Source organism: Lingula anatina, chromosome 3 (assembly GCF_051362555.1).
Source record: "Lingula anatina isolate TDL-2025a chromosome 3, LinAna3.0, whole genome shotgun sequence".
Classification (NCBI taxonomy): Eukaryota; Metazoa; Brachiopoda; class Lingulata; order Lingulida; family Lingulidae; genus Lingula; species Lingula anatina.
In genome coordinates this window covers 5759222-5877200 of record NC_141769.1, presented here as the reverse complement: position 1 = coordinate 5877200, position 117979 = coordinate 5759222, and the positions used below count along the sequence as shown (strand labels likewise).

The following is a 117979-nucleotide window of genomic DNA, read 5'->3' as shown; positions in this document are numbered from 1 at the left end:
AACAGAATCATCCAAATTGAGGAAACTACTTAATATTTAATTTATTAGTGACTCTGTCATCCGCGCTGGTCGTATACTGAGGTTTTCCATTCGGAACACGGAGTATCTCCCAAGGGCTCTGATATATCCGTTTGATACTGTATATCAAGCAATGTCTTGAATTTTAGATAAATAAAGTTTCATTTAATTTTCTGAAAAAGCTGTCATTATCTATCTACTATTATCAATTAATCTTGATAAACAAATCAATCTCCCCCGATATTAATGAACTTGATCAGTGGCAGTCTTAACAGAAAATACAACGAGCGAATTGATTCAAGTACATTCAATGAAAGTAGATTTTTATAACGAGTGCTACAGAGTAAAAACACCCAAATTGTTACAATTGTGCAGTATATATCAACTAATGCATTTTTCTTCTCTCTGCAATGATCACAGGCGTTTGGTTTTATTTCAAGGTATTTATTTTCAGTTTTCGACTAATTCTTAGGGGATCGAAATCTGGCGAAAAAAGGATGTATTAAACCGCTCTAAATATTACGATGTTATTTATTTATTTATTTATTTATTTATTTATTTATTTATTTATTTATGTGCAAAGTCTTCTAGTACGATCCTCCTATACTTTGTATGAATGGAACACAACACTGGCAAACTTATGGTAGAAACAGCTTAGTTGCTCGTCCCCATGTCTTGTGGCGCTACTGGAGTTTCCAGGAAGTAGATCCATTTGTTTACTAAGGAGGCTTTGTGCAAAACTAGTGATCATTACGCAGTCAGTGTAAAGAAAAATACAATTGTCATTTCATGATTTCTTTTTTATTATTATTATTTTTCATTTTGTTTTTATCAATAACAGTCGAGGTAGATTATACAGTATAATCTATACACTGTATATGCCAACCTACGAAAACAAAAACATTTCAACCAAAAACAGCATGATCATTTTGAAGTACTACATGTTCCAATCCGGTCATAGACGCAGGGGGCCGGGGATGGCAAAACAAGCGCCGTTTTGTTCGAAAAACCATACGAAAACCAAATCATAATTTGAACTAGGTTCTTTATCGTTTTTCAGGCTGGGTAACCTGGCTGGTTAAGGGGTAAAACCAGTCACTACGGGCCAGTGTTTCTTGATCTACAGTAAATAAAGTGAAAACGTAAATTAAATAATACGCGTGATCCATGCTAATTATCCTTCAGTTGTAGCTGCTACAATATCTACTGTATGAGTGAATGTTTTCAAGATAAACTAAGGTAAATGACGTTCAAAATAACTGACGTCACTGACATCCTATAATATCGGACTCCATGGGGAAAAATAATTTATGAATGAAAATATGAAGGTTCCAATATATACGTTTCGCATTTAACCAAAAGATGGCAGCACAGTCGAACCAGTAATATCGGATATTTCCCTGCACAAAGAAGTGTTTTGCTTATTCATCCATTTTGTCATTATGAGTAAATAAAATAAAAAGTGGAATGCCCTGTATTATCTTCTACGCAAAGTTCGCCATCCCATGTAAAATGTAGATATGGAACAGGACTTGTTCAATAGTATATCTGGTCGCTGGTCACACAATTTGCCTTCTGTAATATTCCTTGGTAGCGGGATCATAATAAATCCCAGTTTGTGAGTTATAATACTGCCGGGCGGAGTGAGGGGAGAAATACAACCTACTCTTAGGGTCAAAGAACTGCGGCGGAGGTCCCGAATAAGAAGGGAAAAATATCTGAAGGGACGTTTGACCATTTTGAGCGTTGGAAATAATCCCGGTAATTTGCCCGGTGAAAGTAATGCCACTTACGCCACCAAACTGAGCATTATTTGTTCCAAACTGACCTTGGAATAGCTGGCTAGGATTCGCGGTATATTGTCCTTGGATGTTGTTGGGCCCCTGACCGTATGGTGAACCCTGACCATATATGGGCCCTTGGCTATAAGCAGGGTTTACATAGTTTTGCCCTTGTGGTCCATTCTGATTTGGAACTCCGTATATAGGTGCAGTTTGCGGTCTTTGTCCCCCGTATACAGGTGTCCCTTGGGTGGGTTGGCCACCATAAAGTGGCGCCCCCTGAGGGCCCTGATTAGCATAGCCCTGAGCGCCTGCTTGGAAGGGATCAGTGCCGCCATAGCCCCCGCTGTATTGCGCAGGTTGTGTTGGAGTATTCTGGTAGCCTGGAGGTGGATATTGACCACCTGATGGTTGAGGCTGGTACTGTCCTTGTGGTGGTTGTTGTTGTGGAGGCAGATATTGCCCCTGTGTTGGTGGAAGTTGTTGCGGTTGAAGCTGACCTTGAGGTTGTTGTTGAGGAGGCAGATTTTGCCCCTGTGTTGGAGGGAGTGGTAGTGGTTGAGGCTGACCTTGCGGTGGCTGTTGCCCGTATTGGCCAGCTGTTGGTGGTTGAAGGTACTGCCCCTGTGGCGGTTGTTGCTGAGGCGGGTATGGACCCTGAGGAGGACCCTGAGGAGGGAAAGCTGGTGGTAGTTGGACAGGGTTTGATTGCTGATATTCACCTTGTTGCTGAGGCGGTGCAAACTGCCCCGGTGGTATTGGCTGTTGTTGTGGTGGTATGTACCCCGGGGTATTTGGCCCTTGTCCTTGAGGTGGGTACTGTCCTTGTTGTGGCACATTCCCTGGGGACCCAAGGGGAGGCGCTTGGGGGTTAAAATACTGTGGGACGGCGTTAGGTCCTATCAGCTGTCCATTTTGTCCCGCACTTGATCCATCTTGCTCTGTGCCCGACCCACCTTGACCTACATTTAAATTGTCCTGTCCATTTGGCCCACCTTGTCCAGTGTTTGATCCCGGTTGAGCAGGATTGAATTGTCCCTGTGGCGTATATTGTCCGGGTGGACTATATTGTCCTACAGGTGAGTAGCCCGATGGGTTTTGATTGTTTGATGCGATGGGTACGTACCCCGGGGGAATGGGATTGTACTGTCCAGTCGGTGCATACCCTGGTAGACCTGGAATGAATTGGTTTGGAGGTACATATCCAGGCAGATTGGGGTCAGTCCCTTCACCAGGGGTACCCGGGTCTTCATCCGGCGGTGGAGTTGGTACATGGTTTGCTATTCCCAGCAATATGTCTCCGGGGTCTTTGTTATATGTATTTTGATTGGCACCGGTTGCCAGTCTAGTCTGTGAAGAGTTGCTCGACCGGGCTTGTTTAATAATTGGCTGTCCATCCACACTACCAATGGCAAATGTCGTAGGTATTCCAAAAGCACTGCTGAACAGAATGTAAAACAATATTGGAAATATCTTCAAAGGGTACTTTGGTATAGCACAGGACGCCATGGTGGAAGCGATATAAAATTCTCCTTCATGTAAGGCGCAGCAGCTGATGTTGTGGATTCACTGGTATGCCAAAAGACAATTCAGGAAACTACTGATGAACGTGGCTCACTTGTGCAAAAAACACTGTTATTAGGCTGTTGACGCTAGCTCTGAGGGGCTCATTAAGTCAAGGCAAACCGTAATTAGGAGAAGCAACAGCTATATTCTGACGACAGTCACGGCGGGGACTTGGTTTTGTAACTTTTGAATATTCAGTCATGCACTCAGTGTCCATGTGCACTGGCCTTAACACTTATGCAAATCGTGTAATTTGTCATTTTAAATCAGACAAAAACTTAATAGATTGTAAAATTGCAGTGTCCAGCATGTCTTTTATCTTAAACTTTTTTAAAACTTGTATTTCGTACTGTATATGGGAATTATTAAAAATTATCTGTGTAAAGGACACAAATACCAGTTTAAGATTGTGTATGTGTAACCTGTGTTGTTAAAGTTCCCGGTTCATGGGGTCACTTTGCACAGGTAGAGAAACCTAGACTATTTCAGCGTGGTATGAAATGTACTCCTGTCAGCTGACTAGTTGCTAGAGGTCAACAAGGACATGCATCATAATCCAATCAAAACAGAAAAACTAGAATCTTAATCAAAATGGAATTTGATTTTTGTATTTTATATATATGTATGTATTTAGAATCTTTAAAGAAAATAACACAGGCAGATGAAACCTTACAAGTTACATTTATGTTAACTAATGTTATGTTAATTAAGAACTAATGTCTGTTTTATACAAGGAGAGCGTAGCCAGCAAGCTGTAAGAGGGAGGGGAGTGGCCGTTGATCTATGATGCCAAGGGTCGTAGCCAGTGATTTGTGATGAGGAGGGATATGGCAATCAGTCTGTCATTGGAAGGGGCGTGGCCGGTAATCTATGATGATGAAGGGCGCCGTAGTCAGTAACTCGTGATAGAGAGGGTCGTTGGCAATAATCTACCGGGGGGAATGTGAGTCAGCAAACTGTGAGGGGGTGGGCATAGCGAGGAATCTGTTTTGGAGTAGGTGCACTTGGCAATGTTGGACAGTACCGTCGGAACACAGTGTGTGTGTGTGTCCCCTTTTCCCCTGCACCAAAATTAATGAGAAATGGGGCTTAATTTACTGTGCATTTTTTTGCGTACAAATCACATACAGGTCTTTCTGCTCCACTATAAGGAATAGTTTAAAATTAAATAACACATCTCACTTAAATAAAAACTACAATCCAATTGGCATTCAATACAAATCTCTTTTAGTACACGTGTTTAGAATGTACAACTCAACAACATTAAATATTCAGGATTAAAAATAAAGTGATATCTTTGGGAAATAAGGTTCAAGACCACGACCACATCATGACACTGTAACTACATTCTTGGTATAGTATTCCCTTGTCTCGGGATCAAAGTGTAGTCCGGTGTCAGGGTTATAAAACTGTCTCTTCGGGCTCGGGATATAGCTCTGCTGACTCCGAGGATCATAGTATTGAGGAGGACCTTGGTTTTTTTGCGTGTTATTAGGGGTCGGTTCATTCGAGGCAACTTGAGTCTGACTTCCCTGATTTGTGGGCAATGGCCTAGGTTGACTGTACAGCCCACTAAAGGACCCTGGATAAGTACCCGGCTGTTGATTTTGAGACGGACCCTGCATGGTGTTAGATGGAGGATACTCCCCGTTGTTGCCATTTTGGTATGGAGTTTGGATGTTGGCTCCCGGGAGGTATGGGGGCTGGGGTTGTCCTGGTCCGCCATTAGGAGGCACGTATTGACCATTGTTTCCATTCTGGGAAGGATTTTGATTCATATTAGCAGGGGATTGATCGAAATTCCCATTTTGATAGGGCGCCGGACCGTTGCTGCCTTGTTGGTATGGTGGCTGCCCAGGACCAGCATTGGATTGCCCATACTGTCCGTTATTGCCGTTTTGGTAAGGCGCTTGGCCATTTAAGCCATTAGAAGAGGCCAATTGTCCGTTATTGCCATTTTGGTATAGTGCCTGGCCATTATTCGGATTTTGGTACGGTGCAGGTCCTTGTACACCATTAGGAGGACCTATGTTAGGAGGTGTATATGGCCCATTATTCCCATTTTGGTACGGAGGCTGGCCATTTGTAGGGCCAAATTGTCCGTTATTTCCATTTTGGTATGGCGGCTGGCCGTTACTTGTTTGTTGGTATGTAGGTGGGCCTTGTATACCATTAGACGGACCAAATTGCCCATTATCACCGTTCTGATACCGAATCTGTCCATTTATACCGTTGGGAGGACCAAACTGACCGTTATTTCCATTTTGATATGGGCTCTGTCCATAATTTCCATTTTGATATGGGCCCTGTCCATTGTTTCCATTTTGGTATGGGCCCTGTGCATTATTTCCATTTTGGTATTGCGCGGGGCCTTGTATACCATTAGAAGGAACATATTGTCCATTATTTCCATTTTGATATGGAGCCTGTCCATTCATGCCGTTAGGAGGGCCATATTGTCCATTATTTCCATTCTGATATGGAGCCTGTCCATTCATGCCGTTGGGAGGGCTATATTGTCCATTATTTCCATTCTGATATGGAGCCTGTCCATTCATGCCGTTGGGAGGGCTATATTGTCCATTATTTCCATTCTGATATGGAGCCTGTCCATTCATGCCGTTGGTAGGGCTATATTGTCCATTATTTCCATTCTGATATAAGGCCTGTCCATTCATGCCGTTGGGAGGGCTATATTGTCCATTGTTTCCATTTTGATATGGAGCCTGTCCATTCATGCCGTTGGGAGGGCTATATTGTCCATTGTTTCCATTTTGATATGGAGCCTGTCCATTCATGCCGTTGGTAGGGCCGTATTGTCCATTATTGCCATTTTGATATGGATCCTGTCCATTCATGCCGTTGGTAGGGCTATATTGTCCATTATTTCCATTTTGATATGGAGCCTGTCCATTCATGCCGTTGGGAGGGCCGTATTGTCCATTATTTCCATTCTGATATGGAGCTTGTCCATTCATGCCGTTGGGAGGGCTATATTGTCCATTGTTTCCATTTTGATATGGAGCTTGTCCATTTATACCGTTGGGAGGACTATATTGTCCATTGTTTCCATTTTGATATGGAGCCTTTCCATTCATGCCGTTGGGAGGGCCGAATTGTCCATTGTTTCCATTTTGATTTGGAACCTGTCCATTCACACCGTTGGGAGGGATATATTGTCCACTGTTACCATTTTGGTATGGTGTCGGACCTTGTATGCCATTAGAGGGAATAAACTGTCCGTTATTTCCATTATGGTACGGACCCTGCCCGTTCAGTCCATTTGTAGGGCCATATTGTCCATTATTTCCATTTTGGTATGGGGGTTGTCCGTTCAGTCCGTTTGTAGGGCCAAATTGGCCATTTTGAAACGTAGCGGGACCTTGTATGCCATTAGGAGGTCCAAATTGTCCATTATTTCCATTTTGGTAGGGGGCTTGCCCATTTGGTCTGTTATATTGTTGGTATTGCGGAGATCCTTGCATGCCGTTGGGGGCTATATACTGACCGTTGTTTGGATTTTGATACGTTACCTGTGGGCCGGGAAGCTGTTGGTATTGAGGCGGTCCCTGTACCCCATTTGCTGGCACATACAGTCCGGTATTAGGGTTTTGGTACGGTCCCTGGGGTCCAGGTAGCTGCTGGTATTGCGCCTGTCCCTGTACTGCATTCTGAGGGATGTATTGACCGTTACTGGGGCCTTGGTATGGTCCCTGGGGTGCCAGGAGCTGCTGGTTTGGTAGTTGGATGTTGGGAGTAGCGTACTGCCCCTGTATATTCTGTGGCGATGGGTTATATGAAGGGACGTAGGCAGGACCCTGGGGTGCGTACACAGGTCCCTGTGCAGTAGGGTTCTGTTGCGCAGAATAACCTTGCGGAGTTTGTCCCGGTTGAACTAATGTAACATACCCTGGTGTCTGCGGTGCCGCGTAAACTGGCGTGTTTTGCGTTGGTTGCCCATAGTTGGGATATCCAGGCGGATTTTGTGCAGGTGTGCCATATACTGGAGTTTGTGGCGCAGCGTACACTGCTGGTGTTTGTCCCGTTTGTGTATAGGCAGGAAAACCCGAAGTTTGTGGGGCCGCGTACACAGGCTGAGCTTGGCCCGGTTGGACGTAGGCTGGGTAGCCTGGAGTTTGAGGGGCGGCGACCAATGGAACTGTTTGTCCCGGTTGGACATTTGCTGAATGGCCAGGAATTTGAGGTGCTGCATATATAGTCGGAGACTGTCCTGGTTGGATAACTGCTGGGTACCCAGGGGTTTGTGGCACAACTGCTACTGGCGGGCCCTGTCCCGTCTGAACATAAGCCGGGTACCCCGGGACCTGCGGGGCCGCGTACACTGTTTGAGTTTGTCCTGGTTGGACAACAGCGGGATAACCATTGGTTTGCGGTACTGTTACCACTGGCGAAGTTTGAACTTGTGGAGGATACCCTGGATACCCAGGATAACTGGGACTCTGTCCTACTGGTACGTACGCTGTGGGGCCCCCTGATCCAGCAGGGGTGTAATACCCAGGGTTGTTGGGATCAGCGTATACAAGCATATAACCCTCTGGTATCCCGGAAGATCCTGGCACCTGCGGAGACGTTGGCAATGTGGGAGGCCCACTCGGTAGGCCGGGTGGTGCGTAATCCGCATAGCCGTCGAACGTGCTGCCATCGGTAGTAGGAACGTATTCTGAGACCGCCTCGTGGTCTCCTAGGCTCAGACTCACCAAGGAATATAACAACAATAGTCTCACAAACCATCGCATTTTAACCGTATACAGTTCGTGGATCCAAAACTCTAGCCCAGTACTAATACCACTCTTGTACACTGTTGCCATTCAATCACGGCCAATGGACGTATGACAGAATGCATGGACTGTTGTAGTAAACAATGAATGTGTCATGAAAATTCCATTATTATATCAATGTAGCACTAAGTGCTTGTTTAAAATTCAACGATGAAGGGGGGCAAAAGATCGAGTATCGGCACCGGGCGTAACGGGTGAGATATGTATCGTGGATTAGGTGGTGCGTTATTATATTCCACCGTTGCGTTTTTCAAGCTGGCAGCTAGCGATGATATCATCTCGACAACCCGAATTAAACAGCGGTCGTTCTGCCGGCCGTGACGGTACCTTGAACGAAGGGAAATGCTTGTAACACAATTTAGGTTGGTTATCGGCTGAATCCTTTAGGGTCACGAGTACAGAAGGAAATAGTGGACAACGGTTTAGGATAATTTCATTTTTCTTCCCCCTAAATTTGTTCAAATTAAAAAAGTACATTTGTTTCTTCTGTATCACATTTGTTGCGAAACAAATTTTTGTATATTTTTGTGCTTGAAGCCCGTATTTTCCAGGATTTTGTGCCAACTTTTCCGATTATATTAATCTCGGCATTTTGATGCAGTTGATGCCTCCCGTGACTCATAAAATAGTTTTATACCATTCGTGTCCATCTGAACCGATATTAATCTAAATGATATTTGATATCATAAACCAGCATTTGAGTGAAGACACGTAGATAAACTGACTTATACATAATGGTAAAAAAGCGCTTTTTTCATTTATTTATAAAAAAAATTAATACTGACGATGTTGTGAAATTGATTTTAATTGAAAATATTTTAGTAAAAAGGGACGTGAAGTCCCTAATACAGGTACATGTAATGTGTCAAATTCATTTAACCTATCAAGCACGTCGGCTGGTTCTGGCCATGTAACAATTTTAAAAGTAGACGGATACATTCACAACAGACGGATACATTTTTATATGTACATTCAATCCGTCCAACAAAGTTATTCTACTCTTTTTCTGATCTGATCAAAATTACTCGCACACCTTGTATTTTGAGTCAACTTCAACAAGCCTCAGGAAGGAAAGAAAAAAAAGCATGACGCCACAATTTAGTAAATTTCATCACGTTATAGTTCCGTGAAAGTACTGGAGTTTCTAAGAAAAGTAAAGTTTGTTATATAACAGTTTGACGTGACTTGTGTCTTTCATTTTACAATAAAAATTCCAGCCGAATTCCAGTTTAACATTAAAGACCTTGCTCTTACATTTCACACCTTCTGATAAGATACACCTGTGTCCAAATTTGCATGTCCAAATTCTAATTAAAATACGCTAATGGATGTTCCTCTTCCTCCTTATCGCTTTTCGTAATATTGTCTCTCTTAATGACATAACCCCTCAGTATCAGATTCTGCGTTCTTCACAAATTTTATTGTTGACATCAAACACTTGCTTGCGATGACCCAGGGCATCATTAAGGGCATTTATTTTTACATTTCACATCTTGCACTTATCCAGTCCGACCTCAATTTTAAAATTGACAAAAAGTTAAGTTGTAAGTATTCTTAAGAAAATTTAATGTTTTAGAAGATAAATTATGTTCATATATTATCTTAGTCAAGCTGCCTTATTATTGCATAATGCAGATATTGAAAATAAAGAGGAAAAAGCCTTTGCGCTGAAAATGATGTAAAATCAACAGGAAATGCAGACGCAACTGGCACTGGTAAACTGTGACCAAGACAGCTGGACATAAGAGCTGTGGAACCTTAATTATAGCTCGCCTACAAATGTTTATCGTAAAGTTTAAAAAAATCACATCTAAATTTTTAAAAAAGGTCCTGAACCTGGCACTTTCTCATGGAGGTAGGGGAACGCCTGGCGGGAGAGCAGCTTTGGTTTCAAACTCTGTGTCGTCTGGCAGTAGAATCCTGTCAATAAGGTGTAGCACTCCATTCCTGGTGGATATGTCGGCGCGTATGATGTTAGCTCCTCCTATCATTACTGAAATATACAATAATTGTTGCTATGGTTACCAGTGGATCATTCTATCATTAAAGAAATGTTCAGCAATTGTTTCTTTGGATACATATTATTGCATAATAACTGGTACTGTGATGACCAGTGGTTTCTCCTATCGTTACTGAAATATTCAAAAATTGTTGCCGTGGTAATCAGCAACAATACAATAAAGTAGGCTTACGCCATTAACAAAAATTAAGGGAAAAAAATAACACCAAGTATCAAATTCCTACAGTATTTTCATGTCATGATATGGTACTGTAGGTTGAAAAGACCATCCGCCATGCATGGAGCGTCGTTAATGACCATCGTTAACGTGTCTTTTATGATCACTGCCCAGCGACGTTAATCGACATTTTTCTCGCTTGTAAACTTTTGGCAAATGAGCACTTATGTCCATGCCTTAGTTAATATTTCTAATCTTTCCTTGTATCTCTGACAGCGCAAATATGATACTCTGATGTTGGTGTATATAATCAGACTGAGATTAATCTGTTGATGTGTTGTTGTTGAGTTTTGGCCGCATGAGGCATTGACGCTGGCGTGGTTTTCGCATTTCATATCCGTTTTGTTATATCTCAGGACAAATAATTCCCTTCTGGCATACAGAACCGATTTTGGTTACCCACTTTGTTTGGAATGATACTGTTGGGGCCAAATCTGAACTCTATTCTCACAAAGTGCCATGGATAAATTCGCTTGCGGGCCTACTTGCACAAGGTGTAGGCCCACGCAGACTCTACACCAGGGTCACGAGTTAATTTTTCACCAAATATTCTTCGATATGTCTCTGGATCATTGACATATCGACTGTTACCTGCGAGAATTTTTCGATGGAATTAATTTCTTCACTTTACTGGCCTATACTATAAAGTACACGGCGCCGTGTGTACATTACAACGGTTGAGTTCACACACTTGATTACTTACAACTTTTATCCGTTTTGGTGATAAAATGAATTCCCCCTGTCACTGTCTTAACAGGATCTCCGTTAGTCAACCCTGCTCTATAGACGACTCCGGGTACAATATGCTGTTGTAGAATCTGATGAATAAATAGATAAATAATGATGTCTTGCATAGAGTATACATTTTATTGATAACAAAACGCGGTTTATTTTGATAAAAAATTCGCTCTTTTTGTCTTTTACTTCATTGTCTTATGAATTATTTCAACGGAATCTGATTATTTCCAAAAGATGTTCTTACGTGTGTCATTGTAGGAATGTTCTTAAGGAGTCGGTCTTGGATCCTCTTGGGAATTTTCTCAAATGCAGCATCCGTCGGCGCGAACACTGTGATTGGACTACGCCCTTAGGAAATTAAAGAAACTATACAGCTTGATAAAGTACCTATTCTTACGTGCCATAAAAAATGTCTCTCAAAAAATGAAAAAAAAAAAAAAAAACATTATGAGAAAGGTGGTTGCATAAATGAACAAAAAGAAGAGATTGGGGATTCAAAGAAGAAAAAAATGACGGAGAGGAAGACAAAAATATTAAAATTGCTTCGTGATCAATAAAATTTCAAGCATAATTAGGGACTGTTTTGGTTGTTAATTGGAATTTTACGGTGCCCATTTTCTCCCTTCTTTTATAAAATACATTGGCTTCAACACGAACACCAAGCAATTCAATTACTTCATTATTTACTATTTTCATTACGTTTCTGTGGAAATAAGCAAAATTGCCGTACCATCTAGGGCTCTTGTCAAGTTCAAAGATGTGAACTCCTCCGCGAGTCTCGTGAGATCAGGGTGATCCCTAGCGGCTTGGAGAACTGTATCCCTGGGAACAGGTAAGATTACGTCATCAATCACGTGCACAATGCCATTTGATGCTAATTGGTTCTTGCTGGACAGTGTTGCGCCAGATGCTGTAAAAACCTGTTCAAATATTCGAATGAAAATTGCATGTTAAGAACGAAATATTTTATTATTTGAACAGACGCAGTAAATCTCAAATAATCGAAGCAAACTCTGAGGTAAATTTGGTTGGGATGGGGGTGCAACTTCTCGTCCCTTTTTTCTGCGGCTCCCTTTGACGCCCTTTCGGCATTTCTTCACCTATATATAAAATGTTATAAACGATGTACCATATACTTACATACATGTATCACATATTTTTCATAGGATTTTCATTCAAATAGTTCAATCAAATTACTTACCAGAATAAAATTAGGCAGAATTAGGTATCTAATGTTGATAATGTCATATAAGATTTTATTTACCTTACCAACTACCGGCTGTCTCACAGAAAAAGCGACATTACTAAGGAATAAGAGAAATTAAGCATCTACTGCATTAATTCGCCTGTGATCGATCACGGCAAATACAATGCATATACTGGGTTGCGTGACACTTGAAAATAACGTTACCAGATGTTTAAGCCAAATGAAAAAAGTGACTAAATCTACCGCTCTTTCATACAAACCTTTCCACCTTGATAAACATTGATCCTTAAGTCAACCCCCGTAAGGGAACGAAGCTGTAAGTTATTCTTGAACAGTTGCGAGAACACGAACGCAGGAGTCATATGGAACCTTATGAGATCTCGCGCAGCGTTCTTGTTCGTTACGAGTTCGGTGAGCTCTTCCTTTGATAACCGAGCAAAAGCTTCGTTGCTGGGAGCGAATATTGTAAGGGGTCCTGGAAACAAGCAAAATCATTTAAGACCATATTATCGTGCTCGTAAATATTACTCAATTCAGGCGCGCGCAAGGCAATGCGTTGAAATACGCTGTAAGCCATTTTCCCAAGCGTTAGAAAGCGGATCAATCAGATTACTCCCTTTCAGTCTAAACGCAAATTGAATTAGTTGATTCAATCCAGAATTGGATTTTATAGTGTGATCAACATCTTTAAAAGTGGAAAAATAAAGAAAAACAGGAAGATTTATTAATCTTAATAACTCAAAACTTATAATTTTACAAATAAAGATACTGAAACATTCATCCTTGATACTTGAAAGTAATTCATCTATGAATTCAAAGATGAAACTTGGTTAACTCCGGTTAAATGTGATAAAAGCACTGGAAACTTCCCACTGCAAATGAACAATGCTGCGATTGCAGTAGAAAAGTAGAAAGCACTTGTTCACTTAAAAAGTTTCACCTTATAATTTATGTTTGGCATTTGTTACAATTCACTCACCGTCCGTCTTCGCAAGTGTGTCTGAGACGCCGGAGCTGGCTACCAACTCGAGAAAAGCTCTGGCGTTCACCTGTTCCAGGAGATCCAACAAGTTCGGCTGTGGATTAAAACGCAGGAAAAGGGGCCAGTAGTAGCGAAAGAAAATACCCGATTCTCTCAGGGAAGGTCGCCATCCAGCTTCCTGACTTCTTCCCCAAAGGTTCTGTGACCAGATATAAGACAGCCGACTTTGACCAAGACCCGGATTCAAGTAGCCTGCGAGAATAATTATGCAGAATCTAACGAAACGTTTCCTGGCGTCCATATTCCTTCAAGTGAAGCCTATGATATTATGCTCGTTCACAACTGAAAAAATGCCAGCTGAATATCTGGATATGGGTGTAGTTAAATACCCTAGATATCATAGCCCTATATGTTACAAGTTCTGCAGCAGCTATATTTGCCTTGTCGCCTCTTGGGATTGTTTGGGTAATACGAAACTCATTACCACTGAACCTCAGGGTCAAGTTTTACCGTTCTTGGAATAACAGTAAAGTATTTATGCTGTGATGTAATCACAAACATCCAGTGTGTAAGATCTATTCCGATAGGAACAGGTCAATGGGCCAGCTGTATAAAATTTTTCTTCCTTGAGGAAACTTCAGAGGTTTTTTTCAATTAATCTAGATAGCCTGAACACTGTATGTTCGGGTCTAATATCTCTTTTCTGTATGGAGAACACATGTCAAGCCTTCTTATAAGAACCGTACTTACAATAAAACTGACCTGAACTAGAGGATGCCCTACTTGATTGGATTAGTTTTCGTGAAATCGTTTCGGGCTTGAACTGCGCAGCAGAATCTCAGTCCGGTCCTCTCACCTTCTCTCTTTCTCTCTGGGCAAGGAATAAAGTAGCAAACAGCCCTTACTGAACTTCCAACATTTAGATCCCTTATGAGTTAAATTTGTATTGTTAGTGCGTTTTATTCTTATCTATTTTAAATTATCTATTCTGTTAATTGCATTTTCCTCCAATTTACCAATGAAAAAGCACAATATAGTTTAACACGCTGATATGATATGCTTTTAAAACAACGTACTGTAGTTTAATGATTAATTTACTTGCGTTAGCATTTTGCATTTGTTTAATGTACGCATGGAAATCAGACCTTTTTACAGGCGCACAGTATTTATGCCTGACGCAGGTGACGACTTATCATGGAGATTTTGAATAGTAGGAACCTTACGCAGCGCTACTACAGGCTTTACACAGGAGGCTTGGGCGGATGGGTGTGCCCGGTTCCTCGTGTTCAAAATCTGCGTGACAAGTCTCAAGACCTGGATGACAAGTTATCACTATCGTCCGGTATATATACGGCACACGGCGCTCATTTCACCGCAGCCACGCCAAGACCACAGACCAAGTCACCGGGGGACCACGGGAACAGATTGGGACAACATGACTGGCATCGTCGAAAACTCCACGCCAAAGACCGACAGCGAGTGCTACCCTATTGAAGGCGACGTTGGGTGTGCAGACCTGGCGAATCAAGGGCCTCTGAAACTGAAAATCAAGCCAAACAAGAATAACAGGAAGGGGTGCTGTAGACGTGTCTTTGAGGGTGGTTTTCTCAAGTCGTGCTACACGTATACTGTTACTCTGCTGCTGCTACCGCTTATCATGACAGTGACGTACATGACGTACAGTTGTTATAACGAAAACGTGGAATACGGCGCTCAAGGTAGGCATTGTACTCTTTACCTGGGGCCGTATTCTCGAAAGGTTGTAACTTACAAATTCTTGTAACTTTTCACGTAAGTCCGATCGTTCTTGTAAGTTGGTATTCTCGAAGGTTTGTAAGTTACAAACTCTTGTAAATATGCACGTAAATTTACAACTGCCTCCGACCTGTTGTAAGTCGCTACAAAAAGTTGTACGCATGCGCATTTGGTGAAAAGTCGGGGAGAGAGTGTTGTCTGCTGAAATTTTATGCTCGTGTTTATTGTTGGATATTTTTGACAGCAAGTAAAATTATTAAACCATGGATCTATTATTATAGGCGAGAAAGGTTAACCTTTCGGATTTTTCAGGTTAGTTGCCTAAAATCAATGATTTAGTTGAGAATAATACGTTTCTGTCGATCGCGTAATGGCAACATTGGAAGTTTGGCAGGGTGTCCGAATTTTTAAATTAAAACGAAAACTAACATTTTTTAAAGCACGTGAAATAACTACAAGTGTTGTGAGAAAGCCAAGTTAATAAGCTTTTTGGCGATATAAAGCACTTAAGTTGTTACTCAAAATTAATAAATTGATCCGCGGCTGAATTTCAGATTTTGAATCTTCCGACTTTTTTAGGATGAAGATACATATTTAGTCAGTGTTTAAATCAAAATTATACCAAAACACCAAGTTTAATAGATGTGGTTTTGTTCGGAAGAAAATTGGCTTTCAACTGATGTATAATGTTTGCTGTAATTATATTGTTTACAAATATCCTGTGGTAATTTGTCGTGAAGGTGTATCTGAAAATCGCCATTTTTATTGTCGATTCTTTGACTTGGTTACTTATGCCTCTATTCCATACATGTGGCAGAGAAAATATATGTCTTCTATATCACTAAAAAGTCCGTTTCAAATGCTTTAAAATGATATGCTGTACAACATGTATCAAAAAGTATCGAGAGCCTGCCAAATGATTTGAAACATATAGAAAAAAATGTTGCAAATGTTGACCCCCTTTCGGCGACGTGGTGACCTCGATCAGCTGATGACTGCATTTAAAAATATGCATAAGTTTCATTAACATTATTTTGTAGGTTTTTTTTAAATAATAAGTAATTGGGAGCATTCAGTGATGATTATAATGTCTTATCATCTACTTTCGAATGATTTTAGATATTTAAACAATATTTTAACTAATTTAAAAGGCTTGGTTTATCCATTTAAATAAAGGATATCCAGTTCAAATAATGAGGTAATCATCACTGATGGAAAAAAACAAATGACTTAAACTGTTTTAAATACCAAAAAAGACTTACTAGTAATGTGTGAGTTAGTAAAAGATTGTAAATATTGGCATTTTTGATAGTATTCCACTTATGGCTTTCCTTACATAACATTGTACTTATTACAAAGTTACAGAGTAAGTTCTAATTTAGAGTAAACTGACACTTGCTTAGGTTGCACTTTGATCATAACAATTATAGCTGTGTTCTTGCTACTGTTTCATTTTGAAATTGATTCATACTGCAAAATATAATCCCTGCATAGTCCCATCTACTTGCTGCAGTGTTAAGATAAGGGAAAATAAAACCAGTATATACCATAATTTTAATTAAAATAAAAAAAAATAACCTTGCCAAAGAAATAAGTATATTTCATTATTTAAGTTCCTCATAGAATACAAATGTTTAGTCTTGTTACAATAATAATTAATATAAAATGATTTTTTATTTCATCATAAATAATAACAGTAATAATAACTGAAAGTTTAAATGCATATCATTTTTTTCTGTATTTTCTCCTTTATGATGCACTCACACATACATTCACCCACAAACAAGATTATGTCTCTTTCCATCATATATTGCTCATAAGGAATTATTTTGGGTTTTGTTTTGGATAAAGAAGTATTTTGTATTTCTTATCACAATTGTTATGGCTGAAACTAAAATTGCATGCACTGTACAGTGAATTTCCTTCTATTTTCAGGAAACTGGTTTGTTTAATTTGAGTAAACAAATAGAAACATCTTATAATTCGCAATGAAATATATTTTAACCGTGGCTTGTACTTTTTAGTCACAAAACAGATTTTCTTTTCTTTTTTTTTTTTCTTAAGTCAGTTTTAGGGATAATCATTGCCTTTCACTTTTTATTTAAATTTTTTGTGAGTTATCATGGATGTTTGTGTAACTTTCTATGATTAAAGTGTGCAATGTCAAGGTTCATACATGAACACTAATAACAAATTCAAGGATTTAATAAGAATTTTGAGACTAATTCAATTGCTTTTCAATGACTCTTTTAATGCAAATGAGGGCAATGTAAAGTCACTCATAAGTTTCTATAACAAAGAAAAGAGGAAGTAATATATCATTTAAATTAAATTTTATACACAGTGGTGATGAAACATTAAAAAATAGAAATTAAATAATGTCCAAAAAGGAATGTCTCCCCTTCCTGTGAATTACTGCCTTTATGCATCCAGGTTAAAAACTAAATTCAAGCACTTTTCAAGGTTCAAAATGATTGAATACACCTAAAATGAAATAATTTTGGGTGTACCCAGCAACAGTTTCATATTTCATGAATGTATACTGTGTCACCCACACACATTTTATACACACACACTACATGAATCTTTGTCAAGTTTTTGTAAGTCTCAGCTGCAGTGAAATAAAACAAGAACATGGGCACTTGAAAAGAATTTACATCTCATATGACAACTGTTGGTGAAAAAATCCAGAAGGAAAAAATGTTTTTAGTATTCAGTGAGTGTAAATTAGTAGATATGATATGAAACAAAAAATACCTGAAATTATTGAAAATGTGACTGAGTAATCATTAACCTAATGTATTATTATTATTATTATTATTATTATTATTATTATTATTATTATGTTTTTTTATTTATTAACAAAATCCTTTATTATCATTTTTTTACTGCTTATACTAGCCAACCTGTAGGTACATGTTCATTTGTACCAGTACAATGTGCATTTCATACTGACATTAAAAAATACTCACTCTTTATGGTAACAACAAAGGTGTACTGAAAAAATATTTTCACTTTTATACTAACACCCATTAATTAATCACAATTATCAATTTTATTTAAAAATAAAATGTTCATATTAAATTGAATGTCATTTTTGAAATATTGGGCCAACTTATTTGTGTGAATTAATTTTTGTTATTATTTGTGGCTTAACATGAAAATATCATTTATTAATTTTTCATCTTAAAAAAATCAGAGCAAACGTGAGTAGAAATCAAATATACTCACTCATATTTAATAACAACGTCTATATATTAAAATAAAAATTACATTTTTATATCTAACTGAATGGCATAGATATAGAGAGGAATTGTGTGAACTTATTTGTATGGCTTTGGTATCCTAAGACAGCATGAAATCCAAGCAAGTATCAAATTTGAACAATGTGGTGAGTGTTTATTATAAGCTACTTACTGTAGGAAAAATTCACACACGTTTTCATTGTAAATTTAATGAAATAAAGCGCTTTTTGCTAACGGTAAACTTGGGGAATCCCAGCTGGGGAATCCCACAAGAGGAGCCAAGTCCGATTTCTGAGCTCGCATGTCGGAGGAAGCACATTCAAAACGAGTGGATTTTCCGACGAAAACTTGTAAGAAAATATAAAAAAACGTCTTTCTGAATAATTCTCAATACATTTCAAGATAGTTTTATGTATAGATAAGCGTTTTATCGCCGCAAAACACGGCAGTAAAATACGTCGATGCGGGTTATTCATGGACCAAACGTCACTTCCGGAAAGTTACGTGAAAAGTTACAAGAGTTTGTAAGTCCGAGACTTACAAGAGTTTTGAGAATACCGTGTAAGTCAAAGATACAAATTCACGTAAATAGTTAAAAATTGTTGTAAGTTACAAAGTTTTGAGAATACGGCCCCAGAAATCTAAGAAAGCAGTTGAGTTATTGCACACAAAATGACAATAGGATAGGCGCAAACCTGGTTGAAGACTGTTCGAAGAATTGTAAAATGGTGATATAATGTATTTTAATTTTAAAAACTATATGTTGGTATTTATTTATTTCAGTCGATATCGTCAGCTGCGCCGACTTAGGAGCAGGGATGTTTTGTCCAGCCAACTGTCAATCTCCCGTCTATTCAGTATGTCCCCAAGGTTACCAGGAAAATGGACTGCCCCCCGCCATTCTCCGATGTCCCCGAGGAACTGTTTGCTCCGCCCCTAAAGAGGGCGTAGTTGGGTGCGTGGATAAAGGCGCCTGCTATAATACGGGTATGTAACTTAAGCTTGTTATTCGTATCGAAGCTTTTATATGATTTTAAATGTAAAACCGTTTTATTATATTGCTGCTTCGGAATAGAATGTGATGAAAACTGAAACTAAAAAGGGACAAACGTTTCTATGTTCGTTTATGTAGCAAATTACAAAGATGTCTACTTGAACATTATTTTTCTAAATTTCTCAGTTCCATTCTGTTGCTGTCTTAATTGCCGTACATTAACTGACATTTATGTGAATAACTGTTTCATTAACTTCACATTACCATAGATGGCGGTGCACCTGCAGCTGCCCCGTTCCTTAACCGTGTGGATGTTGACCAGGAACGGAAAGGAAAACCCAACAGCCCATAAAAAGTAGGAGCGATGGCCAAAGACAGTCGACCTTAGCTATGGGACGGGACAAGAATGAGCAGTTAATATTGCTTGATTAATTAAATCGTCGAATCGACAAGAAACACTTTGTAGTATATCTGCATATTAATAGGCATCATATTGGTGAGTGTACGGCTGGATTTCTATAGACGCCAGACGCTTCTTTCAACTCGCAGTAAGCTCTCAACTCAACTTCAATTTTTACTTAGGCCGGTATATTTCAAAATTGTATATAAAACTATTTCGTCTTCGACCTCTACTGGACTTACCGTACTTGGGTTTTGGCATGAGAATAACTAAATGATTGATAATTAAAGTAAATAAGTGAGTTGCACACTCCAGAATAGGAAAACTAGCCTCGTGATGAACATACATATATCTACAATTTTCTCACATTTAAGAACTTGACAGTATTTTGTTGTTGTTGTTTTCCCACGTGTATGTATACACCTTGTTATGTGATAAATTTGTTATATAAGCAAAATGGTTATTTTGTCTTGTTTATTTTTTGTCTTTAAATATTTAATGGATTTAAAGGGAATCAACGGTCAGTGTAAGTAAAAGCGGGTCTCACCGTGATGAGCAAGAATAAATCGCTTTCAAAAAGGAGGGGGGCATTATATAAAGTAAATTTGGCCTTTGGGGCGACCAGTAAATAAAAATACTTTAAAAAAACGAGTCTCCATTACCACAGTTTCCTTCGACAATTAAAAAGGACGTCGAACAGTTGTCTATACGCTTCTAACCAATAATAGTTCGCGGAAGGAATACCACTTGTAGAATAGAAATGACGAGAAAGTTGTTCTCAAAAACCTATCATGACTTTTAAATTATTTTTCCAAATGTGAATCTTTGTTGAAAACTTCTGATTACAGAGATCGTAATGGTTACACGTTTGTTATATTTACATTACATAATAAACAATGTAAAAAATAAACAATAAAGAACCATTCACACGCCTTTGTTTTTTATTTGGAAATTAGCTGTTTTTTCATCCAAGAGCTGGCTAAACCTTGTAGTACGTGCTATAGCTAAATTCCAACTTCCAATTTTATATCAAATATGTCGATGCCATTTACTGCAACCTCAAGTTTTATTTCAAGGCATTCGGTTTGAAAGACCACCAACCTCCCTGTGAACCGTTACAAAACCCTTCAAGTACATTAAAACGGCCGCAACAGCAACTTTTTAATACTTTTGTATTCTTTTGTGTACGTCAATATTTTGATAGCAACCTGTACCAAATACTGAGAGGTAATGGCGAGTCGGGGGAGGGGGGTGCCCGTGAACCCATAAAATAGCCTCGTCTCATTCTTCTCAAATAATTAACAATAACAAGGAGACAAAACAGCTACTTTTCCATCCGTTATAGTAAAATTGTCCTCGTGTCCCGTTTTATGCTAGCTATTCTTGTACCCTATTCAAAAAGGTGATCTAGAATATTTGGAAATCACAGGCAAAATAGAAGAAGAAGAACAGAGCAAACAGAAGGCAATGTTTATATCCACAAAGAGCCTCAGTCAATGGTTGGGAAGTAACACCAAAAAATTGATCAGAAATACCAAACCAAGGGGAACTATCAGGGGCGGATCCAGGATTATTTGAAGGGGGCCCGCGGATGCAAAGCCGACCTCCGCCCCTCGACTGGTATTTTTGAGGGCGAACGGTGCCATTTAGTACGGTTTAGGACTATAAATCAGCTAGTCAAAATACTAATTCCAAAAGGGGAATATAAGTGTAATTTTTTCAGAAATCGAAGGGAGGGTCAGGGCCTCCCCTGATCCCCCTCTAAATCCGCCACTGACTATGTGGGTCCCATGGCAGGCAACGGTCCCAAAAGAGGGGAGGGGGGAGAGATGGAGAGAGAAAGGGGGTGAAGTGGGAGATGAACTCAGAAGACAAAGCGATCGAGGTATTCCGGAACGCCCAGTGAGATGTACAAATGTACTCATGCTGAGCAGTCGCACTACTTCAGAGTGAGACATATAAATGTTGGTGACCCTTCAGTCCTCGCACAACGCCCGAGGTTCCGGCGAGGAGTTGTTCAACGCACGAAATCGTGTCAAGGCGAAAATGGCGTACTATCTTATAGATTCAAAAAGTGGTGTAGTACGCACTGGCGAGTTGGCAGAAATCCTTTCGAAGGCTCAGGAGCAAAATCTCATCAAATCTGCAGCGCGTTTGTGCACCTGCCAGCCCGGCACCTGTACTTGCACGGCGCCCTCAGCCTCTCGCAGTCAAAAATGCCTCAAAGTCCGAGTAGACACGGAGAAGAACGCCAGTGCTGGACTCGGTGAGAAGAGAGGAAGATGGCCGAGGAACAATGTTGGTGCTTGCTGTGCGATGCTGATTCTGTGTTTGGTTGTCATTGCGTTGGCCATGGTGATGTACGCGGCACGGTCAGCTCTATTCCCGAACGCGAGATCACTCAACTACCTCATTGGGAACGGAATCAAAGGCAAGTAATTCTTAATTATCACATCAGTAAAATGCGTCTTCCCCTGCGTCCATACATTGTATTTATACGGCATGTAATCGGTTGGCCTGTTTTTTTTCATCATTTTTCTTCAAACCTCCTCTGAAGTGGGTAGGCCTAATATTCCTCACTCTGTGAAACGGACTAAAGCCAGTTCCATAAAAACGACTTAGTTTTGGATCCCAGCAGCTTGAGCTGTGCTTTGCAAAATACATAGGAAGGTCCCTTACCTGTTTCTTTTTGCTTTCGATTTTTGAACCTAAACTTGGAGTAAATTGGTAAAAAGTTTTAAGTGGTAACAATAGCACATTTATTAATGTAAACTTCTTTTATTGTGGTCCAATCGTTCATAAAACGCCCAAATACTGACGTCACATATAAGCTGTCGTCAGGTAGTAGGCTATCCGAGTTCAGCCGACTAAGCTGGACCCAGGCACGAGAAATACAGACTCTGTGACCTTGACTTGAACTTATGGTTTCAGTTGCCGACAGCTGCTCCGACGTGGGAGTCGGGATGTCCTGTGCCACACCCTGTGAGTCTGCTGCTTATTCTGTGTGCCCCCTGGGTTATCAGGAACAAGGCCTCACTCCTGCGGTCCTTACTTGTCCTTGGGGGTCGGTATGCTCCCCTGCGAGAGAGGGCGTAGTAGGCTGTGTCCCCAGGGACACGTGTGCTGTGTCAGGCGAGGCGCGTTTACACGGTGCAACTTATGGTCCTGGTTGGTACATGTACTGTAGTGAAATTAATGTTTACAGAGTTTTTTTAGCTCTCTAATTGTGTAAGTAAGTTGTTCTGACTGTCTGAGAAATCGTAAAATTGAAGTGTATACATGTGTGACGTATATCTAAACCGACGTTTTGTAGATAAGTTACTGCATATAGACGATTTCCGTAAAATTTTTTGCGTTGTTTACCCCTAGTTAAAGCCCTTGCACCGGGTACTGTACGCAGCCCCGTCATAACCATTGGACGGTTGAACGAATTAGCTCCGCCCCCAAAAGAAGCCAACAGGGGCCAGCACCCGGAACCAGGTACTTATTATTTACATAGATATTTCAGATAAACTTTTAAAACAAGAAATTGATCTCATTAATAAAATTACTTTTGACTTTGACGATGTGTGGGTTGTATTTTCAAAGTGAGGGTTCCTTTTCTGAATGAGTGTACCAGTACATTTGTACCAAACTTAAGAAATGGCATAAAACTAGACTTGGACTTGGTAACAGCATAGATGTTTTAGCAAACAATGATTAACGACTGTTGTTTTAAGTTTAAAACACAGCTATATGAACCTGCTCAACTTATAAGCTACAATAAAGACCACATCAGGGCCACCGTGGCTTCGTTTCATTAACATTTCAGTTATATATCTTCATATGTATTCATTTTTGTTTTATTACAATAGGTCATGATATTCCACCCAATGCGTCACCCAATGATTTACCAGCAGAGAAACCGCAAAGAACAAAGGAAACGGGACAATTTGTTCCAGGTATTAAATATAATAAATCTGCAAAACATTTGTAGATGGTAACGCCATAAATTCTCCGTGATCTAGTTAAGTTAGTTTGTATTCTTACCGGCTTTTATTTACGCTAACTACTGTATTTGCAAAGTCATTAAAAGCCTTAAGTGGCACTTGCTATAACTTTTTTTTATTAATCTGTCCATATAATTATGAAAAAAAAGTAATATAAGTATTTGCGACATTTGAGTGTTATGCATACGTCATAATTTATTTTCAAGTCGGCAGAAGGGCGTTGATTTTCAAAACTGGAATGCTTTCATTTTGTGCTAATTTCTTCAAACTTTTACAGAAAAAGCAAAAGAAAGGAAACCTGTCAGCGTCGGTCTGGGAATATTTGCCAGGGTTAGGGATATTCCAGTGATAGGTTGGCAACACAACCTGCAGCCGAAGACGCCCAGAAAGCCTACAAAACCTGCCGACCCTGGGCATGAAATGCCGACTGCTCCCGGACAGCCAAACAAGCCAGGGTTGCCCGAACAGCCAGAAAAGCCGGTTGCTCCCGAACAGCCAGAAAAGCCGGTTGCTCCCGGACAGCCAGAAAAGCCGGTTGCTCCCGGACAGCCAGAAAAGCCGGTTGCTCCTGGACAGCCAGAAAAGCCGGTTGCTCCTGGACAGCCAGAAAAACCGATTGCTCCCGAACAGCCAGGAAAACCGATTGCTCCCGAGCAGCCAGAAAAGCCGGTTGTTCCCGGACAGCCAGACAAGCCGGGGTTGCCCGAACATAGAACCGCAACCAATCCGGAGCAACCCAAGCAACCAATTGCGTCCAATCAACCACAGCAACCTCAAAATCCGTCCGAGGGTCAGTCAGGTGAAATTGATAAGAGAAAAATTCCTGTCAAACCTGCTAATAAATCGCCGGATAGCTTTGTTATCATAAAGGGCATCTTGGGTTGATCTAAGACTTACTATCTTTTGATTTGTGCTAAAAATATCATGCTGAAGATTTATAATTCTTATTTACATGTACGTTTCTTTTTTATGAATTCATTCAATATCAAAAGACGACAATAGGAATGCTAATGCATGGGTCTTCGTGCTAGATTTATGACTGTCAAATACTGATAGTTTATTAATTTCACGAGGACACTAAAATTATCCACACTTTCCTTCGATAGTTTGCTCTTTCCTTTTTTGTAATCATTTGATATATATATTGAAAGATTAAATAATTTTCTCCAGTTTTTCAGTCATCTTGTTCGACTTGTAGTTTCAAATAATTTTCAGTCCAAGAGGCTACTTTTTCTGGCCTTTTGTATAGGTTAACCTTTGTAGAGTGCTATTTCACAGTGTGCCTCATCTACCAGGCCATGGGTTTACTTTTCTGGATTTGAATAACACGTGTTTTAACACGTTTAAAAACCATGCAAGCACAAGCACTGCTCGTTTTCAAGTCAAAATTCCGTTCCCAGTGTTGAAAATTGAATTATTATGAAAGACACGTTATATGCACCCAACTCCAAAACAGAATCCCAACTTTATCACTAATAATATTCATCAACTTTATCACTAATAATATTCATCAACTTTATCACTAAAAATATTCATCAAAGGCGTATATACAAGTAAAGACCGTTTATTTACTATGAATTCTAAACATAATCACATCCAGGGTATGTCATGGTCATGAATTATTTACAAACTTGTATTTTTCTTTACAGGCCGTGGCAACCATAGTACACATGAAAAGATACCCTCTCTCCCTGCCCTCTCAGAATGGCCCTTAACATCATGCGTAAACCAAAATATTGATTTTTTAGTAAAATGGAGTTCCCCTGAAATCAGTTTAACTAACACTTAAGAATTCAAGTTACTTAAAATTACTTAAAAGTCACATTTAAGGCTAAGAAATTGTTAAAGGGACTTAAATAAACTGCAGTGGCTAACATAATATAAAGATCCTCCTGCAGTATAAAAGAAATGATTGCAAATCGTAGAGCTGCTTCTTCAAAACAAAATTGAAAAAGCATACTGTATATCTGGTTCTGAGTCTATATTGTTGACAGCTACGCCACACCATCTTTTAATATTCCAATACATATAACTTAAATATCTTTTGGCTTATAGTATACTAGTACCTAATACTATCACACATTCAAAAGTTTAATCTTCATAAAAAGACCTTAAAATGGCCAACTTACTTAATTATTAAAATATCACAAAAAGTGTTAACTATACATGTAGCAAGCACAAGCATCTCAATTTACATTATATACAGTAACCACAATGACTGCGAAGTGTTTTCAACATCTATTTCTCTCATTTTTGTTAAAACTGTCCACAACACTTTCATACATATTTTTACCCTAGGCAAACAATCTGCCAAATCTATTTATCATACAAACAGATAAATATCAATACCGCTCTTATTTAAAATAAAAAACTTTTTTTTCAATACAAAAATCTTAACCTTGAAAAATGGGTATTAAAATAATCTTACTAGATGGTCTAAAATAAGGACAAGGCATGAATGATTCACCACTTTAAGCTACTATAATTAAATTTTATACAGGTCTTAATTATATGTACTGCCTACTACATTCTTAAAAGATGAAGGATTATATGCTATAAAAGCTTTGTGACAATAATTGAGTTCTGGCTGCTGATGAACCAACAGTTTGATATTATTTTAATGACAACCTCAACCAATTGGCTCTTGAATAATGTTTTAAACAATGTATTCTGTGTATGCTTAGCTACATGTTACTGAAAATTCAAAGCATCACTAGACAGAAGGACCAATACCCAGAAGCACCCCACCCCCCAACTCCCCATCTCCATTTTCTGTTATACTCCAACCCAATGTCAACAACTGACAGGAAAATCATTTATGGTCCCACATTTTTCTCCCATTTTGATTTACCAACAGACCACTTCGACATACACAACTTTATATTAGGCATACCTGCATTTACTGAGAGAATTGCCAACTTTTTTTGCATCTAGGTTATACTATCCTTCATCATTAAGTGAGCAAGTGGCACAGTTGCTACACATATAAACATTTAGGCTGACAAAAATCAAGTGATTTTTGTCCAGGAAATAATGTCCCTGTTAAAATACAGAGGCAGTATATAAAAAGACGGCTAAATTAAATATATCTCCAAATTAAGCTCATATTTAAGAGGCAGTGTTAAAATTCTGACTAATGAGTTATCAAAATTATACAAAATGAGAACACTTCATTAAACATGACCATACTCTGAAAACTCACAACATATTTTAAGTATGCAAACATGGTGAGAAAATGATTACAATAAATAAATAAAAAGAAAAAACATGCATGGCCCAATGATGACTCTTAAAAAAAATGACATGGATTAGAAAATAAAGCTACTGGATATATATACATATATAAATAAATGGTATCTTGTCAATTATCTCTGTAACTCCATAAAAAAAAAGAAAAAAAAAAGAACATTTTCTGCAAATGCGGTTTCATAATCACAGGTGAAAGTTGAGCATTCTTTCACCATTTCTCTGAACTAAAATCTGTAAGTCTTAAAAGTTAGCAAGTTCATTATCAACAATGCCTAAGTCATCCAGACAGTCACACATACTTTTAACATGGATTCGAATAGAAATCACACAGAAAACAATTTTTAAGTTGTGCTTTATTCCATGTAGAGAAGAGACACTATTGCATTCCATTAATGAAGTGGTTTAAGTCAAATAAAGCACTCGATACACAGAGCTTTTTTGCAAAATAAGAGTTATCTGGCATGACTTTACCCTACCAACTATCTCATGTATTTCCTGTAAAGTTCTGTGACTCGTGCTTTACCAGTATCTATTAAGTGTTTATTTGGTTCAGTTCAACCTTGTGTGAGCCTTATTTTCTGTACTATTTTCTGTCTACACAGAGGACAGTCTGGTAAGCTCTCTGAGCAGGTCTTGCAGCAGCAGACATGACCACAGTTCATGAAAATCATCTCCGACTGGAAAATAGATGAGTGACATTTCATGTAAATAATAAAAAATATTATTAGTTATTTACATCAAATTTTAATCATAAATAAAGTCCAATGGTTTAACTTTTTCAGTTTTAATAATTTTCAATCATCAGAAAATAATTATCATAACTTTCTCCTAATATTATTGAATGATTTAAAAAAAGTTAATCTACTTATTTGAAACATGAGATCTCAGCAATGTTTGCCAAAATGAAAGCATACCCAATATATTAAATATTCTTTTCATTACTGAAGGACAATTTCTGAAAATAAACATCACATTTTTAACCCTGGTGATCATGCATACAGTGCAGTATTTAATATATAGCTTTAAAATAAACACAGAACCTACTCTACTGTCCATACAGACAACACAGTCACTTGTAACCCTGGCGATAAGTTCTGTCACAGGGGGCGCTGAGGGGGTAACTCCTGCACTAGGGGGCGCTATAGCTGCATCAGCCTGGTGACAAGATAAAACGTAATAAAAACACAATGGTGTTAAAAATTACAACAAGCTATTCATCAGTGAAATTTCAAGATTATGTACTTATTTCACAAAAAATAAATACCTGACAGTTATAATTCACATGAAAAATTTCCAGTTTGATAGTTTATATTTGGTATTCACTATTTGAAGTAAAATAAAATTCCAATGGCTAGTGAATTATATTTTCAGCATCTTACATCTTCAATAAATGGTAAAATACAAAAAATGTCAGTTTTTCATACTCCATCAACACAGACGGACGAACACAGGTTATAACAATACATTCTGACAAAAATGTGTAAGTGTGTGAAAAAAACGGACAAATCCTGTTTTTTGGAATATGTCTGAAGTTCTACAAATGAAATTCTCATAATTCTGCATACCTCTTGTGACTCTGACGGCTCTGCATCTTTAGTCTTTTCAATGTCTTTTGTCTTCTTTGCTGCCCGTTGTTGTTCATCTTGATATTCCTGAATTGCCTTTATTATAGCTTTTCTTATGCCTAGCTCAGTTACACCCATCTATAAAACATTTGTAAGTCATTATAAGCTGTTTTTTTCCCCAAATATCTTGAAGAAAAAAAAATGATTTCCAAAATTACTATTAGCCACTGAATTGGTGGAAATTAAGTGGTTGTTTTAGATTATTCTTTGATTATGGATAAATTTTATCTTTGGACTGGTTATTTTTCAATTGGACAAGAGACCAACCAGTCTGGGAGGACAGCAAGCTGAAAGATTTCAGGTTCAGACTAGACACGTGCATAAAACAGAGCTGAGACTGCCATTTATTGAACAAGGCAGCAAAGCTGTCAAATGTACAGACAAAAAACAGAAAATAAAGATGCAAAAGAGGTCATTTTGTCAATTTTGATGCAATAATAAATAATGCTTATAATAACACAGTCAGTTAACACTGATTTTTAATCATGCACAACAGGTAACATGGTCAATAACAGGAGCAGATCCAGAGATATTTTCTGACAGTATTCCAAAAGCATCTTTGTTGATCCATCCTACACTTTTGATGGTCTTCCAACAGAAAAAAATTGATACCAGTCAATGTAAACTTTAAAATCTGACCGTCATCTGAAAGACCCAGAAGACGGCCTCAATCCACCCCTGCAATAAGATTACAGTTTCTGGACTATGAGAGTTCAAATTCACATAATGAAAATCCCAATATTTGAAAAATGTTGACAGTGCATAGAATAATATTACATAATGTTTAAAGACATAAAAACCTATGCAACTGCTTATGTGGAAATACAGAAAATCTGAAGAGCTTCAGGTGGATGGGAGTTGCAAATGCCAGTGTTTAGAAAAAAAATTAAAAAGAAAACACACACACAAAAAAAAATTCCAAAAAAGCTGCTATTCAAACTTTTAATCTTGCTTTATTAACATGATATGAATAACCCCAATGTGTTTGAGGATAATAAGGCACTGTTATTCATCTATAGCATTAATGTTGGCATTACACAAATTTTTTTCTTTTGTAAACTTATTTGCATTATTAAACAACATTTACCTGCATAATTATCACCAATTCCTAATTATGTGACACAGTTAAGAGAGCTTAACCTATAGAAAATGGGTCATTTTGTCAATTTTGATGCAGTAATAAATAATGCTTATAATAGCACTGTCAATCAACACTGAATTTTAATCATGCATAACAGGTAACATGCTCAATAACAGGAGCAGATCCAGAGGTATTTTCTGACAGTATTCCAAATTATATTTGTTGATCCATCCTACACTTTTGATGGTCTTCCAACAGAAAAAAATTGATACCAGTCAATGTAAACTTTAAAATCTGACCGTCATCTGAAAGACCCAGAAGACGGCCTCAATCCACCCCTGCAATTAGATAACAGTTTCTGGACTATGAGAGTTCAAATTCACATTATGAAAATCCCAATATTTGAAAAATGTTGACAGTGCATAAAATAATATTACATATTGTTTAAAGACATAAAAACCTATGCAACTGCTTATGTGGAAATACAGAAAATCTGAAGAGCTTCAGTTGAAAATGCCAGTGTTTAGAAAAAAATTAAAAAGAAAACACACAAAAAAAAAAAAAAAAAAAAAAAAATCCAATAAAGCTGCTATTCAAACTTTTAATCTTGCTGTATTAACATGATATAAATAATCCCAATGTGTTTGAGGATAATAAGGCACTGTTATTCATCTATAGCATTAATGTTGGCATTACACAAATTTTTTTTTTTTGTTAACTTATTTGCAATATTAAACAACATTTACCTGCATAATTATCACCAATTCCTAATTATGTGACACAGTTAAGAGAGCTTAACCTATAAGACTTGAATGGGAAATCTCAACGTGTGTTTTATGTAATCTTATTTAATGGGCACTTGAAAATCAATTAGGCAAGTAATTTTATAGCTCTGAATTTAGCTAGTGATTATCCCAAGGGACAATTACCACCATCCATAAACAGTAGCCCCATATAGCACTCCATAGAGCTGCATTGCCTCCAAAACAGAAAACAATCACACTGATTTCCAACACAAGCTACACTTCAGTCCTATGAAACTTTTCAGTAAGTTAGAATATCATAAGTAAAATGGTTTTTCCTTAATGGTCATCCCAGCAGCGATGTCCAAAAAAGGGGTTTTTTCATCTTTTATGCAATTTAACATAATGCTTAACAGCACAATGGTCATCAATTTTTAATAATAAAGTAAATGTATCACAGCTATTCAAAAGATGTGACTAGCAATGGTATTCAAGCCAATGGAAGTTCAAAGACTAAGTCACACCTTGAAAATGTCCATATGTGAAAATTTTAATTGTAACAAAAAAACTATAATGCTTAACAGCATAATGACCATCAATTTTTAATAATAAAATAAAAGTATCATGGATATTCAGAAAAATTGATATGGAAAGGTCTTCAGGGCCATGGAAGTTCAGAGTCACTACTTCAAAATGCCAAAATGTACACAAGAGATAACTGTACTGAAATGAATTTCTTTCCACTTTCAACACTTTTTTTTACATATATATATATCAAAATAATCAATTTACTGTCGTTTTTAAATGATCAACTAAGAAAGTTGTTGACATAGGAAAAATATCAATAGAACAATTTTAAATGTCCAATTTGTTCCATTCTGAGATTCTGAACATGGTGAATGATTGAATCTGACAACCTGTAAAGATATGAGTTTATTTCCATTTTTGACACTTTATTACACAATGCACAATAACAGGTTTACCATCATTTTTATATAATCAACTAACAATATTGTTAAGATGCAGAAAATGTCAAAAGAACATCTTTACATTACTAATTAGTTCACAAATGAGATTCTTAACATGCCTATGAATTAAATCCGAGGAAAAAAGACTTATATACAAAAAAAGGCACAATTTCACCAAAACTGAACCGATCAAGCTTATTTTCGAACCTCATCTGTATTTTAGTAAATCTGATCACCCCTGTGAATTTCAAGACGATTGGCCAATTGATTTTCCTTGAAATGTGTTATCAGTGTTGCACATATGCTGAAATAGTGAAAAAACAGCAGAACTTCCATAAAAATGGCCTGATCAGGCTGATTTTCAAACTTGACCTGCGTATTATGAATATTCATCATTACAGTAAATTTCAAGACAAAGGGTAAAACGGTTTTTCACTTATCGTGTTATCGGTGTTGCATTTATGCTGAAAAAAATGAAAAAAATAGCACAACTTCTACAAATATGGCCCAATCACTCTGATTTTCGAACTTGACCTGCGTATTATGAATATTCATCAGTTCTGTAAGTTTCAAGCCAAAAGGTAAAATGCTTTTCCACTTATCGTGTTATCGGTGCTGCATATATGCTGAAAAAAGTGAAAAAAAACGCATAAATTCCCTATAAGTGACCCGATCATGCTGATTTTTGAATTTGACCTGCGTATTATGAATATTCATCAGTTCTGTAAGTTTGAAACCAAAAGGTAAAATGGTTTTCCACTTATCGTGTTATCGGTGCTGCATATATGCTGAAAAAAGTGAAAAAACAGCATAACTACCCTAAAAATGACCCGATCATGCTGATTTTCAAACTTGACCTGCGTAATATGAATATTCATTAGTTCTGCAAGTTTCAAGCCAAAGGTAAAATGATTTTTCACTTATCATGTTATCAGTGTTGCATATAGGGTGAAAAAAGTGAAAAACAGCATAACTTCCCTAAAAATGACCCGATCATGCTGATTTTCGAACTTGACCTGCGTATTATGAATATTCATAAGTTTTGTAAGTTTCAAGGGAAAAGGTAAAATGGTTTTCCACTTATCGTGTTATCGGTGCTGCATATATGCTGAAACAAGACAGACCTGTTCTGCAATGGGTTTACTTCCATTTTTAAAACACTTTTTTAACATAAAACAAAATAAACAGTTTTCTACCATTTGTATATGATCAACTAAGAAAATTGATGAGATGGGAAAAATATCAATAGAAGAGTGTTAAATGTCCAATTTCCTCCATTCTGAGATAATGAATATAGTAGATGATTGAATCTGACAAACTGCAATGATATTTGTTTATTTCCATTTTTGACACTTTATAACATAATACACAATAACAAGTTTACCATCATTTTTACATAATCAACTAACAATGTTATTAAGATGCAGGAAATGTCAAACAAACACTTTTACGTATCTTATTAGTTCAATAATGAGACTGTTAATATGCCTAACAATTGAATCTGAGGAAATGTGAAAAAACAGCATAACTTCTAAAAGAATGGCCCGATTATGCTGATTTTGGAACTCAACCTGCGTTTTAGTTAGTTTGACTACTCCTGTGAGTATAATGACAATTGGCCTATCTGTTTTTCTTATATTGTGTTATTAGCGTTGCATATATGTTGAAAGAAGTGAAAAAACAGCATAAATTCCCTATAAGTGACCCGATCATGCTGATTTTCGAACTTGACCTGAGTATTACGAATATTCATCAGTTTTGTAAGTTTCAAGCCAAAAGGTAAAATGGTTTTCCACTTATCGTGTTATCGGTGCTGCATATATGCTGAAAAAAGAGAAAAAACAGCATAAATTCCCTATAAGTGACCCGATCATGCTGATTTTCGAACTTGACCTGTGTATTATGAATGTTCATCAGTTCTGTAAGTTTCAAGCCAAAAGGTAAAATGATTTTCCACTTATCATGTTATCGGTGCTGCATATATGCTGAAAAAAGTGAAAAAACAGCATAAATTCCCTATAAGTGACCCGATCATGCTGATTTTCGAACTTGACCTGCGTATTACGAATATTCATCAGTTCTGTAAGTTTCAAGCCAAAAGAAAAAACAGTTTTCCACTTATCGTGTTATCGGTAAAAGTGCACGGCGACGACGGCGACGGCGACGACAGACGCAGATGATGGCTATATGTACAGACACATCTGTGTCTGTACATAAAAAGTCTGAAAATGTGGCCCAATGCATTGATCTCAAAAATCATATTTTTGGCTTCCAAAAAGTCGAGAATATATGCTGATAGTCAGAAATGTCTCATTATTGATAAATACCTTGCACATGTCTTCCTCGGTCAATATCTCCATGGTTTCAATACTTATACGATGACGTGCAAACAGGGGGATGTAGTCGCTGGCATTGGCCTCCCTCAATATGTTCTCCACTGCGTATTCTAGCTGGATCTCCTCAAGAAAATAAACAAGAAAGACACCAGGTGAGGTTTAGTCTGTTGAAAACCTTCACAAACTAGCCTGAAATGCTATTGAAATACACTGTAGTCTTAACCAGTTTTTTTTGCTTCCCCCAATATCTCCTTTTATCCATCCTTCCTAGTAAATTCTTCCTCTTTCTTTTAATCTTTTTTGCGTCCTTTCTTCCTTCTATCCCCTTTTTCATCTCTCCTTTATCCCTCCCACTTCCTTTTTCATTCTTTTCCATCTTTTTGTCTTTTGATTTTTTTACCACCCCACATATGTATCTCAATCAATAACCTTCCAGATTCCACATGTTGTCATACAGGTGTCTACTAACCTGGTTGATGAGAGCATCAGGCTTCCTGTCCATGAGTCTCTGGTACTGAACCAGCCAGTAGTCCATCTGGTTATCCAGCTTGGCCTGCTCCATTTCAAGCTGGAATTTTCATTTAGAAATTTTCTTATTTATTTTTCAAATTGGTACAAGTCAGATATCATTTTTGGTCGTAAATTGGTGGTCTTATAACCCATGAGTCTGAGGGCTGCTTATGGTAGAAACACAACCAGAAAAATTTTTAATAAATGTACATGGATTTAAATGAATTAAAGTGAAGCAGTCTCCCTGTGTGTGTGTGTGTGCACACGCACACCCACATGTATGCACGCACATTTGGATATTGTATATTGTCTTAAGTCCGTCCATTTTTATAACAAAATTTTCAAAGTACAGCAAAATATTGATATACAGATAAACAAACATATTTACCAATCTGTTCTTAATTTGTTCTTCCCTGTGTTCCTTTTCTTCAATTAACTGAACTAGCATCTTGCTCAGTTCCTGTCTCTTCTCTGTCAGCATGTTCTATGACGAAAGATAAATTACTAACATAATAGAGATCACCAAGAAATGTTTAATAAGAAGTTTTTTGTCAGCATCTTCATGATCAGATGGAAAATTAATCCAGAGACATCCAAATGATTGTTGGCACTAATATGAATTGCACTTATGTTAAATTTTAAGTGTAAAAGTAAAAATATTTGGCACAAATGGATCTATTTCTTAATCTATAAGTATATGCTTATGAATGTTCAATCTACTGATTTGGACAAAGTATGCATGGCAAATAAATGGCAGCTTTTGAATCCATTTCAGGACTAACAAGTGCAATGAGAGTTTTAACAACTTTTATTTCTTTACCTATTTATTTATTCATTACTTTTTGGTATCCAAAAATATTCAGATATACACATGTAAAAAACAGCTTCTTACAACAACAATCCCAATTTATTACCTTTTCAGAATCTATTCTGACATCTCTTCTCTCCATTTCTACCAGTGTCATCTGCATGAGCTCTCTCTCAATCAGTTCTATCTGACTGGATATTCTCTGGTGCTTTGAATCCTTCTGGAGCAGGAGGGATTCAAAGGCTTCCTTCTGCCATTTCTCCTAGAAAATTTCATACAGTGTCAAGTCAAATAAACAATTCATTAAATATCTTCCAAATAATTTATTAATATCTTCTTAAGGCCAATTTCTAATATGCATTTCACAAACTTAAGAAACCCCTGCAAGTTTAAATTTTGCTGCTTCTTTTCATATTTTTTCTATATGTTATACAGTTTGAGGTTGGAATCTGCTATTTCTTATCATAACTTTTAATTGATGAAAATTCAAATACAGCTTGCACAAAAAAAAATTATTATAGCCAGCTGAACCTTTGGATTTCACTTAGATTTCAAAAGGTTCAATTATTTTTTTTTCAGTTTTATTTTCAACATTCATCATCTCAACAACAATTTATACATATAATTACCTCTCTGATAAGCTGTTCCAAGAATTCCTTTTTGCTCATGTCTTTGTTTACAAGAAGATTTTCGATATTACTGTCAGCATCCACGACACTAAAATGGAAAGAAGTTCCACATCAGAATTATTTGGATTTTCAATTCAATTACTTCAATTCTAGAAAATGAGTGGATAAAGTGCAAGTGGATAAACAGTCAAATAAACTTACTACATCTGGCAAAAAAATGAAAATGTCACAAACAGAGTACTGAGGATTATGAAAATCTCTTACAAGAGAAATGACAGAAAAGTTGAGAATAACTGTTACAGTAAAAGTACATCAATAAGAATTTAACACGTAAACATTACAATATATTTTTAAAGAAATAAGTTGGATCAATTGCAAATGAATTATTAAACGAAACACATGATGAAAGATTGGATGTATAAAACACAGCTTTAATCAAAATCATTCAATCCAATTCTATCCCATAATAACCTCTGCTGAGCTCTCTGTGCTACCTCCTGGCGCTGAGCCAAGTACATCTGCCGCATATTTTCAAAGTTTTCATTTTCTTGCAGCATCCTTTCCATATTGACTGAAAAACCACATGAAATATGCCTGTAAAATAACTCTGACTCAATGTGCCAAAAAAAAAAAAAAAAAAAAAAAAAAATGGTCATTTACAAACTTAGTAATGCAGACAGCACCACTTAAGTGTTTGGACTCCGAATGATATTTCAATAAAAATTTTACTTTCTTATTTAACATATTCTTACCTCTTGCGTGCAAAACTTTTTACTCCAAAACTCCAAAGCAAAAGCTGTTGACTTTAAGTAGAGAAACCATGGTTTATTTTTTCAATATGAAACATTGTATTTAAAATGTGATGATGTTGATGGTGAGTTTATTAAAACAGAAAAGAAAAGGAGTATTCACCAAGGACTTCTTGTTTTCTCAAGTTCTCTTCTTCCTCCTGGTGGACCACCAGCCACTGCTCCAACTCCATCCTAGATGATAACAACACACAGTAAGAAACAATATCGAATCCAAAAGGGAAAAATATTCAGAATCTGCTAAAATGAGAACCACTTTGGTCCACCACTGTGCAGTCGAGGGCACATCTGGTGATAAATCTGAATCTTGATAGATGTTTGAAATGTTTTTGTTTTACAACCAAGAGGAATCCCAGTCATTTCCAGTAAATTATACTAATTCACAAATCTTGTGAAGTAATGTTTTTTCATACAACCATGCTGCATACATGAACCCAGAGTCTTAATACTCAACATACCTTTCCTTCTCCATCTGTTCTAATATCTCCTCTGTTCTGCGGGCTTTTTCATTCATTTCCAATATATTATTGATCAGCTCACTGGCCCCTTGCTCCACTGTAAAGTACATTAAGATCCCCACCTTTATGGTTCATTATTAGAATGTCAGGTTTACATAATGCAGGTCATACATTTGTCTTGATCATGTAATTTGAAGGAGTCTTTGATTAAACCTTAACCATGCCTGCACAATGCAACACTAGTGTTGAGTTAAATAAAAAGATAGATTTACATCCACAAGAGGAAGCGACTCCAAAGTCCCAATAATACAATAAAACCATAAAGCAGGGCAAAAACGCCTAGATTTCACCCATAATCATCTTGAGAACATCTGAAGCTGGTATAAAAACAATTATATTCTGCTGAACTACAATTAAGAGTCGCAACTTATTTAGCTCAATGGCCTACATAAAGTCATTAGGTTATCATCAGCTTCAGTGTGAATATGGTCAAAGAGAGACCAGTTTACAGTATTTAGCAGAATTTTAGCAGAATAGTAGCATGTGAAGGTTAATGCTGTCAAAATCACCAATTATATCCATCTACTTCCTACCTTGATATAATGTAGCCACCAGTTTCTGTCTTTCTTCTTCTTTCTGTTGAGTCAACTTTGTAAATTCCCCCTGCCTCTTGTTCTCATCCTAAAATAACCCACACTGAATTGTCTTATCCTTTATTACCATTTTTTATTAGTACAAAGTCAAACAAGTACAATTTGATTTAGTTTTCAAATATATTCATTTTTTTCACTAGTCAACTTAGCCCCCAGCACACTCTGCACCATCACTACCCTTTAACTCATTTATCTTCAGACATCTGAAAAAAGAATTTTTCCTGCAAACTTAAGCTTGTTGCTTTGCCAAACTCCAATCTTTTGAGTAACTTGAAGAAATTTTCCAAAAAGTCAGAGATATGAAGAGCATACAGCAGTCCTTTTACATAATTAGATACTCTTCAGAGGTAAGATAGAGACTGCTATATCTTCATTTGACAATGTCACATCACAGACACACCGCAGAAGATGCATTCTCACCTCTGCCAATAGTCTAATGAGGTCATCTCTCTTTGATGCTGCCAAGACTGCTAATTGGGCTTGTTGTTCCTGTTCCTCACGCAGCGCCCTCTCTAGGGCTGTGGCCTGTTCTCTTTTCTTATCCTGTGATGTAAAGAAGCCATTTAATTTACCTATAATGTTCTCTTATTCTTTGTAAAATCCTACCAACTATGAGCTCAGTTTTGCTCACATGAACAAATTATGAAATGTTTGCCAACACTCGCTAAAGACATTGATAATATGTGTGATTTTGCTAAAGACAGTGAGCAAAATGTGATGATTTTTCTACAGTGAGCAAAATGGGATGATTAATCTATCTTTATGATGAATACAGCAAGCAATATCCGATGATCTATCTATTTAACTAGAGACAGTGAGATGATAACGATGTAAAGGTATGGATAAATTTTCTCTTGCTTACTTAAATATCTACATATTATTATATTATGTACCACTGACAAAGAGGTAACATCAGATTGATGAACATGTAGTGATTATAGCATGGAAAAGCACGCAAAAATTAAAAAGTGTCTAATAACATACTACATATCAATTTTTCTTTACAAAAAAAAAAAAAAAAAAAAAAAAAAAACTAATCTACGTGTAAGGTAGCAAACACCAAAACCAAGAAACCACTCATGCAACTTCTCCATTTCAATCAAATATGATTAAATAAGGTGTTAAATTTAGAATAAGTTTGAATATCCATGTTGGCTGAAATTTCATGAGTGAATCCTAGAGAAAAGAAGCAATTAAAAACAATTATCATCATCTACCTTTAGGCTTTGGTAATGTTGCAAGGTATCCTTCAAAGGGAAAAAGAAAAATAATATATATCAGGAAAAATAAATAAAATGTATCTAGCTTAATTAATGACAATGATTTAATAGTATTTACTGTGAAGTTAGTCCTGGTGAAGAAGGGTTTCCCCCCAAATAAAATTATAATCTACACAAAAATAATTGCTATTGTTGAGACTAAGGTTTTCATTGAAGTATTTCATAATAATGATAATAATAATACAATAATAGTAATATATAAAAGTATTAATAATCAATAGGTAGAGGTTTTCATGCACTTAACAAAAAATAGTATAAAATACAACATTCTAAAAATCAAACATTTACTTCCATAATTCTATTCAATTTGAAAATTAATTTGAAACATTTCTCTGAAGTTGGTTTTTTTCATCAAGAGTTATCAAATTTAACATGCCATCCATAATACTAAGATTTTTAATTTACAAAATACTAAGTCCCATTCTTCAAATGCTGTTCATGCAATCCTGAGCATCATAAGTAAGATAAACAAAACTGACCAAAAAAAAAAAAAAAATGATATCTTATTCATTAAATTTTAACACTGGAACCCTTCATACAATATGATATATATATTCTTTGACATTATTTCTAAACATCTTAAAAATAACAGAACTATATTTTGGATGAATAAAACAATCAAATGTCTACAGGATTCTTTAAAGCCGTGCATACATATGAGGAGAGAAAGAGAGAGAGAGTGTTGGGAGGGGGGGGGGGGGGGGGTTTAAACAGCACCAGCAAAAGAACAAGTAATAGTGAACTTAGGCAAGTGCATTGACAAGGACAGGTCAAGCAGTTGACAAGGACAGGTCAAGCAGTCGACAGTGCCTGATCAAGCATTTTTTGTGCATGTGAAAAAAATTGACAGAATAACTGTATAAAGGATACTGTGCAGTAACAGGGTGAACTTCATTTATTGCATGAACAGGGCTTGTTCAGAACAGCTGATAGTGCTTGAGGTAAACTGTAGACTGTGTCGCATGACAAAAATTTTGCATTTTTCTTATGTCTATTGTTATCCAGACCAATGAAGTGTCCAAGCAAATCAAGTGAAAATGGGTCACATGATCACTATACACAGGAATACATCGTGTGCACCTTACAATGAAGAAAGTTCACCCATAGAAAATAATAACTCCAGACAATGTTTCCACAAAACAGCATTTGACCAAAAGTTGGTCTTAACTTTAAGACTAAAAAATTCTAGCTGATATATCAGCATTAGTCCACTTGCACTCATAATAACATAATGTGATTGTTTAAAAAAACTGCTTAAGTTTAAGATCAGTGGTAACCTAATTTGAATGGGAAACTATGCATTTATTGTGAATTAATATAAAAGTATTTATCAATCTTTAATTAAAGAACAACCCTCAGTGTGAACTTTTTTTGCCAATAGCCCCCACAAAAAAATTCTCAATTTCTTCTCTTCTGCTCTCCATACAAGTAAAGAGGTTGAGGGAATGCCACCTGCTTCCACTCAAAAAGCATAAAAGGGAGGACTCATTCTCTAACAGCTTCAACTTCCATTGGCCTCATTCTCAAACAAACACTTTGAAAGAGACTGTTTGAGAATGAGGCCAAGTAAAAAAGATACAGGATGATAATTATATATGAAGTATCATGGGACGCGTCCATTACCTTTAAGTTTTCTTCCTCCATAGCTCTGAGGGACTGTTTTCTCCACTTTGTCTCCATGTCCAGTGGAGAGTCCAGCTGGTCAAGCAATACCTTGGAGGGTGGTATATATTCTATACCACATTCTATGATGAAAAAATAAAAGATTTAAAAACTTAATATTTTACAGTAAATTTTTAGAAAGAAAATCACATAAAAAGTTTCTTGGTTATTCTTAGTATATGTTTATCTTAAGCAAATAACAAGGGAGGAACAGTACTACATACAAGCATTAAGCGAAAGTTAACCACACATATTCTATAATATATATCCAAACAATACATAATCAAAATCTGACCACCATTACTGCTATTATATATATTCCTGTATGATCATCAAATCAAATCAAATACAAATGGCCTGGTTGACCAATATAGCATATTAATAACAGAAAGGTAAAGGACCTCCATTCATCCCATTCTTCTATCTTTCAAATATTTATTTGATTTATATCATTACATACCACTGCATAAATACTTCATAATGGTCTCTGCGCCTTGGTTGCATATGTCTGAAATAGTCACAAAGAAGATCTCTTTTTTAATACACAAGGTATTTATCAATGATTTCTTTAGATTAGTTTTTAAAAATATTCACACACAATACACTTCTTGAAGTTCTTGTCCTTCCTTACCCTAAACTTTCTATGCTTTAACTATTTGTAAACCATGTAGTATACTTTCTGCAAACATTTTGACAAGGACAGTCAAATGAATAACAGAAATAAAGTTGATTAATGATATATCCATTTTCTGACTTATATCAAACTGAAGCACCTGTGACAATGAATGGGCAAACAGTTGTCATCAATAGGAATGGCTGAAATCTTACATGAACTTTCAGCCATATAATTCAGAGAAAAATGGCACAAATCAATCTTTTTTCTATTGTTTACCTGAACAGATAAGAACTTGCAGACATCAGACTAATAAAATCTACTACTAAAAGCAAAATAGTAACAGGAAAAACAAACAATGCCTGTTTAGTTAAACTGTCCAACCAAAGATTTTTCAGAAGACATTTTTCATACGAACCTGCTGGAGGCATTTTCATGTCAGAGGCTGTTACTATCAGAGTATCAAGTGTACGAATATTGCAGAGCTTCTTGGGTAATGCAGTGATATGGTTGCCAGAGACATCTAGTGTACGTAACCGTGACAACTGACAAAGGGTTTCTGGGAGGACTTTTAATTTGTTGTCTGCAATGAAAAAATATCATCATTATTTTTTAATAAATACCCTTAATCTTTCAATATAACTTAAAATGCTTTTTTAGTGTTTTTAACATTCTGCTTCCTCACACTATTACAATGAAGAGCTCGTGATTGAAGTAATTTTAGGTATTACACATCACTGTTACATTCTTGAAAAACCTAAATTTCCAATCAATGTTTTATGTGAAGCTTTTGCTGATTAAGAGTCTCAGAGATTACTGAAAATCAACGTTCACTATCAGCATAGTATTGTCTATGCCTCTCATTCACTGACAGATGTTTCCATTAATTAATCTCTAAAACCCAGGGGGTTGTCTGGTTAAATTGTTTTTTCACAATTATGTAACAGAAATATTAAAGTGCTGGCAACCTGCCAAATGACTTTCTCACCTCTCACATTGAGTGTCTGCAATACTTTAAGCTTCCCAATGCTGGAGGGGAGTTCTTTCAGTTTATTACTGGCAAGATTTAAAACCTGGATTAAGATGAAGGCATAAATAAAACGAAAGAAAATAACATTTTGTGGCAGAAATAACTAATATAATTATTATAGAACAGTTAAAGCAAAGAACCTACTGTCCATCTTTGTTGAGTTTCATTCTAGTTTAATGTGATGTAGGTCTTATCAAAATTGCACGTGCACTATTATATGCTTGGGTCAGTATTTTTCAACAATATTTGACTAGTCTATCATAAGTATTGTAGGCAAATCCTGAGAAAATAACCAATACCGTAAGCCTTTAACAGAAATGTTTAACAATTCTCGGACGTTTTTTTAAGAAAAATGTGTGGAAAACATAGAGATAAACACCACCAGTATTTCTGATAATTTCCGACTATTAAAAAAGCACCAGCAGCAGCAGACTTGACCTCAACCATACAATACCTGTAAGTTTTGTAACTCCCCTATCTCTTCTGGTAAGCTGGAGAATTCATTATCATGGAGATCAAGAACCTGGTAATAAATACAATATTAAATATCACAATTTGAAGAATTTGATATTCAGAAACACTGATGGTTGGTGCTTAGAATCGTGGTGAGAAAAAGTGCAAGAATCATGATTTTTTTTTGCGATATGGATGAAACTATTTATGCCAGGAATGCTGACTTGGAAAACAAAAACAATATGGATACTAAAAAAATACATACTTAATTCACACTTTTATGCAATAAACTGCAATTTGTCTGAATGTATAAGAAAACAAGAAAAACATCCGTGGACAAATTCTGTCAGCTTTCATTCAGCACCTCACTGCACTAAAGAGTCTGCCATTACTTCTGCTACCCCCTTACACTAATTTTCTTTCTTACCCGTAGAGAACTAAGTTCACTAAGGCTGCCGCCACCTTTCAATGAAGAAAAATGGTTTCCAAACAAAATTAAGGCCTGTAAAACAGAAAAAATAAATAAATAAAAGGTACAAAATCAAAATTATACACATTCTTTAAATTTATAAAAATTTAATTATCTGTTTGCATTATAAAATTACATATTTGTGCAGCTGATGTGGTGGAACTTCATGCAGTTGAATTAAAAATGTGTTACTTCAGGTTTAAACTACATACCAAAAGAAAGTTAAAGTAATACAGATAGCATATCAAAGTTCTCTGAATAAAAAACTGTTCATGTCTGTGATAAGAATATCATCAAACCTCTTTCCTCAGTACTTTGCATAGGGAGAAAATCCCAGAAGGAATCTGAAACAAAGAATAATAAATTAATACATCATAAAATAAAATACGAACTTTGCAAGAAGGACTACCAAGTATCACACACATTTAGCAGCAAACTTTCAAACAAATCAACAGCACACTCAGGGCAGGGTTACCCTGAGCTTCAGAGATAACTTGACACTAACCTCTTCACTATAGCCTATCTTCATCGTGTCAAGTTACCTCTGATGAAAATAGTTTGACCTAGTTTATATAAGCCAATCGAATCCAAGTTTCAAAATTTTTCACCAAAGTTTGGTGAAAACGCTGATTGGTTGACCGTCAATCGGTAATCCTCGGCTGATTCCGCAAGCTCCATACTAACAACAAAGTTATTGTCGAGTGCGGAGACATCCGAGTAATCCGAGTGCATAACCGTACACAAAGAAAGCATGGCATCTCCTACGAGTGACTACGTAAAATAATGTGTTAAGTTATCTCTTGATTCTTTGCAAAATATGAGTATATCGGAATTGAAACCAGAGCAGTTTGAGGCCCTGCATCATTATCTACTGAGGGATGATGTATTTTGCGTGCTGCCCACAGGTTACGGCAAGTCCCTGATATTCAGCCTTATCTTTGATTGGTCCGGATTTGAACAAAGCGCGCTTTGACTCGCTCGCGTTCATTGGCTAGATCGTTCAATGAGTCATTGAGTGCGGGCTTTAAATTTGATTGGCGGGCGGCAGGGGCAATCGAATGTGGTCAGAGGTAACTTGACACGATGAAGATAGGCTATAGTGAAGAGGTTAGTGTCAAGTTATCTCTGAAGCTCAGGGTGGGCAGGGTGGGAGTTATGGTGAACCCAAGCTTCACAGGTACTTGTCCCCCCCCCCACCCATCTCTCTCTCTCTCTCTCTCTCTCTCTCTCTCTCTCTCTCTCTCAAAGACAAACAAACAAACAGACATCCATCCTTAAGACCCTATTTATTACAGAAAATTTGTCCTCATACACCATTTAATACACAATTTTTATCCTTTTCCCCCTCCCCCATACACAAATACTAAAACCCTGGTTCTGTCAGTGTATATTAATTGAAGTCGTTGGGTGACAGCTCACCTCATACACTCTGCATTCTGACACATCAAATGTTGCATCTGGACTCTCTTTTGCCTGAAACGAAACAACAGCTCATATACCTTGAAGTTCTGAAAAATATTAGAAATTTGATCATCTTTTTAACTAAATAATTCACTGTCCATTTACCTACAATACTTTATATCTCATCATTTACATTAAGCATGCATGTGAACCATATAGACTGCTCATACTGAGTTACAGAACAATTTAGTAATGAACAGCCATGTTATTTTGTTTTTTTTTTCCTTTTCATTCAATGCAAATTTGAATATATATTTCAAACTCTAATGAATACCCTGTTTTTTTAAGACAGCCATCTATCAAATACTAACATAAAATTTGCATTAGAAATAGAAGTCAAATGGTTCACATACTATATTATAAATACTCCTCTTAGGACTCGGACTCATTTAGTTACCATATATTAGTAATACATAACATAAGGGTGTTGTGCATGACTTGCAGCTGCTTTACCCGACTGGTCAACAAAATAATGTCAGTTGTTGAGAAATAACATGCAACCCAATGGGAAGTTGTGAAGTAGAATTCCACCTGTATAATGTACCATAAATAATATTGAGAAGGAAAAGTGTACAAAGGGGATTTAGGACATGAGAATGTAGCAATGCAAGGGAGCATTGGTAATGGGATTAATGAATATGTGTAATGTCAGTAATACCACTATAGGGGAGTAACAATTCAGGGAAGTAATGATACGGATGAGTTTTTGGTGCAGAGGGAGTGAAAATAAAGGGATGAAAAGAAATAACCCTTTAAAGTCTCGTAGACCCCCAGATCCCCTTAATAAGATACTAGGCTGTGGAAATGCACTCACCAGGTAGAGCTTATGCTCCAACTTCCTTTGGTCATCTGCGCTGACTTTCTTAAAGAAGGGCATGGCAGAGATAATGTTTCCTATTTAGCAAGTTAAGCAAATTGTCTTCAGATAAAATATTCCTCCATCTTAATATGAAATGGAATCTGAAAAAGAAAGCAAATTTGTTATGGAAAATGAGCCACTTCTAGGAAATATTTTTTTTAAATTGGTGAGTCTGAAAACTGATGCCTTTAATTGCTGAGGGGGTGTGGCTAGGTTTATGTATTATATTAGAAATAGAGGATTCTGTACTAATAGATTTCCAGGTGATGCAGTTAAAAATATGGGACTCTCATAAGTACAACATGTAGGATATGGGCCACTAAACAACTGGGGCCTAACACAATTTTCACTTTCATCCACAAGTCAAACTAACCTGATATCAGACATTTCTTAAAATCAACAAGTGAGCAATACAAAATGTATGACACGATGAAATTTAATGTAATAAATAAATGAATGCGTTATAAAACAAAGTATTATAATAAAAATTGGTTTAAATCTAAATCTCTGTATTTTTTCCTCTGATACAATAGTAGAATTTAGCTTTAGACTTAAGCAACGTGCACCAGGAAGTTCAGACAGGTGCAAAACAAGTACAAAAAGAGTCATACGATTGTACACATTAAAATAAACAGGCACAGGTTTTCTCTCTACTGTGCAAGAATATCGACTGTAGAAAATTATCTCCTCCACAGCAACTTCATATAAGAACAATATTTCCGTACAATATCTGTGCTTATCAACATTTATCAAGTATTTAAAGTCACATTCAAAAACAGCAAGCAGTAGCACTTACCTCTCATCTTAGAATATATAAAAATAACTGATTCTTTCGCAATATCAATCATCAAAACACCTTGTGCGAAATTAGGTCAATAATCATGTGACAACTGACGTCACATATCTGCAAACCGATTCTATTCATCCACATAAGCAATACTACAATCATTTGTCTATTTTCACCAACAGCTGTTAAAATATTATTTTGCTTGATAAGACAAACTCTGTTTATACCATTTTGATATAGTAATAAATTTTATAAAATAAGACTGTTAGTATCGACGTGTTGTTTGTTCCATTTCAAACCCCCTATTTCCCCAAGATATCCCAAATCCCACAGTCGAGTGTACTGGAAAGAAGCTTATTACGATTTATGATCTAGCACTTGTTATCTGAAACTCAAGACCATATTCGATTAAGGATAACACAAGTAAATTTATATAAATTCAGCATGGATGCAATGTTTCATTTTTATAATTTTTAATACCAAGTGCGACGGAAATTTCCAAGTTCTAAAAATAGCATCCATAACAGTTATATTTTAAATCCATACCTGTTAATCAAATCGAAACCAAACAAGACGGGAGAATCCAAAAAAAAAAAGTTGGTATAAAAAGTGATCATTGTGTTCGGTTGCAAAACACTGACCCATATGCTCATGAGACGTCTGAGCGCTAGTTGATCGAGACGCTATCTCCGCACTAGAGCCAACGTACCACCTAGTAACGTTATATTTTGACGCTGATTAGCTGATCAAAACAGGTAGGTTTACTGACGTGTTAAATGTTAGTTTATTACATCACAGAGATTTTCTTTAGTGCTCCAAGAAAATATTTTTGAAAGAAGTATGTGTATCTGCAATGCCCTCTGACAGATAGTTTAGTAATAGTACAATGTAGGCTTACAATGCTTATGTATTCAGGTGAGGGCTCATTCCCAATGAAAATATCGTCCTACGTAGATCGCCCCATCTCCGTGGGGACTCTCACTGAATGCAAGTTCAGATTCAGTTTTAATGGTTAATAAAGATAAATAATGCTTTTGTTTAATGAAAATCTGTATTTACGGGCTCATAACTCCAAAACAAAAACATTTAACCAAAATGTCGGCACGGTATTGTAGCCCGTAGGCCTACACTGGTCAATTCTGCCGATTTTAGAGATAAAATCTTATTTGGTTTTAAATGTTTCCATTTTGACAGCCACGCCCCTTGCACATTTCAAAGGGAAATGTCAACAAAATGATATTAGATGGATAACATAAACCACATATAGGATTAAACAAAAATAGTAGAAAGACCGGGATGGGATTAGAAAATTGATAAGTGCAATACTCCTGTATGTGATACCAGCATGCTGATGAAAATAAACTGCTTCCTGTATTTCATGCAGTTTATTTGATTTCAGTCGATATCTGTTACACAAAATCATGGCTTCGGTTGAATCGATGGAAGAGCCACAAACGTTTTCCTCTGAAGGTAAGAACATTTGTTTATTGAAAGCTCTCCTTGTCACCAAATGAAACTTTAACCGAAAGATTGGTTTAAATATTTGGACCGAGAACTCGATCTACTTTAGTTCAAGATAAATGTAAAAGGCCTACATGTAGTTCACCTAAATAAAGTAGGCCTAATAGTGTAATGTAATCTATGTATTTCTTGTTATATACAGCAAGTGCAGTATTATCATGAGTCGGGGTAGACAAAAGAATGGTCTAATATTTAAAAGCTAAGACTTCATAACGGACATTTTTATTTTTAGTCTCCAAGTTGGAGAGACGGTTACCTTTTCATATGATCCAAGGAATTATTCTAAAATAGCAAATGTTGAACTTCATAAAGAAAATAACTGATGGCGTACAAGATATACTAAGCGGCTCTTCGGAAGATTAATCATTTTATTTTCACATCTTTAACTTAAATAATTTCATATTTCACTTTTGAGAGCTCTGACAAAAATAAATCTTTGCTGTATATTTTACTGGTATGTGTCAACAGAATAAATTATTATTGTTAGGAATCTATTCTATAATTGTTGTTTAGCAACACATCTCAGTTACCAAATTGGTTAATGGTTGCTTTTTATTCTGAACCTGTGATGTGTTTTTTATTTCAAAGAAAATTCTAGAGCGGATATCATCGTTAAAGAGGAGCCAGAGGACCGCGTACTAAGAGAAATACGCAAATATAAAATCCCTAAACTTAATGGTGTCCAAAGAGAACGCTTGTTCACGGTGCTAGCGAACCTTGTTGGCAATAGTACTGAAAGTCCTTCAACGCAGCAGGAAACGCTTGGACGGATACTGGATATTCTGAACAACCTGCCGTCACGCAAGTCCTGGTTTCATGATCTCGTTCAGGCTTTACGACAGGCGGGTGACAAAGTTTTTAAGCAATTAGCCGTGGCTTTGAAAAATGGTAAGTTAAGATAAACGAAACACCACCTTGAGGTTAATTAGTCCTGATTACTGTTTCTACTGCCTTGAAAATCCATGTTAATCACATTCTTGTTGAGAACGAAAGGACAAAATAAGGAATTGAGTTGTGAAGTTTAAATTTCTGCAATTATCGTCTGTTTCATGGTGCGATGTGCATATGAATGCCTCTATTTATGGAAATGATACAGCTTTTGATTTTTTGAAGAGTTTCAGGAAAGTCGGCGAGATATGGACGAGGGGGAATGGGAGAGCTCTGGGAGCGAGGATATTGGTACGTTTTAGCTTTATTTCAGTAAGGTTGAATGCTATTATCTCATCAGTTATTGGATCTATGATTTTGCATAAATGAAACTTACTGAAAAATCATAATTTTTGACTTCCAATTGGGTTTATTCACAAATGACTGATGTTTAACATGGCACATGAAAGAATTTTATGTTATTCAGATGGAGACGAAAACATTGGGTTGGAAATCCCCCCTTGCTCAGAATCGTTTTATAGAGAACACAGTACAGATTTTGAAGAGGTAAAATCTATAAAATTGATTTAAGATAGGGTCATTTCAGTTTTCTCTATTTTAAGGATCTGTGTTACAAATGGAAATAAAAATCACAGTGGATGCTGAGTAGACATCTCTCTCTCTCGCTCCTTCTGTCTCTCTCTCTCTGAATGCGTTGCGGTTATTATACGACGTACCTGCTTCTAAGCAATCATAGGGCCTACTGATAATATATATCTCAACCCTATTTTCTTTGCAGAATTACAAGAACACATCGTCACCAAGGGGCAGAGTATTAGTCATAAACAACAAACATTTTGGCGGGAGGAGCGATCGATTTGGGACAGAACGAGACGTCGCCATGTTGGAGAAATTGTTTACGGGACTACACTATAAGTTCGTAGTCAAACACGATTTAAAAGCACAGGTACCCAGTATGATGAGTCAGGTAGAAAATAAAAATATTCCGAACTTTGAATTTTTTTCAAAAATTAGCCTCTAAAATATACATGATAATATGTATGCAATGGCGGATTTAGAAGGGGGGTCAGAGAGGTCGACCCTTACCCACCTCAGTTGTGGACGGTAATTAGGTACACCGCCCGAACACCACACCAAGGGGACGATGGTCGGCTTTGCACCAGAGGCCTGTCGTTCCGGACCCCCCCCCCCTTCAAATAATCTTGGATCAGCCCCTGGTGACGTATGTATCATGTGAATGATTTTTACAAATCGTTTGAAGACAACTTCCCTCTTTTGTCCCATTTCTATTTTATGGTAACATAATATGCAGATAGGTGTTGGCTCACCAGTAGTTGGAATCAGCTAACAGTTATTAATGATAAAAACACAGGTAACGTATGTAACGATGGATATTAAAATCGGTATGACAAATTAACAAAGAGGAATGTGCAACGTTGAAACAAACGTTCCCGCATGCATGACGCTGCACACACTCACATAGTTGCGCCGACAGACAACTAACAGCGTAAACAACAATAACAATATAAACGCAATTTGGTACCGTTACATATGTTACCAAATTGCGTGTTAGCTATACCTCCAACTTCTGTCCTTCAGCCGGTCCCGAACCCCACACCAAGGGGGCGATAGTCGGCTTCACAACAGAGACCTGTCGTTTCGGACCCCTTATATAATTCGGATCCGCCCCTGTGTATGCATCGAGAAGATAAAAATGTAACAAACTTTGATTTTGCTTTTCTCAAAAACAAACCATTCTGATTATCATGCTTGATAATAATTCTCAAGATATAAATGTTTATGTATCGCGTGGTCAAAAATGTTTCGAACTTCAGATTTTTATAGCTTCAAAGTCATCCATAGTAATTGGATGAGACTAAACTATGTATTATTTTATATGATTTATCATTTTATGTTCAATATGATCTTGGATTTTTGTTTTTGGTTAAATTTGTAAAAATATTCTCTTCCGGGTGAAGGTTTAGGACGAAAATGTTCAGTGACTTGCAACCAAACGCTTCACATTTTAATTAAGTTGCAATTGATATTTAATATTTATCGATTAAGAATATTAAAAAACACGTAAAAGAAAATATACATATGTAAAAAACTTTTCCAAGATAACCACAGTGTACAAGCCTTTTTTTCTTTAAACAGGATATCAAAGAAGCCTTAAAAGAAGAAAGTCTAAATCCTGAACACAAATCCTTTGACTCGTTCGTGTGTGTAATTCTCAGCCACGGAGAAAAAGAGATTGTACGCGGAACAGATTCTGAATCTGTAAAATATCAGGAGATTCTAAGCCCTTTTGATAACCAATCGTGCCCCGGATTAGGAGGGAAACCAAAATTATTCTTCATTCAGGCATGCCAAGGAAGTAAGTTCCTCTTCCATTTTTTTGTTTATTTCTTGGCGTCTTCAAGATAAACTTTTCTTTCCATGGCAATTTATACTATTTCATTTCACACTATTTATACTGTTTAAAATGAGGAAAATCCTGCAATAGTAGAAAGGGGTCAATTTCAGTCAGATTATTATAAGAAAGGAACAACTAAATTGTGCACTTGTTTCATTATTGTGAGAAATTTAGATTGTTCCTAGGTTTCAAACTCGAGTAGCAGATACAAGAATGCTTTCTTTGTGACACTTACATCCTAAATGCATGTGATTGACAATTAAACTCAAAAATATTCTGTAATCAATAACTGAGTAAAAGCGGGGTTTTAATGTTTCCAGACAAGACGGACGACGGTGCTATCTGCACCGATGAAGGGGAAAGTGAAGAGATCACGGATTCGCCCGGTAACATATCTTTCTTATTTACGCAGGCCAAGTCTATAATCTTTTCATTCTCTGGAGAATATAAGCATGTGTGAAATATGGCTCGAACGATTGCTGTTGTGTTTTCTCTGTTGCTATAAGATACCATTATAATATTGTAAGCTATATATACATTCTACATGTACTTGCAACTTGTTAAATGATTTTCCCTTTTGGATACTGCCACGAAAAGAAGAATAAACTTGAAATGCAATTATCATAGGATTTTAGCAAAGAATTACCTGTCCACAAAGCTTTGACTTTTTCTAAGGGGCATTGTTTTGGCAACTGTAAAAAATTGACTATTGGACAAACCTTTCTGCTGTTTCTATGCTCAAAATTGCCCACACTGTGACACCTCCTTAGAAACCCCGACAGACCCCAAAAATCTAGCTGCAAATAATAAATTCCGTCTACCTACCCTTTTAGTCGCCTCTCCTCAACCAACCTAGCCTAATTTTATCTTAGTTTACACTATATTTTAACTCTTTTCGGTGTGGAAATTTGCTAATACTGTATATACATATTGTATGTCCTATATCATATTAAAAATCATAGCGTTATAAATTTGTTTACATGTAAAGCTACTGCAGGCGTCGGAGATATGTTGTACGTGGATGCTGAAACACATGGAAAAGTCATCCTTCCAACTAAAAGTGATATACTCATTGCCAAAGCGACGACAGAGGGTAAAAAATGGTTTTCTTGTTTTGATTTTATTATCAGGCTATGGTAATACCGTTTCTTTTAATCATCCCAACAATACAACACGTAGAATGTGCAACAAAGCAAACACATTTAAGGTATAAAATGCGGAAATGGCGACTTTTGTTCGTATTAGCAGGGCCGTAGCCTGAGCCCCCGAGGGGGAGGGGGTGTCTCCCTCTGACGGTGTGGAAAATTTTGAAAAACTGTATGTATAATACTGCATTCTGGTGCATTTTTTAAAAGTTCAAAGTTAAAATTGTTATTTATTGCTCAATCAGAAGTCAGAAATTGTGGGTTCATTTTGCCATAAGTAAAGTCATTTTTTCAACACAGCACGCCAATTGGACTTCATTTCGCAGATTGTCTAAGGATCAGGAATAACGTTTCTTGCTATTGTGCACAGGCTGTGGGGCAGTTTACATCATGACCAGGCTAAACACCATGTAAACTGATCCCACATACTGATACGGCCATACAACCTGTTCTCTGCAGGCTCAAAACAGCCCTCCCAGCTTTGTTGGGCAAACAGTCAGGGTAAACAATAACCTGATAACAGCCTGGGGGATAGCTCCCTATGGGAGGGTGAGCTTTTTAGCATGAACTGAGTTGGCTAAAAACAGTACAACTTTGTAAACAGATTGTTGAATGATTGTCTAGTGGCCATGAGTGCATTTTCTCACAGAATTGATACCAACTTTGCAATTTTTTTTCACCTTTGCGATTTTTTTTGCACCTCAAATCCCAGGGGGGGGGGGGGCTGATTAGACATATTAGATTTTAGCAATGCAACTATGTGACGGACGCATATAAATTTGTTCTGGTATTTTTCAACGCTGATTAATTTTCTATATATATGTTTTCAGAATATGTTTCATATCGAACGAGACAGAAGGGCACGTGGTTCATCCAAGCCATAGTTAAAGTTTTCAGTCAACATGCATGTAAGGAGGACGTGGGATCGATGTTAACAAAGGTGATGTACAACATAAGTTGCAGTCAGTTATTAGGGGAGATACGGAATGTAACAGCATAAGAGGCCCATGAAAAACTTGTGTTGTCAGGCCTAATTATTTTGTTAGAAATTTTGTTGAATATATAATGAAGTCCAACTACAGGAATTATATAAACCCTGAAGATAGTTTATACATCCTGCTTATTAATGTTAACATTTCTGTCTTCTGTTTGCTTCAGCCTTTAGCTATCTCCTGACAAAACTACATGTAGGTCACTCGGCACTTGGTCTATGCCTGATAATGCGTCAAATAGATATTGTCGTGTAAAACAATTTTCCACCAATCACATCGAACAAATTTACGCAGCAACGCATAGTAATAAAGCTACCTTTTGACCCTTGGTCATTTTTCTGTTGTCCCCAGAATTTAACATGCTTGACATCAGTTCTTTTTTCCCAATAATTACCTCCGCCATGGGGGTTATGTTTTCACCCCTGTTTATTTGTCATCAACATAACTCAAAAAGTGATGGATGAATGTCGATGGAATTTTCAGGGTAGGTCAGAAATGGGTTAACTTAGAAGTGATTAGTTTTTGGTGGTGATCTGGATCACTAATCAATCGATAATCAAAAAGCAAAAATCAAAAAAATAAGTTATGGACCGATTTTGATGAAATGTCAGAAGTGGGCCAAGGAACAGATGATTAGTTTGTGGTGGTGATCCGGATCAATAATCAATCAATAATCAAAAATAAAAAACTAAACCATTATAGAATGAGACTTTGCTGCCTTGGCGGAGGTCTGCGCTTTCTTCATAAACTGGATACTTGTTTGACCCCCCCTCCCCAATATTTGATTTTAGTGTAGTATCAAGGCATATACGAAGTAGTTGTTAAATTGAATTGCTTTAACGTATGGTTTTTGTTGGTGTGAAAACCAATTTTAGGAAGGCAGCAGATAGAGTGAAAATTTTTATATTAAGCCACTGGTTGTGTCCATATTCATTCTTAGCACTGGGTCTGTTCGTGACATCGTCGCCGAACGACACAAAGGTTGTTCACCCTATAACTGGCAAACTGTATATTGAATTCCATTTTAATTTTTTGGGGGTCTTTGTTTGATTAAAAGGCAGATTTCTTCTTAAATTTGGCATGATTGCACTTTTGCAGAAGTTCTTGTTGTAAATATTGTTGAAGTATGTGTTTTCTCTGCTAAATTTCTAAGTACAGTACCCGTTACGTGTATTTGCCAGCTTTGCATTCTAGTTTTCATTTTATACCTATTGCATATGTGTAATGTACATACTGATTATGTGTATGTACAATCTTTAGGTTAACAGTCACGTTTCCCGATTATCGACGTCAAAAAAAAAGAAGCAGATGTCGGAAGTCACACATACATTATGCAAGAAAATGTACTTCTTCCCAGGTATGGCGCTCATATCCATGTATATAATAGCCATTTATGCAACTTCGTAAAACCTTTTCTTTAAAACCAAATGTTCATGGGTGCTTCTTTATATGAATGCTGTGAAACGTTTTGCTTATTGTTGGAAGGCCATTAGGACAAAGACATATTTAAACACCCTTCACACGAGTATATGGGTTATCTCCACAGATAATTTAGCCAATTCTTATTCATTAGGCAATGGGAAAAGCAAATCTGAGCAGCCTCATACAGATATGTCTTCGATGCTCGAGGAAGTTCCTTGGAAAAAAATTAAACTGGATTCTGAACCATCACTTGAATCACCAATCAGGTACTACATATGCATTTGCTTTTACAATGATACATCACACATATGCCTCTTGTTTTGACAATTATATACATTTGTATTTCTTACATGACCTTATTGAATGGTGTACATTGTCAGAGTTATGAACAAAATTAGGATACGGTGAGCGTTTGCCAAAAACATTCTTTTGGGTAACAGATAAATCTTCAGTGTTTAGTGACTAAATCAATTTGACAGGTGACGTCATAATTGTAATTTAGGGGTAAAAATTGAAAAATCGATTTCTCTAATTTCTCCTTTACCTGCGCACCCACGAACACCAATCAAGCACCAATTGTATGACACCCATACCGATTGCAATCTAACCTAAAAATAAAAAGTTAAATTGACGATAAAAGCTTAGAGTTGCCTTTGCTAATAACAGCAACGAGAAATATAAACGCAGTTATTTCATATTTTGGGTTTTTTTTGTTTTAAGTCAGCACAGAGGTAGATGCATATTGAATTATTAGATGCAGGAAAAAACATTTTTGAAATCTGGATGATAAATTACCCTTACATCACCCCTAAGGCATAATCGTGAATCTATGTCACGGATTTGGTAACAAACTTAATTTACATAATAAAAGTCTTTGGTAATTTGCCTGCTTAGAAAAATTCACACATACACACAAGCATATACGATATATATCACTGGCTTATTTACATGTTATGTATAATCATATCATATCATATCTCCAAATGAAATTACTCATGCGTGAAGTTAATGAATTAAAACATTCGTCTTTAATATAGCATCAAGCCAGAAGTACTGACACCAAGAAAGTACCAGAAAGAACTTGCTAAGCCGGCGATGGATGGGCTGAACTGCATTATCTATGCTCCGCCAAACAGCGGAAAAACCGTCGTGGCTTTAATGATTGCCAAAAACCACCTCGAGAAGAGATGTGCTTCTACAATGACTGCGGCAACTTCAGGCAGAGATGATGACTTAACTGAATTGAAAACTGCGGCGACCTCATTGCAGAATACTGTGCCCAAAGCTTCGGACGAGGTTATATATACTCGACTGAAAACACTTGTCAACTCTAGCAGACCATCTTACCAGACTGTACCTGCTGTTCTTTGCAGCAGTCATATTGAGGACGCTACTGAACTTAAAGCAGTCATGAACACACATAGTTCCAAGGTACCCAAAGTGGCCTTTGTTACCAGACGGTTTACCCTTCTGCAACAAACCTTCAAACACTTCAAAAAATACATGCCACTATGGAGCACTGGCAAACGCAGCGGTGGGTCAAACTCGAATACGCCATTGAGTCTACTTGTCCAGCGCAAAGACGTCATTATAGTCGTTGACAACATTTTGAAAGATTCACTGGAGTCGAAGGATGTTAGTATTATGGATTTCTCCCTAATCATCTTTGATGAGTGCCATCACTGCAAGGCAGACAATGACCACCCTTACAATCAAATCATGTCATTTTACATCGAACAGAAGTTGATGCTAGGTGAAACTGGGGAGGGAAAGTTACCACAGATCGTTGGGCTGACCGCCAGCCCTGGAGGGGGAAGACGACCAGTCGCTGAAAGTGTTGAAAAGCACATTCTTAAGCTTTGTGCTAATCTAGACGCCCGCCGCATTGTCACGGTGAAGGACAACCTGGACGAATTAAGCCAAAGGAAACTGGAACCCTTAGAACAGGTTTGTGTTGAGGTGCAGGAACGAGAGAATCCATTCAATGACCATTTGGCAGCCATGATGACTCAGATAGAAAGTTGGATCCAAATTTCTTCGGACATTACTAAAGGTACACAGAGATACATGTCATTTGTAGAGGAAAAGAAAAAGGCCTTCCTTGAAGACGACGGTCCTAACACCCTGGAAAGCCTCCTGTGTTTGGATCATTTGTATGAATATAACAATGGTAAGAATAATACGTGAAATACTTGTCATTGGTATCTTGATTTGTATTAGTCCAGTTAAAATATGCTCGATATCCACGTGTGTCTTTTACAATGTCATTACCCGGTACATCTTTGTAGTGCGTCTAAAAGGTAGTCTGGTTATAGAGAAATGAAAGAAAGATGGCCTTTAAAATACATCTTACTCCGTTAAGTAGTATTTAATGTTGCAAATGTTGTTGGAATTACTCCAACAAAAGCAAAAATGCTCGAACTCAAAATGAGAATTAATCTTAGGCGGCTGCTTTTCAAATTTGAAATAGAGTTTGAGCAGACTTTACATAGCTTAAACTCAATCTAAACCATCTTAAGTGACAGCAGGTACCTTGAAAGACTTCATATTGGTGTCATTTGTCTCTATTTACAAAGGTGCTAACTTGTTTGGGGACCATTGTTTTGTCATAACAATTTTATGAGGCTTGCATAAAAAAATTTAATGTCAGAACATTTACAGATAGCCTTATGTTTCAGCGATAGAGTTTTGTAGCTCGATGCGAATGGAAGATGCACTTTGGTGTCTGAAGGTCTTCTATAATGATATGGAACGCAATAAAAGGGAGAGTGGTTTTGTAGAAATGGAAAAAAGACTACTGACGTATTTTGAAGGTATGCAACACTCATATTGTTATATATATCTAAGAAGATGCACAATTAAAAAACAACAGAATTCTCTCAACAGTGGGACATATGCATGTACCAGTAGTACTACCAGTTTTGTTACTTTAAAGCATTTTGTTTGGTTTATGAATAAAAGATATTTATGATTGATCAGCATTACTTACACATTAAAGCTGCAGCACTGCAGTGTAAACATATTCAAAACCACCCGCACGAAAACGAAGTAGATACTCCAGCGCAGTAGACTACTGCAATCATACTGCAAACATGCTTCAAATCTGCTTCGATGTGGGAGCTAATTAGCATATTTGAAACATGCTTCTATCATGCTGCTAATCTACTGCATTAATGCTCCTCCTCTGTACAACCCTATGTAATTTTTGAAGTAGAATTGCAGTAGGCTATACTGCATTTCTACTGCAAATATGCTCCACACCACTACTGCGTTAATGCTTCTTTGCTACTTCGATACTACTGCATTTTCTTGCGGGCAACACTAAAGTAAAAAGCTGCTCTTTTTTGCAGAGAAAGCCCCACTATACACAGTTGAAAATGATGGCAGATCAGTTTCTTTCTCATGCCAAATCGAATTTAAAACTTCATTTTTTTTTACAGATAATGTGCAACAATTGAGATCTTTTGCGTCAAAAGAAAAAACACCCCCGAAACTGAAGATTCTGAAAGAACAGATTCTTACTAGTCAGATGAAATGCGAAGGAAATAGAGGTAGGCTACAATATACAGTATACCACAACTTATGCTAAATGTAAAAAAAATAGTGGCGAGTTCAGACCTGCACGTTGAAAACTAAATCAGTTGGATTGAAATTTAACGTGAATTCACCCCGAGTTTCAGATGGCACCGGGGAAGACGGATACTGAAACTCGAGACGTCTCTACTCAGTCTACCCATTATATTCTTTGACATCTTAAATAGTGCAATACAAATCAAAATTAATTTCAAATAATTTACAGCTATAATATTCGTCAAGACAAAAAAGACAGCAGAGGCCATGAAAGTTTGGATAAACAGTGACACAGATTTGAAAGAGGTCAATGCTGACGTTCTTTTTGGAACCAATACTTCAAACGAGAAAGGCGGGATGTCATATGGCGAGCAGGATGCCGTTCTAAAGAAATTTAAATCGGGAGAAACAAAAGTATTGATTAGTACAAGTGTTGGAGGGGAAGGACTTCATGAGTCCAATTGCGGCACGGTTGTTATCTACGATCACATGTTTGATGACGTATACAGTATTCAGGCACGTGGACGTGCACGCGCAACGAAAAGTACCATCGCAGTTATCGGTGCGGCAAACACAACAGCGAAGCATGAAGTGAATGTTTTATTAGAACAGCTCACAAAAATGGCCGTTGCTAGAATACAGCAAATACCTCCAGAACATATGTTGCAGAAGATCAACAACATGCAGCATGAAGATGCCCACAGAAGAAAACAAAGGTGGGAGATGATGGAGGAACAGAAAAAGAAAATCCGCACTGATGACATAAATCTTATCTGCAAAGGACCATGTGGTAAGCGAGTATGCAAGCTCTCTGATATCCGCAAGATCGAAACCGCCCACATCAATCCAGATCCTGACTTCGCTTCCAATCATGTTCTTTTCCGAGATCATCATGAACCTAAAAAGAGCGCACTCGGTATTAAGAAGATCCACTGCAAAGAATGTGAACAAGACTGGGGTAACACGTTGCAGTCGTATGGTTACCCTTGTTTAAAAATTAGCGCTTTTTACACTGAGGAACAAGGTGTAAAGAAATCGAGGAAGAAGTGGTCCAGTGTTCCTTTTTCCATTCAGAAATTTTATCCCGATGCTTAGAGTATCTTTGTGCAGTAGGGAAGGGTTTCTAACTTGGCAACAAAGAGTTGTGGGTTTGCGTATTAGATGGCCACTAATCTTTAGAAACACAAACCGCAGACTGCACTCTCAAAAATTCATCTGTTTTAAAGCAGGCTAGATTGAACAAACAAACTCAAAATACACACCATTTTCAGACAACAAAATGCCATCTTCAGTTTTGACACAGTTTGGAGGTTTGAGTAATTGTTGTAATTGTTGTGGTATTTCCAAATGTTCAGAACAATGAATCGTTGAATGCATTGCACAAAATCAAATAAAAAAATAAACATTAAACATATATACATAATTATTAAATTAAAATTATTACAAATAATGTGCAAGAAATGGCAACATGACTGAATCCATGCAGTCGCCATCAAATAATCACATATGTTTGCAGTTGAAATCATATATGGTGGTATTTGAATAAATTGCAATCACATGTTGATGGTGTTTGATGGGCTGTAAGATATGCTTATTAATTATAGGAATCCCAAAATGCTCACTTTCATTGGTAAGCAAATGATCAAACATAATTATATTTGTTACAGCGTTCAGTCCCCCTTACGATCTTTGCTTGAAAAATCCATTTGGTAGTACAGTTTGATATTGTTTTGAATTAGGATTTTGCATTTTATTTTTGCTGTGTGTGTTTGTGTGTATGTGTGTGTGAGAAAGAGAGAGAGAAATAAAAAAGTAATTTTTTTTGTTCCACTGGATGGGTAACTAATCATCTATCTTCAAACGTCAGCATTATTATTATAATAACGTTAGGCTAGTGCTTAACGGACCTCCCTATAATATTATTGTATATTGTGGTCACACTGCTGTGGTGATACCGCTTGAAATGCACACAATACCAGTCTGAAAATTTTATGACAAAAAAATGAATTTTTGTTGAAATTTCAATTATTTTCAATTTATCACCAAAGTAATTATTCAAATACTGTTCAATAAGTGCCCTTTTCTGGTTTAAGTTCTGTTTATTTATTTAGTTTTTTTATCTTTCACTATTATTATTATTATTATTATTTATTATTATATTTTTTTGCTATCACAACTATATCTATTACGAGAATGACTCATAAACTGGAACTAAGAAGCAAGGTAGAAGAATTCTGTGAACAGTTTTGGACATGGTTTACCTTGGTGGTTGAGGGAAAGTGTTGTAATTCCCAGGAATGTCAATTTTTACTAACATAAACATCTACTGTGTGCCTTTTATCTGAATAAGTTATAAATGTACATAAATATATTTTTCTCGTATTCATAAGACTGAGTGTATATGTTTAATTTGCTATTCATGTTGTATTTTAATAAAATAAGCATTTGAGAAACATTTTTTTCAATGTATTTGTATGTGTTATCTGTATTGCATTACGGTATAATATATGCTGAAAAAAAAAACAGCATAAATTCAACAAAAAATAACCTGATCAGGATGGTTTTCGATCTCAACCTACGTTTTACTAATATTGATTACTCTTGTAAGTTTGAGTCCAATAGGTAAACTAGTTTTTTTTACTTACTGTACCTGTATTGCATGTATGCTGACAAAAAAAAAAAAAAAAAAAAAAACAGCTGAACTTTTGAAAAAGTTGTCCATTCAAGCTGATTTTCAAACTTGACCTGTATTTTATGAATATTCATTAGTTCTGTAAATTTGAAGACAAAGAGTTAAACAGTTTTCCTCTTTTCTGTGTCATCTCTGAAAGTGCACACCACCGACATCTACAGCTTATACAGTATGTATTAATATTTTCCTCAAAAATTCAGAAAATGTTTATCAACATCTCTTAATGAAATATTGCAGTTAGATTTATGGATGGCACGAAGTGGCATTTCAACATATCTGGCAGTTACATCTCATCTTAAAATACATTAAACTATAAAGCACTCAGTGCAACCTCCACAAAGGCAAATAATAAACAAACTAATTATTAATCATTACTTAAATAAAACATTATTTAATTGATCATCACCAAAATATAATAATTTCTTCCTTGGCACATTTGTAACCTATCCTGAAAATTGAATTAATTATTTTAATAATTAATTAATTAATGCATTTCTTCTCTGGTTCATTTGTGACCTCTCCAGAAAATAAAATAAAAATATAATTAACGTATCATCACCAAAATCTATTAATTTCCTTTTTTTCCACTTCTGAACTATATAATGAAAATTTCAATAACCTATGCTGAAATTTAATAAATAATTAATTAACTACGGCATCATCACCAAAGTCTAATCACTAGGCTACTTCCTTGGTCCACTTGTGACCTTTACTAAAATGTCATCAAAATCTGTACATAATTAATTAAATTAATTATTTAATTAATTAATGTATCACCACCAAAATCTAATTATACATTGTATCTTCCTTGGCTTGGGCCATTTAATTTGAGACCTTTCCTGAAAATATCAAAATCCGCCCATGACTTTTTGCGTAATGCTGTATACAGACAAACAAACGCATCAACGGTGACAAAAACATTAGCTCTTCAGTTGTCGGGGGTAGGCCTGTAATAACTGTAACTTTTGCAATATATTAATCATCAAAACATCTTGTGTCAAATTAGGTCAATTATCATGGGAGTACTTAGGTCACATATCTGCAAACTGCTTATCTTTTATCCACGTCAGCAATATTACATTAATTTGCCTATTTTTACCAACAGCTTTCCCTTGATGAGAGTCCGAAGGTTCATTGGTCCGAATGTTCACTATAGAACCTTCGGACCAATGAACCCGTGATTAAAAAATCGATGAAAATGTTACCACTTTTCGGACCAATGAACCTTCGGACCAATGAACCTTCGGTCTATCGAGACGCCCCCACTTTGATAACCATAAATCAGAAATCACGACTGTCAGTATCGACGTATTGTTTGTTCCATTTCAAGGCCACTTTTTTCCAAGATATCCCAAATCCCATAGTCAAGCGTATTTCATGTATTGCGTTACGATAGCATTCACTATCTGAAATTAAAGACCATACTCAATGAACTATAACACAAGAAAATGAATATCACTTCAGGGTGGGTGTAATATAAATTGATTAAATTTGAAATTTTAAACGCCTTGTGGGACGTACGGAAAGTTCCATGTTTTAAAAATAGCATCCATTGATTATTTTTAACCAGAAACCCATCCTACGTGTTAATCAAAGCGAAACCAGACAAGACGGAAAATCCAACAAAATTTGCTGGTATAAAGGGTGATCATTGGGTTTCGTAGCAAAGCACTGACCCATTTGAGACGACTGAGCGCTGACTGATCAAGACGCAATACTATAGCTAATTGTACAACCACCCAATATAGTAACGGAAGTCTATTTTGACGCTGATTATAGCTGATTAAAACAGGTAGGTTTTGTGACGTGTTAATTATAAAATTTATTACATCACAGGGACTCTCTTAAAACCTTTAGTGCTCCAAGAAAATATTTAAAAAAAAAATGTATGTTTCTGGCCCCTGACAGTTAGCTTCAAGTACAATGTACAATGCATATAGGACTACATGTAGGCCTATGTATTAAGGTGAGGGCTCATTCCCAATAAAAATATCGGCCTACGTAGATCGACCCAACTCCACAGGACTCTCTCTGAATGCAATAACGGATTAACACCGTCAGAAAATGTTAAAAAATCACTTAGCCAAGTAGTCATTTAAATATTATTTATTAGTTTTTTTTTTATTTATTTATTTGATCCTTCTTTAAATTTGAATGTTAGGCCTATTAATTACGCCTATACTGGTTAAGGATACTGTCACGGTTCGCCTAAAACTCCTTATTTACTGTCTTACATACATTCTTTTGAGTAATAGATAAATCGTGAGTGTTCAGTGACTGACTTTATAAATATTTACACATGTCGACCTTACGGGTGACGTAATAATTGCGATTTTTGGGTAAAAATTGAAAATCTGTTTTTCAAATATCTCTTTTGCCTGAGCACTCACGATCACAGTTTCAACGCCGATTTAATGACACGATTTGGTTCTCCAAAATCGTGCCAGCGATTTTTCTTAAAAGTTTTACTTCAGATTTTATGGTTGATAAAGCAAAATAATGCCTTTGTTTAATGAAAATCTGTAATTAGGGGCTCATAACAAAACATTTAAGCAAAATGACGGCACGGTATTGTAGCCCGTACTCAACTGGTCGACTTGCAACCTCACCTCAAAATAGAAAGGTGTTAAATTGACGATTAAAGCATGGAGTTGCCTATGCTTATACATTGCAACAAGAAATATAAACGCCGATATTTTATATATAGTTTTTTTTTCTTTGCTTTAAATCAGCACAAAGACAGGTGCATACTTAAATAATAAGATGCAGGCACTGGCGTATTTAGAGGGGGATCAGGGGGGTGCTGATCCCCCCTTCGTTTTCTGGTCCCCTTTTGAAATTAGAATTTTGACTAGGGGAATCATAGTTTTAAACCGTACCAAATGGCTCCGTTCGCCCTCTAAAATTTCCGAGCCGGGGGGGGAGGGTCGGCTTCGCATCCGCGGACCCCACTTTCAAATACTCCTGGATCCGCCCCTGTGCAGGTAAAAAACCTCATTTTCGGTATCTGGATGATAATAAAGGGTTACAATATCCTTAAATTGATTATCAGAAGATAACGGGAGTTTTCGTAGTCCTAAAATAGGCTGCTCTCCTATTGATTGAGGCCTTCTATTGACAGGGGGTTAACCGTATCCTAAACCTTGAAGCTATGTGTCTTATTCTAGATCTTCCTACCAAGTCGATTTTTTTCCTACACAGGAATCATTGCACGACCCGTCCCCGCACTTGCTTTCGATGTTTTACACTATTTTGATTAATTGATTTGGTTTTAAATGTTTCCCTTTCGACAACCACGTCCTCTTGCGCAATTCAAAAGGAAATGTTAACATAATGATATTAGATGGATAACATAAACCAAATACAAGATTAAACAAAAATAGTAGAAAGACCGAGATAGGAGTGGAAAAAATGATAACTGCTATACTCCTGATACTCCTGTATGTGATACCAGTATGCTGATGAAAATAAACTGCTTCCTGTATTTCATCCAGTTTATTTGTTTTCAGTCGATATCTGTTACACAAAGTCATGGCTTCAGTGGAAGCAATGGAAGAGCCACAAACGTTTTCCCCTGAAGGTAAGAACATTATTGAAAGCTCTTCTTATCACCAAAAGAAACTTTAACCGGAAGATTGGTTTAAATCTTTGGACCAAAAACTCGATCTACTTTAGTTCAAGACAAATGCAGAAGGCCTACATGTAGTTCACCTAAATAGAGTAATAGTATACGTAATGTAATCTATGTATTTCTTGTTATATACAGCAGGTGACAAAAGAATGGCCTAAAATTTAAAAGCTAAGACAACATCACGGACATTTTTTTATAGACCGTTACCTTTTCATATGCTCCAAGGAATTATTCTAAAATAGCAAATAGTGAACTTTACAAAGAATTAACTGATGGCGTACAAGATATACTAAGCAGCTCTTCGGAAAGTCTTTTTAAAGATATTCCTTATTAATCATTTTATTTTTACATCTTTCACTCAAATGGTTTCATATTTCACTTTTGAGAGCTCCGACAGAAACCAATCTTTGCCGTATATGTTATATGTATCAACTGAATAAATTATTATTATTATTATAAGGAAGCTATTCTATAATTGTTTTTAGCAACATATATCAGTTATCTTTGGTTGATGGTTGCTTTTTAATTTACACCTGTGATGTATTTTGTATTTCAAAGATAATTCTAGAGCGGATATCATCGTGAAAGAGGAACCAGAGGACCGCGTACTAAGAGAAATACGCAAATACAAAATCCCTAAACTTAATGGTGTCCAAAGAGAACGCTTGTTCACGGTGCTAGCGAACCTTGTTGGCAATAGTACTGAAAGTCCTTCAACGCAGCAGGAAACGCTTGGACGGATACTGGATATTCTGAACAACCTGCCGTCACGCAAGTCCTGGTTTCGAGATCTCGTTCGTGCTTTACGACAGGCGGGTGACACATTTTTTAAGCAATTGGCTGTGGATTTGGAAAATGGTAAGTTAAGATAAACTTCATACACAATCCTCGAGGTTAATTATTGCCGATTACTGTTCCTACTGCCTTGAAAATCCATGTTTTAAAATCACATTCTTGTTGAGCACGAAAGGACAAAATAAGTAATTGAGTTGTGATGTTTAAATTTCTGCAATTATCGTCTGTTCCATGGTGCGATATGCATATGAATGCCTCTATATATGGAAATTGTACAGCTTTTGATATTTTTTGAAGAGTTTCAGGAAAGTCGGCGAGATATGGACGAGGGGGAATGGGAGAGCTCTGGGAGCGAGGATATTGGTACGTTCTTGTTTTATTTCAGTAAGGTTGAATGCTATTATCTCATCAGTTCACATATTGGATCCGTGATTTTGCACAAATGAAACTTGCTGAAAAAAAAACTAATAATTGACTTCCAACGTGGCTTATTCACAAGTGACTTATGTTTAACATGGCACTGAAAGAATTGTATGTTATTCAGATGGAGACGAAAACATTGGGTTGAAAATCCCCCCTTGCTCAGAATCGTTTTACAGAGAACACAGTACGGATTTTGAGAAGGTAAAATCTATAAAATTGAAGGTTATTTTAACTTTCTCTATTTTAATGATCTGTGTTACAAATGAAAGTAAAAGTCACAGTAGATGCTGAGAAGACCTCCCTCCCTCCCTCTCTCCCCCCTCTCTCTCTCTCCCCCCCTCTCTCTCTCCCCCTCCCTCTCTCTCTCTCTCTCTCTCTCTCTCTGAATGCGTTACGGGTATTATGTGGGCTGCAATGTTATATATCCCAACCCTATTGTCTTTGCAGAATTACAAGAACATATCGTCACCAAGGGGCAGAGTATTAGTCATAAACAACAAAAAGTTTGACGGGAAAAGAGATCGACGTGGAACAGAGCACGACGTCGCCATGTTGGAGAAATTATTTACGGGACTTCACTATCAGGTCGTAGTCAAACACGATTTAAAAGCACAGGTAAGCATAGTCAGGATGATGTGTCGGGTGGATAAAAAATATCCCAAGTTAATGTATCGAGTGGATGAAAAACTTCATGAACTTAAGAATCGCTGTTATCTATGATAATTCAGTGACATTGAACCATATGCTATTTCAAATGATTTATCACTTGATATTCAATATCAATTGATTTTTTATTTCTTTGATTTGATACGTGAAAGAAATCTTTTTCTTCTAGTTATCATTTTATATTGATTCGGTTAAGTGACGTCTTGCAAATCTGTTTATAATGATTGGATTAAGCGTCTTCTTGCAATAACTGAACTGCTGAACCTTCTAAACTATGTTTGATTATATTAAATATTGTCAATTATGAACACAGATAATTTACGTGAGAAAATTGTTAATCACATTTCTAACTTATATTGTTTTTTAATGTTTTTATATTATTTATATTATTTTCTTACAGGAGATCAAAGATGCTTTACGAGAAGAAAGTCAAAATCCTGTGCACGAATCCCTTGACTCCTTCGTGTTTGTAATTCTCAGTCACGGAGATAAAGGGATTGTATACGGAACGGATTTAAAATTTGTGAATTACCAGGAGATTTTCAGCTTCTTTAATAACAAATCGTGCCCCGGATTAAGAGGAAAGCCAAAGTTGTTCTTTATCCAGGCGTGCCAAGGAAGTAAGTCCCTCCCTTTTATATCAGTTTTTTTTCATTTGTCTTTCTGTCATCAATTTAATTTTTGCCTTTCAAAACATTCTGTTATAAATTACTGAGTAAAGATGGGGTTTTCATGTTTCCAGAGAAGAGGGACGAAGGTGCTATCTGCACTGATGAAGGGGAAAGTGAGGAGGAAGAGGAAACAGATTCGCCTGGTATTGTCATTCTTATTTTTAATCGAAAAAGGGATTGTAGAGAGTAAAATTGTTCAAATTTATTATAATTATTTTCTTTTTGTTATATGAAACGCAACCGCGCATTGTGCGCCACAGACAAGCGATACTGCTCTTCATATAGAGAGCACGGCATGTTTCATTTCGTGGTTGAAAATAAACCTAATAAGGTCAGGCAAAATCGATGAGTTTGTCAGGAACTTAGAAATTATTTCGCACCCTTTTCATCAAATGCAACAGGGATTGGGTATTATTAGTAATTGTCAAATTTTGAAAGTTGACCCCAGGAAAAAACTTATTGTTTTTATGCTCAAGAATTGCCCGCACTTTGGATTTACCCCCCACCCCCCACCCACCCCCACTTTAAGAACACCCTGATTGACCTTAAACTCAGGCTGCTTTACCTGTTAAAACCGTATGTTTCAACAAATGTGTTAAAATGTATTTTAATAAATTAATTTGTCCTATATCGTACATGTATTTAGGAAACCATAAAGTATGACGAATTTGTTGACATTTAAATCTAATGTAGGCGCCGAAAATACGGTGTGCGTGGACGCAGAAGCATATGGAAACGACATCCGTCCGACCAACAGCGACCGACTAGTTGCAAAGGCAACAACAGAAGGTAAAAATAGCTAAACTGTTTTTCAGCTGTTAAATTGTAGTAATACGCTATAGACTACCATCCAATCATTCCAACAAAGCAAAAACGTTAAAGGTATAAAAATGTGGAAGTGGTAAGTGTTGTTCGTTTTTTATTTGGTGTTTTGGATTATGCGTGTACATGTAGCAACTGTGACAGTCGCAAAAAAGTGTTTTTGGTATATCCCAACATAAAACCTGTTCAGATTTCTTTTTATTTCAGAATACGTTTCATATCGAGAGGCAAAGAAGGGCACGTGGTTCATCCAAGCCATAGTTGATGTTTTCAGTAAACTTTCATGTCAGGAGGACGTGGTGTCGATGTTTACACAGGTGATGTACAATATTAGCCATGCAGTCACTTATAGGAGAGTGCGGGGGAGGGGGGGTGGTACACCCTCATGCACCCATGAAAAATACAGTGAATGTATAGGGTTAGGCGCCAAGCAAGTCCATATGATTTTGTCAGAATTTTTTAGCGACATTAAGTCCAACTAAACGAAAAAAAATACGATATATATTGCCTGAAGATAGTAATGTAATCAGCCTGTTTGACCTCAAAGTATTGTGTGCATTTGCTGCAGTTTTCGGCTGATTCATCTTAGCTTCTCTGTATGCCAACAACATTGCAAAGGTGCCAAAACTTAGTCACCAGGCGCCAACTTATATCGCGTCAGTTAAAGGGACAATAACTCTTCGTATGAGATCTATATTTCACAATAGAAACATTGTGAATAACTCATAGAAATATAATATATTCTGTTTTACGACAAAAACAGCAGTTATAGCTATTATTCTGATATCTGAGATTGTCTTCAGATCACGTGACCTCCACTGATGGCTATACTCTGTTATAATCTCTTAAGAGATTTTAACAAAAAAACCAAACTTTTTAGAAAAAAAACCAGGGACTAACTTTGAATGTAAAAATGGATTCATTAACCATTGGTAAGTATGGGAAAATTGTTATTTACTCCAGGAAAATTCATTTTTTTGCCAAAATGAAGAGTTATTATCCCTTTAAGCGTCATATGCTTGTTATAGATATGAGGGAGAACATCTTTCCGAGTTCAACAGTGCTTGACCTATCAGAACACAATTACTCAATGAAGTTTTAAATACTGATTTTTTGGCGGTGCTTTCCTCTTTCTTCTCTTTTTTTTCATATCTTATTCCACGAAGAATCACTGAAGTTCATAAAATAATATCTAATTGATATAAATGAATCAAGACATAATTGTGATACCAATAAAAAACGAAGGAGTGGCATGAGAATGATATTGATGTTAAACTCGCCAAATATGTAAACGTTCAAATGGATGGTTCCATACTGGAAAACATCTCATCAAACTTACATCTTTTAGGTCATCATAGCTCTCAGATTTATATGTACTTCACATAATAATTTTGTTGTCCCTTTTGAAAATAAATTCGAATGAAGTTCCATTTTATTTGTCGGATATAAGTAGAATACACCAATGAGAGGTTCCCATCTTGGAAACATGCTTATTTTGGCAGAACGCACATTTTCTGTCCCCCAGTTTGGCTCTTTTCACTCTTGTAAATGTCAGAAATTATCTGAATGGAGACATGTATGTTTTATATTAAATGTTGATTTATAGTGTGTTTTCTGCTCCTCAACTTATTCATGTACAATCTTTAGGTTAACAGTCACGTTTCCCGATTATCGACGCCCAAAAATCAGAAGCAGATGTCGGAAGTCACTCATACATTATGCAAGAAAATGTATTTCTTCCCAGGTATAGTATGCTTAAATAAGGACACATAACTTATCTTAATGTCCTGTTCAAACCAAATGTTCATTTTCTTCGTGAATGGTGTGAAATGTGTGGCCAAATGCAGCAGCAATTGAATCACAACATTTACCTAAATATGAAGATAATTAGAAATACATTTTATTTTGACATCACCATATTTTAATATTTTAAAAAAGATGTGACAGATATCGGGCATCCACACAAAAAATTCAACTCATTCTTATTAATTAGGTAACGGGAAAGGCAAATTGGTGGCTCCACCTAGAGATCTGTCCTCGATGCTGGAAGACATGCGTTGGAAAGAAAGCAAATTCGGTTCTGTAAACACTCTGAGGTAATACATGTACATATTTTGCTTTAACAATTGTACGTATTTGAAATTCCCTTTATTTTTACAATGAAATATACTTCTAGCTCCTATATGCATGTACTTATTTCGTGCGGTTTGCTGCCAATAAGATTAATTAACAAAAAATGATGGCACAATTACTTGGAAGGAGTTCCTTGTAATTTACCTGGCAAAATATCACACACACACACACACACACACACACACGATAATTTACCGCAGATGTTCGCAGATGATAATCAGCAATAAAAAGTTTCAATATTGTTGGAATTTTTCATAAAATTATCACTGTCTTTATTTTCATTTTAATTTATATATCACAAAATATAAAATACGCGTGCATATAATAATATCTTTAATATAGCATCCAGCCAGAAGTCCTGAAACCAAGGGCGTACCAGAAGGAACTTGCTCAGCCGGCGATGGATGGGCTGAACTGCATTATCTACGCTCCACCAAACAGCGGGAAAACCCTCGTGGCTTTAATGATTGCCAAAAACCACCTCGAGAAGAGATGTGCTTCTACGATGACTGCGGCAACTTCGGGCAGGGGAGATGATGATGTAACTGAATTGAAAACGGCTGCGACCTCATTGGGGAATACTGTGCCCAAAGTTTTAGACGACGACGACGACGTCACTCGATTGAAAACACCTGTGAACCCGTCTAGCGTAACGTCTTGTCATACTGCGCCTGCTGTTCGTGACAGCAATAATGTTGACGAAGTTACTCAACTGAAGGCCGTCGTGGACACACAAAGTTCAAAGTTACCAAAAGTGGCCTTTGTTACCAGACGGTTTGCCCTCCTAAAACAAACCTTCAAACACTTCAAGAAATACATGCCGCTATGGAGCACTGGCAAACGCAGCGGTGCGTCAAACTCGAATGTGCCACTGAGTGTACTTCTCCGACGCAAAGACATCATTATAGTCGTTGACAACATCTTGAAAAATTCACTGGAGTCGAAGGATGTTAGTATTATGGATTTCTCCCTAATCATCTTCGATGAGTGCCATCACTGCAAGGCAGACAATGACCACCCTTACAATCAAATCATGTCATTTTACGTTGAACAGAAGTTGAAGTTGGGTAAAACAGGGGAGGGAAAGTTACCACAGATCGTTGGGCTGACCGCCAGTCCTGGAGGGGGAAAACGACCAGTCGCAGAAAGTGTTGCACATCACATTCTTAAGCTTTGTGCCAATCTAGACGCCCGTCGCATTGTTACGGTGAAGGACAACCTGGAAGAATTAAACCAAATGAAACTGGAGCCCATAGACCAGGTTTGCATTGAGGTGGAGGAACGAAAGAATCCATTCAATGACCTTTTGGCGTCCATGATGGGTGAGATAGAAAGCAGGATACAAGTTTCTACGGGCAGTACCAAGGGCACACAGGAATACATGTCATTTGTAGAGGAGAAGAAAAAGGCTTTTCTTGAAGACGACGGTCCTAACACCGGGGATTGCCTCTTGTGTTTGGAACATTTGTTAGAATATAACAGTGGTAAGAATAATGTGTGAGACACTTGACATATTGATGTCTTGATTTGTAAGTTTAATATGTACGCTTTGTTACGCTATAGTTTCCTTGGGACAAAAACTTTTTCTCTTTGGCAATGCCAAAGCACGGTATATCTATTACACTGACAGACATTAAGGTTATAAAGAAGAGAAAAAGTGGCCTTTAATAAGAGATCATACTCCGTTTAGTACAATTAGAGTCGACACAATTATGGGAGTTAATGTATTTTCTTTAACAAAATGAAATGTTTAAACTGAAAATGAGACAGGTGAGCACAGATAGCCGTTTTGCAAATTTAAGCTTGGCTAAAACTCGGTGCAAATCATCGTTGATTTTGGCAAATACCCTGAAAGGTTTCAGATTTTACTAGACGTAATAACGGTGGCTATCGTTTTCATGGGGTGTTTACTTCGATAGCAGCATTTGTCATAACAGTTTAATGTAGCTTGCACAAAAATTTAAATGTCAACACTTTCACTGAAAATCTTATGTTTCAGCAATGGAGTTCTGCAGCTCAATGCGAATGGAAGATGGGCTTAAATCTCTGGAGGACTTCTATAATGAAATGGAACGCAAGAAAAGGCAAAGTGGTTTTGGAGCCATGGAGAGAAGACTACTAAAGCTTTTTAAAGGTATTGGACACTCGTTTACCAAATAGTTATATTTTTAAACAGAAACACAATAACAGAGATAACAGATGCTCCTTAACAGCTATAGTTAAAGCACTACTTGAAAGCATAAAATAGTTAAGTCTGAATATTAGGTTGCATGTTTTGTTTATGATTGAAAGAATTTATATGACAAATAGAAATATGTATCAAATGTTGCCGTTGTGAGTGCATGTGTACATGAACAACAAAGATATAGGATTTGGAACGAGCATTGAAATAAAAATTAAAAGTTTTAATTTTGCAGAGAAAGTTTAATTAGAAACATTTGTAAAATGTAAATGAAGGACCGAAATCTCTCCCATACGAAATTTATAATCACTTACATGCTTTTTTTCAGACAATGTACCACAACTAAGCTCTTTTGCGTCAAATGAAAGGACACCCCCAAAACTAAAGCTTCTGAAAGAACAGGTACTGACCAAACAAAGGAAACAGGAAGAAAATTTCCTTCCATTTAGAGGTAAGTTACAAAGTGTAACATTTTGGAAAATGTTTAAAAAAAGATGGCAATCTTAGTTCTACTAATTGAAAACTCTGGAAACCAATGTACAAAATACAGACGAGTTTCCAGTTCTCTATGAAACAGGAAAGGAGTCTACTCCGTCAGTATTTAATTTCTATCAAATATTAAACATGGTGAAACTATTTTTAATTGAATTACAGCAATGATTTTCGTCAAGACTAAAAAGGCAGCCGAGGCGATGAAACGATGGATAAACAATGCTACAGATTTGCATCAGCTCAATGCCGATGTGTTTATGGGAATAAAATCATCGGAGAAGGGCGGGATGTCACCTGAGACACAGACGGCAATACTGAAGAAATTTGAATCGGGAGAAACAAAAGTATTGATTAGTACAAGTGTCGGTGGGGAAGGAATTCACGAGTCCAACTGCGGCATGGTTGTTATCTACGATCACATGTTTGATGACATATACAGCATTCAATCACGTGGACGTGCACGCACAACGAAAAGTACCATTGCAGTTATCGGTGCGGCAAACACAACAGCGAAGCATGAAGTGAATGTTTTATTAGAACAGCTCACAAAAATGGCCGTTTCTAGCATACAGCAAATACCTTCAGAACAGATGTTGCAGATTGTTGAAGACTTCCAGCGTGAAGATGCCCACAGAAGAAAACAAAAGCGGGAGATGATGGAAGAACAAAAAAAGACAAACCGCACCGACGACGTAACACTCATCTGCAAAGGGCTGTGCGGAAGGCGCGTATGCAACCTCTCTGATATTTGTACAATTGGATCATCCTACGTCAATCCAGATCCCGACTTCGCTTCTAATTTCGTCCTTTTCCGAGATCATCATAACAGTCAACAGAGAGCACTCGGTATTAAGAAGATTTACTGCAAAGTGTGCGAACAAGACTGGGGAAACACATTGAAGGGCTACCCTTGTTTAAAGATTAGCGCATTTTACACTGAGGAACGCGGGGTGAAGCAATCAAGGAAAAAGTGGTCCAAAGTTCCTTATTCCGTCAAGAAATTATATGCCGATGCGTAGAAGTCTACTATCTCCACAGTAATGGGGGTTTCCCACTCAGCGGTGGGAAGTGTGAATTATGTGCCAGACGTTCACATACGTGATAAAAAATAGTCCACAAAATACCGTACTCTGGAAATTACTGCTACCTGTAACAATGGCAAGTTCTTTCTAACATCTGTCTTAAAATGCACGTTTCTCAATGGTGGACATAATAATTCAACAATTACATTTGATACAATATGGCATTTGGTAATGTGATGATTTTTAGAGGTAGGGGGTGTAAAAATGACAAGTCACAATTTCAATACGATTACTTACATTAAAATTTTATAAACGTTCTACATTACAATCCTTGGTAGTTTGGTTCACACGTTTGGAACACGTTGAATAAACACTTTTTGGTTTGGGGGTATACCGGGGTATTTATGTACCGGTATCTACCCGTTTCAACGTGGAGTTAATGCACGCTAATACGAAAACGACTTGAGTTTTTTTCTCAACATCGATTACAATATCCAGATTTTTCTCTTTTTCATATAAATTTTTGAATTGATAAGAGGTCCTTAGCTTAAATGTGTTCCCAAGTGCACAATGTCAGTTATATATATCTCCAAATCCATTTTCAAATAAGAGATTCATGATACATTCACTCCATTCAGGTTGAATGGGCTTTTCTTTGGAAGCAATTTGTATTATCTAAAATGCTTGTTAGAGCAAATTAAGCAAGAGAAATGCTTTAGGTGGATTTTTTATTAATCTTTATATTGTATAAGGACGCGGTACCCCCCTTCGGATATTGTACGCCCCATAAGACGCCTCTTTTAGTATCTCGTTAGGCTAAATATTATTCAAATGATATGATGAACGTAGATATGTGATATTTTGGTGTTATAAATAACGACGAGATTTGGATATAAAAAGGACTGGTGGTAGGTAGACTAAAAAGTTAAGATAAAGGCCGTGGGAATAAAGGTGATCGCTTCTTCTCGATCTACAAATTATTGGATCTAGCAATATAAGTATAGTATAGGAGTTCCTCCAGTTTTCTTACTACGTAGTTTGATGTTTTTGTATAAAAACCTTACAGTTGTAAACAAAAGCCGAGTTTTGGCACCCTGAGCTTCAGAGCTAACTTGACACTAACCTTTTCACTGTAGCCTATCTCCATCGTGTCAAGTAACCTCTGACGAAAATAGTTTGACCTAGTTTATATAAGCCAATCAAATCCATGTTTCAAAATTTTTCACCAAAGTTTGGTGAAAACGCTGATTGGTTGACCGTCAATCGGCAATCCTCGGCTGATTCCGCAAGCTCCATACTAACAACATAGTTATTGTCGAGTGCGGAGACATCCGAGTAGTTCCGAGTGTATTACCGTACACAAAGAAAGCAAGGCGAGTGACTACGAAAAAGAATGTGTTAAGTTATCTCTTGATTCTTTGCAAAATATGAGTAAATCGGAATTGAAACCATAGGGTCTAAGCAGTTTGAGGCCCTGCATCATATCTACTGAGAGACGATGTTATTTGCGTGCTGCCCACAGGTTACGGCAAGTCCCTGATATTCAGCCTTATCTTTGATTGGTCCGGATTTGAACAAAGCGCGCTTTGACTCGTTCGCGTTCATTGGCTAGATCGTTTAATGAGTCATTGAGTGCAGGCTTTTAAATTTGATTGGCGGGCGGCGGAGGCAATCGAATCTGGTCAGAGGTTACTTGACACGATGAAGATAGGCTACAGTGAAGAGGTTAGTGTCAAGTTAGCTCTGAAGCTCAGGGTGAGTTTTGGGTTTTCCGATGTAGATCTTTCTGTTAGAGTTGTATACTTATCACCTTTTAACAAACCTAAAAAATAACGGGTCACGAGAAAAGCCAACACGTTGATGGAAAAAGTTAATAACAATGATCAAATAAATGTTCCTTTGTCTTAAGTGGTGTAATTTGTTGGTTCTCAATAAGTCTTCTTGCGTCTACGTTTCGGGGAGTTATTTTTCCTACTACTGGTGAGAGGATTTCGATGGAAAAAATCCATTTGGCGTTTTCCGTAAATTTTGTTCTACTGCCCCTATTCCACACCGAATACGAATCCCACGAACCGCCAAAAATTGATTATTTTAGAAATCGTGAGGAATCCTGGAATTTTGCGTCTGATATAAATCTTGACAATGTAGGATTCAGTTTCAAGTTTCTTAAAAATAGACTTAAAGACTTGAGTATTATTCACCAATTATTTAATGCAAAATTTACATCAAAATATATAGATTGTCTTTTGAAATAATCTAGATAGAAAACATCTTATGTATTAGTATATAATATATTTGCTTGCACATATTAATCATCGCTGCTCAGTGAATTGTCATTAAAAAACAATGCATCTGCATTCATATATAGCTTTTCAAAAAATGTCACATAATACAATCCTGCATCAAAGCAATTTTCATCACCATCGAATCATCGTATTAACTGTTATAAATTATTAATATATAAAAAGCTGTGACCACTTTTCCAATTTCCATAGCTGATTTTTGCTTCACTCGGAAAAAAATTTGTATGCTCCCAAGTCCCCGCCACCCCACCCCCCTCCCATCCAAAAACAAAAAGCATCCCCTCCCTCCCTCCCTTTGATCCCTTATATTAGATCCGACAGTGTCTCTACAGTTTAATAGAGTATATTTCATGTTCTCCTGTGCTGATGTAGTCGTCCACCAGGAGGTCAGCTGTGTGATATGCTGTTAGTTCACAAGTGCCACTCTGTGTCCCAGTCACTGCAAACACCACACTATGACATATGGCGTCCTGCATACAGCTGTCTAAGCAGGCCAACATGTGCCTCACTGTCAACGATTTATGAACTTTGCTTGGGTCACTCAGTGCAAAACCTTTTCCAATTGCCTTTGGCTGGTAGAATCGCCTTCTTGACACCTTGGTGATTATAAAAGAATACAAATGTACAAGCAAATGTATGAATAAAAGAATCAAGAAATACATGTACTGTAGTAAATGAATAAATGGAAGAATCAGTGAATGGAAAAGATCAATGACAAAACGTGGATGCAGGATAAACTGTACATTAAAACATCATCCAAATGGGAAGGTTTAGTTAAAAATGTACAGACTGTACTGCATGAGGTTTTACACATCAACAGTTAATCAAAATATTAATACAAATATTTACAAATAAATTAAAAGCCTTATTTATATAGAAACAAAAATGTATTATAACAATATGTTTTCCTTAATTTAACACATGACCAATCCTACCAATAATTACCTTATTAATAAAATTTGAGTAAGCTCCCAGACTGAAGATGGCAGCACTATCAAGAGACTGGCCAATGACCACAAAGGCTTTACCATTTGAAAGTGACAAAGAATGGACTCCTGCAGGCAATTTAAAACTGAGGGTAGTTATGTCTGTCATTTGGACTGATGGGTATGGCTGTACTACAGCACCACCTACTGGGGGAAAGTTGTTCACAAGAACATTGTCCAAGTGGCAGGCATCAACTGCTACGGTTATCATGGTTGGTGATTCGCTTGTGCTGAGAATAGAAACCAAATAAGGAAATTATTACTAAGTTCACGCAATAGCGGAAATATAAACTTTCAAGATTTACATAAATGTTTTATTTTTTTTAGCTAAGATAATAACAGACTTATGAATTATACACAAAAAAATTCAGAATCAATCCTAAAAATAAATGCAATAAAAATAACAAATAAGTAAAAGCAAAACTTACAAAAAGAAATTGCTTCCTCCCTGCTGTACAGGTGGCAGAACAATCATTCCAAGAGAAGACACATTCTCAGCTTCCACATAGGCAACTACAAGGACAGGTTTGCTTGCTGTGATGTAAAAGCCACTGTTGTCCACTGAGGCAGGAATGACCACTGACTGACCACGTTTCTTAATTTTGGTCATTGTTCCATTGGCAAAGGTTAACTCTGTGTGGTCAAGACTTGCAAGGACCTTAACCTGGACATTGTTCATCTTAGGCTATAAGATAAAAGAACTGCAGTATAATAACATTGATGAATATGAGGCACCCATTTATCTTTAACAAAGAGCATAGTTCTAAAAGTACACTGTTCAAATGAATATTTTCTTTCGGAGTTTGTTAAAGTTCTTTAAAATAGATCCGTCTTGCTACCTGTTACATGTTTAGTAGTTAGTAGTTTGGTACAAAGGTGCCTGCATAAATGTTATAAAAAATCCACCCATATATAATAACAAAGGTATTAAATACAAAAAAGAAAAAAAACCTGAGTGAAAAATCTTACCATAGCAAAAACTGTCCCCCAAGCTTCCACTGGTATCATCTGTTCCACCAAAGTCCATGCTGTCTTATTTTCTGCTGTAATATTTTCAAAGTTACTAGATCCAATACTTGTCAAATGAATGTTACCACTGTATACAGCTATGGGTTTGTCTGCAACGACTCGTGTCCCTGTCAAATCACCCTCACTCTGTAGTTGTAGAACCTCATTGTCAGCCATGGTCAGATGGATTTGTTGTCCCTTGGCATATTCTTGTCCGTCATAAGTGACTCCGGCACCAAGGGTGACGACAACATATGTTCCATTTCTAGTCGCAACCACATCTGTAGGATAGAAATCGAAAATATTCTTTAAAATGATTCTGGTGAGAAAGATTAGGTATCTGTCTGTGCTGGTGCAGTATTCACCAACTGCAGATGCTACATCTAAAAAATCAAAACTTTTAGGCCCTAAAGATACACACACATCAAGTAAGAAAAAAACTTTGTAGCTCATTTATGGTATGATTTCATATTATATAGATTTTTTTTAATCACTAAAACCGAATTTAAATCCATTTAAAAACAATAAAAACTTAATAAAGAGTCTTATTATTTTTAATCTATTGTAATTCACTAGCTGACGTTAAAATATACAACAAATGTCAATCAATCCATCCACCTATCAATCAATCAATCAACATGTCAATCAACTTTGTCCATAATCACCTAGTTGAGTCAAGTCTCCAGAACTACTTTCAGGAGTCCAGCAGACGGCGAAATATTCATACCCAAGTGAAGAAATGGGCATCACTTGAAACCAATCCTCTCCAGTGCTGTTATTATTGTCTGAGAGTTGTGCTGGAATACATACAAGTTGTTACCACCTTCTTTCTTCCACTCTTTCTTTTTCTAATACTTATTATATACTTCATAATGTACACTGAATCTTATTGGGTAATGAAGGGTCACATGGTACACAATATCTATCAAAAATTTTAATTAATAGCAATATTAATTAATCTATCCCTCTGGCTCTGTCTTAACTATTTTACAGAAGAGTTGAAAAATGAATGTGTCAATGCACCTCAAGGTTAATTTAGAAACAGTATATTATGATAATTATATAATTCTCACCATGCACAGATATTTTCTCAGTAGCAACAATGGAGATGGCATTGTTGGCCTTGTTGCTTCCAATCACCTGTAAGCCAAGTGATGCCAGCATTACATTGGCCATGGCACTTGATGATGCCTGTACTGTCATTGACATATCACAGCAACTATAATTATAACAATTTGACATTGGCTCAAGATGAAGGTATTACAATTGTTTACAAAAAGATGTATATCACTATATTAATGTAAATGTTTACTTCTACAAATATTTCAAGTAAAATACTTGCATCATCAAATACAACCTGACAGTGCCACAAAAGAACAAGTAAACACTGGCCATGAAAATTACAAAGTATCATTTTTCTTTTCCAAATACATCCAAATTTGAAACCAGGGGAAATGGGGAAACTTTGAAAAATAATGTCATTTTATATGTCATTTAAATTTTTTTTCACAAATAAACTGATGATTACCTACCCTGGAGCTGTGACAGTCACATTCGTCAATGCCACGGCACTAAACACAAGCTTCAGTATCATATCATTCCCAGACCCTTCAGGAAATGGCATCCTGAATTCTAACCCCATGGAAGAACGTCCCTCTTTGCATGCGGAACCCTTGCACTCTGTAACGGGATCTGTCGTGCAGTCCTGGCGCATGCAGTACTTCTGTGTCAGCACGTTGTTCATGTAACCCGTTTTACAAGGCAGGCATTTGTCGCCCAGGTCATTTGTTACTCCACCTAAAATCATTCATTTTTTTTTAGTATATATATATATATATATATATATATATATATATAACTTTTTTTGTAACAAAAATTCAGTGCTGCTTTATATCAGTATTGACCAATAATAATAATAATTATAATTACTCACATTTATATACATATTATGTAGAAGAATAATTGAATTTCATTTTCATGTACTCAGTTATTTCCCTTCAGCTTTAAATGAGTCTCCAGTTTAGAGACAGATGCAGTAATTTTCTTTTTGTGGAAAAGGTACAAAGGAGAATGGCATTTTCTAACCATGAGGACACTTAGTGCATGATGTCTGTCCTATGTCTGATGATATATATCCAGGTGGACATTTTTTACACTGGGTACTCCCTGTATCACTAGAGTATGTCCCCGCAGCACACTGGGTACATCGGACATTGCCATGGTAACCTGTTGGAGAATACGTTCCAGGAGGGCAGGCTGAAGAGAATGTTAGAAACAACTGCAATTTGTATCAATTTTTCAATCCCCCTAAATGTAAAATATAGAAAGAACTACTCTTAAACAAATGCACTCTGGTTCATCCAATTTAGGGGTAGGAGTTTTTTTGATGAATGTCTCCAATTTGGGCAAACTAAAGAAAAATTTCCAGAAATATTACCTGACTTGAAACAGTCCAAATGTTTATCATTTGTAAAGATAATGGTTCATAAAAATCATCTAAAGGGTGTATCTTATGCAGTTAGTTCAAATGATGAGCATATTTTTTATCCAGATACTATAAGGTTGAAATAAATAGTAAAAACAAATTTCTCTCAATAATCAAAATTAATTTCTTTCAAAACTTTACTTACGTGGCCGGCGCCTGTGTCGTGCCTTACAACACTGGGCAGTAGCACGCTGGTTACCATGACAATAACACCGATTGCCAAAGTCACCAACAATTTGGTTTTGAAAAGTTAGTGAATTGCATCCATTGCTGCAGGCACAGCTTGCAATGTTGGCTGAAAGTGAAAGTGAAAGCAAATAGTGCACAGAACACTGCTGAAGACACCGGTTCTCTCAAATGTGTTTTTCATGGTAAATGATTTTGGGGCAAAAATCAATAATGAAGGTGTTTATAACTAATTTAGTATTACAATCATTCCAACAGTAAAGGCTTTTCTTTCCCTTACCTACAAAAAATACCACTTCATAAATCAAATAAAAAACTTAACTAGAGTAACTTCTATATTTTTTGACATCTTATTCAAATTCAAACCAAACTAAGCAGATAGGATATAATGCAAAGGTCAGCAACTTAAAAAAATACAAACTTCACCCATACTTTCCAAAAGAAGAAACAAATCCCTTTAAATACACTTTAAAAATATAATTAACTTCAATAACCTTGGCTTACCTCTGAACCCAATAAATTCATAATGGTCCCAAGAAGAGTCAGCAACAAAGTATTTCATTGGCTGACTGAATCTGTTTTGGTTTTTCAATACACAATTACTGCTGCCTGGGCTGTAGTCTATGGCTTTACACTGGGTGTCTGCGTAGCACAAATCCATGCACTCAGCCAGGGTCTTTGTGGAAGAAGTGATGGTAGACCACATGACATAATGACCCAGAATGTGGGAAAAGGAATCCCGGAGGTAATCGCCTTGAAAAAAAAGGACACTTAGTTTTAGTTTATGTTATGTGAATGCAGTGTATATGGATAGTTTTATTTAAACAGCTTAAAATCCAGTTTTTGTTTGTTTGTTTGTTTTTTAACATTCTAGCAAAGCATAATAAATAAATAATGCAAAGGCCATTTCTGCATCTTGTTTTGTCATTAAAATATTAAAAAAAATTTAATATTCAAAATTACAGTTGCATGCTGAAACAAATTCAACTTTTTATATCCTTTATTTTTATATTAAATAAAATTAATAAAATAGTATGTCTACTTCACCCTTGTTCTTATACCTCTAAAGCCATCAAACACAAAGTTGTTGTAAAATGGCCATGATCCCTTCATAAAACTGTTGGAATCACTGATGGTGAACCTAGTGTCGTAACTCAGGTCACAAACATAATCAGAGTCTGGAAGAAAAATTTATTCATCAGAAATTCATTTCTAAAACACATCATGCTTAATATTCAGTCATTAATTACAAGAAAACTTCAGTGGTCTTATGATTCAATGAAAGATGGGTTTCAATTTGATCATGTTATTAAAAAGAAGCTTGACCTTTAATCAAAATTTGTCATACAGGCTAAATGTTAATACAAGATATCTGAAGAAAACACTAACCTTAAATTTACGTGAAAAAATTGATATTGCATAGGCAGCATTTCACTTGTACATCAACATTATTGCAGTATGGCATTACTAAGTTTCATGATACATGTAATAACCTTACAGAAATATGCTCAGATTTATTCTACTCTTATAAACTGAATATTGAACCTTCACCAGGAGTGATGTAATTGGACTGCAGTTTTTGGTCATTTCCACTTTCATTTTTGCAACTTTTTAAATACTATTTGTGTTTTTATGAGTTTTTGTTCTTTGCCTGGTTACTTTTAATCAGTATGCCCAACAAGAAGCATAATTTGATTAAAAAATTAAAGACAACTGTGGCGGAAAAGTGCCTTACATCTCAGATCACAAATCATTGATTTTCCACAGTTTCTATCAATTCTTCGATTTTGCAAAATTGATAACACCGAGTAAAGAACAATAATCATAAAAACACACTACTTGTATTTAAAAATGTCACACAAATAAAAGTAGGAATGACAAAAAAACACCAATCTAATTACCTGTCCTGGTCAAGATTCAATATTCGGTTTGCCAATAGAGAAGAATCAAACAACAAAAGTCGTGGATTTTCAACCAGCTTTATTTACACTAAGTTCTTCCTCCAGTCCAATACTATTTACCCCCAAATCTTAACTTTATATATTTTGTTAAAATATCACCTATTAATCTATAAATTATCATCTTCCAATGTTATCTAACTTCACAACATGGAGATACTAGGTAATAAAAGATGTGCACGGCATGTTAGGAGACGTGCCCCATTCTTAGGGGCGACACCGCGTCCCTTTCAACAGCGACCTCAGCACGCTAAAGCTAGCTGTTGACTATGTATAAATTTACTCAGAACGTTAGAATTTCTGGTTTCCGTTGCAGTTTGGTAGAATTTCATTGCTGCACTAGCGACTGTATGCTCCCCCAAGTTACACTGCTGTGGCTTACAGTAATTCACTTCCCCGACTTCGCGGTACCGTTTACGTTTCAGGGTATATCGTAGTTACATCTACAAGTAGTTTTGTTTGTCTAATGTCAATGAAATATGGATCATTCTATAAAACTCTTGTGTATTGCTATTTATATAAAAAACTGACATCTGTCTCTGCTTTGTTTGTTCAATTTAAATTGTTCAAATTAAATTTGGTCTCGGCAAGACTAAATGAACCCCACAAGGCTGCCACCTCTGAAACAAGTGATCGCATTATGCTCGGAGTCCTGCCTCAGTCTGTGGGCGTACTGCAAGATACAAACCGTAAGTTAAAACTTACTAAAGTAGGCCACAACAAACCCCTTCTGTCAACTCTGAGTTTCAGCAGTTACTTGAAACGACGCTCAGAAAACCTCTGCCGTTTCCGTTAGATGCCCAGGCAGAGGAATACCAATAGATGACTTTAGTTTCCAGCAAAAAGCGAGTCTGTCAGTCTTTGAGGACGGTTTATACATTCCCTCAGCGCGCATAACGCAAAATCCTGCCAATAGTTATGAAACCGCGCAAATTGGGAAGGGGCGGACAAAGAATTCTGCTCGATGCCCGCACAGTGACATCTGCGGTCATTCCGGCAGAAGTGCACATGCTTCTTCTCGATGCTTCCTTCATTAACTGGACGGTCATGTTAGCGTACTTGTTCGCATTCTGGTCAGATGTCCAGTTCGTTGAATAGTCCAAGTTATAGAGGAACCGCCCACGGAACTTCCGCAAGTAATGAATGAAGGGCGTGTGCAAGTCTTGCATGGCTGTAGAACTGACGACCTTGGTGACCTTTACGTGCTTATCTTCCGCCGGGAACACCAGGTCGTAGTTCCCGATGTTAGATGATTCGAACTCGCTTTCGCACATCTTGGTCGATATCAACTTCCTAATGTTCTTATCGGAAACTAAACTTAAGGCCACTCGATGCTGTTGGAGAAAGCTGTCATGGTCCAAATCATCGTGGATGCGCTTGGTGGCTTGTACGGCCAATGGCCACAGCTGGTCACTTGTGTCAGCAGGAGTGACAAAGCCAATGCGGTGAAGGCCTATGAAACATCCCACCGTGTTGCTCATGTCATCTGATATATACCGGCGTAATGTAACGGCGTGCCCGCAGAGAAAGTCCAACGGGCGTGGCGTGCCACCTTCGTTGATCATGCGGGACAATGCAATACTGGCGGCGGCGACGAAGATGCCGTTGACCGTTGAACCGTGTTCTTTACACTTAGCCAACAGGTTCCCTGTCTCAGACACTGACAACTCCAAGGGAACGACCCTCGTGCGGCCGGTATCACCTTCATCCAGTTGCGGTGCTGGGAACTTTTTCAAGAATAAATTCTCATGGGGGAACAAGAAGTTGTAAATTTCTTTTCCAACTCGGATAAAATCCTTCATGCGAAACTTCATATTTTCATCTCCAATAAGGTGCTCTGCCGTCGGTTTAACAGTAGTCACATCGTTTTCCTCTACTGCCTCCCCTGCTATAATGGCGTTCAGAATATGGACAAGGCGCGTGAGCATGATGATGTTCGACTTCCCATCTATGATGCAATGATGGAAAACGAACATCAAGACATTTGCAAATCCAAACTCGTTCTCATCACCACCCTCGTTCTTGCCTGAGGATTGCGGAAAGCGCAAAAGCATCACCTTCCACAAAGGTCCGTTCTTAATATCAAACCTCAACTGCAGCAAGTTCTCATGAAAATCCATCCAGTCACCAGGGTCGCTCAAATCTTTCACTTCATAGTCTACGTGAGGATCGTCCATGAACTTAAAGTGCCTTTTGCCTCCTTGTTCCACCACTCGTAGTCGAAGCGTTGGGAAGTTCTTCTGAAGCAGGATCAGAGAGCGCTCCCACGTGCCATCTGGCACATGCGTCTTCGTGTTGATCCACACGCTGAACACGTTGGTCGTGTTGCCGTATTCGTGCAAGACACACATGGCGTTTTCTGTTCCGCCAAGTGGCCGAAGCGTTTCGGATTGAGATGCCATTCTGGAGACAGATCACGCAAAAGTTTTCCTGAAAATATATTTTGAAATCCATTAATTCATATGTTTTGTTCAAAACTCTAAGGTCTAAAATGCTTCCTATCATTCTGAACTTCTCATACACGCGTATGCTAGGTTCAAACTACCTCAAGATAAATATGAGCGATACATTTCACTCAACACCATGAAAGGGAAATTTTTATTTATATACAAGGATTAATTTTAATATATAGATAAATAAAGTTAAATCGTGTAATGACCAGTGTAACCCAGACCGATGAATACCTCATTGTTGCTACCAGCTGACTTCTTAAATTAACACCAATATTTATTAACGTTACCATTATTAATTTAGTAAGAATTATAAGGTCTCGATGCACTCTTATCTGAGCGCCTGGTAGTATCAGCCTAGTTCACAGTTATATAGTTTTTCCTGTTAAACCTTAATATCCAAGTCCTTATTGTTTTTCCTCGAACGATAAAAAACTAGTAATTCTCTGTACACAAGCGGCTCTTCCACGGGCAAATGGATACAGTCAATCCATCTGATAAAAATGCTTTAACAGTCATCGAAATATTAGAGGTAAACAATTTCAATATTTTAGCTGTTGATCGAAGAAAAACTACTTTATTTATTCTTATAACAAAAGACAGCTGATGAAATTAATCTCTGACATCCAATCAATCGACTTTACTATAAAGATTGAAGACAGTTGTTTTCCATTATGTAACCTGTATCAACGTACTATATTATGTTGCCTACTCTACTAGATTTTAACCTGTCCCAATAAATGACCGGACTGATGTTTACCTTGGATATGGACGCCTGGAGCTTTAGGTTTAAATAAGTGAAGTTTCAATTATAGTTTCTACAAACAACTTGCAGCTAAATCTTAAGAATTATTACTAACTGAATACAACACTTCATTGTCTTAATATGTTGCCTGAAATTTAGCTTTTTTAAACCATATTTGTAGCTTATAGTACGTGAATAATGCAGCTGATGAATTTGTTCACTGTAATAAACGACCAAGGAACTGTTCCTTCTTCATTAAGACGAAGATATTTATAAAATCTGAGTAAAACTTTTCAATTGGCTTACCTGTAATACTGGCACATGTATCTGTCTCAGAAATGGTGTGATGCTGAATATTTGGGAACACAGAGTTCGACTGGACCAAATCACTGATCAAGTACTGGTTTATGTACACTGTAACTCGGGTGAGGCTGATAACGACCCGGCGACCTAGTTTACCTGTGTGTTATCTAATACTATGTATGGACGTAAATATTTGTATTATACAGTGATGATCCGCAAACAGGAGAGAAGTAGAGAAGGGGGGGGGGGTTCACCCATTTTCACTGACTAAGCAAACAAAAACTTCTTCAAACAAACAAATTAATGGTTAAATGATTCTACAGTTTAGCTGTAACTAAAAAGTACAAGAAAGTGCTATTTTCTAATTGTATATTTTATCAGCCGTAAAGAGAAAATTGTTATAAAAATGAACAGTTATTAGTTTTCTTATATTAGATAAAGGAAATAAATAGGAACTTTTCAGCCGATTTCACAGCATGACGGCTGATTAAACAGGTACAAACAATTTACATTTGTTATCACACGAACATGAAAATAATTCAGGGTGTCCACGTTGTAAAAAAAATCCATGAAAAATAATTTAAAGAAATGATCACAAACCTGACTAAGCGTAAATACAAAACATGATAGCTAGGTTTCTTCTTCGGAAAAGCTCATGTTTTTCCAGATAACTAACAAGTTGCGGAATATCAGACACAGGAATGGTACGACAGTACATCGCTTCAAATGGCGATATTGCTGTCTTTCCATACTACAGTGTAGTATAATTTTAAAACTCCTATGGCTAGGAACCATTTAACTATGGGTCTCAAGTCATAGGTATAATCAAGAGAAGAGAGAAGGTATAGGACCATTGGTGTAATCTGGGGTCCCTCAAACTACAAAGGTAGAACTGACAAAAGGGCGAGTCTTAATTAGGAATTGAGCAGAAAGACAAACAGTCAGACTAAGAGATTGGTCCACAGTTCACTGACAGTTAGATTGATGGATGGACCGACTGACAGACAGACAAGAGAACACGCGGACAGACATATGGTTATTCATTCCAGGTTAACAACAGAATAGTATGAATCACAGCACTTTGTATAAAAATATATACTTACACCCAGTATCAATGTCTCTTTGGTCAATAGTTTTACAACTTCCATCATTATGACAAAGTTTCAAACAATTGTTTATTGTAGTGCCATAGTGATATGCATTATTGTAACCAGACAATGCTGCATACTCGATGATGTTAAAATGGTCCATCCATGTGCCTATAATATTAAAATCAGATGTAACACAGTAAAAAATGTATCCTTTCTATTAGAATTTCAAAATAAATAACTGTCATTACGCATATTCTTACATGTACAAGTTAAATCTCCATCAAGATTTAAATTGCAGAAAAGTATGTTGATAGACATATTCTAATGTAACCTTCTTTAACTCACTGGACTTATATCAGTGTCAATGAATATCTTAATCAGAACAAAATATAAGGGTAATTGGCCATCAATTTTCATGCAAAGAGTGCATGTGTACATTTTTGGGACCCCCTGTATTGTATGAAAACTTTTGGTTTACCTATCATTCCACAGTGAGCATAATGCCCAGTTTCTGTCACATGGTGGCATTCTATCTGAGGATCTGGAATAATAATCAGAGGTTCATGATAATGTTCTTGAATTTTTTATTTATTTATTTATTTTTTTGCTTCAGATTTTTCTTACCTAATTTACAATGCCTATCTTCCAGTTTTGACCATAAAAAACTGTCAGATATAATCTAATTTTGTTGAATTCAATAAACAGTCCAAACAAAGTGAGATCCACTCAGAAAAAGAGTCACATTAAAGGAATAATAACTCTTCATATGAGATCTATATTTCACAATAAAAACATTGTGAATAACTCATAGAAATATAATATATTCTGTTTTACCACAAAAACGGCAGTTATAGCTATTATTCTGATATCTGAGCTTGTCTTTAGACCACGTGACCTCCATTGATGGCTATACTCTGTTAAAATCTCTTAAGAGGTTTTAACAAAAAACCAAACTTTTTAGAAAAAAACCAGGGACTAACTTTGAATGTAAAAATGGATTCAATAACCTTTGGTTGGTATGGGAAAATTGTTGTTTACTCCAGGAAAATTCATTTTTTGGCCGAAACGAAGAGTTATTATCCCTTTAATTTCAAAAAGCTTATTTGTACACGTAAAATTTTATATTGTTTAGACTTTAAATCTTTGCATAAAAAAGGACAAGTCAGAGTTTTCATGAAAGCTTTAAAAATTTCCTACCGCCATTGTCAATAAATTCATAGTAGTCATAGTTGTAATAGGAACTGAAACTTGAAGGTTGAGACAATCTGGTCTCTGTGTTCAGCCAGCATCCACTACTAGCTACATAGTCATAGTCCACAGACTTGCACCTGAAATATGTGATATATATGTATATATGTGTCACAGGTGAGATTGCGACTCAGTACATATGGTGATTCTCCAAGGACATCTTAAGATCCTCTCTGTTCTAGGAGAATCGGTGTTCTGTGAACTAAAGTTCCAAAGCTCACCCTGCTCATTTTTAAGCAAATACAAAAACAGTTGAAATTTTCATTTTGAATTCTTTACGTTAAATAAAAAGTTAAAATGCTCACTCTGGGTGTCGTAAGCAGAGAAGAAGGCATGTATCACGTGATACAGCTTTAGAATCTCCAAAATTGTGTCCAGATAAGGAATAGCCTTCTATACGCCGGAAGTAGTTATTCACTAAACTAGGATGGTCTGTAAAAGTTGAGAGAAAGTGCAAAAATGAGATTTCCAATTATCTTTTTTCAATAAAAATACCACATCAAAATTTACCATCAACTTGTTTAATGAAAAGGAACTACAGAATTTTTTTTATTATAATTCTTGTTTGATCATACTTGTAGGTTATATAAATCTTACAATCATAATAATTACCATTTGGCGGAGAAAAAATTGATACCAATTTTAAATTAGCTTTTTGTGTATGTCAATATTCCCCAAGGACTAATTTTTTTCTTTTTATAAGAACAATGCTTTGATACTTTTAGTGTAACAATACTAATAACTTAATGATCGAGTGCTAAATGTATATTTCAGTTACATTTACAGGCCCTATGTTCTACATAAATCTCTAAATATATCATACCACACATATCACATGTATAAACTTACGCCATTACGCCACACATAAGATATATAATTTATAATACATCTTCTATCACTGTATCCTTACCTTCCATTGTTGCAGTGTATCTTTCATATAAATGAGTTGTTCCTTGTGTTGTGATGCCAGGTGTTCCTAAGGTGCGGTGTGTGTCTTTGCTTAGATAACAATGGCCATTGGAAGGGTTCCAGTCAAATGAACGACAGCCAACCTGAAGTTCATGTCATTCAGTTTCCATTCTTTCCACATATAGAAATCACTGCAGCTACATTTAAATGTTATTTATATGCTTTTTTATCTACAGTGCTTGTATTACATTTGAAATTTAGTAAAGACATAATTGTTAAATTTATCAAGTCATCATCTATTTTATCACAGTTTCTAGGATGCTACTTTATATTATAATGTAATCTTAAGTAATCATGATGGTAGTGTTATAAGAATCCAATGTGATCCTCACAATGTTGCAATAGAACCTTACCTGATCCTCACATTGTTGCAATAGAACCTTACCTGATCCTCACAATGTTGCAATAGAACCTTACCTGACCCTCACAATGTTGCATGCACCCTGAGGCAGTAGTGGTGGACCCCATGTCCCAGTGATTGTAACCATTGGTGGACGCCCCATCCCAGCGGATGTACTGGTCTTCTAAGAATCCTAGAATTAAGTGAGAATCCGTGGCTTATTTGCAAAACAAATATACTCCATTATGAATAGTTCAGTAGCTGTATAACTACTATTAATTGGTGTCAGTTTACAAACATAAGCCTACTGCTTTTGATACCAAAGGTGGGGTATTGTTTCCAAAATTTTTAATTAAAATAACATAAACTGTTTGCATGTGCCCTCACGTAAGAAGCAATATGTCAAGTCAAAATAGCCTCATGTGTTACAATTAAGATGTCAATATATATTACATGTTACAAACTTTAGTATAAAATATATTAAAAGGCACTGAACATCATGACGTTGCCATATTACCTCCAGATCTTGGTTTCAGCAAAATGCGACAGCATTGAGCCTCGACCCAGTCTGAGGTGACCAAGGTGTCGCACGTGCACGTGTTGTTTCCACTAATCCACCATCCGTTGTTACAATTTCCACACGCACATGCAACAGCTGTAGGGTACTCATCTGTAAAGTCAAAACATATAATTAGTTTCATTACATTATTTCTCTGTTTACTCCTTGGTACAATTCATATTGGAATTAACACAATTTTATTAGATGAAAACTTTTATCAGACTTTCATAATAGGTAAACCATTAGTCTCTTACAGTATTTCTTTCCGTCTTCCCTTCATGCAAATAAATAAATAATTAAAATTTTCAATTTTACAAATAAGATAAGATTATACTAAAATATGAAGTATTATGAAGTAAAATAAATAAAGTTTTGATTTATACATGTGTGCTTAATGACAGTAATCTCACCTGCTGGACATGTTGCTCCTGTATAGGGGTCCCCTCTTAAATTGGTACATTGAAAGAAAGCCTGGTAATCTGGACCTGATGAATACGAAAATGGACAACTGTTACAGTAGCACTGAGTTCATGATCAATGTACAATTTTTACGTGATCTTTATTCTGTGTTAGTTAAATTTGCATTAATGCATGCATATAGTTGTAGGAAGACTTAAACATGTGCATATATATATATATATATATTGTAAATATTTATCCTAGGAAGGTGTGCAGTCATAACTGCACTAATGCTTCTGCAAATGAGAGTGCAATTGAAAAATTTGAAAAAAAAAAAACATCAGACTTATCACTCAATAAAAATGTGCAGTGACAATATTATCTTCTTCTAGAATTCGTTATTAATATTATAATAAAAAGACAGTGAAGAGTAATTATTGTGTGAGAATTCTTACCTGGATCATACCCTCCAGGTGGTGTGGTTGCACAACATTGTGCGACAGCCTCTGTCTGAGTGCCACACAGGCTGCAGTCACACACACTCCCATAGTTTTTGATGACCCAGTTAGCACAACTGCATCGACATGATATTGCATTTGGTGCATCTGAAACAAAAATTTGATATTCAATGCAATTCACAAGCACGAGTTTTTTTTTTCTTGACACTGGACACATAGTAATGTTTTAATAAAACCCAATCTAGCATTGTTAGGCAAGAGAAAAAGGGTCTTATTTAGTTTAATTATTACTTCAATTTCAAAAACCACTCTCTTATTTAATTATATTCTTTTCATGATTTATCAGTTTCACTTTATTAATAAATTCTTTCCAATATGTAACCATTTCAGTTTTAAGATCCTTAAAAAAATTAAGATGTTGTAGCCCACTGTCAACATTGTTTTGAGAAATAATGCTTTTTGTTTTTTTTTTAATAAATGAGTACTGTAATTACAATACACAGCAAGTCAAAAGCTTGACCAGATGTTGTGTTAATTGTATTTAAAACTAATCAGCATAATTAATAATGGTATCAATTATTTAACTCACCAGCAGGACATGTTGCTGTGTTTGATCCACTCTCTGTATGAGTCACACACCGCAGTGGGGCGATCACTTCACGTGCTGGAAAAAATAATTCCCAATTAAAAAAATTGTCAGTTCTCCTCAGAAAAAATCTGGTGCTTATACTCCAAGTATACAATGAACCTTTGATCATAAATTTAATCCATTAATAAGATGTGCTAAATAGTGACGTCATAATTGGCTCAGAGTTGACTCACCAGTGCCATGTTAACTAATTGCAGAAACACACAGTCCTACTGCCCCCTAGGCAATAACCTAAACCCTGCACTGGCTTATAGGTGATGGCGCGATAATTTAAACTTCGTGGCAGAAACTTCTACTGTTCTTTTACATTTACACATTTACAAGTGTAAAACATCATCTGTTTGGTAGTTTTTTTCAAAGGGCTGGTCAGTTCAAAAGATTTATTGAACTCACCAGGAATTTTGGAAAATTGTGTGCTACAGTCCTTTTAATATTTACCTTGTTTACACAGGTAGTGCTGGTCAGTGCGCTGGCAAGAGTGGTCGTGCCAATTGTAGTCATCATTTGGTGACATGATCACACAAGTCTTGTTTCCTAAGTTGACAAAATTACTGGTATTGATTAATGGGTTATTTGAGCCGAATGTCAGCATCATTTTTCGTACAATTACATGAATCTGAATTGTTTTTTTCCTTTATTTATTTATTTTTTTTTGGGGGGGGGAGGGCTAATGAAAAAGTCTTATAGGATTTTATAAGATCCTATAGGACTTTTTCGTAAGAGGGGGGGTCAGGGAATTTAATTCATATAATAACTATAATCATCAAATCTAATATACTTATATTTAATAAGATTAGAAAATTACAATTTTCATGACTTTAAATTAAACAAAATATATAAAAGAAAATATGCAGACAATATTTTTATTACCAATATTGATATATTCTTACAGTCATTTGAAGTATATATAGGTAATAATTACAAATACTGCTGTTATTTTTTTAATGTAAAGACCATGCATTTTAGAATGTGCTTTTGTGAAATGCTTTTAGCTTTGATTAAAATATACTTTACCTATTAGTTAAGATATACAAGGCATGTTTTAGCGACTCTTACCATGATCAGGGAGCTGACTGGCGCAGTTCGCTTGCCCACATGGACCACACTTATGAGGAGCAGTGGAACCGCATTGGCAGTTACCCGCAGTGCAGCATGCGCAGTCGTAACTGTTCGTGTCAAAGTAACACATGCAACCAGTGGGAGAAGTTATGAAGGGGCTAAAGGTGCTGGCTAAAGAATAAAAACAGAAAAAAAATGCACCAGACTAGAAGTACTAGCCTACTTTTTTATACAATCTATGTTTTATATTTAAAATGTGTTTATAACATACTTCATGTAAGACACCTTTTAATTCTTCACATTTTTATTCAATTTCACTTCATTTCATTTCGTTCTCTATTTACATTTAAGTGTAATCCATGTAGTGCTATACACAAGTTTTGATATCAAAACAATAAAAATTATTCCTCTTATACAACTCTTTGATATTTCATATGAAGAAACATTGCGCATCAACATCATCATGCTTGTACCGTTTCCATTTTTTCATCACACACAAGCAAACACTGACCATGAGGGAATTAATAACAGTATTTCAATTGTAGGATATCACAAAAATGTCGGACCTGAGCCATATCCTGCTACTACTAATATATAATATAATTACATATTAATCCTTACTCGGAACACAATTATAATGTATCTCAAGATAACGAGTGGCTCCACTGCAGGTGTCCGTCACACTGAAGGTGTTGGCGCTGGCATTGATACTACATCTCTGGAGTCCATTACAGGTGTCCACCACTGTGTTCAAGGAGTAGGGGTCAAAACAGTCGGACCGCTGAAGAAAACATACAGGCAAATATTGTTTTCATTGTTCCAGTTTACAGTAGAACATGTACAGAAACAATGTCAGTATGTAATCTGATCCCTGAAGAAAATATAAGCCAGCAAATATTTTGTTAATAGTATAAGGGTGTATTCCCAGAGATTTAGATCGATCCAGGGATTAAGATTTAGATCGACCTAACTCCCTGGGGGTTCACGCTAAATTGCAGTCAGCCGAGCGCGCACCATAGTTAATTACCCCCTTACAGCTTTCAGTAGGCGGGACAGACGCTTAAGCCGGCTAAGCTGACAGTAATGTAGTGAGACTCTCCACAGGGATAGATCGATCTAAAATCGATGGAAATGGGGTCTAAGGCACCAAACCAATCATTTACCCTTTTTTCACTTTTTGATTGAAAATTAATGGTTTAACAATAATTGTATAAGAACAAAATCATAATGTAATAAGACTGCTGAAAGAAATGTAAAAACAAAGATTTTACAATATCAAGACATCTAATGACAATATTACAAAGCTTTTTGAAAACATTTACTGTGAAATTATACAGTTTGTTTTCATAACATAACATAACTGGTACTTAATTTTACTCCATTTGATTTTAGGCTAATATCATAGTAGCTGATTTATTGCAGGAGAAATTTATCATATATTGTCCAAATTAATTTTAACGAAAATTATTTATACAACATAAATGATAGCAACACAGGGTACTTACGTAATACATACAGCAATATTTTGAAGAAAAAAATCATTGTTTTTGATTACTGAATAATTTTAATAAGTTACCTGTATGGTACTATTGCAGTGTGTGAGAGAAGTGCGTCCAAAGTTTGCGTAGGAGACCCTGATGACCTGTCCTTGACCACAGTCCAGTTCTGCCATATTGTTCTCACATGTGATGGACACAAGACGGCCCTCACCTGAATACCAAGGAAAATGAAGAACTGCATGACAGATTTGTAAATGGTTGTAAAGTGTTTAAGCTGTGTTTTAAATCTAGTTTTCTTACAATTCCTTAAATGAAAAACTTAATCTAGCTGTTTGATTACAAACTGTACAATAAGCTTGACTACCGTTAAATTATCTCAGCAACCTGTTGTTCCAAATTATTTTTTTTCAGTTGTTTAAGAATCTGTTCTCACCATGAGCAAAGTTGGAGTAGAAGACACTGGATCCATCTATCCAGGAATGGCCATGACCTCCCCACTGCATTCCAATGTAGAAAGAATGTCCTTCATAGAAGATGCTAAAATTTTATAGTAAACCTAATAAAATCATGAGCACGTCATGTACATGTATTACAAAGTGAAAAGATCTCATATCTATCTTACAGCAGTTCAAAATCAGATGACAATGGGGAAAGTGTTTCCATCTTACACAGAGTTCATAGCATGATAAAATGCATATCAACCTCTTGGCTTCATTGTACAATTAAGGCTTGACATATCACATATTCAGCCTACTAGTACGTAAACCAAAATGCTTTTCCTCAAGACCTCTGAATAGTTATGGTAAAAACTGGTGCAGTTTTAAACTGTTTACAAAGTAACTTGAAACAGGGTACACATTATATGATCTAAAATGCATATGTGATATAGTATGCATATTTGGGATGCAGAGATGGCACATTTTTTTGCATGTTTGTGAACACACAAAAAGTGAACAACACTAACCTTGCTTTCTCTTTTATAAAATCCATCTCTTCAGCTGAGTTGATACTGGCCAAATGTCCACCATTCGTCTGACACTTAGTCACAGCATCCTGGAAGTTCAGTGTTTCTTCTGAAAATCTATAGCACTGCCCACGCCATTCAAACCAACCAGGTTCACAAGCTGAAAAATGGAGGATACAAACTTTGAACAATTTTTTTGCTATCTTTTTCTGTGATAGCTAAGTATTGGTTGAGTACATGTAACATTTTATGTCAAGGTAGGCAGAATCATACATGTAGCAACCTCTGTCATAATCTGTCTTTAAAATTTCAATATCACTCATATGGTTTTCTAGAAATTTCAACTAAAAACAAATTTCTGTACAGGTACATGAAGAGATTCTAAAACAAGACAAAATATGAATTTTGAAAAACAATTCAAACATGATCCAATGCAGCCTGTACTTTTATGCCTCAAATTATGAAATATCAATAAAACATACTCTATTACATACTATAAATCAAACATTTTTTTACCATTTTCTTGGTCTGTAGTACACTGTCTCTCATAATAGTCTGTGTTGGCATCTTCTACCCACTGGTTAGATGTGATAGTGTATCTGTTGTGGGTCATTAAGTCACAGGCACTGTCAGACACACGGAAATTGAAAGACCTGCAATTAAAGGTAATTATCCTATTAATACGTCTGCTTATATTAAGTACTGAAAGATTAAGAACTTATGGGGAAGAGAAAAGAAAGGATATAATAGAAGTATTGTCTGTGTGTACATATACAAACGCTATTTCCAGGTACAACCTCCCCCCTGCCCCTTCTCCCCCGAGGGTGGCAGATAATACCATTGGGACATACACTGTAACATACCGAAGGACAATCAGAACAACACCCACCCCCCTCATTGGGCTGACAGGTACAGTGCACTGACAAGGTGTCACAAACCAAGGACAGTCTTAACCAGGTGAAAACAATACACTCAGGTGGCTTATTATACATAGCCAGGTAGATATTGAGGTGTGATAAATTGCTGGGAAACGACAAAGCCATGAACATAAAACCCTCTCTGCAGTTTTCCTTTGGATTCATTCTCCTAGCTCCTGGCGTAACAATTTGCAAATCAAGATAAATACAGTACACGTATGTGTATTAAGTTTGAATAATTTAAAGCATAAATTTAACAAACCTGGTACATGCACTAGCTAGTATGTTAAAACATGAGATACTGACCTCAACTTAAAATGAGAAAAATTTTCAAGAGGCTTTGATGTTTTTACCTGCAAGTGAAGGTCTTCTCATGCAAACAAGCATGCTTGCAATCAGCTACAGTTGTAGATGTTACTGTTTTATCAAAGGCATTGAGGTTTATGTATTGGCCCTCTACGTGAACAAAATGGCATTCTGAAAAATATCAGCAACACACAGATTATGATATAGTCTCAATTTATTCAGGTGCCAGTATGTATACATACCAGTAATATTCTTGGGATTTTATTTGGATATTTTAATCATTTGAATTTAATTTGGATATTTTACATTAAAATACTATATTTTTGTGCTGTGAAAATACATGTTCACATTGTTAAAAACAAACATAACGATAATTATGAAGATGTGGAATGAACCTTGCAGATTTATGCACAAATAAACACAAATATTTAATTTACAAACTTTTATTTTTTACACAATCAAATAATGTTTAATAATATTATTTAAACATTGACCTAAATTTTCAATTAAAAAAACACCTGGTACATACACATTGTAAATTTAATGTATATGTAATTTAAACAAAAACTCAGTGTGGAAGTAAAAAGGTGAAGAAATGACAGTGTTAGCAAGGAGAAATGGACAACCAAGGGTGATAAGAACCTACACTGTATATAACATAAAGTTAATAAAACTTGACATTTAAAACAAGTCCATACCCTCTGGTCTTTCACAAATCACATTCCACAAGTCTTCCACGTTATCACACTCGCGATCATTCCACTGCATGCTTTTGTGCACCTCACAGCGAACACAATGCCTAGCAGTACTATCAGGCTCGGTCAGACTCCAAAAATCCCACATTATTCTGGAGCCATCTGCCCGGAAGTTGTATTTGTTCACAGAACTTTCTTCCTGTTCCAAACCAATCCACCATTCCGAACCGGACAGAGGGTAATATGTTTTCTGTGACAAAAAAGATATCAAATGGGATGTGATTAATGGTGATTTGCTATAGAAATTCTATGCAAAATATGAAGGAACAAAATGTAATACTTATGAATGTTCACCAGCTAAAGATTTTCCAATCATCAATTTAATTAATCATACTTTCACTGGTAAATTAAAGACAAAATATACACAACCAACCTTTATAGCAATCAAAATGAATTTTCCTCAAAATTGCAGCAATTTTCATTTTATCATCAGTGAATACTTTATCTAAAACCAATGACAAAACTGATCTATAATATAGAGCAGTTTTTGAGCTTTTTATTTATATAATTATTTTAGCAGCACCACCACCACCACTACAACAACAAAACATTCCACAAAACTCCAGTCCCAGTGGATGCACTAGAGTAATTGAAATTGGTCATAAATGTGGGGTGTTTATAACTTATGTCTTTTTCACATCCAACAGTACATGTACTATATGGTACATGTATCAGGGGGGAAAGGGGGGGCAACAAAGCCAATCAAATTTAATCTATTCAACTGGCTGTAGTCTACTGTGACAAGTATAGGGGTTTTGTTTAGGCAACTGTCTATATAGTATAATAGCCAAGGTAGTGCTTGTTGTGGAAAGTGCCTTACCGCTATGTAGTACAAGAAGTCCTGTTCCCACTGGTTGTCAATGCTAGCCAATTTGGCATCAATACTGTAGCAATAATCCTTGGCTTGGAAGCCATTATAACCAATGTCATTGCTGTTTTGGAAGTAGTAGCAACTTCCTTGAAATGGATACCAGTCTTTCGGGCAAAATGTGTCATCTTAAACATAAAATATTTTGATTGTTGATTTAAGTATGATATTGTTTCATTACTTTAATACTGTAGCTATATTATTATTATTATTATTATTATTATTATTATTATTATTATTATTATTATTATTATTTTTATCATTATTCTAAGTTATTATTATTGTTCATCCATATGAAATTATTATTGTAGGAATTAAAGTACATAAAAAAACTTTAGTTAGAATTTGTACTATGACTACTTGCTAGACATGCAAAATTCAAACATTACCAGTGCTTTAAGAATGGACCAAAAATGTTGCAAAAATGAAAGAAATACCATTAGTATCTTATATAGAATTAAGTTCTGAACCAGTATACATGTACTTATCAACTCAGTTTTCATGGAATCTTAATTTAAACCTATCATACTGCTGAATGTATTTAATGTATTTAAATCAAGTACAAATGCATTGAACCTGTTTGAATATAATCACTTCATTACAGTGCTATGGTTATTTCACTGTAAAATCCCATACCTGGATAGCCATTGTATCTCGATGATATCTCCTCTGCTGTCAGAGTGTAGGTGTAGTAGAAAAGTCCTTCTAATGTCCCAATAAACGTTTTGGGGAAAGAGATGGTATGGGAGTCGCCAGTGTCCTCAAGCACTGTCACCGTTTTCTCATTCTCCAGTACTCCATCCACATATATCTTCCAACTGTAAAGCAAGACAATTAAATTTGACTGAAACAGGGGTCTCTATTTGACATCCTAAAATTCAGAAGACATTGGAAATTATTTCAACTTTCTACTGTTTCGTATCTCCATGCCTACAAATCTACTATTTCCAATTGCCTCTGAAATGCATGACCATGGGAGTTTGTAGTGGAAATTTGCACAGACTGGTGGTGCTTACAACATAAAATTTATTTCAAAATTTTACAGGTGTGAAAACCTGCATGCTGAAACACCAGCAGGCATTTAAAATTACAGTTATACAAAAAAATAACAAATTTATTATGTCACAATTTGCATTATATGAAAAATTATATTAAAAATATGTCCTTACGTTTCTGTCTCTATGTCCTGGGTAAATACAAGATAATGCCACTGGTCATCTGTTACTGTACTTGTTCCCGCTTTAAACAAAGAAAACTACATGTTAATTCATGGAAATATTTCTAAATCAATAGTAACTGCTACAATTACAAAACAGCACTTGTCTAACGGAATTTTCAATATGATGTACTTTTCATTAGTCAATCTTGAACATTAGCTACTGCAATATTAAGATACTACTGGTATTTTAACTAAACTAATTAACCTTTTTATGTAAAATAAAAATATATGATTTTCTTACAAAGCCAGTCAAATACAAGTATATGGAAAGCAGTGTGTTACAGCATACCATAACTGTAAGGCTAGAAAAAAATGACAAGTTGCATTGGGAAACAAGTGCAACAAACTCTTAATTTTGAGGAAATCAGTTTTGTATTATTTTCTGTTTTATTAATATTATTTTTTGCATTTGTTTTTCAAATGTATGGGACACTGCTTTGATAATGGGACACATTTTTTATTTGACAAAAGAAAAACTTGAATGCTGTTGTTGTCATGATCAAAAAACCACCCTAACTAAAATTATGAATCTTGCTGCTTGTCAACATTCTGAACAATTTTTGCCCAATTCACTTAAAGGGATAACAACTGTTCATTTTGGCCAAAAAATTAATTTTCCTGTGGTAAACAATTTTCCCATTCTTTTCAATGGTTAATGAATCCATTTCTACATTCAAATTTAGTCCTGTTTATTTTTCTAGAAAGTTTGCTTTTCTGTAATAATCTCTGAAGAGATTATTATAGACTATAGCCATCTATGGAGGTCACATGGTTGGATGACAAGCACAGATTTTAGAATAATTGCTTTAAGTGCCATTTTTGGTGGTGAAATAGAATATATTACATTTCCTTGAGTTGTCTACAATGTTTTTATTGTGAAATATAGGTTTCATACAAAGAGTTGTTATCCCTTTAAACATGTATCTTACCTATATTACCAACACTATGAGCATCAAATTTAATCTTTCCAGAGTTAATGTAGAACTGTTTTCCTCTGTAAACCCAAGAGCCTGAAACACAATAAGTGACATTTGATACTTAACAAACTAAAAATATTGAAGACACCAAATTACTTAATACAGCATGCACTAATTACACCAGTATATGTACATGTACTCCATAGGATATCTACACATCATTTATATTTCAGAGTAAGGTTTGTTAATATATATATATATATATATATATCCTCAAGGCCATGCAGCTAAGTCAATAACACCAATACACAGATTGATAGATATTTAACCAGCTAAGGCTTTTTTGCCAAATGATTGACAGGAGCAGTAAATTATGGTGTTACTTATTATTATAAATGTGTCGGTCAAAATCAAAATCAAAAGGGAAGATTGGTACTTACCAGAACTATCTGACCTCATCATCAAAATTCCATCATTGGATGTCTTCACCCAAACTGACAGTGAAAAATCAACTTTGCCAAAGTTGTTAAATAATTTCCACCATGTTCCTACGGTCTTCCACTGTGCAGTGGAAACCGAGTAATACACACCATTGTTGAATTCTGTCTGTGAATTCCAAATAAGTTCTCGCTGGTCTGTAAAAATATATCTATCTATCTAAATAATCTGAAACTATACATATAATGTTTGTCAAATTTATGCTCTGCCTTTACCAAAATTTTCATTTTAAAGGAACACAAACCTTTACAAAGGAAAATTTTACTTTCCCGGAGATTTCAACTCATTTTCTACTTTAATTACATTTAGGTATATCACAACAACAAAAGAAAAAAAAAAAGCCACTTACTAAAACTGTTCCTGTACAGATAATGAATCCCGTTGTTTGACAGTCTATAATCATAGACTACAACAGATCGCAGATGCCCTGTTAATTTTCCAATGAAGTTATCAGCACAATTTCCTAAACGCAATACATGGTTGTTGGAGTCGGTGGCAAGGGCTAGTGATGATGATGTATCGTGCTTGCCATCTAACGATATTCTATATCTATAAAGATTAATAAAAAAATGAATAAAGACTGCATCACTGAATGATACTGTTGATAATAGCTACAAGGCAGCAACAGCAGCTGGCAATTCAGACACCAAGAGGGTTTTTTTTTTTTTAAATTTTTTTAAGCAGATTAGGAACAACTGTTCAAAGCCTTTTTACATACTTAATTAGTACAGAATGAATCTTTCCTAAATCATACTTTTTAAGTTTATATAATTACCCTCAAAACATCAGTTGCACTGTTTTCAAAGTATTATATATTCCAATAACATTACGTAAATAACCTATAATTTATTTTAGCATACAATTCCAATCAACATAAAACAACAATAATGAATTCTATTTATGTCCCTGCCCCCAGTGGCAGAGGTCACTGGACACTTATAACTATACGGCACCATTAGCATGCTTCTGTTGTAATTATAACAAGTTCACACGGCTATAGCTAATGTACATGTATCGATAACCTGGCAATAAAATGAAAAAAGCTTCATTCACCCGGTCTTTCACAGGCATCTGCCATTTCAGGTCAAAATATATGTTCTTGTCCGACGGGGAATCAATATCAATTGTGGTAGTTGAGACGAGAGAGCAATCTGCCAATACAACCGTGTATACCTACTTCCATGAACAATCATCCTCACTGTCGCATTCACAGCTAGCACAATCATATCATCTCAAACGGATTTTTTTCACAAAGAGGTTTTAGATTGATGAAATGATCATCTCTAAAACACGAGATAGAGCAATGAGAGTGTACCAAACCGGACACAGATGCGTTTCATGGAGTATTTCGTGCAAACATGTTTTGCTCAATATAGGCTACCTCTAAAACTTTAAGTGAAATTTATCACATAGTTCAATAAGACTAAGGGCTATCTACTAGAAATTTGAATGTTTGTTAGAGATCTTGTTACTGTGTGCCAACTCACGAGTTGCTGGATGCAGTGAACTGCCAGGCGGCCATGTGCCATTTCCCGTCGTTCACAACCTTGGATCCCTCTGAAACGACACAAAATGGCTCATTTGTATCAAAGTGCGGGACTGCAAACTTACATGTGTGTGTGTTTGGAAGAAGGGGGGGGGGGGGGGGGGGGGGGTTATATTTCATAAAATATGTATTGCTAAAAATGACTTTATCATTTTTATTTTGATTCAACTTACGAATGTACCCAATGCCGTGTGAGTCAACCTGAAGATTTCCGTCTCGAATATAAAAACACTTTCCTCTTGTTTGCCAGCTTGCTGTAATATAAATGCAAATTTTAAAACATTAACTAGGTCCTTCAACAGCTGAAATATGTTTAACCTCTTTTCGTAGAGAACAAAACTTTCAGATCATGATTAGAGTTTGAATTGAAAACTACGCATAAAATTGAAAAGTCTAGCTACATGTATGACAATGGCTCCGTCTGCAGCACGTATACATTTCTATCAACAGATTACTTCATTAGCTTGTGTGTTAGCAGACATCGAAATAAATTAGTAAACAAAGCAAACGAATGGATTAAAATATTTAAACGAGTTCGACGAGTACAGTACAAGTAGGCCTACACCGAACACTTTTTTTCAAAATCTATGGAAAAGTAGATTTATTTATTTATTTAAAGAAGTGTCAAACAGTAATATTGATTTCTAACGCCTTTCTTTTCTCAGGCTCTTTTTTTTACATCTTTCCCCACGTTTTGCTTCTTTTTTTTTCTTTTTACATCTTTCCCTACGTTTCTCCCTCTCTCTTTCTCTCTCTCTCTCTCTCTCTCTCTCTCTCTACTTACAACCGCTTGCTGTTTTGGCGACGATGCTTCCGCTACTTGCGTAAGTCTTGAACCAGGCTACAACAGTGTGATCTGCGCCCCCAAATGTCGCCAAGCTCGCTGAAAAAAGAAACGAATTGAGTACTTTAAGGTACTATAAGGGATATTGTTCTTTTCTTAACCTCATGCCTACCTCCCCTTCCTACTTATCAAATACATGTATATCGATACACGGAATGGGGTGGGTCAATTAAATTGAAATTCAAACAGTTTCTGCAAAAGTAGATTCGTCATAAAACCACCAGTGGATGCCCGCTTTTGTTCTAAATAAAACTGGTCAGTAATTAGGGAAGCTTTGGTTTTATATATCTCAGTATCAGTCCCACATTCAGGCAAGTAGAAGGAGGAAGCAAATGTAAAGTAAGTGATACATGATATCCCCTTAACCACCTAATTTTTGCGCCTATGCCTGACGTGGGTTGCAACCCATTCCAACCCAACCTTTCTCCTACACCTATGTATACTGGTGTATGTGACTTGCTGCAGGGCACAATCAATAACACTTTCAGTGAGGAATTAAAAAGCTTGGAAGGATAAAACGCTTCTATGGTCCAAGTGACACATTTGTAACGATACTATTTATATCGTGCGCCATCAGCGTAACCGTCTAACCAATGCTGTTGCAAAGTGGGAAAATTGTCCACAACACAGTGATCAATTGATTTTCTATCATTTTCAATTGGCAAAATATTTCTTGTTCGAGGTATTAAGTCATAAAATTGATCTCCCGCCGAACATATATGCATTGACCATCCCTTGGTCGATAGTTGACAGTATGGTGCAATACTACATGTATTAGAAAGTTTACTTATGCAAATACTCTACCAAACTGTTTGTAGACCCACTATTTAATAATTGTTGCAGCGATAAAAATTTTATAAATTTAAGACATGCCAAACAATATAATTATACTAGCAATATCTGTACAAGAAATCTCTGATAAAAGAAATTACCCCTCATCTGATCTGCATGAAGTGATTTTAAGGGGAAGCAAGGAGATCCTGTTGGAACTCCTTGGGGGAAGTTACACGAGAAACTTGCTTTAATAACGGTTTGTAAGGTTAACGTTATTAGTTTAGTGTTATAATACGGAAACCTAGTGTTATCTTCTTGTATGCATATAATGCAAGGGCGGGTCCAGAGCTATTTTCAGACAATCTTCCAAATTATGTTTGTTGATCCATCCTCTATTTTTGACCGTCTTGAGACAAAAAAAAAAAAAATAATAAAAAAATAGATACCCGTCAATGTAAACTTGAAAATAAGATCGTCTTCCGGAAGACCCAGAAGACGGCCTCAATGTAAAGTACTTGTATCAGTAGACATTTTGTCATTACACGCTGGCACATTATAAGTTATATCAAAGACGTCCATTGGTTATAATAAATTACAATATCAGTTACATCAACGGGCTTGTTGTCGCTAAATACCACCTTTTTGAGAGGAAGTAGGCCTAAGGCAAAACGGGCCAGTCTTTTAATGAACATCTCTTTATTTTTTCGTCTAAGAACACATAGACTCATCTCATTAATTGACACCAAGACAGGTAAAGAGGACCATTATTTGCATACAAATTATAATATTATTTTCATGTAAAAGGATCGGTTTACATGTAATGTAGATTCAATAAATCTTGCAGTGTCTCGCACCACCCTCGTGGTCTTTGATTACGACGATAAAACAAATTAAGGTATAGGAATAATCTCGAAGTCTATTAATTTTCTAAAAGTACTCCTTGTTGTAATGAGTCAATATTTGATATCTGAATAGTCATAAGTAAGAGAGTAAATAAGTAAAGGACCAATGCAGCCCAACGTTCTAGAAACTGTAAAACAGTCTTTGGAAGATTCTACAAGTAGAGCAATTACTGCGTTTTCTTTTGAACATGTAAGGGAAAAATGAAGAGGGTATACAGGCTACAGAAGAACACAGCGATAACAAGATGCGTTATAACTCGCGTGTAATGCTTTTACAGTCTACCATGACAAGGAAGACATTACTCCGGTTTATTATTTGCATGTTCATGTACAATCACAAGGTCAATTTTACGTAAAATTTGGGAGGGGAGGGGAACATCATGAGGGGGTATTGTCCTGGAGGGAGAAGTGTTTCGGCGGGAGGCCGGGATAGGGAGGAGGGGGTATTCAACAAGGACCTCCCTGGGGAAGTTAAGATGGGACAATCAAAAACTGACTCACCGCTTGAAAATTCGGTTTGATTCGAACCGTCGAAGTAAGCCTCTCCGTTCAGCATCGTAACTGAAAAGCACATATATTGTGAAATTGAAATTGAATATCGGCGCTTCTCACCATGAGAAAGAATGGTTTTAAAAAATACATAATGATCTTCATGACTCTTGATTAAGGTTGTCCCATGAAGGAGAAATAATCCAATAATTTGCAAACTAGCACGTTTTCAGTATTCTTATAACTCTAGACTTTTAGTCTCAATGACGATGTTGCGTTTACGTCTTAGATGCTTCAGCCGATCAACTGAATATATACACTGTAGATGATTTTATTTTAAATACGTTAACTGTGAAGATAAAGTAACAAAACTGAAAATAATTCTAGCATTTTCTCATCATTCCAACGTGAATGGCCTTTTGACATAATGTAAGTAAATGCCTTATTATAAATAATCCATCATATCCATCATTTTATTGCTGTAACTCATTCCCAGTTGGCTCTACAAAGCCAAAAGTTTCTAACTGGGCCAACTAGCCCCGGTCTCCCCTACATGTGCATGGATATAGATGATGATTCTCATCAACTCAAGCATGCCTTTCCATTGTTGAAGACTTATTAAAAAAACTTACACACTGCTGCGTCCGTCTTGGACAGATGTAGAAGAATCACCAAGGCGGTGATTACCCCTAAGAGTACAGCTCTTCTCAGTGACATTACAAAATACGTAGATTCCACGCGTTTTGCTCCAAGTTAAATCTTTCCTTGCTAAGTCAAGATGTCTAGGGTTAGTTTGTAAGACAATTTACCGAATTCCCCCACTTTTTAAAATGTTTTCAATGCCTATCAAATTCACGTTACTTCCAGCTTAACCCAGTGCGTATAAATAACGCATTGGAACAGCAGGTAACTCTGTAGATCAACGTAGACAATCGATCATATGTATTGGGTTATGTAATCATTGAACGTGGTGAAATCGATCCAAGAAGTGAAGATATTTCACATGCAGAGCATTGATGAAAAAACATCAAGGACAATATGTGGCCTAAAATATAAAACAGACTAGCTTGTTGCCTTGAGGGCAATGCGTCCTTCATCTTTGAGCTCCTAGAAACATGGTCTCAAAGAAAAAATATTTATCGCAATAAATATGATTTTACTGTCGATGCAAGACCAACAAAACTTTATGGTTTTTATAGGAAGAGTGTGACTGCTTCCAGGCCCTTCTTATAAAGCCCTGTTTACTATTCTTTTTTTCTTTTTTTTTATAATTCTCTTCATATCTTATTTAAATCATGTATCTATTATTTTAATATTAGGATTACTAAATGCATTCCTAAAGCCGAAATTACATTGAGCAGCGCAGAAGGGGGCTACGTTGGGCAGTGTATCAAGTTCAATATTTGAGAATTGAGATAATCGATTTAGAAAGGGGGTTACCCCCCCCCCTTTTGATTTCTGATAAAAAAATCATACTGATATGCTCCACTTGAAATTGGAATTGTGACTAGCTATTTATAGTTATTAACCGTTCCCAATGGCACCGTATATTTTGGGGTCATTCAGCGGGCCCCGAACCCCACCACAAGGGGGCCGAGGGCCCGCTTCGTATCCGAGGCCTGTCATTCCTAAAAATCGGACCCTAAAAATCCTGGATCCGCCTCTGAACGCCAGATCTCATCTCATGTAATGCATGTGAAGACAGCATGTACGAAAATTTCTTAAGCGAAAAAGAAAAAAGGAAAGACATTAAGTCCAACCTATAGTGCAATGATAGTGATTTCTTTATTAGTTATTTGAATTATTTTTCTTTTCATTTATATATTTTTTCATTTTTATTCACTTTGTATAACCGAATATTTTGTGTATTCTTAGTTAAGTGCCAATGTGGACTGAATAGCATGTATACATGTACCATTGTTTTAAAAATAAATTTATTTCCAATTTTTCAATTTTTTTTTACATTTAGTTATTTAGTTTAGTTATTTCTTCTTGAATATGTAAGAGAAAGCTGTTCATTTCAGCCCAAAATGGATTTTCTTGGAGTAAATGACCACCTCCCCCCACCTGTTTACCCTGTTTATTATTATATATTATAGATTATTACAGAGTAAAGTCATCTGTGGCAGTCACGTGGTCGGATTGCAAGAAATGGATTCCAGAATAATTGTCATAACTGCCATTTTGGTGGTAAAATATGAAAACCATATTGTATTTCTATGTTTTTTTTTACATTGTATTTATTGTGAAACGTGAATCTCATACAAAAAGTTGATAATGATTGAAAGATACCTTAAAATCTGTTATCAGGAATTTCCACTCACACTCTCCAGAGAAATAGGTCTAGTAGCCAAACTAATGATGTTGCCAAGGTCAAACTTTACCGCTCATTGCGACTTTGACGAACGTAAGCTCACTCTTCATACATCCAAAGTTGTCCCTAAGAAAACCAGGGCAGATTAATAGGTGCAATATTGTGAGATAAAATAAAACCATGCTAAATAAATGAAAATTATAAGAAAATAAAAATTGTCTTCATCTAAAGATAAGAACGGATATCGGAAAATAAGAAAACATTATTTAATAAATATGAACCAATTTTTTTTTTCACATTAACATGGATAAGTTCCCTTTTTTTCAGAGGGCGAGCGGTAATGTTACAGAAAACAATTGCGGATGGTTTTTTCATTTTGCTCAAAGATACGCTTGTAAAGCATAATCTTGAAGGAAAACCGGGTTGCATCTATAACTGTGATGAAACATATTTTCAGTCTCAGGCAAGCACAAAAATTGTAGCTGCGAAAGGAAAGACCTTTCCTTACGAGAGGTCGATCACTTCCTCCGGCCATATTACAGTTTTGGAATGTGCCAATGCAATGGGGGATCTGCTGCCGCCCATGATCATTTTTGAAGGCTGCTTACCTGCCGACGACACTTTGTTCCAAGGTCCTCTGAACTCCGTGTACGGTTCCTCTCCCTCTGGATACGTTGATTCTGATAAATATCTAGATTGGTTTCAAAAGATTTTCTTGAAACATACAGAAAGAAATGGCCCGATTATTTTAATTCAGGACAATTTAGCGGCGCATGCATCAAAAGAACTAATCGACTGTGCCAGAGACAATGGTGTAATTCTGCTTAATATACCCAGCCATACGAGCCACTACTTGCAGCCTATGGACCAGGTGTTTAAAGATGTGAAGTTAGAATTCCGAAAGATTGCCAAATCGGCAAGCCTACTTAGAAAGAATTTGGTGATTAGTAAGGGTACATTCCCAGCAATACTTAAATCGGCACGTGCCAAAGCATTTACTCCTTTAAAATTGCAAAATGCCTTCAAAACCACAGGTATATATCCACTGGACAAAAGTGCAATTGACGAATCAAAATTTATAGAAAACAAAGATATGACGATTAAGACGGAGACAGTATGCACTCTGCTTATGGAATGCGAGACAGACGACAATGACAAGAGGGACATGGCAACGCAGACAGTTTACGACGACTTGGGACGCCCGACAGACAAGACAGACAATACAGTGCCGCCGGAATCTCCCCTTACTTACCCTCCGGGTTGCTGCGGGTTGTACGGACGGCCTGGCTCGGTAACTATGGAAATAACATTGTCATCCATACGCTGTTTGGTTTCTATTAACAATAGTTCCATACCCTGCCCGTCGGGCAATTATCGTGACAAACTTTCTGCTAACAAAAGAGCCTAACCCTAGCTCGCTGAGATAAAGATCGAAGGTGAGAGTGCACGGTCGCTATTAAGTGTTCGTCCAAGCGTTAATTGACCTTTAATGTGCGGTGGCTTCACTCTACTTTGATCACTCTACTCTGATACGGAGATTTTAAGTATAAGAACTTGCCAACAGTAATCTTAAAAAGTCGCTTTACCAAAAAGATTCGGTGATGACAGCAATTTTCGTGTACATTGTAGCTATGAATTGATTGAATTTACATAGAGTTTAATAAATGAATTTATGAATTTATTAAAGATCAAATAAAACACTACTCGTACATGTAATATTTATTAGGCTTCAAACTGTCTTTGCTATATACATATTATTAACAAGATTGAGTTTTATTTTTATAGTATGTCCTTATATTTCTATTACCTTTGTTCATAGACGAAATGCATTTTTTCCAAAAAGACCTGTCAGTTGTTTCAGTGATAAACATTTTGTTAGCCATATCTTTAATATAGTTCAGTCTATATTTGCATATAGGATCTCTCCCATCTACACCCGTAACATTTCTGTTCTTTTGTATTCGTTCATCAATCGTAAACAACCTTCCCATCAACTGAACGCAAAAGTTGCCTGGGGAACTGGCCCGTTGTCGAATTTCGAATATTTCTTTATTTGACAAGGCGACGGGTGGCCGGCCGAAAGACTGATTCCTTGATTCTGTAGGACACAAAGGAGGAACTGTGTACGTGACCGGTAGCGGTAAAGTTGTACATGTAGACCTCAACGGTAAGGGTGTCGCACAGAGGCTTGGGAAAGGAGGAGGAGGCGGTGGTGCCACACATGGACTTGGAGGCGGCGGTGGTGTCACACATGGTTTGATATGTAATTCAAAACGATAGGAATAGTTCATCTTTACGATCTAAAGCCCAAACTTAACCAAAAGCCTTCTTCATACTTAAAAGCATCAAAAGAAATTAATTTAAAAAGCTGGATTACAATCTCTCGGGCTAACTTCACTGGTACCACACAGACGGAATTACCATACTCGTGCAATACATGTGGCCAAGTGTGCAATATATCAGAGCACCCAATGGTTAAAATGGGGGCCATTTCCCCTACCATTGCGAAGTTGTTGATCTTTCCCGCCGAAAGCGCCCCTGGTCGGAAACGTAGAGGGACTGATTACACAAAAGCTCAAGTGTTAACCGCAGATGAGGCCCATGACACAAGAAAAAGGAAAGAAGAAGAAGAAAGCAAGAGACGAGAAGAGAAAGAAAAAAAGCGAGAGGAGATGCAGGCAAGGAGAGAACAAAAGGCGAAAGATTTGGAAGAAAAGAAGAAAAGAAGAGCTGTAAAAAAATGAGAAAAGCCGAAGATGACGCTAAGCGTAGGATGGAGAAAGAGGAGAAGAAAAGAAGAGCGGGCGAAGAGAGGAAGAGGAAGAAGGCCGAGGTCCAAGAGCGAAAGGCACAGAGGGCCTTGGAGGTGAAGCGCAGAAAAGAAAAGAAGGAAGGAGGGAGAAGAAAGAAATCAGAGGGAAATGTAGCAGAGGGAAATTTCGTCGTTGTAGAACCTCTGGAAGGAAACGAGGCGCCACGAACACCCTTTAGACCGGCACCGATATGCAGGATTTGCAACGGGATAGAGCCACCAACATGCAGCACCACGGATTTGGGGGAGGAAGTGTATGAGTTTTTACGTTGCGTTGTTTGTAACGCACAAGAACATCTTACTTGCGCCAAAACCCCGACATTTTTGGACGTTTTCCTCTGTAAGAACTGCTGGCAGTGTTCAGAGTAGGCCTTTTTTATTATTTTTTTTTATAATTAATTAAAAAAAGATTTATATTGTTTATTTTTATCAGTACTGCAAAACAAACATATAAGTGATATGTTCTTGTGCGTTACACACAACGCAACGTAAAAATGGTGAACAGAGTTGCAGTGCATGTTTGATTTGAGATATAGTATAGTAATGTACATAACTTTTGTGCCCCTTCATTTGTTTTCTTGAAGGGCAAGACAGTGTAATATTAGAATGATTGCAGTGATTTCATTTTATGGAGTTAAAGGTTAGATTCATTTCATAAAAGTCACAGCACTCTTCAGAAAGATGAATATATTCATCTCTTTGTAAAGTTACAGCATTGTTACGCGAGTTCTCCGCAAATTTTTTGTTTATTGCATTTGTCACACTTTCGATAAATTCTTTGTTAATGATATGTGAGCTGTTAGTGTTAATTGCCACTTTTGTCACCATGAATTAAAGCTTTTATTTTGAATGATTACTGGCGTTGTTTACTTAAGGCAGACCAAACGAATGATAGATGAGTTTTAAAATGAGAAATATCAATATTTTTCTTTTAATTCATAATTATGGATACAGTATTTTCAATTTGGCATTTTAAATTATCTGACTACTAAACATCGCTTTGATACTCCGACGTAGCGGCAACTTCTCGTTTTGTTCCATAATCCGATTCAAGGCAGTAGTGAATGAGTGGGCTATTCCATTATTCAGCAATATTTGTGTTTAAAAATAAAAGACCAACTTAATATGAATAATAACAGCTGTTATTTTCATTGATATTCGCAATATAAAGCGCATTCGTCGTTTTATTGTCTTTTATAGACCCCTTGCACTACATATTGCCTTGCATCTTATCTAACACACACTGACGCGACGTTATCTGCGCATTTCCGGTTTTGTTCCATAATCCGGGGTTTGAGAACAACACGAAGTTAACCATTATTTTAGCGTTTTTCTCCAATAATAACCCCAATCATATGGATTAAGCTTTACACGATAGTAAATAAAGCTCTATCGTAGCTACATGCAAAGTATTAGAGGCATGGCCAGAAAAGTGCAGCATTCACGCGATACGCGAGGGCGCAACAGTAGGGCTTCACGTGACTCAACTAGCCAATCACAGCACAAGAATGGCATCGCACACAGACTCTGTGATAAGTGCTCAGCCCATTGTCAAGTAGTGTTAGTTCATGGTAACAAACGTCTGATATGTGTAGAGAAGTTCATTATTATAATATATATTGTTCTCATTGTTACATGATCAAATCTAACTATGTATCCAAGTAGTACCAAGTCAGGTACTGATGATGTGCAGGGGTTATATATTCCAGAATAAGCCATTACCACTGATTTATAACTTTTATTTTTGTTTAATATGTTATTCGTGAACGAGTTCATGAAAGATTATTTTAACTTGTTAAATCGTGATCTTATTCTTTTTATATTCAAATAAATAAATAATGTGGGTAAAATTGGTCTTCCACTTCTTATTTGCATTTTTCCTTTACTACAAGATTATTTTGGAACAGTTGCAGCATTGAAAATTTAAATAAATAGCAATCTGAAAGAAAAATTTTGCATAATTATTAAATGATGATAGGAATTTTGGATTAAGAGATTAGTTAAATACTGAGTAGTGATATGGTCAGTCAATTTATGTAGAATCTGATAATATGATTGAAAATACTGATTGAATTCTTGGCCTTGCACTGGGCAGTTTTACGTTTGTGCCAAGTGCTCTTTTTGGACGCCATTGTACAGTGGTAAAAAATCTTCAATAGGAGATGTCCGGGATAGCCTATTTTGAACATCTGCGCAGCAGATGACGTCAAACGAGACCTGGATTGGAGCGAGATTTCACGAGAGGTGGGGTTAAAATCTGCCATTGAAACTTCTCTCGCGGTCAGGCACAAGTCTATGTTTTAGGATTGCATTGAGTAAAATTTGGCGTTGTCATGTAATTTGAGATAGAGCAACGCAATGGCGAATTGCTAATGTTGTGTCGTAGGGTGCATTGCAGATAAAGTAAAGCGAGAAAACCAGGAAAATGACTATGGATGACGGACACGACTGGCGAGAGAAGTGAAGTGAAGAAAGAGAAGTTGGGCTTGATTAGATTAAAAGGACTAAATGCCGAAATATTTAAAGTACAGATCAGGTCGCAGTATTTTGTAGAAAGAAAGGGACCAACTGCAGACAACTCGCACCCTGCACGTCACTGGCTCCATGGCATCACCGTACAGACCGTATCATCAACGGTCGAGGGGCATATTAATAAGTAAGTTTTGTGTGTAGTTTACAGGACACCATGGTTTATTAATGTAATACAGCCCTAGTACTTGTGATTAATAGTCTTTTACGGTAACTATATCAGACAAATTTGCTTGTACCATTCCTATCTCCATATAACGTGTACCTGATTATGAAATAATGGTGAACCTTCCACACCTATTAAGTATACACAATGTTCAGTTGTAACATTCCATGCCGGGTGGTCAGTTATGATAATTGCAATTTGCAAGTAAGGTGGAAATTAGAGTTGGTATTTTACAACAACGTTTATCACACAATGATAGGCCTATATATTTCAGAAAACTAAGTGAGTTATTTTTTATTTATTTTAGAGCATGACAGACACAGCACATGTTATTGAACCAGTCAAGAACTGCGAGAGTCATGTGGTCAGGATAATCAGATGTTGAAGATTGCTCAGTGTATATTAATCTCTTATGTCCTTAGTTATTATGTTGTTTACTTAATTATATCAGGAGTCAACAGATGGCATTTTTTTTCTGGCTGTCACTTACAGTATCAGGCATTTTCTTTATTACTTTAAAATGAAATATTTGGTTTTATGAATATATATATATATATATATGTATATAGGCCTATGTATTGTACTGCACTAGTGATTTAATGAAGAAAATTATTTTACTTGCTAGTATCATTCTTATGTTACTGTAGTGACTTTTTTTAATAACTATATGACACCTGTTTTTCATATCATTTACTCAGATCACAAATACAAGTTCGCCTGAGATGTGTTTATTTGTTGCATTTGTGTATAACTGTCAATAAAATGCAATGATTTTGTGAAAATTTCAACTTATATGTTGTCCATTTTAATTTTTTCTTTTGTCATCTTTCCTGTCATTTAAGTCGGATCTGATCACAATTAAACTTACATTTTGTGAATGCTATCCATTAGTTTCTATTAGCATCATTTTCATAAGTAAATAAATGAAGAAAATTTACTTTATGATCAAACTCGAGCCTTTTGAATTAGTTACTATAAATTTAGTGAAATTAAATCAAAGATGCAGGCAAGTCTAATGTTCTGATAAGGCATCCATCCAATGTGTAAGTTCAGCTATTTTTCAAGTAAAGAAATCGCTGCTCTACTTCCTTGTGGACTCCATATTCTAACCCCACCTCAAGGCAGATCTCGTAAAATCACGGGGAAACTTGGTCTTCTCGTTGAGAACCCGGACAGCCTCTATTGCCATGAAAGTTTTTCATCAGACTCTGTATGGTGCTGCTATCTGCTGGTGCTATCGGCAACGAATTAATTTGCCTTTGTTTCTGAGTGAATTTACCGTCTAAAATCACTATTACTGAAAATATTTGCGTTTTGCTGAGGGTAGGCTAGGCAATATACGGCAAACTTCTTAGTACGTGTGTACAACAGAATTTAAAAAAAACCCTAGCGATATTTGGTCAGGAGTTGCTTGAAGCATAGAACAGCGTTTCTGTCTATCGGCATCAGGCCGTTAGTTTGTCAATTCTCACGAATTACCCACGAATCGCGAACCCATTCATTTTCCTATGGCAATCTAGCAACTCATTAAAAATGCACGCATGCGCAGTGGGCTAGGCGTGACGTCATGCAGTGCATTTCTGGGGATGGTTAGTTTACATTAATTTTTATACACAGACTGTGCAAAGCTGAAAAACGTCAAATATCGTTCCATAATCCGGGGTCGAGGTCTATAGTTTAATAAATCATTATAATATCAAAAAATTAGGTTTGTCCATTTTTTCTGCAATCATTTCATTTTTGGGTAAAAAATTCCAAGGTCAGCTTGGGAAAAACGCGTGTGCTATTTTTAGACAGCTGATACAAATTTTTCCACGGAAATGAAATGTTCATTTTACATTGTGCGTTTACATCAAGTTCTAAATTTTATTTTTTGAAAGTTTCAAGCGGAATAATGGGCTATTCACAGAGTTTCATGGATTTTCATAACAGATATGGATTTTGCAAAATATGGCGCGAAACACACGTCGCGGACTATTTTGTGCAAGCGCGTAGGATTTTTTGTAATAATCACCGCTTACGCATTGATATGCCAGATCTCCGGACAGACTGCTGAGTAGTTCCGAGCAGTGCGTTGAGCAGGAGAAGACTCACGCCGGAAGTGCGCGTAGTTCGGGCTGTCACGTGACCTTACACGTCGTCTTGGCGCGATTTTCAGTACGTGTTCGTGTAACTAAAGGTCGTTATCATTTCGTGGGAAGAGTGACGTCGTTGCCGATCCAGTGACGTCACCATAGCGTTTCAAACAACCAACTACAAAGACAGAAAAAATCTGCCAAAATGCAGTGGTGCGCCTTATTTGTCTGTTTTGCGATTGCATTAACTGCATCGGATGCATACATTTACAAAAGAACTCCGTGGAGCGCATGGGGCCCTTGTGAGAGGAAATGCTCTCAACAGTGGTCACATAGATGGAGATCTGCCATTTGCATGCGGTGCAACAACGCCGGTTTCGGATGCGTTAAGTCCCCACCATTTTCAGGCTTCAGAGGGAGTTGCTATCGCCATGTTTCGAAAACCGTGGAAACATGTCCTTACGATCCGGAGGACTGCACAGGTAGTGGCCCTTACACAGGACTTTGGGGGGATTTTAAGAAGAGGGGCATTTGCCAATTGCCAAATTCCTCTCCCGCACCCTGTGGAGAGAAGGGAAAGCAGTATTGCGTGGCGACAAAGTGCAAGAGAACCAGCAGATCCGATCCTGGTCCCGTCAAATGCTCTTGGGACGGTAGGTACAAGCAATGTGACTGCGAAGGACCGTGCGGAAAGGAAACCCCAACCTTCTATGACAAATATGGATAAATCTAAGGTAAATATCGTCAAGTGCATCAGTCGTTCGTATTGGATTTAAACTGTCACTTCCCCTTGAAGTTCTTAACAAGATTAAAAACGAAATTCGAAAAGGATTTGAAATGGAATTTAAAAAAAGGTCGATTTAATCTGATTTGTATTGAACCAAAATCTTTTCATCTAGACGCGTGCAGAAGAAAGTAATAAACCAAACATGTTTTTTAATAAGTAAAACATTTTAACGTTGACTCGGAATAGATCCTGCAAGATCTTCGTTATAGAGTTAAGAACTTTAGATGTTCAAAAATTGAACGTGAAACATGAATTTTGTCTTACATTGTAAAAATCGTTTTTCAGGTGAAAATTCTAACGGGAGTCCATAGGGAGTGAAGAAGCATTTTCAAACAGCAAAAACTTGAATGGACAAGTTCCTATCGGCTTGAAGCACAACACGAAAAAGACAATTTGCATTGCGAGCATGGTTCGCCTTTTATGATTAATAACGTTACCTGAACTTATTTAGAAAGCAAATAGGCCTATACTGTTAGAGCAGCATGGAGGATGGGCATACTATTATTCTGAGCTACTTACAGAACAGTGACTTTGCTCCACTGATTTTTTTTCAGTCACCAGAAGGAACACGTCAATATGTATAACAGTAGGACACATACTGTCGAAGCGGAGTGATATAACGTCGTTTTCTCGCGCCAGGACGTTATGTCGGGCTCAAATATTGTAAAAATTTCAACTTGGTCGAAGAATGGTTAAATACTTTAAATACTGTATATGCATGCCTAGAAAGTCTAATACGATAATATGATTGTGAGATATGTAGACTTCATATTCATGTAGCCTTCTACTGAAATTTTGTCGTTTAGCGTGAGCTTGCGTTCGTCAAAGTCTCACTGAGCGCTAAAATTTGACCTTGGCAACTTGGTAACTTTGGCCACTATTCCTCAACTAGAGAGTGTGTGAAATTAGAGATAAGAGATAACGTATCTTTTAATCAATGTTGTATGTATAAAAAAATTATCAAAATCCATCTTTGGAAAGAAATGTTGCAGCATTCTTTTGTACCAGAAATCGTGCAAAATCCAGGTTTTGACGTCATCCATGACCCAAAAAGAGCCCAACACGACATTTGTTAACATTTGCAGATGTTTTTTTTTTTTTATTTTGGCGATTATCACCGGTTATTTAGGATATTATTGCAGTTTTCAAATGATAGTCAAATAATGTGTGCCATTTTCATATCTTATTTGTAAATTCAATACTGTTGCACCTTCTTTTTCTATGCAATACTACATGTACCTTACATGTTTCAGTGTAACTTATGAAATTATGTTGGTAATTGTACATTTCTGAATCCAAAAATTAAGTTTAAAATGAAGCCCATCAAGTTGTTTTTCTTTATTTTGCACAGACAAATTCGTTTTTTCTTAAATAAATATTTTAAAGGGTTAACAACTGTTTATATGAGATTCACATTTCAGAATAAATACAGTGTAAAGAACCCATGGGAATACAATATATATATTCTATTTTACCACCAAATAGTAGTTTTCACAAGTGTTTTGGAATCTGTGCTTGCCATCCAATCACATGATGGCTTTACTCTGTAATAATCTTTTAAAATATTAAAACAAATTAAAAATTTACAGTACAGGGGCCGGTTTCACAAAGCAGTAGTTAGTTAGAACAACTAACTACTGAACTACCTCGCTAACGAGCAAACTTAGCGATTTTCGAGGGGTGTTTCACGAAGCAGTAGTTAACTTATCGCTAAGTTCAGTCGTAAAGTTCGGTCGCTAGTTCTCTCGTTACTCACCGTAGTCTCGAAACCGTCTGCCGGAAGTGGAACTCTGTCACGAAAGCACTAACTCTCCAATTTTTGATGGCTGGAAATGCACAAGAACGTCTGCTTTGGGGTCGTCGTAAAGGATCTCCACCACCTTTTTGCCGCTCTTTTTGTCACAGCTAGGCGCAACCTCTCGTAA

General features: G+C 36.4%; 9 protein-coding genes across 11 annotated transcripts; 5 read left to right on the top strand and 4 right to left on the bottom strand.

Annotated features, from left to right (window-relative positions):
• Positions 1–8896: 8896 nt before the first annotated feature.
• LOC106177480 (transforming growth factor-beta-induced protein ig-h3) lies at positions 8897–14072 on the bottom strand. Its single transcript, XM_013560267.2, has 6 exons — positions 13326–14072; positions 12607–12821; positions 11870–12059; positions 11384–11487; positions 11105–11219; positions 8897–10157 (listed from the first exon to the last, which is right to left on the bottom strand). Exons 1-6 carry the CDS (start codon positions 13627–13629, stop codon positions 10012–10014), a joined length of 1074 nt encoding a protein of 357 aa, XP_013415721.2. The 5' UTR covers positions 13630–14072; the 3' UTR covers positions 8897–10011.
• Positions 14073–14546: 474 nt separating this feature from the next.
• Positions 14547–20179, top strand: LOC106177481 (uncharacterized). Its single transcript, XM_013560268.2, has 3 exons — positions 14547–15046; positions 19112–19315; positions 19592–20179. Exons 1-3 carry the CDS (start codon positions 14647–14649, stop codon positions 19672–19674), a joined length of 687 nt encoding a protein of 228 aa, XP_013415722.2. The 5' UTR covers positions 14547–14646; the 3' UTR covers positions 19675–20179.
• A 1508-nt stretch (positions 20180–21687) lies between these two features.
• Positions 21688–24888, top strand: LOC106177517 (uncharacterized). Of its 2 annotated transcripts, none has more exons than XM_013560314.2 (5): positions 21688–22153; positions 22654–22854; positions 23092–23202; positions 23577–23663; positions 23989–24888. In XM_013560314.2, the coding sequence occupies exons 1-5, from the start codon at positions 21769–21771 to the stop codon at positions 24594–24596; spliced, it is 1392 nt and encodes a 463-aa protein (XP_013415768.2). In that variant the 5' UTR covers positions 21688–21768; the 3' UTR covers positions 24597–24888. The 2 variants fall into 2 exon arrangements, with proteins under 2 accessions (XP_013415768.2, XP_013415767.2); XM_013560313.2 differs by having other exon boundaries at positions 21689–22153; positions 22654–22890.
• Positions 24889–25259: 371 nt separating this feature from the next.
• On the bottom strand, positions 25260–46351 carry LOC106177483 (E3 ubiquitin-protein ligase LRSAM1-like). 2 transcript variants are annotated; one of them, XM_087008279.1, is made up of 24 exons: positions 46204–46351; positions 45363–45508; positions 44507–44560; positions 43387–43431; positions 43046–43120; positions 42620–42688; positions 42124–42208; positions 41554–41718; positions 40983–41030; positions 40484–40605; positions 38798–38827; positions 38001–38123; positions 37521–37608; positions 36928–37024; positions 36573–36643; positions 36132–36231; positions 35661–35748; positions 35138–35293; positions 34612–34707; positions 34183–34281; positions 33705–33836; positions 28526–28663; positions 28005–28115; positions 25260–27637 (listed from the first exon to the last, which is right to left on the bottom strand). In XM_087008279.1, exons 2-24 carry the CDS (start codon positions 45423–45425, stop codon positions 27515–27517), a joined length of 2178 nt encoding a protein of 725 aa, XP_086864405.1. In that variant the 5' UTR covers positions 45426–45508; positions 46204–46351; the 3' UTR covers positions 25260–27514. The 2 variants fall into 2 exon arrangements, with proteins under 2 accessions (XP_086864405.1, XP_086864406.1); XM_087008280.1 differs by lacking the exon at positions 38798–38827.
• A 139-nt stretch (positions 46352–46490) lies between these two features.
• On the top strand, positions 46491–60601 carry LOC106177543 (ATP-dependent RNA helicase DHX58). The gene is made up of 16 exons (XM_013560356.2): positions 46491–46949; positions 47594–47664; positions 48304–48603; positions 48829–48894; positions 49070–49149; positions 49382–49549; positions 50761–50980; positions 51340–51405; positions 52008–52112; positions 52995–53104; positions 54417–54513; positions 54730–54844; positions 55616–56748; positions 57257–57391; positions 58019–58129; positions 58378–60601. Exons 2-16 carry the CDS (start codon positions 47616–47618, stop codon positions 59241–59243), a joined length of 3621 nt encoding a protein of 1206 aa, XP_013415810.2. The 5' UTR covers positions 46491–46949; positions 47594–47615; the 3' UTR covers positions 59244–60601.
• A 1794-nt stretch (positions 60602–62395) lies between these two features.
• On the top strand, positions 62396–74761 carry LOC106177544 (ATP-dependent RNA helicase DHX58). The gene is made up of 16 exons (XM_013560358.2): positions 62396–62632; positions 64350–64420; positions 65030–65329; positions 65564–65629; positions 65811–65890; positions 66137–66304; positions 66756–66975; positions 67098–67169; positions 67720–67815; positions 68056–68165; positions 69496–69592; positions 69842–69944; positions 70324–71465; positions 71981–72115; positions 72492–72614; positions 72818–74761. Exons 2-16 carry the CDS (start codon positions 64372–64374, stop codon positions 73672–73674), a joined length of 3618 nt encoding a protein of 1205 aa, XP_013415812.2. The 5' UTR covers positions 62396–62632; positions 64350–64371; the 3' UTR covers positions 73675–74761.
• Positions 74762–76273: 1512 nt separating this feature from the next.
• LOC106177541 (uncharacterized) lies at positions 76274–105453 on the bottom strand. Its single transcript, XM_087009036.1, has 40 exons — positions 105384–105453; positions 103147–103245; positions 102536–102616; positions 102304–102373; positions 101166–101365; positions 100759–100953; positions 100331–100411; positions 99352–99421; positions 98819–99000; positions 98135–98310; positions 97258–97504; positions 96607–96730; positions 95853–95989; positions 95337–95496; positions 94806–94909; positions 94450–94583; positions 93495–93654; positions 92871–93044; positions 92253–92348; positions 91755–91829; positions 91163–91312; positions 90719–90793; positions 90267–90419; positions 89827–89942; positions 89351–89492; positions 88746–88872; positions 88390–88520; positions 87671–87733; positions 87205–87360; positions 81707–81823; positions 81150–81398; positions 80605–80754; positions 80060–80230; positions 79507–79771; positions 79048–79193; positions 78640–78771; positions 77936–78255; positions 77395–77651; positions 76926–77196; positions 76274–76576 (listed from the first exon to the last, which is right to left on the bottom strand). Exons 1-40 carry the CDS (start codon positions 105436–105438, stop codon positions 76307–76309), a joined length of 6081 nt encoding a protein of 2026 aa, XP_086865162.1. The 5' UTR covers positions 105439–105453; the 3' UTR covers positions 76274–76306.
• On the bottom strand, positions 82609–86322 carry LOC147762834 (uncharacterized). The gene is made up of 2 exons (XM_087009038.1): positions 86105–86322; positions 82609–85033 (listed from the first exon to the last, which is right to left on the bottom strand). The coding sequence occupies exon 2, from the start codon at positions 85003–85005 to the stop codon at positions 83488–83490; it is 1518 nt and encodes a 505-aa protein (XP_086865164.1). The 5' UTR covers positions 85006–85033; positions 86105–86322; the 3' UTR covers positions 82609–83487.
• A 9949-nt stretch (positions 105454–115402) lies between the features above and the next one.
• On the top strand, positions 115403–117372 carry LOC147762833 (uncharacterized). Its single transcript, XM_087010009.1, has 2 exons — positions 115403–116001; positions 116340–117372. The coding sequence occupies exons 1-2, from the start codon at positions 115525–115527 to the stop codon at positions 116370–116372; spliced, it is 510 nt and encodes a 169-aa protein (XP_086866135.1). The 5' UTR covers positions 115403–115524; the 3' UTR covers positions 116373–117372.
• The last annotated feature ends 607 nt before the right edge of the window (positions 117373–117979 follow it).

Bases quoted from the DNA above. Each gene is read 5' to 3' on its own strand.
- LOC147762833 (XM_087010009.1), top strand. From the start codon at position 115,525: ATGCATACATTTACAAAAGAACTCCGTGGAGCGCATGGGGCCCTTGTG. The intron at 116,002-116,339 runs GTAAATATCGTC...ATCGTTTTTCAG, and splicing joins CAAATATGGATAAATCTAAG to GTGAAAATTCTAACGGGAGT.
- LOC106177544 (XM_013560358.2), top strand. From the start codon at position 64,372: ATGGCTTCAGTGGAAGCAATGGAAGAGCCACAAACGTTTTCCCCTGAA. The intron at 69,593-69,841 runs GTATAGTATGCT...CTTATTAATTAG, and splicing joins GAAAATGTATTTCTTCCCAG to GTAACGGGAAAGGCAAATTG. The intron at 72,116-72,491 runs GTATTGGACACT...GCTTTTTTTCAG, and splicing joins ACTACTAAAGCTTTTTAAAG to ACAATGTACCACAACTAAGC.
- LOC106177541 (XM_087009036.1), bottom strand. From the start codon at position 105,438: ATGCTGAACGGAGAGGCTTACTTCGACGGTTCGAATCAAACCGAATTT. The intron at 102,617-103,146 runs GTAAGTAGAGAG...TTTATATTACAG, and splicing joins CGCCAAAACAGCAAGCGGTT to CAAGCTGGCAAACAAGAGGA. The intron at 98,311-98,818 runs GTATGGGATTTT...TTTATGTTTAAG, and splicing joins GAGATACAATGGCTATCCAG to ATGACACATTTTGCCCGAAA.
- LOC106177517 (XM_013560313.2), top strand. From the start codon at position 21,769: ATGGCGTACTATCTTATAGATTCAAAAAGTGGTGTAGTACGCACTGGC. The intron at 22,154-22,653 runs GCAAGTAATTCT...TTATGGTTTCAG, and splicing joins CATTGGGAACGGAATCAAAG to TTGCCGACAGCTGCTCCGAC. The intron at 22,891-23,091 runs GTTGGTACATGT...GTTTACCCCTAG, and splicing joins CGGTGCAACTTATGGTCCTG to TTAAAGCCCTTGCACCGGGT.
- LOC106177480 (XM_013560267.2), bottom strand. From the start codon at position 13,629: ATGGACGCCAGGAAACGTTTCGTTAGATTCTGCATAATTATTCTCGCA. The intron at 12,822-13,325 runs GTGAGTGAATTG...GCTTGTTTCCAG, and splicing joins CACACTTGCGAAGACGGACG to GACCCCTTACAATATTCGCT. The intron at 11,220-11,383 runs GTAAGAACATCT...TTTATTCATCAG, and splicing joins ACATTCCTACAATGACACAC to ATTCTACAACAGCATATTGT.
- LOC106177543 (XM_013560356.2), top strand. From the start codon at position 47,616: ATGGCTTCGGTTGAATCGATGGAAGAGCCACAAACGTTTTCCTCTGAA. The intron at 47,665-48,303 runs GTAAGAACATTT...TTTATTTCAAAG, and splicing joins ACAAACGTTTTCCTCTGAAG to AAAATTCTAGAGCGGATATC. The intron at 57,392-58,018 runs GTATGCAACACT...TTTTTTTTACAG, and splicing joins ACTACTGACGTATTTTGAAG to ATAATGTGCAACAATTGAGA.
- LOC106177483 (XM_087008279.1), bottom strand. From the start codon at position 45,425: ATGCCCTTCTTTAAGAAAGTCAGCGCAGATGACCAAAGGAAGTTGGAG. The intron at 42,209-42,619 runs GTATTGTATGGT...ATCTTAATCCAG, and splicing joins GGGAGTTACAAAACTTACAG to GTTTTAAATCTTGCCAGTAA. The intron at 35,749-36,131 runs GTTATTATGGGA...TTTCCATTTTAG, and splicing joins GCACAGAGAGCTCAGCAGAG to TGTCGTGGATGCTGACAGTA.
- LOC106177481 (XM_013560268.2), top strand. From the start codon at position 14,647: ATGACAAGTTATCACTATCGTCCGGTATATATACGGCACACGGCGCTC. The intron at 15,047-19,111 runs GTAGGCATTGTA...TATTTATTTCAG, and splicing joins CGTGGAATACGGCGCTCAAG to TCGATATCGTCAGCTGCGCC. The intron at 19,316-19,591 runs GTATGTAACTTA...ACATTACCATAG, and splicing joins AGGCGCCTGCTATAATACGG to ATGGCGGTGCACCTGCAGCT.
- LOC147762834 (XM_087009038.1), bottom strand. From the start codon at position 85,005: ATGGCATCTCAATCCGAAACGCTTCGGCCACTTGGCGGAACAGAAAAC.